The following is a 128,925-nucleotide window of genomic DNA, read 5'->3' on the forward strand; positions in this document are numbered from 1 at the left end:
ATCGGTAAGAGTACCCACCTTTTTTCCTTGAATGGTCATTGTTGATGTGACTTCAGACAACTAGTTCAAGCCTCCATTATTTGCATTGCTTTTTCCAGACCCCCTTCCGTGTTTGGCATCATCCTACAGGAACATTAATTTGCACATTTGGGTTAATTTGGACTATTTCCAATATAGGATACATTGGAGTCAACTCCTTTTGTGTGAACTACATTCACTGAGTTTTTTTCTTTCGCACTTCTATGTAAATTTTACTATATCGTGCATTGTTTCCTTCTGTGTTTCATCACACTTGTTTGCACATTTGTGTATATAATATTTAGCGCTACACTATTTATCACTTCGTTTAGCTTTGTTTGCTTGACTGTTAGCTGCTTATCACCTTTGTTATATTGTAGTGCAGTGCTTTCCTTTCTTTATTTTCTTGTTGTTGTTGTAGAACATACAAGAATAAGTCGTTGCTGTAGAACATGTAGGAAACTAAGCTTGTAGAACACTCGTGTGATACCTGGATCTTTCAGCCAGCTTGGCGATATCCACGAGACCGGATTCACTTTGGTACTTCAGCCCTTCCAGGCTCTTTCTAAGAAACCAACACGTACGTGGTCTTCTTCTGAAGAATCCTCCCCTGGAATGCTATGAAGCCACTGGGTCTCTCCCAAACCGGAGGCAGCACCCAAACACCTCAGAATCCTACTTTAGTTTCCTAACCCCGGGCTAGCCAGCCCCGAGACAACAAGTTGGGTGGATCCGCACCCCAGGCCATAGCCTTCCTGGGGGCTGGTCAGGATTACCAGGACCATGAATTTAGCACATCCTTCTGGACTGGAACCCCGGATCACGTGACATCCGCATCTTGAGAACCCTCTCCCAGAAAGCACAGCAAGAGCACCACTCCCACTGGGCGGACTCCGAGAGAGAGTAAACTTAAAGCACCCAACTAGACTGTAGTTCCATGCATGCCAGAAGGGACAGTGCCCCCTGTGGCCAGGATGAACATTCCACAGTCCAGTCAGACTGATGCTGAGGTCCAAATTTAAACAATTTTACCCAAACCAAACTGCAGTTCAGGTGTAACCTTAACTTGAGAAAAACACACTCCCCCTGCCAATTTAGACCTCATCGTCTGGGAAGGACAGGAAAAAACCCATAGACAACAAAAACTAGCTCTAGCAAAAAGAAACAGAGTACCTGAACTTTTGGGCAGGAATGGGGAAAGGGAAGGGAACAATAAACTTTAAATATTATGAAAAACATTGTTTAGTGACACAGAGTTATCTTACATAGAGATTACGGCCCAAAACATATCTACCTAAACCACCCACTCTCCAGCAGTTTGATAGATGCTCTTTGGTGAATCCTAAAAGAGAAAAAAAAACATACAAACAATAAGTTGCACACAGACTCATTAGAAGGCAGGGTTCCATCCCAATCTCAATGGAACCCTCTCCCCTAAACCTTAAAACTTTTAAAACCTCTTTTTTTATTTTTTTAAGTAAAACAATGTTATTTACACCGACTCATGCCACCTAGTGGTATGAGCCGCTAAGGTGCAGTCTTTCCCTAGACAGGCTCTGTGTCCAGTAAGGTAATCTTGACACAGCGTTCTTCTGTTTTAGGTGGCCCTATCTAGCTACCCCACAGTCCTGTGGTTCCAACTGAAAATGCAAAAAGATAAAGACCAAGAGAAACTCTCCTTGCAAATTCAAAAACTTGACTCAGGAACAGTTCACCGGTAGAAACGGGGATCAAGCAAAGTTAAGATTTTCCCTTGTGCATCCACGGTGGTGATGAAATAAACGGCACTGTCTTTGTCTGGTCTGCAAATCACAACTTTGTCCCCATAAATGTGCCGACCATAACTCCAGTGCTGCAGACATCCGACAAACCGTTCATACAGCTCCGGTGAAAAGGCCTTTTTGGCAAAGCGGCTTTGGCACTTTTAAGTAGTTTCAGACATCGTCCTCGTACCATGCCTCGCGGTTCTCCTCAATGACATCCATAATGTCCCTCGGGACATAGGGAAACTCCAGTCCATACTCATTGGCTACTCTCTTATTAAGGAGCTGCTGCGTCCTTGCAAGCCTTGGTAGTGCGCGGGCACTTCCCGTCCTGGAAGGTATGCAGGAGTTTGGAGACCTTTGCATCAGCACGGCAGAGTCCTTTTGAAGTGTGGGCAAATTCACAGGTTTAGGGAGAGTCACATTTACTGTGATGGGATTTTCCGCACTGCGTTTTACCCCCTGAAGTAAGGGATAACCAGCCTGAAACATCTGTACAAGTGGCGGCTACATCATCCCCTTGGGCCCATAACAACTCCTGGGACAGCTTTTCAAAAATGTAATCGTCCCCAGTACCTGACAAAGACTCTAACTCGGAGTCTCGGTACTCCTCTGCTGGTAAATATTTACACAAAGTTGTACTCACAGTCTGACTTTTCCCTGAAGCAACCTTCTTCCACCGTTTGGGTCAACCCGGACTCTGTAGCGGTCTTCCATGGCGATTCCGGGAAGACTTTGTACGCCCCACTTTCTCCAAAGGAGGCATAGTGATTTCAGTAACAGTAGTAGAAGCAGTGTCCATCTGCTCCAAAGTGGTCTCCCCGGCAGTCGCAATGGTGGAAGTAGCAGCATCTCTCTCAGGGGTGTCAGCAACGACAGGCATCACCGCTGTGGAAGGCCTCACTGAAGGGGCAAAGATGGCCGACTCCGGCCCAGTCCATGCGGTAGGCCCTTGGTAGCGCGATTGACTGCTCCAGTTTGAAGAAATACTCCTCACTGGCAGGACAGCGGGGATTCACAAACAGTCCTTCACACTTTCCACACAACATACCGAGGGACCCAACATCTCCCGATGCGTACAGGACGAACCAACCTTGAGGGGCCAGGTGAATTCCTGTATCAGTCAAAGTAGCTCCCGGGAGTCTCACACCCATTAGACCTTCTCTTGACGGCATATGGGGTCCCATGCTGGGTGGCATTCCCAGAGCTTAAAATATCCTTGCGTTGAAAGTCTTTTCTCAAACACTGTAAAAAACGGATACAGCTTCTTCTCCTTCCGCAACACACTCTCATGCGGTGCCTCGTGCAGGAAAAAGAACAGCGCAGACTCCTCCCACTGGTTGCTTGGGCTGCGTAACTTTGCGGGTTTTTCGGCAAGAGCTCCTCCGAAGCTTACGCTCCTCAGTGAAAGTCTCTGCCTAAGTAAATATGGAGCTGATGGCGCAGTTCAAAAACACAACCCTCTGTCCTATACTTTACCACGTGTACAGTTCTTACGAGGGGTAACGGTAAATCCTGGACTACGAGCCCCCACATGTAGCACTAACCCCCGAAGGAGCTGCTGGTTTGAATTGGGCTTACCGTTACCTTCTCCTCCATGATCTGTGTCTAGAGGTTCCCGTGGTAGATGGCCCAGTAACTTGCAAGACTCACGACAGAATCCGCATAAAGAGAATTTTATTTGCAAAACTTAGACAATGAACAGTCTCTTAAATTGGGATCACAGGGTTAGGAATAAAGCTCAGGTACTCTTATGCCACGTACACATGATCGGACTATCCAGTGGACTTAGTCCGGCAGACAAACCTCCGGACTTTGAGGCGGAGGTCCGCCAGACTTTCCGAACGAGTGGACCTGCCGACCGGACTTTTCCGGCAGACTAGGTGTGGCAGACAAACCGCTGGACTATGGCCGGACTTTTGAAATGAACGGACTAGCCCACACACTGAGGAAAGTCCGTTCATTTTGAACGCGGCTCCAGGTAGACGGGACTAGCGAAGGAGGTCAATGTCGCCGCCTCCATCGGCGAGATTGATACCTCACTGGCCCCGTCACCTAGTATGGACTTAAAGGGGAAGCCCTACGCCAAAAAAATAGTGTGGGGGTCCCCCAAAGTCCATATTAGACCCTTACCCGAGCATGCAGCCCGGCCATTCAGGAAAGGGGGTGGGAACGAGCGAGCGCCCCCCCTCCTGAGCCATACCAGGCCGCGTGCCCTCAACATGGGGGGGTGCTTTGGGGAAGGGGGGCCCTGCGGCCCACCCGAAGCACCTAGTCCCCATATTGATGAGGACAAGGGCCTCTTCCCGACAACCCTGGCCGTTGGTTGTCGGGGTCTGCGGGCGGGTGGCTTATCGGAATCCGGGAGCCCCCTTTAATAAGGGGGCCCACAGATACCGGCCCCCCACCCTATGTGAATGAGTATTGGGGTACAATGTACCCCTACCCATTCACCTGGTGAAAAAAGTGTAAATAAAGCACAACACAAGGTTTTAAAATAACTTATTGCACAGCTCCGGTGGTCTTCCGTCTTGGGGGGAAGTCACAGAGGTTTAGGCAAGTTGGAACACTGGAGTTGGAATCCGCCTACTCGCCTGCTGAACCGGCACCCGGCTCAGGCTCCCAATGAGCCACTGAGAGCCTAAGACACCCACCCCCTCCTCCACAGCCCAGCACTCCAGTGAACGAGGATAACTCAAGATCCCCCTTTGGCTTTTTACTCCTTTATAGACATTTCATTAGAATTTCTACACTATTTTCACTCTCACCGCCTATCTCTCTAGGGTGCCCAGTGTTTTCATGTCCTCTCGGTGGGTGCCTGTGCGTGGTCGCCGCGGTTGGTTCGCCCACCTCATCTACCGGTTGCGGTAGTTCCGGCTGGTTTCCCCATCAATGCCTGCATGATCTCTGGCCTCAAAATTCCTGAAATTAGAAATATTCCATATACAAGATAGAATGTTGAATGGGGGGTATATCTGATAGCTCGACCCGTTTCGTGGTTCTGGACCACTCATCAGGAGCAGACACGCCATATTTCTAAAATTAAAATGGTATAATAGGTCAACATAATTTAAAATAGGTACAGAAGGAGCAAATGGATCCCCCCCTAGAAGGATCCAAGTACTCACTAGAATACATTTGTTGGTGGTTGAAGGCCGATGGGGGAAACCATCTGGAACTACCACAACCAGGAGCTGAGGCGGGCGAACCAACCGCGGCGACCACACACAAGCACCCACCGAGGGGACATGAAAACACGGGGCACCCTAGAGAGATAGGCGGTGAGAGTGAAAATAGTGTAGAAATTCTGATGAAATGTCTATAAAGGAGTAAAAGGCCAAAGGGGGATCTTGAGTGACAAGGGAAATGTGAAAATGGCTACAATGGAAATTGACTTGATGAAAAATAAGATGTGACGAAACATATAAAGGTGGAGATGAGGGTTATCCGTGAAAAACTAAACCATCTTATTTTAGTTTTTCACAGATACTGGTCTCATGTTTAGGGTGAGAGCCCTCATCTCCACCTTTATATTTTTCATCACATCTAATTTTTCATCAAGTAAATTTCCATTGTAGCCATTTTTACACTAGCAACTAGTGATGCTGATCTCTGCTCCATGTGATTCGAGCAGAGATCAGTGTTCACTAAATGAAAGCCCAGTAACACACCCCTAGGAACACTTAACCCCTACACTGCCACCCACTGGTTATCCCCTTCACTTCCAGTGTAATTTACACAGGAATCACTGCATTTATATAGCAGTGATTGCTGTATAAATGACAATGGTCCCAAAAATGTGTCAAAAATGTCCGATGTGTCCTCCATAATGTCGCAGTCACAATAAAAATCGCTGATCGCCGCCATTACTAGTAAAAAAAAATTATTAACAAAAATGCCATAAAACTATCCCCTATTTTGTAAACGCTATAACTTTTGCGCAAACCAATCAATAATCGCTTATTGCATTTTTTTTTACCAAAAATATGTAGAAGAATACGTATCGGCCTAAACTGAGGGAAAAAAATGTTTTTTTATATATTTTTGGAGGATATTTATTATAACAAAAAGTAAAAAATAATGCGTTTTTTTTCAAAATTGTCGCTCTATTTTTGTTTATAGCACAAAAAATAAAAACCGCAGGGGTGATCAAATACCACCAAAAGAAAGCACTATTTGTGGGAAAAAAAGTACGTCAATTTTGTTTGGGAGCCACGTCGCACGACCGCGCAATTGTCAGTTAAAGCGACGCAGTGCCGAATCGCAAAAAGTGGTCCGGTCTTTGACCAGCAAAATGGTCCGGTCTGTAAGTGGTTAAGCACAGTTTGTTAAAGCAGATGTAAACCAACCACTAATACTGTACTTTATACTATCATGTTCAAGCTATACATGATTTTATTTGAAAATAAAAATATATCACTTGGAAAGCCTATTTTTGTTTTCATCACTAGATTTCATGAAAATAACAGCTGGGGATACTGAAATAATGGTCTTGTTTGGGTACTTTGTGTTATTGGGTGACCTCTCTCTGCCCCTGTCTCCCACAATCGTCTGATTGTAAATCACCATGTTCTGATGCACATTGACATGACATGTTCCACCGTTTTCACTATTAAAAGTATGTGAAAGAAAAATGCAGGCAGCAAAAAAGAGGAAATTGGTGAAAAAACAGATGCAGGCCGTTAGAGACGACAAGCCATCAGCAGCATTAAAGCGGAACTTTACCCATAACAACTTGATAAAAAATGATGTTCTTTAGCAAGGAGCATACATTCCACATTAATAATTATGCTATGAACATAAGTGTGTGATGTATATTGCCTGCAGCTTTGCTACTGTTTCTTCTTTTTGCTGAAGTCCAGAGCCACTGAGCAGCAGTTAATCTTTAGGCTGTCAGCAGATCAGCCTCTAAATGCACAGATTTTTGGCACAATACAAAAAATGGAGAGTAATTGAGCATGTGCAGAACATGGTGAGGCAGTGTATTACTAGATTTATATAGTATAGGCACTTATTTTTAATCTTTTACATAGCTATACCTGAAAATGGGCCAAAATGAAGAGATCTAACAGGACTTAATTTTCTGACTAAAGTTTCACTTTAAAATGTAACAAAGAATAATAAAAGTAAAACCCTCCCCCACTCCCACCCCCAAATTCTGCAGGATACACAGATATTGCCACACATGGGACTTTCACTAAGGCCGGGTTCACACTATAGCGATGCGGGAACGCCGCAAATCCGCGGCGTTTACCCGCATCGCACACCTCCCGCCGGCAGTTCACACTGCCCTATGCGGACGGCTGGGAGTGTCAATGTTATGTTAATGACACCCCCAGATCCGTCGGCATATCGCAGTGCGATCTGCCGACTCGCACAGGAATCGGATCACATGGTGTGAACCCCCATGCGATCCGATTCTGTTGTGGACCCAAAAAAGGGTCCCGTGCGAGTTTGCTGCGGGAGCGCTGCGAATTCAGCCATACTATCTGTATGGCTGAACTCGCATCGCTACGGAGATCGGATGTGATTTGCGGTGCAAATCACATCCGGATCTCCCCCCGCAGCGGTGTGAACCAGGCCTAAAGGTTTACATATACTTTAAGAGACCTACAAGTGGTTACAAGCCCTACACTAATCTCTCCCTATGCACTTTAGCATTGTCAGCAACACTTCCTATGCTTTCTCTATCACGGCTAAAGGACATTGTCAATGTGGTTTCTTGGCACCCAACTTTTTAGACTGAGAGGGATGGCCCTAATTGGTCCTCACAAGCAGGATGAGCTAGGTTCAAAGACCAAGCATTGCATTATGGTTGCTATGGCAAACTCCTGCATTAGATAAAAGGAGGCAGCGAAAAATTGCATCTCCTGCTGGGCTTTCTTTCTAGAACTCTCATAGTGCTGTGGAAATCTTGTTTTTCGTGTATTTAAAATGTAAACATTAATAGTTAGAGGCTCGTTCTTGTTTTTTTTTCTTATTTAACAGTTTTACCACACAGAATGGGGCTTGGCGCTGCCCCCGGCTCCCTCCTCACTAGCTGCGATTGACAATCGGCAGAAAGCCGGGACAGCAACAGCTCTCATGCACATCTATCACGTACCTGGTAGCAGAGCCTGATATGATGAGGAAGGCCTCCCTTCCACCTATGACTTGGGGCCCATGATAATGTAGATAGGGGGTGCAGGATTACAGAGTGACACGAGGTGCCTGTAAGTCTTGCTAGCAGCAGGTCTCAATGCTAGGCAGGAGAAGTTGTCTGATGGCTCCAGTAATCAGGTGAGGAGGTGGGCAGTTGGTACTGGCAACAGCAGTAGCAGAGTCATGTAGGCCAGGTCATACACAGACTGGAAGGATTGGGTACAGGGTACAGGCAGCAGGAGCATGATCAGGAAATAATCCAGGCCTGGAACCAATCAGTAAAGCAGAAGCCAATGGAGGAAACAGAATTGGAGATCAGGGGACAAGCCAAGGTTGGTGCAGGTGGAGTTCAGAGAATATTCAGGACCTGGGTCAACAACTCGAAGCAGGATACAGATTCACAGGCTCACAGGTTATACAGGAGGATGAAGACAAAGCAGCACTGATCCTGAGCACTAGCCAAGTTTAAATAGCCTATTTGGTGCCAGCATCTGTCACAGGTGCACACAAACCCCCATGCGCACAAGGCAAGTATGCACATGCACTTCTGCATTAGCCAGGCCACTGAGCATGCTGGGAGAGAGTATATATTTGGGGAAGTCAGGAGATCGGGGTCCTTCCATCCAGACTTTGGTCTGGTATGGATGTGTGAGGAACAGCTGCATTGGGTAAGGCTTGAAGTCTAAGGCCTGGCCATGTGCTCCAGGCTCTGCCAGAGAGAGAGAGACTTTTGTTGCCTGAAGGCATGAGGAAAGAGATGGATTCTGAAATGAAGTATAAGAGGTTACTCTTCATGAGCCAGGGACTGTGGATAGGCTGGGAAAGTGTCAAGGGGAACTCATCTAAGGAAACCGTCACTATGTTGTGAGTTTTTGGTTGCTATAGGAGACAGCTGTTGCTATGTAGGGTGCAGGCCCAAAGTTCTTTGTTCTGTATTGCTGTCTACCTGGCTGTTTTGTTTTTGGAGTCTGTTCATCTGTCTGCCTACTGTCCTAGGTTATCCTGTGCCCTAACACTTTCTCCCACATTTTTCTGTTGTGAACAGTAAACTCACTTTTGTTCATCCTAAAAGTGACTGGTGCCCATCTTTTCTACAACCGTCCACATCCACCATGCATAAGAACCAATGGGGGGGGGGGGGGGGCAGGGTCCAGGGGGTGCTACACATAACATAGACGAAGGTAAAAAAAATCCTTAATGCCCCATACACACTATCAGTTTTTCTGCTGGGTTTTTCCTTCAGATTTACCAAAACCATATAATAGAAGGTCAAACCTTAGGAGTTCCAATTTGTATGCAATCAGGCAGGTCCTTGCACTACATGGTTGTGGTAAATCTGAAGGAAAAACTCAGCAGAAAAACTGATAGTGTGTATGGGGCTTTAGGCTTTACAACTACTGAACATTTTGCAAATTCTGAGTACTTTGAGTTATTTTGTAAGATGAAAGACAATAAAGATCAGCGCAGCTTTCTAGTTGCTAAACCTTGCAATGAAGGCAGAAGGACAATACTCTGCTTGCTTTATTTGCTCAGGAATATGAAATATATAAAATACAATTTATATGTTTTATAATAAACAGATTCAATAGAGGATTAGAAAATATGCATGTAAACTAATGAACTGTTTTTAAAGGGTAGGTCTACTATGGCATTAGGCCTTCATGGTGCAGGATTGACCAATGCCAGGCTGACATAGCTAAATGCATACTGCATCAATCTAGCACTACAAAAAAAATAATGTTTTTATTGGCAGTGTACCGTAGTTATGTGGTTCTGTAACCCAGAAAAGGGTAAACACTTCTAATTGTTAAATGCAGCTGAATCAAAAACCTCCCCATTTAAAACTTTGGTTCAATATAAAAAAAATGTATATCTGTATATGTGAGCCATAAAATATTTTTTCTACCATCATGTTGTCTTTCTTCTTCTTTCCTCGTACAAGCTGCTAACAGTTTTCTTTTCCAGTGTTGAGACATATGAGAAAAAAAAATTGCCGGAACATCTGGAACACCTCCCACCAGCAAACATTCTTCTGACTGCTTTCTACAATACTTTTCTTAGCAACACTCTACAGAAAAGATCTGTGATCTCTCCTTCACTAAAGTTATGGAACCCAGAGATTATGACCCAGAACTTAATTTGCCACCAAGATACAGCAAGACAGAAAATAAACAACAAGAGATGGAGTTTCTTAATATCCCCAGACAACAGATTCAGTCCACTGTGGTAATGATTGCTCCAGCAGCTCCTGAAGATCCCCCTGTAAAAGACCACCTAATCTTGTCACTGTTCAACACCATGTACATGAACTGTTTCTGCCTTGGATTTCTTGCCCTTGCGTTTTCCATCAAGGTAAGATTTATTGTGCCAGGGATTGCCATCCTGCTAGGCATTGAGGACCTCATATGTAGCTCCTAATTGCTCCACATTAGTGATGGCCGAACGGTTCGCCCGGCGGTCGTTTCGCGGCGAATTTCCGACTTTCGCCGTCCGCGGGTTCGAACGCCTTTTTCCGTCGTTCGCCCCGGCGGACTTACGTGTTTAATGTATACAAGAACTTTAACCTTTCGTGACACGTTTATCATGTGTTACAGGACAACCAATTGAGACATGACAGCTCATGGACACTTGGACATTCCCCCTAACCTATAAATACACCCGATCCGGTGGCCATTTTACATTCTTTCTTCTGTCACTGTAGGGAAAGGATCCTGTGTGGAGTAGGGACAGAGAAAACGCTAGCTATTTGGTACACAAAAGTTCTTTTCAGGACTGGTATAGGTGTTAGGTCAGCAGCCTGAGTTTCTTTTGTCAGTTTAGATAAAGGGACAGAGCGCTGTATGCTGCTATTTTAGGGACAGCTCAGCCAGATTAGTCTTTCTTCATCATCATCATCATCATCATCATTAGCTGTTACTATCAGGTCCACAAAAGAGCTGTTCCAGCTAATCGTTCCAGCCTACTCTTTTTTGCCAATTTGTATAGGGACAGGCAGGAAGCAGTGTGTCAGGCAGTGAGGATAATTTTAAAGACTTGCTGTTACTATTAGTTCCACAAAGGTTCTTTTCAGGACTGGTATCAGTGGTACGGTAATAGGCTTGTACACGTATAATATTCTTTCTTCCAAATATAGAAAGAATATTATACTTGACTGCTGCCCTTCTGCTGCAGTCTGCTAATCATTCACAACTCACTTGTTCCACAAAGCTCTTTATCAGGACTGGTAACTTGGTCTGTCTAGGGTGCTACGGTACATAGGCTTGGGTGCGGTACAGTCTGCTGTTCTGTAAGGACCGCTATCGGTCCACAATACATAGGGTTGCCGTGCACTACTGCTGACCGCTGCCCTATACTGCAGCAGTCCTTCATTGGTATAGGGACTGACGTACAGTCTGCTAATCACTAACACACAACCTGCTTGGTCCACAAAAGTTCTTATAAGGACTGGTAACTTGGTATAGGGTGCTACGGTACATAGGCCTGAGTGCGTTACAGTCTGCTGTTCTGTAAGGACCGCTATCGGTCCACAATACATAGGGTTGCCGTGCACTACTGCTGACCGCTGCCCTATACTGCAGCAGTCCTTCAGCGGTATAGGGACTGACGCACAGTCTGCTAAACACTAACACACAACCTGCTTGGTCCACAAAAGTTTTTATAAGGACTGGTAACTTGGTATAGGGTGCTACGGTACATAGGCCTGAGTGCAGTACAGTCTGCTGTTCTGTAAGGACCGCTATCGGTCCACAATACATAGGGTTGCCGTGCACTACTGCTGACCGCTGCCCTATACTGCAGCAGTCCTTCATTGGTATAGGGACTGACGTACAGTCTGCTAATCACTAACACACAACCTGCTTGGTCCACAAAAGTTCTTATAAGGACTGGTAACTTGGTATAGGGTGCTACGGTACATAGGCCTGAGTGCGTTACAGTCTGCTGTTCTGTAAGGACCGCTATCGGTCCACAATACATAGGGTTGACGTGCACCACTGCTGACCGCTGCCCTATACTGCAGCAGTCCTTCAGCGGTATAGGGACTGACGTACAGTCTGCTAAACACTAATACACAACCTGCTTGGTCCACAAAAGTTCTTATAAGGACTGGTAACTTGGTATAGGGTGCTACGGTACATAGGCTTGAGTGCGGTACAGTCTGCTGTTCTGTAAGGACCGCTATCGGTCCACAATAGATAGGGTTGACGTGCACCACTGCTGACCGCTGCCCTATACTGCAGCAGTCCTTCAGCGGTATAGGGACTGACGCACAGTCTGCTAAACACTAACACACAACCTGCTTGGTCCACAAAAGTTTTTATAAGGACTGGTAACTTGGTATAGGGTGCTACGGTACATAGGCCTGAGTGCGTTACAGTCTGCTGTTCTGTAAGGACCGCTATCGGTCCACAATACATAGGGTTGCCGTGCACTACTGCTGACCGCTGCCCTATACTGCAGCAGTCCTTCATTGGTATAGGGACTGACGTACAGTCTGCTAATCACTAACACACAACCTGCTTGGTCCACAAAAGTTCTTATAAGGACTGGTAACTTGGTATAGGGTGCTACGGTACATAGGCCTGAGTGCGTTACAGTCTGCTGTTCTGTAAGGACCGCTATCGGTCCACAATACATAGGGTTGACGTGCACCACTGCTGACCGCTGCCCTATACTGCAGCAGTCCTTCAGCGGTATAGGGACTGACGTACAGTCTGCTAAACACTAATACACAACCTGCTTGGTCCACAAAAGTTCTTATAAGGACTGGTAACTTGGTATAGGGTGCTACGGTACATAGGCTTGAGTGCGGTACAGTCTGCTGTTCTGTAAGGACCGCTATCGGTCCACAATACATAGGGTTGCCGTGCACTACTGCTGACCGCTGCCCTATACTGCAGCAGTCCTTCATTGGTATAGGGACTGACGTACAGTCTGCTAATCACTAACACACAACCTGCTTGTTCCACAAAAGTTCTTATAAGGACTGGTAACTTGGTATAGGGTGCTACGGTACATAGGCTTGAGTGCGGTACAGTCTGCTGTTCTGTAAGGACCGCTATCGGTCCACAATAGATAGGGTTGACGTGCACCACTGCTGACCGCTGCCCTATACTGCAGCAGTCCTTCAGCGGTATAGGGACTGACGTACAGTCTGCTAAACACTAATACACAACCTGCTTGGTCCACAAAAGTTCTTATAAGGACTGGTAACTTGGTATAGGGTGCTACGGTACATAGGCTTGAGTGCGGTACAGTCTGCTGTTCTGTAAGGACCGCTATCGGTCCACAATAGATAGGGTTGACGTGCACCACTGCTGACCGCTGCCCTATACTGCAGCAGTCCTTCAGCGGTATAGGGACTGACGTACAGTCTGCTAAACACTAATACACAACCTGCTTGGTCCACAAAAGTTCTTATAAGGACTGGTAACTTGGTATAGGGTGCTACGGTACATAGGCTTGAGTGCGGTACAGTCTGCTGTTCTGTAAGGACCGCTATCGGTCCACAATACATAGGGTTGCCGTGCACTACTGCTGACCGCTGCCCTATACTGCAGCAGTCCTTCATTGGTATAGGGACTGACGTACAGTCTGCTAATCACTAACACACAACCTGCTTGTTCCACAAAAGTTCTTATAAGGACTGGTAACTTGGTATAGGGTGCTACGGTACATAGGCTTGAGTGCGGTACAGTCTGCTGTTCTGTAAGGACCGCTATCGGTCCACAATAGATAGGGTTGACGTGCACCACTGCTGACCGCTGCCCTATACTGCAGCAGTCCTTCAGCGGTATAGGGACTGACGTACAGTCTGCTAAACACTAATACACAACCTGCTTGGTCCACAAAAGTTCTTATAAGGACTGGTAACTTGGTATAGGGTGCTACGGTACATAGGCTTGAGTGCGGTACAGTCTGCTGTTCTGTAAGGACCGCTATCGGTCCACAATAGATAGGGTTGACGTGCACCACTGCTGACCGCTGCCCTATACTGCAGCAGTCCTTCAGCGGTATAGGGACTGACGTACAGTCTGCTAAACACTAATACACAACCTGCTTGGTCCACAAAAGTTCTTATAAGGACTGGTAACTTGGTATAGGGTGCTACGGTACATAGGCTTGAGTGCGGTACAGTCTGCTGTTCTGTAAGGACCGCTATCGGTCCACAATAGATAGGGTTGACGTGCACCACTGCTGACCGCTCACCTATACTGCAGCAGTCCTTCAGCGGTATAGGGACTAAGAGTTTTGTCACAGGGTCATTTAAAAAATGACATGCAGAGGAAGAGGCAGGCCCTTCCGCAGGGGTGGTAGGGGTAGGGCAGGAGCAACAGGCTTGAGCCAAAGTGGGAAGTTGCAGAAGGTGCGTTCAATTACTTTAAAGGATGCACCAGACTTGGTTGAGTGGCTCGCTCAGCCTTACTCTTCTGCACCCTCCTCATCCTCTCGATCTGCACCCTCTTCTTCACTCTCTGCTATGTGCACCCCCAAAGACACTACCACCAACAACACGACCACCACCACCACCACCACATACCTTCCGCTTGAGTCACTGGAATTATTTTCCGATCCATATCAAGAGGACATTTCTGATGCGCAGCCACTCTTGGTATTGGATCAGGAAGAGGAGGTAGCAACAAGCGCTACTCAGCAGTCTGACGCCAGTACCCAGATCAGCCCAAGGAGGAGGTTGGTCCCCGGTGTTGCTGCCTACTCTACTTATAGCGGTGGGGAAGGTGACGTTGATGATGACGTGTCTAGTGATGTCACGTGGGTGCCCACAAGAGAGGAAGAGGAGGGGAGTTCAGAGGGAGATATGGACCAGCAGATAGGGAGGAGAAGCAGCAATGACTTACATTGCACAGCAGGGACAAAGCAGACTGCAAATGTATCAGGAGCGAGTCATCGACCATGTACGGTCACATCTGGCGCTCCCAGGACACCGGCACATGGCTCCGCAGTGTGGGCTTTTTTTAACGTGTCCGCTGCTGACAATAGCGTTGCCATCTGCAATCTTTGCAGTCAACGCGTTAGTCGCGGTAAGCCCAATACTCACCTAGGGACGACCGCCTTAAGAAGGCACATGAGCAGCCATCACCGAGCCCAGTGGGAGCAACGGAACACACAAAGCCACACTGCAGGCTCTCACCGTCCAGCCTCGTCTTCTACTTCTCCTTCTCCTCTCTCCTCACAATTGTCCTCCACTCCACCTTCCATCACGCCAAGCTCACATTTTTCTGCAAAAAGGCAGGCTTCCGTGGGCCTAATGTTTGAGCGTAAAAAAATGATGACGCCGGATAACCCTCTTGCCCAACGGTTGGCGGCTGGCTTGTCAGAACTCATAGCCCGCCAACTACTGCCATATAAACTGGTGGACTCGGAGGCCTTTCGCAAATTTGTGGCCATTGGAACACCACAATGGAAGGTCCCAGGAAGGAAGTATTTCTCAGAGAAGGGCATCCCAGAGCTATATGGCCATGTTCAGCGGCAAGTGAATGTATCTCTGGCACACAGTGTCGGTGCCAAGATACATCTGACCACAGACACGTGGTCTAGCAAACACGGGCAGGGAAGGTATATCAGTTTTACTGCCCACTGGGTGAACCTTCTGACGGCCGTCAAGCATGTAACCCGTGGCACCCGTGTAGATTTGGTTTTACCGCCACGGATTGCATGCAGGCCTGACTCTTCTTCTCCTCCTCCTACTCCATCCTCCTCCCTCTCCTCCTCAGCTGCCTCCTCCTTTTCCGCTGCTAGCGTCTCTTCCACTGCACCGCCCAAGCTCCCCAGAACCTATTCCACATGCCAGGTGAGACGTTGCCATGCCGTGCTGCGTCTGTTGTGCCTGGAAGCAAAGAGCCACACTGGCCCGGCACTCCTTTCAGCTTTGCGTTCACAGGCAGATGAGTGGCTAACACCGCTCAATTTGACAGTTGGTAAAGTGGTGTGTGACAACGGTGCCAATCTGCTTAGCGCATTGAAACAGGGCAAAATCACGCACGTGCCGTGCATGGCACACGTCTTAAACTTGGTCGTGCAGCGATTCCTTGTCAAATACCCTGGGGTCCAGGACATCTTGCGGCAGGCAAGGAAAATCTCGGCCCATTTCAGAAGATCTTACACGGCCATGGCTCGCCTTGCTGACATTCAGCGGCGACACCATCTGCCGGTCAGACGTCTTATTTGCGATTGCCCGACGCGATGGAACTCAACCTTCTATATGCTTGATAGGCTGCTCCAGCAGAAACGTGCAGTTAACGTCTACCTGTATGAACTCTGCGAAAGAAACGGTTCTGGGGAGCTGGGTTTTTTTTCACCGCGCCAGTGGCTGCTCATGCGCGACACATGCAGACTTCTGCGGCCATTTGAGGAGATCACCAAACTGGTCAGTCGCAGCCATGGCGCCATCAGTGACATGGTACCTTATGCCTTCTTTCTGGAGCGTGCATTGCGTCGTGTCATTGATCAGGCTGTGGAGGAGCAGGAGCGGGAAGATGAGGAAGTCGCAATGCTGGATGAATTCCCAGGGGGGGCTACTCTATCTGAGACAAGTCAACAACAGGAGTCTGATGAGGAGTCAGAGGAGGATGGTGCCGGGGCGGATGAGCAGGAGCAAGAAGAGCATGCTTTAAACCTTTCTGGGATCCCTGTTGTGCGAGGATGGGGAGAGGAGAATGAAGAGGACGACATTATCCTGGATGATGAGCAGGAGCCAGGCCACCACACCGCTTCCACTTTAGTGCAAATGGGGGCCTTCATGCTCCAGTGTTTTAATAGGGACCCCCGTATAAAAAGCATGAGGGTCAAGGACCAGTACTGGGTGGCAACGTACTTAGACCCCCGGTACAAACACAAAATGGCGGAAATGTTACCGCCGTCGCAGAGGGCTGTCAGAATGCAGCACTTCCAGGCCTTGCTTCGAGAAATGCTGCATTCTGCTTTTGCGTGCGCTGGCAGAGGAGCAATTCCCACTCCCAGAGAAGGATTTGCGGGTACCAATCCAACAGCGCCTGCAAGAAGAGGCCGGTTTGAAGATGTGTTGGTGACTTCGGATATGAGGTCATTCTTTCAGCCGACCCATCGACAGGTGTCATCCGGATCCAGCATCAGGGAACGCCTAGACCGTCAGGTGTCCGACTACATTGGGTTAACGGCCGATGTGGACGCTCTGAGGAGTGATGAACCCCTAGACTACTGGGTGGGCAGGCTTGACCTCTGGCCAGAGCTTGCCCAATTTGCAATCGAACTGTTGGCTTGCCCCTCATCCAGTGTCCTGTCCGAAAGGACGTTCAGCGCAGCAGGGGGGATTGTGACCGATAAGCGTACTCGCCTAGCTCACCACAGTGTTAACTACCTCACATTTCTAAAAATGAATGAGGCATGGATCTCGGAGGAATTCAACACATGTGATCAGTAGACCATGTATATGTCTATAAACAATTTTTGGAATCAAGCACACAGACCTTCTTAATTCATTTGGCTCACTTCCCTGACCCAAAAAAGCACACCGTACTATATGCCCCTACCCTCCTCTTTGAAGAGGTTGAGCGGTGTCATATTTCTACTGGGGCTGCTTATTATGAGGGGTTCCCACCATCCCTGTGCTGTGCTGACTTCCTCCTGGGTGTTCTTATTATGAGGGGCTCCCACCATCCCTGTGCTGTGCTGACTTCCTCCTGGGGGTTCTTATTATGAGGGGATCACACCATCCCTGTGCTGTGCTGACTTCCTCCTGGGGCTGCTTACGGTGCTGCTGTCAGCGCTGTATGTCACGGAGCTGCTGTCAGCGCTGTATGTCACGGAGCTGCTGTCAGCGCTGTATGTCACGGAGCTGCTGTCAGCGCTGTATGTCACGGAGCTGCTGTCAGCGCTGTATGTCACGGAGCTGCTGTCAGCGCTGTATGTCACGGAGCTGCTGTCAGCGCTGTATGTCACGGAGCTGCTGTCAGCGCTGTATGTCACGGAGCTGCTGTCAGCGCTGTATGTCACGGAGCTGCTGTCAGCGCTGTATGTCACGGAGCTGCTGTCAGCGCTGTATGTCACGGAGCTGCTGTCAGCGCTGTATGTCACGGTGCTGCTGTCAGCGCTGTATGTCACGGAGCTGCTGTCAGCGCTGTATGTCACGGAGCTGCTGTCAGTGCTGTATGTCACGGAGCTGCTGTCAGCGCTGTATGTCACGGAGCTGCTGTCAGCGCTGTATGTCACGGAGCTGCTGTCAGCGCTGTATGTCACGGTGCTGCTGTCAGCGCTGTATGTCACGGAGCTGCTGTCAGCGCTGTATGTCACGGAGCTGCTGTCAGCGCTGTATGTCACGGAGCTGCTGTCAGCGCTGTATGTCACGGAGCTGCTGTCAGCGCTGTATGTCACGGAGCTGCTGTCAGCGCTGTATGTCACGGTGCTGCTGTCAGCGCTGTATGTCACGGAGCTGCTGTCAGCGCTGTATGTCACGGAGCTGCTGTCAGTGCTGTATGTCACGGAGCTGCTGTCAGCGCTGTATGTCACGGAGCTGCTGTCAGCGCTGTATGTCACGGAGCTGCTGTCAGCGCTGTATGTCACGGTGCTGCTGTCAGCGCTGTATGTCACGGAGCTGCTGTCAGCGCTGTATGTCACGGAGCTGCTGTCAGCGCTGTATGTCACGGAGCTGCTGTCAGCGCTGTATGTCACGGAGCTGCTGTCAGCGCTGTATGTCACGGAGCTGCTGTCAGCGCTGTATGTCACGGTGCTGATGTCAGTGCTCTGTATTACGGTGCTGCTGTCAGTGCTCTGTATCTCCTGCACCCTCTTGTTTGCCTACCCTGGTCCCTGACCTTCCCTCTCCTCCATTGCCTTCATTAGCTCCATAGTCCTGAATTGTCAGAACAATTTCCCAAATAAAAAAAAAATGCTTGTAGTTATCGATCCCAAATTCACCTCATACATGTATTATGCTATTGTCCAGGTGGTGGGACTACGTGCTACCCCCTAATAATTACCCCGTGGCCGCAAATTCGACCTAAAGGTTTGCGAAATTCGCCTCCCATTGAAGTCAATGGAGCCCGCGGCGAACGGTCGTTTTCGCGAACGTTTGTGTCCGTTCGCGTTTCGCGTTCGCGAAACGTCCCGTCGGAAGTTCGTCCATCACTACTCCACATGGCCCCTTTTTACAGAGGTGCCACGAGAGATGGGGAGGGGGCATTGTTGGTTCAATAGCAGCACTTTTACATTCATAACAAAAAAACTATGGGAAATGGTGCTTATGGAATATGTTGGAAAAGGAATATATACTATATTGTCAAAAGTATTGGGGTGCCTGCCTTTACACTTCCATGAACTTTAATGGCATCCCAGTTTTGTTTGTGATGAATTTGAGCGTAGACCACAAACTAGGCCTTCTCGTCCAACATCAATGCCAGACCTCACAAATGTGCTTCTGGAAGAAAGGTTAAACATTCCCATAGACATACTCCTAAATATTGTAGACAGCCTTTCCAGAAGAGTTGAAGCTGTTATAGCTACAAAGGGTGGGTCAGCCCAATATTGAACCCTATGGACTAAGACTAGAATGCCATTAAAAATCATGTGCATGTAAAGGCAGGCATTCCAATACTTTTGACAATATAGTGTATTTCAGTGAGGAGGCCTTTGATCTCAATGCAACCCAGTGAGTGATGCATGGGTGTATATTATAAATTAAATACATTATTCGGAAAAACTAAAAACACATTACAAAAATTAGAACAGGGCAGACATTAGTAGCTGTGACACTCAGATACAGACAAAGCAGTAGTAAAAATGATTTATTAATTTGGTTTTACTTGCCCATAATAGGACACAGGGAAAAGCTGTAGAGATTTGTGAATCTAAGAGGGCAGCGCGTCGCCCCAATTCTACAAAAAGAATATCAACGCTTTATACTCACACTGTCATGAAACATAATGTATTCTGATAACTGCGATACATGGGGCAATGGTATGCACTATATGAATAACTTTTCCTATATCACACACTTTTTTGTCTGTTTGTCTACACATTTACATGCAGACCAGGCTGTCCAGCATAAGTGATAAGACAGAGGCTGAGACAAACTACAGAACCGTCAGCTGTGATAATGAGGGTTACCTGTAATTTACATGTAACATGTTTACATGCAAAAGTCACTTAAACAAAATGTCTTATTTTACTACACTTTATTCTCCATTTCACACTTGTGCGAATTGTAATGCGACTTTGGACATGACAAGTCTCACGGCAAGCCGCATTCCATTATTTTTAATGGCACCCATTCAGAACCTTGCAGTGATTTTGAAAAGGTGCCTGCACTTCTTTGATGCGACTTTTGATTATTATCATCATTATTATACAGGATTTATATAGCGCCAACAGTTTTCACAGAGCTTTACAACATGAGGGCAGACAGTACAGTTACAATACAATTCAATACAGGAGGAAACAGAGAGCCATGCTCGCTAGAGCTTACAATCTAGTTGATGCCACTTAGGTCCAGAGAGTGTAAAGTCAGATCAAAGTCGTGCTGGAAATTGTGAGACTTTGGAGTCGCACACGTGTGAATAGAGCCTTAGAGGGGGTTAAACCCAAAAGCACAAATGCATTATACTGCAGCCTACTAATTCTTAGATGTGGTGGCTGAATTAGTTCTATTTTTTTATTTTCACCTGGTGATCCTGCCAGTAAGTATTTCATTTTTCAATTTCCTTTAACCACCTTAATACTGGGCACTTTCGCCCCCTTACTTCTCAGACCAATTTTCAGCTTTCCGTGCTCTTGCACTCTGAATGACAATTACTCAGTCATGCTACACTGTACCCAAATGATGTTTTAAAAGAAATCCAATAAAATCAAATTTCATCATAAATTTAGGCCATAATGTATTATGCTACATGTCTTTGGTAAAAAAAAATCCCAATAAGTATGATAATAGGTTTGTGTGAAATGTATAGAGTCTACAAGCTATACTACGTATCACTGAAAATTGATCAATCCTGATGTACTGACTGCCTATCTAATTTCTTGAGACCCTAAAATGTCAGGACAGTACAAATAACCCCCAAATGACCCCTTTTTGTAAAGATGACAGTCCAATGTATTTAGTAAGAGGCACAGTGAGTTTTTTTAAGTTGCAATTCTTTGCCCACAATTGTTTGGAAAACGGAAAAAAAAATGTTTTTCTCTACAAAATTGGACTTTTCCACAGCCTGGCCACATACAAAGGCCCAACATACAGGGAGCACTGTCAGGTGTTCTAGGACCATAAATTACACATTTATTTTCCTGACTACCTATCACACTTTTGAAGGCCCTGGAGCACCAGGACAATTGAATTACCCACAAAATGACCCAATTGTGGAAAGCAAACACCCCATTCTACGAGGCATAACGAGTGTTTTGAACATGTCATTTTTTTCCACACATTTTTGGAAAAGTTTAAAAGAAAATGAAAATGTATTTTTTTTACACAAAGTTGTCAATTACATACAGCATGTACATGGCAAAAAGTAAGGCCCCAAAATACATTCTGCTACTCCTCCTGAGTATGGCGATACCACATGTGTGAGACTTTTACACAGCCTAGCCACATACAGAGGTCCAAAATGCAGAGAGTACCATCAGGCATTCTAAAGGCATAAATTACACATTTAACCACCTCAGCCCTGGAAGGTTTTTCCCCTTTAATGGCCAGGCCATTTTTTTGCGATACAAAACTGTGTCGCTTTAACTGACAAGTGCGCAGGCGTTTGATGCCTGTCCTTTTTTCCCCACAAAATTCGTTTTTTTGGTGGTATTTGATCACATCTGCAGTTTTTCTTTTTTGCATTATAGGCAAAAAAAGACATCAATTTTGAAAAAAAACAAAAACATTATTTTTAGCTTTTTGCTATAATACATATAGTTACATAGTTAGTAGGTTGAATAAAGACACCAGTCCAACCAGTTCAAGCTGAGTGAGTGTCCACAATTGTCCCTATCCCTGTACATTGCACACTCACATCGGTCCCTACCCTCCAGGAGCCCACAATCCAAGGTCCCCATTCATATACTAGGGCCAATTTTGGACAGAAGTCAATTAACCTACCTGCATGTCTTTGGAGTGTGGGAGGAAACCAGAGTTCCCGGAGGAAACCCAGACAGGCACAGGGAGAACATGCAAACTCCAGGCAGGTAGTGGCGTGGTTAAGATTCAAACCAGCAACCCTTTTTACTGCTAGGTGAGAGTGCTAACCACTACACCACTGTGCTGCCCAAAAAAAATATGAAAAAACAAATGTATTCATCAGTTTAGGCCAATATGTATTCTGCTACATATTTTTGGTAAAAAAAAATATCTCAACAAGCATATATTGAGTGATTTGAGCAAATGTTATGGCGTCTACAAAATAGGGGATAGTTGTATGGACTTTTATTTATTTATGGAGGTGATCTGTGATTTTTTAGCGGGGTTGCGACATTGCGGGGGACAAATCGGGCCCCAAGTGACACTTTTTGGGGACCACTGACATTATTACATTGATCAGTGCTATGAAAATGCACTGACCAATGTATAAATTACATTGTGTTCTAACTGTGTGGGGGCTGGGCTGCCTGGGACAACAAAGAGATCGTTGTTGCTGATCACTAGGAACAGCAGATTTCAGTGCTGTCCCCTGTCAGAACCGGGATCTGGGGTTTACATAGGCAGATCCCCATTCTGCCTCTCCTCACCACGATCGTGGGTGGCTGGCGGACATCGAGTCCGCGGGTGCACTCCTGCAGCGTACAGTTTAACATGCACGGACCGACGTATGGGTATGTTGGTTTGCACAGGAGAGCCAACCTGCCGCAGTATATATACTATGGCTGGTCGGCAAGTGGTTAACTTGCTGATGACCTATAACATTTATGAAGACCCTGGAGCACCAGGAAAATGGAATTACCCCCCACAAAACAACTCGATTTTGGTTAGCTTCACTCAAAAGGAGGAAATACTACGCTTAGCACGCAACCATGCTTATTTGGATCACGAAGGAGCTTGCATCCAGTTCTTCCAAGACCTATCTTCTATTACCCTGCAGCACAGGAGGTATCTACGCCCACTACTGCAAGTCCTGTGGGAAAGACATCTCCCTTATAGATGGAAATTCCCGTTCTACAAGCGACTAATGGAAATCGCACAGTGTAACTGCTGACACCGGCAGACTTCCAACCTTTCTGTGACACCCTGGGCATTCCGGTAGTTTCTGTTCCAGACTGGTATGGCGCGTTCCTGCAATCTGAGCCATGGATCTCCACCCAGCATGGTGACACCCCGAGGTCACAAAGAAGCAGACAACTCCACCGCAGGCACTTGGCTAACTCTCCACCAAGACGTTGTGGAGATATGGAAACAGAAGTCCACGAGTCTCTCCATCATCTGCTCACCATAAGACTGATCATTGAGTACGCAGACTTTGATATGGTGAGCTGACCCTTACACCCAAACAGTCCCTATCCCTACCTATTGAGTTACACTGACTTGAGATATGATTTGGAATGCTACTCCTGATTCCTAGCATGTGGCGAGCAACTGGTAAGGAACTGTGGGATTTGACATTTGCACATAATTTTTCCCTTACGCTGATAGGTGCCTCACATTGTGCTGTTACTGGAACTTTGGATGTCCTCCCCATGCTTTGGGGAATGCACTAGATCAGGCATTACTGCAGCCTGGGTGTATGACATGTGATCTTGTGCGGAGCTTTGAACCAGTGGAGAACAGAGGTAGGCTCTTATCTCCAAAGACCCTGCAGTCTCTACGTGAAGCCCCGGGCTTTTGTCAAAGGAGGAAGAGAACTCCTTCATACAAGGCTGGAGGTGAGCCTTGGGAAGATGCATGTTCTCCCCACAACACTACACTGATGAAACACGTGGCAACCCTTGGACAGATATTGCACGAACTGGCAAAATGTCCTGCTCTCTTTTATATTCACGCTTGCCTTTTAATACGGTTGAGTCACTGGTCATCTCTGCAGGGAAACGGGTATGTTAAACACTCAATAATTGCCATAGTGGCAGTAACACTGGACAATAAGCTGTGACCCCCTACCTCCACCCCCCCCCCCCCCCCCATTTTTTCTATCTCCCCATTACTGATGCAGGAAATACACTAGCAGTACAGAGACTCATAAATGTACTCAATAGGCTTTGGAGGGAAAGATGTTCAGCACAGCTTGCTGAGAATGTGTACTATTACCTGTCTTATGTTGCTTTTCAATACACTGATCCTCTCCCTACTGGGACATCTCAGGGTTCAGTATGGGGCTATGGAGCACCAGCTCATGGCTTTCTTGTTTCCTTGTGGGTACTAGAGAATAGAGGATTGGGATAACCTGAAGTCGGACATGGTTCTTACCCTGTTCACACTGGACTGTGGAAGTTCCCCCATGGTTTTGTGGTTTATTGTTATATAATCTTATGTTTATTGTTATATAAACTTCCTTTTATAAGTTATCTCAGGGAATACACCCGGGAGGTGAACTGGGCGCTGGTCTCTCGCTCCTGGATATACCTTCACTTTAGATGATGTGGGGTGCAGAGGTCCTAATCGACTAGTGTGGTACACACAGTAACGGATACGCTTGTTAATTATTAGTGGTTAATTATTATTAATTAATAGCCATTCTATATATATCGCTAAGTATTACTATATGATGTTATGGTGGTTATTTTTGACCTGTCAGGGAGATTTGGCTTCGCCGGATGGTGGTTCGCCGAAGGGGGCCCTACTCGCCTAATCTGGGTGGGCCTGCTCGGCGTCCCATCATCTATCATGGCCGGGGTTTTTCCTTAATGTCTATGCCTACATTCTGAGGTTTCTGGATGGTAGGGTGTATATTATTGTTTTGACATTAGGTTTCTTCCCCACCTCAAGGAGGCAGGTTCCCCCTTTGAAACTAGCCGGAATAGTCTTTCTTCACTCTTGTACTCCATACTATCCCCTTTTAGGTAGTTCAGCTGGACTGGCAGTACCTCCGGTACATTTCTCACGAACCCCATTTCAGGGATAGATATCCCACAAAGGTGCTAGACCCCTCTTAGTTTGTTGTGGCACCTTGAGTGTCTTCCCAGGTCAGGTTTACCCTCTACCTCCTTCTCTTCTTATTTCATTCTTCCTTCCCTCTCTTTCTTCCATCCTCGTTCTTCTCCCCCTTCCCCTTCAGATCTTATCCACCCAATGCCTGAGGGCAGTGCTCACACACACTCACATCTATTGAACATTATTAATTAAATGCTAAAGGTCTCAATATTTCAGAAAAATGCAGCAGGGTTCTTGCTGAGGCACATCGACATAGAGCTTAACTGACATTTCTGCAAGAAACCCACTTTAAACTAGGCTCCATTCCACGCTTATCCAATAGTCGGTGTTCGGAGTTGTATCATGCAACTTGTGCGGATTCCAAAAAGAAAGGGGTCTCCATAGCGATAGATAAGTCGTTTGCGTTTTACCTTACTGATCAGATTCTTGACCCAGAGGGCAGATTCCTTTTTCTGAAAGGGACCTGGAAAGATAGACCGGTGATTCTGGCAAACATACAGTATATTGCCCCAATTCTAGACAGGTGACCTTTTTGAAAGACGTACTCCTGAAGCTCACAACATTCCAAGCAGGCCTTCTTATTCTGGGGGGAGACTTCAACATGGCCCTGGACCCACTTACTGATACTTCCACAGATACCTCCTCATTTCCATTTTCTGCTTTATGTCAAGTGAAGCTTCACTTGGCCTCTCTTACGCTCCATGACACCTGGCGCACATTACATCCGCGAGAGAAAGATTACACATTTTTCTCGTCGTTGCTACTCAAGGCTTGAATACCTATTCGTTCATCAAGCAGACTTGTCCTAACTCTATGACGCGACTATAGAGAACATGGTACTTTCTGACCATCATCTGATCCAGGGGTGATCCTAGGGTCACAGGCACCTGGGTGCAGAAATATTTCTGGCGCCCCTCACATGGGCGTGGTCATCATACTAACTTCTCCCCTTTAGAAATGTTTCTATGGCAATGACTCAAACAGTGATGCTCCCCTTTACAGGCATACTATAGCATTATTAAAATCACTGCTCCTGCCCATTTTTAAAACATTTTTTGCATTGATACATGTCCCCTGGGGCAGGACCCGGGTCCCCAAACACTTTTTAGGACAATAACTTGCATATTAGCCTTTAAAATTCACACTTTTGATTGTTCACATTCGAGTCCCATAGACTTTAATTTCATTCGAATGTTCGCGCAAACTTTCGGTCCATTCGCATGTTCTGAAATGAACCGAACCAAGGGGTGTTCAGCTCATCCCAACCTATGAGTGCCCCGTCAGTGCTACTGTCACATGACATTAAAAATAAGTATCAGTATCTGTGAGTACTTGAAAAAACTATCGGTACTTTTACTCGAGCTTAAAAAGTGGTATCGGTGCAACAGTTCTGGAATGAAGCTTGTTTTCTTGTAAGCACATTCTTTTCTAGTAAACACAGCCCTCTGTATCCTGTTACACACCAAATGTAACCTTCAGGGCAGTCACACAGATTAAAACTGGCGAAGCCTTTAAGCAGTTAACTTTATGTCTTTTTTTTAATCAAAATTTCCATTGTTTATATTAAACTTCGACTTTTAGTGATGCAATTCAGCCTGTAGTGTGGGAACCTGAAAGCCTGATTTAGAAGGCAAAGGCGGCCACAGCAAGCAAAACTAAACGACCATCTAGAAATAATGCAAACCACCATTAGCATTTTCCATTTTGAATTAAAGATTTATGGTTTCTCTGTGTCTCAGGTACCTAGGCAAAAATCTGAATTATGGTTTCTGCTGTCAGCTCACATCATAGGTCTTTAAATCTGGACCAAATAATGTTCTAATTTTATAGTAATGTTCTCAGTTCTGATCATGCAATAGATGCATTATTCTGCTCTCCTCCTGCGTGAGCTGTGTTCCAGAGTAGTACAAAGGAAGGACACACATACAATATATAGTTTGGCAGAAACTGGGTTTGTGGACTGATATTTAGTAAAACCAGAGCAGGACCAACTGATATGTTACAGTTAATATGGATCTGGAAGCAATTATGAAAAACAATTGTTACATACTGTATGCATTCAAATGTAAAGGAACTCTGTAATCTAGAGGAAAGAGGAAATGGGATATATCCGTGTTTGGACTGCCAACATCCTAAACATACAAAAGGTTTGTACACCTACACCATAGTGCAGGATTGGAGCAGCCCCCTTGGACTTTTTAGGCAGAAATGGTCATACAGATAATTTTATAGTAGAAGGCAATATAATGCCACTTTTATTAATACAAAACATAAAAACTTGTTTATATATAGACAGCCAACAAGGCAAATATTGTAAAACACACAGTACAAAATTAGAAAAAATGGTGGTACATCAAAACATATTTGTCAAACCCAACAAAAAGAAAGTATGCCCTGTGCCGTCAGAGATGAGCTGTGGTCAGTCAATAGGGATTTCTTGTGTATAGCCCAACATGTTCCAGAATGAACAATGTGTATTCCTGACCATTTCTGCCTAAAAAGTCCAAGGGGGTTGCTCCAATAATGCACTGCGGTGTAGGTGTACAAACCTTTTGAACTCTGTAACCTATTTTTTTTTTTTAAGTGAAAACAAATACAAACTTCCAAATTCTAATTATTTCTTTTTCTATCTCACAGTCTCGGGACAGGAAGCAGCAAGGAGATAGGCATGGAGCCCAAAGCTACGGAACCACTGCCCGCTCCCTAAATATCGCCGCCCTTGTCCTGAGCTTCTTGTTTTTTGCCATTGTAATATTTTTTTACTTTCTTCGGTCAGCTAAAATATTTGCAATGTTACATGCTGATCATGTAAACCAAAGATATGGCTAGTGAATGTATTAAGAAAGAAAGAAATTACTATGCATTTTTAACCTTTTTTTGCCTCTTATTCTGTCTTCTTAAATAGGGACAGTCTTTGAATAAATATTACACAACACATAGGGGTATATTTCAAATGAGGACATGATCGGTCTCTGTTTCTTGGTGGGCACCAGGGCCTTATCAGATCTTTAACTGTATCGTTATAAAGCCAACAGATTCTGTTCATCAGATATAATCACAATAAGTACACATCTGAATTTCCCATTTTACAATTTATGCCGTGTACACACGAGCGGACTTTTCAACATCAAAGGTCCGACGGAACAATTCCGGCAGACTATTCGATCGTGTGTGGGCTGCAGCGGACTTTTGATTTGCAAAAGTCTGACAGACTTTAGAAATGGAACATGTTTCAAATTTTTCCGACAGAACTCTGCCGGACCCAGTTCCTACTGAGAAATCCGCTCGTGTGTGTGCTAGTCCGACAGACAAAAACCGATGCGAGGGCAGCTATTGGCTACTGGCTATGAACTTCCTTATTCTAGTCTGGTCGTACGTCATCACATTCGAATCCGTCGGACTTTGGTGTGATTGTGTGTGGCCAAGTCCGTTCATCCGTCAGAACTCTGTCAGAACTCCGTCAGAACTCCGTCGAAAGTCTGTCGGACCATAGTCTGGTAGTGTGTACGCGGCATTAGATCTGCCCTTAAGGTATAAACCAGAACTTGTTTTAGTAGACTAGGGAATGGTTAAAGCCAAACTCCCATTCCAGTAAAATATTTGTCATTTCCTTGCCAATTGTCATGCAAATAACTGAATCAGCCAACACTTACTTCCTCTTCTGATGTAAAAATTGAAATTATCTGCTCTGTTGGTTTTCCTCTATCCATGGATGCCAAGGAAATGCCTCCTATATTCTTCTAGACTAAATAAAGCCCTTCGTCATGCTTGATTCCATCTATGAGGGCTTTTCTTGGAGCAGAGCCCAGTTTGTGATCATAAATGATTAAAAAGATATTCCTTGCCATGCCTACATGATTGAGTGAATGCTCCCCTAGAACTTTGCTGAAGCCGAGCATTAATGGAAATATAGTTGAAGAGCAGTGCACATGCTTCATTACTGTGTCATGTGTATGTACCACTCTGCTCCTCTATCAATCCAGACAGATTATGAGGAGGAAGGTCATGTGACTGCTATTTCAAGTATAGTAAATATCAAAATATGTACTCTTTTCATCTCCCTCCCCTATCACTCCACCACTCTGTCTTTCCACTATAAACACATACTCTAGAGCACTGCCACACCAAATGTGCTTACTACTTACTCAGATAAAAATATATGAATAAATAAACACCTCAAGACCATCAAGCATAATGCATAATCAAATATATTATGACCATATAGTATACACACACTATACAGGCACACTGTATAAACACAATATACAGCAGCACTTTTCATCTGAAAATCAGCCCGATCATATTGCTGCCGCCTCCCCTCTCTTGGCATGCTTAGATTTGTAGCGCTCCAGACACATGAGGTGGTAATTACTGGAAAGGAGGCTGTGCCTGTGTACTGGACTCGTGAGCACTGCAGATAATAAGTAGAGACTTGGGGATTTGAGACTTGGGGATTTGGGGAGAAAATGTCCTCCCTTTAGAAGCAGAGCAGAACTCACACACAAAAAAAAAGATCTACTATACAGAAGCCTGCTACAGAGCCCATACTCTGAACCCCCATGCCCCGCCCCCCGTCCTGCCCACAAAGACAAGCCACTGACATGGCTGCATTTTTCTTAGCTTAGCTAGTTTAACCTCTGCTAGGCTGAAGTCCATCCGGCTCCACTGCAGGCTGTCTCCATGCTGCCCCCTCCCAGCATCTCCTGTGCTGAAGTCAAATAAGGCGCGCTGGGGAAGGAGGGAGGGTATAAATAGCAGCAGTGTCAAAAAGATCATTAAATGATCGGAGACTCTCAGCATGCTTCAGGACTGCACACAGCCTGACTATATTTTTTACTGGCAAGCTTTTTACCTTACGGCCTTTTACGGACATGAAACAATAGCTCGGTTTTTATGGGCTGCCCGTATAAACGCGGGCGGTTGGCAACACTGGTCCCACTGGGAAGATTTTCTTCACTTCCTATCCTAGATTCGCAACCAGAAGTGAGAGGAAATCTCTCAAAAACTGAAAGGAACTCCTTTTTGAAAGTCATCACTGGAGCATGAGGCCTTTTTTGGAAGATTTTTCCCAAAATTTGAATTTGTCATTACTTTTTGTTCTGTAAATTGTCCAGCATGGTCATAGACAGCAATACAAATCTGACCAAGGCTTTTAGCACATCCATCCTCTATTTAAAAACATTTGACTTTTGATAGACTTTAATGTTTGCTGTTTGCAGATAGTAAATCATTGATTTTACCAAGGATTCACATGCTGTGCTCCCTGCTGCTCTTTCCACCAGATATAATGCTAGGCAGGTAAACGTGACGCTTTTTATAAACATTTAACAATGATGTGAAAGTAATGACAGCTTCCATAAGACCCCTTTCACACTGGGGTGGTTTTCAGGTGCTTTAACGCTGGAAATAGCCTCTGCTAAGTGCCTGAAAACTGCCTCCCATTCATTCAAGTGTGACTTTTCACACTGGGGTGGTGCGCTTGTGGGAGGTTCTGAAAAGTTGTGCAAGCGGTATCTTCGGGACAGTTTGGGAGCACTGTATTTAGAGCTCCCAAAACGCCCTACCCATTGGAATGAATGAGCAGCACTTCTGAAGGACCACGACAGGGGAGTTTTTAACCATTTCTTTTTGGTTTAAAATGCCCCGCTAGAGGCTGAAAAGAGTAGCTTAAATAGCACTAAAGTGTGGCTAAAACAAGCGGCGCTTTAGCGCTTACATGGCCCAGGCCCCAGTGTGAAAGTGGTCTTACTGCCTCATCATGCTAGAGTCACTTTAGTTGAAGTCATCTTTGCACAGATTGGTGGAGCTGGTTGAGGTAAATAAAGCCCATGCAACTGGAACCGCCATCTTCTTGGGTGTCAGGGAATTTCCACAATTCACTATGGGTCCACTACCCATCCCTGGGTCTAAATGGTGCTTCAAGTTGCCGAGAGTCTCCCTAAAACTTATGATATCCTTCCAGCATTTGTAACAATGGGTTACAACAATTCTGTACTGATAGAATATAGAAGCTGCAATTTCTGACCTCCTTATGAAAATACTTTTTGCCTGACTCTGTGCTCAATACTTTATAAATCATGAATTGATCATTGATCATGAATTGATCATTGATCATTGATTTTTGGATCAATAATAGCCAGGCAACTTGGACTTTCAAATTAAGGGCATCCTCCATATTTTCTTTCTAACAGTGCAGGCTGGACATAGTATCACTTTACTGTGCAACTACGAACCAAGTGTTTGGCTCGCAGTTAAGGTGCAGTCCCATTCATGAAGAGTTTGACAGGTGGAGCTGGCTGTCAAATTTCCCATGTCGCACTGTGATGCAAAGCATCATCCCGGTGGCAATGTGTACTCATTTGAGTTACACCATGCCTGCTTGTAGGTGGCCAGTAATGGGGTGGTACAAAGGTGGATCAACCACCTGTTTTTACCAGCCCCTGGCCACCCGTGTAGACCCAGTAGTACATTACAGACATCTGCCTACCTATAGCTAACCTAATCCACATGAGTAAGGCTTAGTTTACACTTGCGTTTAAGGGGGCAGTAAAATCATGAGGTTGAGCGACATTTTTACAGCCTCTCAAACATTCCCCTAACCTACAAAGACAGCTGTATAGGGATATACACATGCTGTGGCCATTATGCTTTTGCAAATCAAAAATAATACCTGCTGTTGCATTCGGCAGGCAGTAGCATCCACTGACCGCGACCCATTCGATTGAATGGGTCTGCACCGTGTGCAATACAGCACAATGCTGCTGGTCTTTAGAAGTTAAAACAGGTGGTGAGGAGGTGATAAAATGTCTTGTCATCACCTTGTAAAAGCCCTATGAAAAGTGATCCACCACAGATACACACACAGCAAATGTTGAACCGATTGTGTGCTATGGATCAATGAATACATCTGTTGGCATTGCTTACTTTACTCAAAATGTTATTACTCACATTTCTAGTGCATTCCTTCCATAAAACAGATTTTCACATGTTTTGCGAATGTATTTATTTTACTACACCAAACATTTTAAGAATGCGGCCACCACTTATGTAAAATATAAACAGCCTGGTGTGCCAAACATACAGTATTGCATAATGATTGTATTAATACAATTTGTAAACATTTTTGTATCTTTGTAACTTTTGAATACGTTATTGTTTACTTTTATGTTTGATTTTTTTTATGTCATTTGACTGAGTGCAAAATTACTTTCTTCTCAGAACAATAATATTCTGAAAAGCGTTAAATGGATGTGGTGTGGTATAGAAGACAACTGTAGGTGTGTCAGGACAACTAAATAAAAAGTTTGGGTAATCGGCATCCTGTGTGCAATTTATTCTCATTGTTGATTTCCTTAATTGAGCAGAAACATTCAAAAGATGTTTTAAAGGATTATGCCCCGTACACACGAGAGGACTTAATTCCGACAGACCTCCAAAGGAGTTCCGCCGGAGTTCCGACGGAGTTCTGGCGGACTTTTCGACCGAACGGACTTGGACACACACCATCACACCAAACTCCGACGGAGTCGAACGTGATGACGTACGACTGGATTCGAATAAGGAAGTTCATAGCCAGTAGCCAATAGCTGCCCTAGCGTCGGTTTTAGTCCGTCGGAGTAGCATACACACGAGCGGATTTTTCGAAGGGGACCGGGTCCGGCGGAGTTCCGTCGGGAAAATTTGAAGCATGCTTCATTTCTAAAGTCCGTCAGACTTTAGCGAAGCTAAAGTCCGTTGCAGCCCACACACGATCGGATAGTCTGACGGACTCAGTCCGTCGGACTTTGGATGTCGAAAAGTCCGCTCGTGTGTACGCGGCCTAAGTTCACCTTTTCTAACATGTTACATATTACACCCATATTCCAGGTGTAACATGTACAGGGCTGGACTGGGACAGAAATTTGGTTTTGGACTTCATCCAGACCGGCCCACTTACATTTTGAGTGTCCCATCAGCACTCCCTTACATCAGAGTGTCCCATCACCAGCCCCCTTACAACAGAGTGTCCCATCAACACCCCTTTCATCAGAGTGTCCCATTACCAGCCCCCTTACATCAGAGTGTCCCATCAGCACCCCCTTACATCAGAGTGTCCCATGAGCAGCCCCCATACATCAGAGTGTCCCATCAGCACCCCCTTACATCAGAGTGTCCCATCAGCAGCCCCCTTACATCAGAGTGTCCCATCACCAGCCCCCTTACAATAGAGTGTCCCATCAGCACCCCTTTCATCAGAGTGTCCCATTACCAGCCCCCTTACATCAGAGTGTCCCATCAGCACCCCCTTACATCAGAGTGTGCCATTACCAGCCCCCTTACATCAGAGTGTTCCATCAGCACCCCCTTACATCAGAGTGTCCCATGAGCAGCCCCCATACATCAGAGTGTCCCATCAGCACCACCTTACATCAGAGTGTCCCATTACCAGCCCCTTTACATCAGAGTGGCCCACTGAGCCATCGGCCCACTGGGAAACTCCCGGTAGTCCCGATGGCCAGTACATGCCTGAACATGTAACATCTTCCATTTTGACAGCAGGAGGGGGATCTTCGCTCCCCGCTCACTGTCAGAATTTTCTAAAAATGCAGCCATACAGGGCTCCGCCTGCCCGGCCGCGTCTTTCAGTCACAGTGTTCTGTGAATGTGAAAACTACAAGTACTGACACCCTTTGCAGCTGCCAGCTTGTAGTCCTCAATGAACTATCAAAATGTTGTTGAGTGCTCTAGGTAGTTCATTGAGTCTTCCTGTTAAGCCCCATACACACTACCAGTTTTTCTGCTGAGTTTTCCCTTCAGATTTACCAATAGTGTGTATGGGGCTTCAGAGTGTAACTGCAAGAACCCTGCATTGTACCCGCGATCTGCTGATCGCGAGCGCAGTGCTTTGCAGACTCATAGTAAAAAGAATAATAAATCCACGTTTTTTTTACCTGTAAAAAATAATTCTACTCAAAGGACTTAGTAGTAGTTAGAAGCCATGAAAAGAGTAAGTAAGTAACCTTACCTAAGAAATGTGCCTTTAAAAAGTTTCCAAAAAAAAGACTTCTAATCTTATCCATATTGATTCCCAAAAGTAGGTTCTGTATTACTTTTGGTGACTTTGGGTGAGATTTTAATAGACAGGAACCTGCACAGATGTCTCTGAAATCTCCCCCGAAGTCAGACTGACATGCGTGTATGAAATCGTGCGATTTCAATCCCGCTGTCATTGTGAAGCTAGGCTAAAAGCAGTTTATACTCACCTTTCCTCCAACGGTCCTGTCCTTCGCCAGTTCAAACATCTTCTTCAATGTACCAGTTTTCAGGCTATCGTCACTGGCTGGCAGGGGAACGATGTCATTACTGCACAGGGATTTGGCCTGTGCAGCTCAATTTACATACCAAGGGACAATACAAAAAGGCAGGTAAGTGTTATTTAATGCAGAAGAGACATTACATGTGCAATAAAAACTTGCCAGCTTGCAACAAACTACAGTGGAACTTTAGTTCTGCTTTAACTTTATTTTACAAGTGGTCATTCTACAGTGGCTGACAGAGTGGAGGATATGCTGCTACCTGCAGTGCCTCATATTCTGTGTTACTACTGGCTGCTGCACTTTGTTTTAGTTCATTTTATTATTGATCTCTGCCCTCTGCATTACTTACTACTGACATCTGCATCACTTAGTACTGACCTCTGAACGCTTTATCACTTAATATTGACCTCTGTCCTCTACATCACTTGATACTAACCTTTGCCCTTTGCGTCACTTACTACTTACCTCTCCATCACTTATTTCTGAACTCTGTGCACTTATTACTGATCTCTGAAATCTGCATCACTTTCTACTGAACTCTGAACTTCTTTGAATCGGTTGGGAGCACAATCAACAATTATTCACTATTGTGTGATATCTCCACAAATAGCATGCTATTTTTGAATGAAATCTAATTTAATATCACTGGACACGATTTGCACTCTTTTATCCAATCATTTATTTTCAAGGTCACTGTCAGATTTTAATTTGTTGCATTGATACATTTAAATTACATTGTTTCATTTCAGGTGCAATTGTTTTCACTATATTATACATATCCATTATATAACTATAGTTTGAATATGTTTTGGTAAATACCTGAAAGAAACTAAAATTGTGCCTGTGTCTATATATATATATATATATATATATATATATATATATATATATATATATATATATATGGACCTAACTATATATATATATATATATATATATATATATATATATATATATATATACACACATACACACACAGCACATGCACACACAAAACAGATGCCAGTTTTAATGCAAAGAAATGCAGCAAAACATACAGTAAAAATGCATGAAGCTCAAGGAGGTACATGAGTTACATAGCGAATTTGTCACATGTAGGGCAGCCAATTAAAATGAATAGACTGCTCTATGCATGTGCCCTGACCAGGGCTGGACCAACCATGGGTCCTGGTAGGACCATGGGTCCCAAGTGGCACTTTCAATGGGATAGCAAACTACTGCCCCCCAGCCAGCCTGTTCCCCTGCTTATTTCACGGGGAACGATTGGGCCAGTAGATGCAGAGCACTGGTGTGTACTCCTACTTCCTCATGGAGGTGGAACGCACAATGGGGCATACGTGATGTCATTAGCCGGAAAAGATGGCGCCTCTCACATCTTGTATAATTTCCGGCTTATGACATCATGTCTGGCCCATCGTGCGTTCCACCTCCACCAAGATTTAGGAGTACTAACCGATGCTCTGCATCTACTGGCCCGATCGGTTCCCGTGAAATAAGCAGTGGAGCGGGTGCTGTGTATCTCTCTCTCCTCCCTTGTCCACAGAGTCCCTTCTTGCTCCGGACACAACAGCCACAACAGTGGGCATCAGGGCTGCAGTTTGAAATCATGGAGCACCGTACAGCCTACCTGACAGGGTCCCCTTTGACCTGGTAGCAGGCGATGTGGCAAGTGACAAGCTGCATCTGCTGACACGTGATGTAGCAAGCAACAAGCTGCAGCTGCTGACAATTGATGTGGCGAGTGACATGCTGCATCTGGTGACAAGTGACATGGCAAGTGACATGCTGTTTCTGTTGACAAGTGACGTGGCAAGTGACATGCTGCATCTGCTGACAAGTGACATAGTAAGTGACATGCTGCATCTGTTGACAAGTGACATGGCAAGTGACAAGTTGCAGCTGCTGACAAGTGACATGGCAAGTGACATGCTGCATCTGCTGGCAAGTGACATGGCAAGTGACAAGCTGCAGCTACTGACAAGTGACGTGGCAAGGGACATGTTGCATCTGCTGACAAGTGATGTGGCAAGTGACAAGCTGCAGCTGCTCACAAGTGACGTGGCAAGTGACATGCTGCATCTGCTGACAAGTGACGTGGCAAGTGACATGCTGCATCTGCTGACAAGTGAAGTGGCAAGTGACAAGCTGCAGCTGCTGACAAGTGACGTGGCAAGTGACATGCTGCATCTTCTGACAAGTGACATGGCAAGTGACAAGCTGTAGCTGCTGACAAGTGACTTGGCAAGTTTCACGCATCTGCTGACAAGTGACATGGCGAGTGACATGCTGCATCTGCTGACAAGTGATGTGGCAAGTGACAAGCTGCATCTGCTGACAAGTGACTTGGCAAGTTTCACGCATCTGCTGACACGTGACGTGGCAAGTGACATGCTGCATCTGCTGACGAGTGATGTGGCAAGTGACAAGCTGCAGCTGCTGACAAGTGAAATGGCAAGTGGTAAGCTGCATCTGCTGACAAGTGACTTGACAAGTGACACGCATTTACTGACGAGTGATGTGGCGAGTGACAAGCTGTATCTGCTGACAAGTGACATGGTAAGTGGTAAGCTGTATCTGCTGACAAGTGACTTGGCAAGTGACAAGCTGCATCTGGTGGCAGGAGTCTGTGGCAAGTGACACGCTCAGGGCTCCCACTGATTCTGTATTATGGTGGTTTGAACAATTTCATTTTATATTACAATGTAATAATAGGAATAATGTGGTTCAATCATCCTGACACCATAACAACCATGGTACCAGGATGATTGATGACGCCTTGTAGGAGAGTGAAACGCGTTGATACAATTTCTGGTTTCGATTTCAAACAATGTCACTTCTGGTTGTCGGTGGAACGCACACCAGACACGGCACTTCATATTGCATTTCCTTGTTAATCCATGAGTGTTTTTATTTCATATTCTGTAAGTACCCATTTAAGTTTGCGCAATAAAGTTCTTGCAAGCTGAACTTCACTATCTTTCATTTCATTTTTGGTAATACTATCTACATATGACTGATATGATTGTGGGAGATCTTCACTGGATCCTGGTGTGAATTTGCCATCCCTGGCTCACAATTTTAGTCTGAACGACCCCTAGACTGATAAGCTAGGGGTCCATTCCATCTGGTTAGTAGGGAGACAGGAGGGGTGTGGCGTACCTCGAATTTTGGAGCACAATTGCACTTTATTGATTGGAGCACATTATTCACTATTATATGAACCTTTTATTCATTTTCGTTCATCAATTTGTTTAATTTCACATATTTATTTGATTATGTTGCACCATTGTGAGCGCTGTAATTTATCTACTTTTTATTTGTCAAGTGAAGAGCACCTTGTGTACAGCAACTGCAATTATCATTATCACTAATTCACTTCTAGCGTGAGTATATATTTATATTATAAATTTTTTGTCTGAACCACCACTGAAGTGGTCCCACAGGATTTCTTCCCTATTTTCAAACTTCTATACTTTCTTCTATATAAATCACCACAAGGGCAAATTACTCTTGTTTGCTGCTTTTACTAACACTGGCAAAACCTGCCCCCCTGTTCCAGTAGTAAATCACAAGTAAATACAATATATTGACAAAAGTATTGGGACACCTGCCTTCACACACACACATGAACTTTAATGGCATCCCAGTTTTAGTCCATAGCGTTCAGTATTGAGTTTGCCCAACCTCTGCAGCTATAACAGCTTCAACATTCTTCCAGGAAGCGCATTTGTGAGGTCAGGCACTCATGTTAGATGAGAAGGCCTGGCTCACAGTCTCCGCTATAATTCAACACAAATCGGGTGAAAAAAAACACCTTTGGTATGAATTAGAGCGGAGACTGTGAGCCAGGCCTTCTCGTCTAACATCAGTGCCTGACCTCACAAATGCGCTTCTGGAAGAATGGTCATGTCTTCCCATAGACACACTCCAAAACCATGTGGACAACCTTCCCAGAAGAGTTGAAGCTGTTATAGCTGCCAAGGGTGGGCCAATTCAATATTGAACTCTACGGACATCAAAGTTCCTGTGTGTATAGGCAGGTGTCCCAATACTTTAAAAAAAGTATAGTATATGTCACCTTGTGTTGTTCTTTAGAGACCCTTTATCTACTGATACATATTAACCTCTGCATTTCCACTATGAGCTTTTTTGCTACCAATATACCGTATGTCTTTCAGTACACACCCATTTTATATCTGCTTACCTAAGTCCATTTAAAGGCTTAGTTCACCTTTCAAAAAACATGAAAAGATGAACTAACTTACTAACTTACTACACCCTCCTTACACCCTGGTCGCCACTGAACTTACCACTTTGGATGATTTGGATGATTATCTTTCACTGCCCACGCTAGCTGATGTAGCAGTCTGATGTAAGGAGGGTGTAATGAGGTTAGTTCACCATTGCAATTTTTTGAAAAGGTAGACTAACCCTTTAAACACTGTCAGAATTCCTAAGATATGCTTTTTCTCCTTATTTAAAATGTTGTAAGAGATACAATTTTTTCTCTTTAGGTAAAGAGTTTGGTACACTAATATAATGATTATACCATAGGCGTGTGCATGGGGTGTGCTGGGTGTGCCTGGGTACATCCTAATCACTCAGTGACCAGGGCCGCTAATAAGGCATTGCAGCCTTCCTTCCTGTTCCAGTCCCCATCGGTTCAGGAGCAGGAGGACTGTCTGTACAGCCTTTTTGCAGGCACCAATCCTGTTGTTCCTTCCCCTGCAGCGCTGCTGCCTTCTCTTCCTCTTCTGGCTGTGCTGTAAGGGGATCAATACTAGCATATGCGCCTCCATTCCCCTGATTTCTGAATCTCCTATGTGCTCCGTTCCCCTGCAGCGCTTCCAGCTTCCCTCCTCTCCTCTCCCTTCGGCAGCTGTTGTGTACAAACACAGGGATGTGTCAAGGTGGAGAGTGGGGAAAGGGACTGGCAAATATGTCAGTTACTGCCCCTTTTTTCTTCTGAATGAACATAGTGAGCGATCGGTACCACTTACACCTGTGTCCATTCATCACTAAACTGTAGTAAACTGTGTTTACTATGCTTCAGTTTGTGCATAAATAGGGAGCCTGTATGCCAGGGATCTGCAATTAGCGGACCTCCAGCTATTACAAAACTACAAGTCCCATCATGCCTCTGCCTCTGGGTGTCATGCTTGTGGCTGTCAGAGTCTTGCTATGCCTCATGGGATTTGAAGTTCTGCAACAGCTGGAGGTCCGCTAATTGCATATCCCTGCTGTAAGCGCTTCCTATTCATTTATCTTTGCAGTTGAGGCTGCAGGCAAAGGGACTGATACATCTATGTCCTCAGTCCCTTTCTTAGTATTAAATGTGAGACATCAGGGGTCTGTTTAGACCCCGGATATTTCACCAAAGCCCCCCAACAGGGCAAGTAAAAAAAATAAATAATAATAAATAAATATTTAAAATTTAAAAAAAATATTTACATTCTAAAAAGTATTGTTAGAAAATTAAGGACTCGTTCACATGTGCTTTGCACTCTGTAATTGCTGCCATGGCAGCGAAGTATAGCATTACGACCATAACATGTGTACACCTCTATCCATTGCCCCGGGTGCTCTGTGTTTGAGCTTTGGGGTGCACACCATAATGCAATCGGCTGTGCAAACCTATGTATTATACTTACCATAACATACAGTATCTCACAAAAGTGAGTACACCCCTCACATTTTTGTAAATATTTTATTATATCTTTTCATGTGACAACACTGAAGAAATTACACTTTGCTACAATGTAAAGTAGTGAGTGTACAGCTTGTATAACAATGTAAATTTACTGTCCCCTCAAAATAACTCAACGCACAGACATTAAAGTCTAAACTGCTGCCAACAAAAGTGAGTTGACTGTAGACACAGAGGCTGCTTGCCCTCTTTTAGTGGCCTGTGAGCGTCTGCCTCTCCTTGGTGGCCTTCTGGACATCATGTACAGTAGTTTTGCAACACCACACTACACTGTATTATATACTGTGTACACCAACCAAAGTGTATTAGAAACTATACACCACTGAATATATATATAGGCTACACTGAATGCAGAGTATATATATATATATATATATATATATATATATATATATATATATATATATATATATATATATATATATATATATATACTAGACTGTATATACAGTGTCTTGCAGAAGTGAGTACACCCCTCACATTTTTTAAAATATTTTATTCTTTCTTTTCATGTGACAACACTATAGAAATTATACTTTGCTACAATATAAATTAGTGAGTGTACAGCTTGTATAACGGTGTACATTTTCTGTCCCCTCAATATAACTTAACACAGCCATTAATGTCTAAACTGCTGGCAACAAAAGTGAGTGCACCCCTGAAAAGTGAAAATGTCCAAATTGGGACGAAAGTGTCAATATTTTGTGTGGCCACCATTATTTTCCAGCACTGCCTGGAGCACAACCTGTGAAGCTCTGGTGAACTCCATGCCCAAGAGTAACCCTCTTGGGCATGGAGTTCACCAGAGCTTCACAGGTTGCCACTGGAGTCCTCTTCCACTCTTCCATGACGACATCATAGAGCTAGTGGATGTTAGAGACCATGCACTCCTCCACCTTCCATTTGAGGATGCCCCACAGATGCTCAATAGGGTTTAGGTCTGGAGACACACTTGGCCAGTCCATCACCATTCACCCTCAAGTTCTTTAGCAAGGCAGTGGTTGTCTTGGAGGTGTGTTTGACATTTATTTAAATAATTTACATTAGAAGCGCCCTCCTTTTTGTGTATTTATTTCTAGAATTTTGAAACATTTGCACAGTACAATTGCTGCTAAGAGCAAAGCTGGAATTTGCAAGTATTTAGAGAAGAAATATTCTTATGAAAATGCTACAAGGATGACAAAACACATCCTGGCTTGCAAGAGGTGCCCTAAAGACATTAAAATTACTTTATGGAATGAAATTATGAGGAGTATAATGAATGTGCAAGTAGATTTTCCCTCCAGAGTTCTCATACCAGAAACACTTTTTCTATTACTTCTAGCTACTACTTCTACTTCTAGCTACTACTTCTAGTGTTTCTTCACCAGAAGCATCTTCAGGTAAGGAAGTGTTACAAACCACAACCTCCATAAAATACACAGTCCCTTCATTTACAGAAAAAAAATGACAACTGAAAATCAGAACATTCATCAAGCTCTTCATAGGGCAATATATACTTCTAGATCAGTATTGTCAATAACTGAAAATGGATATTGGCAGAAAGCGTTTAAAGTATTATGAGGGAAAGGAGGTGGTTACCTGTTCTCATGTATTGGTGAAATGTTCTTAACACACACAGTCCTTGTTATTCTATTTGTAATAAAAAATGCAATTTTAAAAAGCAAGTTTAGTTTATTTAGTGAACTTTTACTTCAAGCATACTACTTTTATATACACTGCATTTTACCTTCCCAGTGCAAGAAAAATAGGATTTTTAAAACAGCTTACCTGTAAAATCCTTTTCTTTGATGTACATCAGGGAACACAGTGCCATAGTAATAACTATATGGGTTATATCAGCGTATCGGGTGCTGGACACTGGCACGCCCCTTAAGGCATGAACTTCCCCATATAACCCCTCCCATTACTGGGAGTCCTCAGTTTTGTAGCCAAGCAATCAAAGTGTATAAGAAGAAGAAGGGAGGGACCTCTGTGTCCCCTGATGTACATCAAAGAAATGGATTTTACAGGTAAGCTGTTTTAAAAATCCTATTTTCATTTTCTTACATCAGGGGACACAGGACCATAGTAATAACTATGTGGGATGTCCTATAGCAATGCCAACTGAAGGGGGGGGCAGAATCAAGGAAACAGGAGGCCAGATGACTCATACTGCAACCTGCAGTGTATGCTGTGCCCAAAGGCAATATTCTCATGACCTTTAATATCGATTTGATAAAATCGGATAAATGGCTGAACCGAAGACCAAGGTGCGGTCTTACAGATCTGAGCCATAGAGGCCTGATGATGCACCACCCAAGAGGCACTAATCGTCCTGGATGAGTGTGCTCTTAATATGAGAAGGAATCATTTCCTTCTTTAAGCTGAAGCTTGATCAATCACTTGACAAATCCATTTGGAAAATAGTGGATCTTGACACTGCCTGTTCATTTCTTGGACCCTCTGGCAGTACAAGCAAAACCTATGTTTTGCGAACCTGAGCGGTCGCCTTTGACTAGATCCCGATCGCTCTTACTACATCAAAAGACTGTAGTGCTTTCTCGTCCCCAGATTAAGGCTTCTGGGGAGAAAGAAGGAAGAAGAATATCTTGGTTTAAATGAAAACCTGTTACCACTTTTGGTAAAAATTCAGGATGAGGACATATAACCACCTCATTCTTATTCAGCAGAAGAAATGGCAAGCAAAAAAGATTATCTTTCTTGTCAAAGAACCAAGAGAATTTCTCGTAAGGTTCAAACGGCTGATTTAACAAAGCCGACAAGACCAATTTTAAATACTAAGGATTTAGAGGTGCCTTGATAGGGGGAATAAATTGTGTTACCCCCTGAATAAGCTATGCACCAAGAGTGGGAAGCAAGAGGCCATAGGAAAAGACATCGACAAGACCTGGATCTGGCTCTTGATAAAAGTCAAGGCCAGCTTCATTTCAGATCCCATATGCAGTACTCCTGCCTAATGACATACTTCCTGGGGTGTCAACCCCTGGATCCATACCAAGAAACCTATGCCTTCCAGACTCTAAAGTAACTGATTCTGGATGCCAGCTTCCTGGGCTTAGTCAAAGTAGACACTACTGAAGGAGATCACCCACAATTTTTTTTAGAGTGGGATTCAACAGTCAAACCTGTTAAACTCTTTGTCCGTAAAGCAGGATGAAATACCGGACCTTGTGCAAGAAGGTCTGGCTATAATTGCAGAGTCCAAAGGACTTCTACTGTCCTCTTTATGATCTCAATAAATGAAGATCTTCTGGGACCCAGCTGGGGCCACCAGAATCACCTCCCTTTTGTTCCTGCTTAATCCTGCAGAGAAGGCGTGGAAGTAGCAGAACTGGAGGAAATGCATAGATCAGTGAAAAACTGATCCCCTGGGAAGACTAATGCGTCTGTTCCGCCTGCTAGTGGACCCCTTGTTCAACATAAAGTTGTGGACCTTTGTAATGAATCTGGATGCAAATAGGTCCATGTCCGGAGTACCCCATCTGACATATTGCTAGAAGATGTCGGAGTGAAGAGATCTTTCTCCTGGAAATAATTGTTGGCGTAGTACGCCAGAAATATTAAAATTGCCGATAGGCAAGGAGTGTTGTGTTTTGCCAAAGCTAAAACATTATTCACCTCCTTTTTTTTTTTTTATGTAAGCCACTGCCGTGGCTCTGTCAGACTGAATCCTGTCAGGACAGTCCCGTAATCTGACCGCCAAGATTCTATGGCCAGATGTACTGCCTGAAACTTCCAACAAAGTTAATAGGCAAGGTGCTCTAACCTGGACCATCTCCGCTGGACAGAATCTTCTTCCAGGGCTGCTCCCCAGCCTAAAAGGCTGGCATCGCCTTGCAGAATAAAGATTTTCCCTCCTGCTGGATAACAACCACCAATCTAGGCTCTGATCTATGTTGGGAGCCAAGTGTATTGGAAACAAACAAGACCTGAATCCTCTTTATCCCAGACTGACAGGATGGTGTCTTGAAGCAGTCTCTGAATAAAACTGAGCGTAAGGGACGGCCCTGAAGGAGGTCACCATTTCCCGTAAAAATCTCCTGCAACCGAATGAAGGAATTTTCCTTTATCCCGATAAGTTAAATTAGTCCTACAATGCAACGGATTCACATCTGGGGTAAGAATACCTTCTTCTGTATGGTGTCTATAACCAGCCCCCAAGTAACCTCCTTGATGGTTTTAAGGAGAATATTTCTAGGTTGAGAATCCAACCTAGAGATTTCAGATATCTACAGCTGAGATCAGACTCTGTTTTTAGATCTGAGACTGAATGATCTATTAAAAGTAGATCCTTTTAATAGGCTAGGACCGTTATGCCTTGAGCCCTTAACCTGGCTAAAGGAGGTGGCAGAATCTTTTCAGAACACTCGTAGCGCTGTGGCTAAGCCGAATGGCAGTGCCACGATTGAAAAAAAAAAATTATATTTCAAACCGCAGAAATTTCTGGTAAGCAGGAAACTTTGGCACATGGAGATCTGCAACTCCCCTCCTTGCAGGATGGACACAGCTGATCGAATTATGAAAGGATCGGATGTTTGAGTGCCGATTCAGATCTTCGAGATCTGGAATGGGTCTCACCTCTCTGTTTGGCTCTGAGATCCTAAAAGGTTTGTGCCAAAAAAAAACCCTGTTCCACTAAGGGAATCTCCGATATCACCGACTGGGATAACAGCTGATCCAGAGGCCAGAAAGAGACACTTCTCTTTTTTTTCTGGAACTTTAGGAGCATTCTTGCATAAAGAATGCCGTGTCAGCAGCCCCAAGGACCCCACAGGCAGCACCCAAACAGGAACCGAACCCCAGACCCTCAGATCAAAAGAATTATTGTTTCCAGTACAAATCCCTCAATGACACGTTCGTTACCCTGCCAGATGATGATGAGTAGTGATGTGCTGAACACCCCGCAGTTCTGTTCGCACCAGAATGCATGCATTGTGGGCAGCCAGCTCTGAAGCTGCATATATGTAGTTCCTATATTTTGGAATATTTTTGGGATTGTAGATTTATTGCTCTCATATGGTCATTCCGGCCAGCACTGAAATTAATCCTGTATGCCTAATGCAATCTTCCTCAGACTAAAAATTTTGAAGTATCTTCTTACCTAAAAACTACAAAACAACAAAGAGTTTTAAAAAAATTTGCTTCAGGCTGGGTTCACATTGGATTTCCCTGCATCCAATTCGAATGACAGAAGAGTGAACAGCTCTCAATAGAGCCGATTTACACACCTCCGGGGCAACCACGGTCCGCATTTGGAAAGGGTCCTGTGTGTCTTTGGCTTCGAATCGGGTGCGAATTCAGGTAGAAATTCAGACCTGATTCGCACCTAAATCGATGAACAGGGACTCCCTGCTGTGAGCCACAGGAACTGTGAACCCAGCCTTAGGGTTACAGAGTAACTGGAGCAGGAAGTAGTAACAAATATTTCATAATACAAAATATTGGGGTTATTATTATGGCTCCTACAACTCAATTTTTTTACTGAACACTACAGCACCTTTTTTAGCACTTGCTTACTATGGCAGTCATATATAAATATATATATATATATATATATATATATATATATATATATATATATATATATATACACACACATTTCCAGTAAACCGGTCTGTCCTCCATAACCCCCAGTCTTTTGCAACAACTAAGATGCAAGTTAATTCCCTGCCACTGCCCCCCCCCCCCCATCTACAACACTGTTTCCTAATAGTGTACTGACTATGCTGGCAGCTCTTCTTCTACTTTCCCTTGGTTTAACAAGGGGCCCCATGCTCTGTAGTTACACTGCTGGTTTGTTTCATCATAATACATACAGTATTCTTTTCCAAAGTGAAAGGCTATTGAATTTTTTTTATTCCGTCTTCCTGCCAGATGCAAAGAGGAATGTAACTTCCCTCCCATAACATTCCCTTTGTTGTCTTTCCTGCTCTGCAGATGTGCTTCTTGGAAAAAACGTGCAAAAAATCATTTTCTAGCATTTACTCCGCTGAGCTGAAATGATGGCGACCAGAGATTATGTGTGTGAACTTTATCCTCCACCAAGCTACAGTGAGAGTTGCAATGGGCAGCCAAAAGAAATGCAAGAGTTGCAGAACATCCCCAGCCAGCCAAGCCAAATCACCGTGGTGACAATATTGCCAGAGAGCCCCCCAGTACGTGACCATCTCATCTGGTCATTGTTTAATACCATGTACATGAACATCCTCTGTCTTGGGTTGATTGCTCTTGTATTTTCCATCAAGGTAAGATTGTTTTTTTTAACCAAGGCATATTAAAATATAGTAAATCCCAATGAATCTTTCTACCCTTAGCAGATCTGAATTACTATATCAATATTTTACAAAGCAACCTCTTAAAAAATGAACTCTTGTGGTATCTGACTTTCCATTATGTGTATATAACTTTTTTACTGCTGTTTACTGCAAGTACTGAATGTATTCTATTGGAAACAAAATTTCATTTCAAAATAAGTACTAAACATAAGACTGACATTTGTGTTAATTTTCTCCAGCTGTGGGGTCATTTCCCAGAAGGGGATGGTCTGTGCTGCTTGTAGTAGAGGAGGGGGTAGCTGTTTGGCATCAGCCGATTTACGCAAGTGAACAGAGAGGGTGGAACAAGTTGACATCGGAGGCCCTGAAATGAAACTCTAGTCAAAATATACTGTTAAAAAAAAGTTTCTTGTGCAAGGGAAGGAATGTGATAATTCCCACCATGAAATAGCCTCCTGATGAACTTAAAGTGTATATCTGGACAAAATAAAAAATAAAAAACCATATGCATTACATCTCTGAAATACATTTCCCTAATACTGGTTGATCTGCTAGGAATCCAGTGACCCCTAACTTTCTGTTGTGTTCTGACAACACAGTGTCAAAAATGCATGTATAATGATTTTGTAGACATTTCCCTTCTCTATTTATTAATAAGCAAAAGTAAAGTATATATATTTTTTTTGCAAAAGTTCCCCAGCCTTAGCTTGGATTGGCTTTAGTTCATTAGTTAGTCTTAAACTACATATTCATTTAAACTACCCTCTACCACACAGTGTAACAGCATTGCTGTATAAGTTTACTGCAGAACATATAGTGTTGTCCCCTTACTACAGGCAGTGGTTAGCAGGTAAAAGCAGCCTCAGCTCCATTCATCCAGGCCATGCCCCTAACATGTTACGCCCTGTTCCCAGAGTTAAATCATGGATTCATGATTAAGCCCTGGGGGCAGGGGAAACATGTTGAGGACATGGTCTGGATAAATCAAGGCTGCTTTTATCTGCTAATCACTCAAGGCGGGTGAGGTGGGCGGTGGCTCTCTCTTCCTATGCCTACAACATGCTTTGGGTCTGGACATCCCTTTCCCCAGCCTGCACCCTCGCTAGTCAGTAGCATTCAACTTATTGGACCTTGATAGCTTGAGCGGGGACCTGTAAAATGGTTGCAAAGCCTTAAGGTTCACTGAAGCTCACCTTATTGGACAGATTGATAGCAACGGGAGCCATTGGCTCCTGCTGCTGTCAATCAAAAGCTGTGGCACAGGAGTGGGGGGAGGGGTCGAGTCCCGTTGTCTGTGTCATTAGACGCAACAACAGGACTCAGGGTGCCCCCATGAAAAGGGTCTTTCCATGGGAAAGCCCAATAAAGAAGAGGGGCCTGGAGTACTACCGGAAGAGCATATAGCATAGTGATTTAGTGGAAAACTGACAAGAAAAAGCAGCAAGTGGAAATCTTAATCTGACCTGTGAAAAAAGAGGTAAAGGGAGACTGCAGCAGTGGTGATAAACTTGAAAATTATAGAGGGCCTCAAGTGCCCATAGGGCCCCACAACAGCAGCACATTTTCATGCATTAAAGTGCTCTGCATCAAGTTAGTTAACCCGTTTAAAATTGTTAGAAGAACAACAGCACGTAGCTTTCTATACTGTGAACTATATATTGTATGCATTATACCTATCTATCCAGCAGGTGGCACTGGAGTGTTATAGTGTGTATTCTATGGTAATGTAATCAGAGGGGGGTATCTTCCTTATTGTATTATATGCACTTGTTTGTCATTCAGTTCCTGTTGTCATGCTGTAAACCCATGCATTGCAATCCTCCATAAAAGCAAAGCTATTGCTGCAAACAACAAGCTTCCAGCACATTATTTCAATACTCTGACAACAGGTTATGGGCCCAGGCACCCAGCAAGCATGGGCACAAAGAAATTTGCAAATCAGTGAGTACTGTATACAATCTGCTGAAAGATGGCAAGTGGTTCAGATGTGAAGTTTGCAACTGCACAGCTGAACAATTCCATTTACCAGCTGTGGAAGTTTAAACTAGAAATGCTTCTGAACAAGGATGACTTGTGGCAAGTGCTGAATACAGACAGACTCACAAATGGATGGACATAAGAACAGAGAAAACGGCCAAAGGTATGTAGACTTCATTGCAAAAACTGCATGAGTATACAAGCCTTAACAATAAACTCTTTCTACTAAGAAAGCTTTATAAGATGAGTCTAGAAGGCCAGCATATGTGTGACCACGTGAAAGCTATGCTAGAAATCATAGAGCAGGTGCGTGCCATAGGAGAGGACATCAAAGATAACCATATTGTTGCCCTGCTCCTCTGCAGCCTTCCAGAAACATATACTGCTCTTATTAATATTTTAAAAACCAGACCTGAGCAGGAGCCGAACACTGGAATATGATAAAGGCAAATTAATTGATGAATATGAAAGAAGGAAAGAAAATACGCACCACGATGACAAAGCTCTTAAGATGTACAAAGGCACAAAACACAGAAAAGAAAGCAGGGCCTGTTTTCGCTGTAAAAGGACTGGTTACTTAAAAAAGGACTGTTCTATCTGGAAAGCCAAGCAGCGAAAGCTAGAGCTATCCACAAAAGAAATAGTCAAAGCAACCACAAAGGATGCTGCAGACACATTGTGGAGTGGCACCTTTAAAGTGACACAGAGCAGCAAGCCATGCAGCTGGTGCATAAACTCAGCGACAAGCCACATGACTAGTGATGAGACCTTCTTCATAAAAATTGGTTACAGTGCAAAAGACAAAGTTTTCCTAGCAAACGGGAAAAGCATCACTTCACAAGGTAAAGGCCAGGGCTTCTGAAATGCATTACACCACAAGGAGGTCACCACAGTATCCTGGTAGAGATAGTGCTGTATGTTCCTCTCACCGTTAAGTTCCAGAGTGATAAATGCACAATTCACAATAATAAGTGACTCCTTGCAAAAGGAAAAGTAGATGATCACCTATACAAGCTCATCACCACAGACCACCAAGCCAATATAGTCTCTAATGACATACAATACACAACAAATGTATTCGCTTATGGCACAGGCGACTGGGGCACTGAAGTCCAGAACCTATACAGGACATTATAAAGAGAGGCTTATCAGAAGGTTTGACAATAGCTCCTTGCAAAGTGCTCATGAAATGCAAGTGCTTTATTGAAGCAAAAGCCACACGTGCTCCCCTTCCACAGGCTTCTCAAAGAAAAACTACCCACCCCCTGTAGCTCATACATAGTGACGTATGCTGTCCAATGAAAACTCCCAACGTCAGGCGGGAACAGATATCTACTGACTTTCATTGATGATTATTCCAGGTACATAACTACTTATCTGATGAAACACAAGAATGAAATAGAGAAACTTTAAGCCCTTGTACACACGGTCGGACATTCCGACAACCAAATCCATCGGATTTTGTCAGACGGATTTTGTCTGAAACTGGTGTTGCATATACATGGTCGGACAAAGTTGTCGGAAAATCCGATCGTTCAGAACATGATGACATTATTTCGTTACGACGGGACTATGTTCAGGCTAGTAGCCAATAGCTTTGGTCTAGGAATTTGATCTGAGCATGCATGGCACTTTGTCCGATCGGAATTCTCTACAAAGGATCGGACTTTGTCGGATCATGTTGTTGGAAAATTTTACAGCCCAGCTCTAAAACTTTGTCGGTCGGATATTCAGACGGAAACAGTCTGATGGAGCCCACACACGGTCGGATTATCCGACAACATGGTGCAATTGGACATTTTACTTCGGAATGTCCGACCGTGTGTACAAGGGCTAAAAGTTTGTTGCCATGTCTAGCAACAAATTCCAACAGAAACCAGAAATAATATGCACCGACAATGGTGGCGAATACATAAGCAAAGAAGTGGCCTCATACCTGAAGAGACAATGAATAGTACACCAATCACACCATACACTCCTGAACAAAACGGTGTAGCTGAAAGGGAAAAAAAAATCGTGCTCTAATGCCGCGTACACACAAACGGTTTTCCCATCGGAATAAACTCCGAAAGGTTTTTACGATGAAGTTCTGACAGAGTTCAGCTGAAACTATTGTGCATACACACGATCACACCAAAGTCTGATCGTTAAGAACGCGGTGACGTACAGCACATACGACCGGACTAGAAAAAGGAAGTTCAATAGCCAGTAGCCAATAGCCTCCATCTCGTACTTGTTTCAGAACATGTGTTGTTTTTGGTCCGTTGGAACAGCATACAGACAAACGGTTTTCCCGATAGGAATTGGTTCCATCGGAAAAATTTAAAACATGTTCTATTTCTAGGTCTGTCAGATTTTCATTAAAAAAAAAAGTCAGATGAGACCCACACATGATCGGAATATCTGATGAAAAGATTCCGTCAGACTTTTTCTGCCAGAAAGTCCGTGTGTAAATGGCATTATAGAAATGGCCAGATGCATATTGTTGGAAGCCAACCTACCTCACCCACCTACAGAACAGACTACCCTCAAGAGCCATTAAAAGTACTCCATTCGAAATGTGGCATTGATCGAAGCCTAGCATAGGGCACATCAGATTGTTGGGATGTAAAGCATATGCCTATATTCCTAGTAAAAAGCGATCCAAACTGGAGAACAGAGCCATAGGGGCCATTCTAGTAGGTTACAGCAAGAAAACGTATGCAGTGTACACACGAACGGAAATTCGGCCAGCAAAAGACCGATGAGAGCTTTTGGTCGGAAAATGTGATCGTGTGTATGCTCCATCGGACATTTGTTGGCTGAATTTTGGCCAGCAAAAGACTGAGAACATGTTCTCAATTTTTCAGTCGGAAAAAGTTCCTATCCAAAAATGCGTTTGTGTGTATGCAATTCCGACGTGCAAAAACTCACGCATGCTCAGATTCAACTACAAGATGGAAGCTATTGGCTACTGGCTATTGAACTTCCTTTTTCTAGTCCCGTCATACGTTTTGTATGTCACCACGTTCTTGAGGGTCGGAATTTGGTGTGATCGTGTGTATGCAAGACAGCTTGAGCAAAATCCCATCAGAATTCTGTCGGGAAAACCATCAGAGCTTTTTCCGACCAAAATTCTGATCGCGTGTATGCGGCAAAAGGGTTAGAGAGTCTTACACCCAAAGACTGACAATAAGAAATAGTGTTTATTTTGAGGAGAGCCCATCACCAGAACCACTGATCCCTGAAATCTGTGAAGTGAATAGGCCAAGCAACCCAGAAAAAAAGGTTGATCAAAGTGAAACTGTGCAGGAGTCAGAACAAGAGGTGGAACTCACAATGCCTAAACCAAGTTCCCCAGCAGATCCTGTCGAACTGCCTGAGTTCAGAAGATCCACTTGGACCACAAAGGGGATACCACCCCACAAGCTGTCATAGCCCACGTACACACGGTCGGAGATTTTGCCAACCAAATACGTTGGATTTTGCCCGTCGGATTTAGTCCGACGGATTGTGTCCGAAACTGTTGCATACACACGGTTGGGCCAAGTTGGCAAAAAATCCGATCTTTCAGAACGTGATGACGTAATTTAGTCACGATGGGACTACATTCAATAGCTTTGATGTAGGAATTTGATCTGTGCATGCGTGGCACTTGGTCCGATCAAAATGCTCTACACATGATCGGATTAGGTCCGTCCGGCCCAGTTGATCGGGAAATATTTCCAACATGTTGGAAAATTGGGTCGGACGGAGATTCGGACGGAATCAGTCCGATGCATACCACACACAGTCGGATTATCTGACGACACGGTCCGATAAGACTCATTCCGATAGATTCTCCGACCGTGTGTACAAGGGCGTACACTGTCAGAACACACAGAATACTTGAACCAACATCCTGAGAAGACATAGAAAATCTGCCAAAACATGAAGCCAATAAATAGAGAAAGGCAGCAGAAGAAGAATTAAAGTTACTTCAATAAAACCTGGACACTCACAGAGCTCCCTCTTAACCGCAAAACTATAGGAAGTAAGTGGACTTTCAAAGTAAAGTCAGACGCAGAAGGGAATATCCAGAAATACAAAGCCAGACTAGTTGCCAAGGGTTACTCCCAGAAATTCGGTGAAGATAATTATGAAACAATGGTGAAATAATAAATTATAAAACAATCACTCCCGTCATAAAACACTCCACCATCAGAGCATTTCTAATGTCCCATACACATGATCGGACTTTTCGACAACAAAATCGTGGATTTTTGTTCAAAGGATGTTGGCTCCAACTTGTCTTGCATACACACGGTCACACAAATGTTGGCCAACAATTAAGAACGTAGTGACGTACAAGATGTATGTGATGTCTCCATTGCGAACGCTAGTTATATCTCCGGCTCGTACTTGATTCCAAGCATGCGTGGACTTTTGTCCGACGGACTTGTGTACACACGATCGAAAAATTCAACAACAAACATTTGTTGGTGGAAAATTTGAGAATCTGCTGTTTTGCAGAAAGTCTGACAACAAATGTTCGATGGAGCATACACGGACTTTCCGCCAACAAGCTCACATCCAACATTTGTTGTCGGAAAATCTGATTGTGTATACGAGGCATTAGTGTCGCAGCTGGGAAGGGCAAGCAAGTCAATTACCTGGACGTTAAAACTGCTTTCCTATATGGAGATATTAAGGAAGATCTCTACTTGGAGCAACCACCAGGGTTTGAGCTAGGAGACAACCTTGTGTATAAACTTCAGAAGAGCATCTTCGTAAGCAATCTGCAAGGATGTGGAATGAGAAAGTGAATGAAGTTCTTACCAGAGAGGGATTCTCAAGAAGTAAAGCAGACCTCTGTCTCTACTCCAGGAATAAAGAAGACAGATGGGTATACATCTTTATCTACAGTGCCTTGCAAAATTATTCACCCCCCCCCCTTGGCTTTTTACCTATTTTGTTACATTACAGCCTTTAGTTCAATGTTTTTTTTTTATCTGAATTATATGTGATGGATCAGAACACAATACAATAAGTAAAATGAGAAAAATACATACATAAAACTCTTCAGAAATAAAAAAACTGATAATTTGCATGTGCGTATGTATTCACCCCCTTTGTTATGAAGCCCATAAAAAGTTCTAGTGCAATCAATTACATTCAGAAGTCACATAATTAGTGAAATGATGTCCACCTGTGTGCAATCTAATGCTGTGTACACACGATCGGACTATCCGGTGGACTTAGTCCGGCGGAAAAACCGCCGGACTTTGCAGCTGAGGTCCGCCGGACTTTCCGAACGAGCAGACCTGCCCACACACGACCGGACTTTTGAAATGAACGGACTTGCCCACACACAAAGAAAAGTCAGTTCATTTTGAACGTGGCTCCAGGTAGACGGGACTAGCGCAGGAGGTCAATGTCGCCGCCTCCATCGGTGAGATTGACACCTCGCTGGCCCCGTCACCTGGTATGGACTTTAAGAGGAAGAAAAAACGGCAGAAAGCGGAGGCCCGGCAAGAAGAACCGATGAGGGGGGCAAGGTCCCCGAAGAGGGGAACAAGACCCCCAAAGTTGGAAGAAGACCCCCAGACGACGCCCGGCTCCTCCGCTAGTAAAAGAGCTAGCAGAAGATAGCGGAGGAGTCCGGCGAGAAGACCCCCCAAGACGGAAGACCACCGGAGCCGTGCAAAAAATATTTTAAAAACATGCGTTGTGTTTTTTTCTTTACTTTTTTTACCAGGTGAATGGGTACGGGTACACGGTACCCCAATACTCATTCACATAGGGTGGGGGGCCGGGATCTGGGGGCCCCCTTAATAAACTGCATTGGGATCCCGGATCCCGATAAGCCCCCCGCCCACAGACCCAGACAACCAATGGCCAGGGTTGTCAGGAAGAGGTCCTTGTCCTCATCAGCATGGGGACAAGGTGCTTTGCCCATGTTGAGGGCACGCGGCCTAGTATGGCTCAGGAGGGGGGGGGGCGCTCGCTCGTCCCCAACCCCTTTCCTGACCGGCCAGGCTGCATGCTCGGATAAGGCTCTGATATGGACTTTGGGGGGACTCTCCACGCTGTTTTTTCGGCGTAGGGCTTCCCCTTTAAGTCCATACCAGGTGACGGGGCCAGCGACATGTCAATCTTGCTGATGAAGCGGCAACATTGACTTCCTTCGCTAGTCCCATCTACCTAGAGCCGTGTTCAAAATGAACAGACTTTTCTCCGTGTGTGGGCAAGTCCGTTCATTTCAAAAGTCCGGCAGACTAGCACACAGATGGGCAGATTGTCCACTGGACTACAGAGTCCGGCAAACAATTTTGAGTCAAAACTTCTAAGTCCGCCAGAACTTTTGAGAAAAAAAAGTCCACCGGAGCCCACACACGGGCGGATAGTCCGATTGTGTATACACGGCATAAGTGTCACATGAGCTGTCATTACATATACACACCTTTTTGAAAGGCTCCAGAGGCTGCAACACCTAAGCAAGAGGCACCACTAACCAAACACTGCCATGAAGACCAAGGAACTCTCCAAAGAAGTAAGGGACAATGTTGTTGAGAAGTACAAGTCAGGGTTAGGTTAAAAAAATATCCCTAGGCGCACCATCAAATCTGTCATAACTAAATGGAAAGAACATGGCACAACAACAAACCTGCCAAGAGACAGCTGTACACCAAAACTCATGGGCCGGGCAAGGAGGGCATTAATCTGAGAGGCAGCAGAGACCTAAGGTAACCCTGGAGGAGCTGCAGAGTTCCACAGCAGGCACTGGAGTATATCTGTACATAGAACAATAAGCCATATGCTCCCCAGAGTTGGGCTTTATGGCAAAGTGGGCAGAAGAAAGCCATTACTTTCAGCAAAAAGCAAAATGTCACATTTTGAGTTTACGAAAAAAGGCATGTGGGAGAAAATACGTGAAAAATTGCTGCGCTAAACCACTAAAAAAACAAAGATAATGAAATATATACAGCTTCTGACACTAGAAAAAACAAAGTCCAAAGTAAATAAAGATAAAAAAAAAGTGTAGTGCTTATGGGTGTGAAACACCAAAGAAGTGAAATGTATATCAAGGTAATTGATATAAACAAGTGTTATAGAAAGAATGAAACATAATAGAACAATGGTGTATGGTGACTATAGCATAATAGAGACCAAATACCGATAAAAAAAGTAACAATAAGTTTATGAAGGAAAGTGCACTGAAATGACTGAGATGGAATCCTCTGTGGCAAATGGTGAGAGTGATGTAGACACAATGGTGGCTATATGACATAAAAGGCAACCGATGAACATTCGTCTAGTGGAAAATGATGGATGGGTACTTCTTAGCAGACACGATGGGCCCACCTGTCTTACGACAGTGGGCCAATCAGGCATGTGTTTTGACCGAAAGTCAGAAGCTCATCAGTGCTGCCGACTGAAAGATGGACAGAGTCAGTGCAGGGATCACTCCAGACACGGGCATTGTGTCAAACGGCCAATCAGGATCCAGGAATGGCTACCGAATACCCAGGACTTAGGCGGATCCTCCACACAAAATATGAATCGGATCGAAGCGGAGATCAATGTGGCAAATGGGTGACAAAATGGAACGGTGTCACATTCAGACCATAAAAAAGAGGGGAAAAGAAAAAAAGGGGCTCCATATGGTGCAGGTCATAAAAAAAATAGGATTTTTTTGGACTCACCATAAAATCCTTTTCTCTGTTATTCACCGACCGACACAGCTCCTCTCTGTAACAAATGGGTTGTTAGCCCTATCACTAGGAGAATACTAGGCATAGTTGTAATACAACACTCAGAACTCTTAAGCCGCGTACACACGGGCGGATTGTATGGCCTACTTAGTCCGTCATACAATCCGACGGACAGTCCATCCTACTTTCGAATGAACGGACTTGACCACACACGGATGCACAAACAGTCCGTCGAAAGCTTGCGCGATGACGTGTACAGCACGTACGACGGGACTAGAAATAGGAAGTCCAATACACAGCAATGCAACCTTCCGCCGTGTAAATCCTTTCTGAGCATGCGCCATTCTTAGTCCGTCGAACTAGCCTACTCACGAGCGGATTGTCCGCTGAAACCAAAGTATGACGGACAGTATTACGGAAATTCCGAAATACTTAGTACGCCAGACTGCACGCTGAAAAAGTCCGCTGAAGCCCACACACGAGCGGACTTCCACTGAAATGTGTTTCGACGGACTAAGTAGGCCATACAGTCCGCCCGTGTGTACGCGGCTTTAGTTCCGCCCAGGGGGATGGTCCCTCAGGCTACAAACCCCCAGCCTGCAAAGCAGCATCAGTACGTCAACAAGCAGTATAATGTAAAGATAAAAGGAGGGGTGGGTGCTGTGTCGGTCGGTGATTTACAGAGAAAAGGATTTTACGGTGAGTACAAAAAATCCTATTTTCTCTTATATTCACCGACTGACACAGTTCCTCTCTGTAACAATTGGGACGTACCCAAGCAGTGCCAAAATGAGGGGTGGGAAAAACAGCATAAAAACTTCATCCACCATGGCAAGTGGGAACTAAACCCACAAAAAAACAGCAGTGCATGGAAAACCACCAGTGATCCCCAAGACCGCAGCAAACTGCGGAAGTCATGCAACAGTGCATTAACGCAACAGTACTGCGTTTTTATTTATCGAAAAACCAGGAAAAAATATCTATTGCATATTCAATTGCAACTACACAGCCGCCTGCAAAACTTTGAGGCCAAAACAGGCATCAGCACTGATGTCTACCTTATAGAACTTGGTAAACGTGTGGACAATCGACCAGGTCATTGCCTTACACGCCTGAGCGACCGACGCTTGGTGTCGGAAGGCCCAAGACGTTCCGATTGCCCTTGTGGAGTGGGCCGAGACCGGAAAGGGGGGCACCTGCCTCTTCAAGGCGTAGGCTTGTACTACAATCTGTCTGATCCACCTGGAAATGGTGGCCGACGAGACCACCATGCCTTTCTTTGGACCAGCCACCGAAACAAACAGTGAGGCTGACTTCCGAAAGGGAGCCGTGGCAGACAAATACACCTTCAGAGACCTAACCACGTCAAGAGCGTGAAGGGCCACCTCCTTAGGGTGCTTCGGCTTAGGACACAGAGACGGTAATACAATGTCCTCATTGATATTAAAAGCCGAGACCACTTTCGGTAGAAAGGACGGTTGCGGACGCAACACCACCTTATCCCTGTGGATAATCAGATAGGGCAACTTGCAGGACAAGGCCGCCAGTTCTGAAACCCTCCTGGCCGATGTGATGGCCACTAGAAAGACCACTTTCTGGGAAAGAGTCAACAGGGCAATCTCCCTGATATTTTCAAACGGCGTTTTTTGAAGCGCCGACAACACCAGGTTGAAATCCCATGGGGGTAATGGTGTACGCACCGGAGGGACAATGTGTCGTACCCCCTGAACAAAGGTACTCACTAAGGAGTGCGATGCCAGGGGTCATTGAAAAAAGACAGCTAAGGCTGAGATTTGCCCTTTGATGGTGCTTAATGCCAATCTCTGGTGAACTCCTTGCTGGAGAAACAGCAGGATCCTGGATATGGAAAAGGAGCGCGGATGCCATCCTTTCTCCTCACACATGGAGATGTAGGCCTTCCAGGTACGATGGTATATCTTTTGAGAGGAAGATTTCCGTGCTCTCAACATAGTTGGAATCACTGAGTCCGACAGACCCCGATTCCTCAACACCTGGCTCTCAATAGCCATGCCGTTAAAGCCAGCGATGGTAAAGCAGGATGGAGAATTGGACCTTGAGACAGGAGGTCCTCTCGCAACGGCAGTCGCCAGGGGGTGTCTGTCACCAGACGCACCAGGTCTGCGTACCAAGGATGCTGAGGCCAATCTGGGGCAACCAGTATTACTGGGATCCTCTCGGCTTCCATGAATCTGCGAATCAGACGTGGCAACAGTTTCAGTGGAGCAAAGGCGTAGATCAGCTGGTACTGATCCCACAGAGCCACCAGCGCGTCTGATGCGTCTGCCCACTGATCTCTTGTCCTGGACACGAATCTTGGCACTTTCCGATTGAGATGGGAGGCCAATAGATTCACATCTGGTGTGCCCCACTTCAGGCACAGCAACTTGAATATCTCCGGATGCAATGCCCATTCTCCTGGATCCAGCATCTGTCGACCCATTCTCCTGGATCCAGCCTACCAGTTCTCCACTCCCAGGATGTAAATGGCTGACAGGGCCGGTACGTATCGCTCTGCCCACCGAAGTATGTGAGGGACCTCCCGTGCAGCGGCTGAGCTTCTTGTTCCCCCTTGGTGATTGACGTACGCCACAGCCGTGGCGTTGTCTGACTGTATCCTGATCGGATGCCCTTGAAGTCTCTTCGACCATGTGTAGAGGCACAGCCTGATCACTCTCAATTCGAGCAGATTGATCAGCAACTCAGATTCTTTCATCGACCAGAGGCCCTGAGCCGACTGAACCCCCATCACTCCACCCCAGCTGGATAGACTGGCGTCCATTGTGATCACCGTCCATTTCAGAGGAAGGAACGATTTTCCGGACTTAATCACCGGGGACCTCAACCACCAGATCAGAAAGTCTCTGACTGACTGGCTCACCTGGATCTGTCGATCCAGGGACAACTGAGATTTGTCCCATTTTGTCAAAATCTCCTTCTGCAGGACTCTGGTGTGGAACTGGGCATAAGGTATTGCCTCGAAGGAGGCTACCATGAGTCCCAGTACTCGCATGCAAAAACGGAGCGACGCAGTTCGACCACGGATCTGAGAGTCTGCAATTTTCTGAAGGGAGAAAAACTCTTGCTTCCCTGGAGTCCAACAGCAAACCTAGGTACTCCAGACGCTGGGTCGGAACAATCACCGACTTTTTGAGGTTCAACAGTCACCCAAATTCTTGCAGGGTCTGCATAGTGATCGCCACATCCTCCTCTAATTCTGAGGCGGAAGATGCTCTCAGGAGGAGAGCTAGGTATCCCACGATCCAGTACCTTGGTAAAGACTCGGGGAGCTGATGCCAGACCAAAATGAAGAGCCACAAACTGGTAATGGGCTTCCCCGACTGCAAACCGCAGAAACTTTTGATGCCGAAAGCATATGGGTATGTGCAGGTACGCATCCTGGATGTCTAAGGATGCCAGGGAGTCCCCTTGATGGAGCGCAGCGACTACTGAGCAAACTGATTCCATTCTGAACTTCTGCACTTTCACAAAGTGATTGAGGGCTTTTAGGTCCAAGATAGGACGTACCCCTTCCTTCTTGGGAACCACAAACAGATTTGAGTAGAATCCCTGGAAGCGCTCCGAGTCCAGCACTGGTACAATCTCTCTTGCGCAAACCCAACACATCATATCACCCAAAGAACATCATCCCCACAGTGAAACATAGCGTGGCAGCATTATGCTTTTGGGATGTTTTTTAGCAGTCAGGACTGGGAAACTGGTCAGAGATGAGGGAAAGGTGGATGGTGCTAAATACAGGGATATTATTGAGAAAAACCTGTACCACTCTGTGTGTGATTTGAGGCTAGGACGGAGGTTCACCTTTCAGCAGGACAATGACCCCAAACATACTGCTAAAGCAACACTTGAGTGGTTTAAGGGGAAACATGTAAATGTGTTGAAATGGCCTAGTCAAAGCCCAGACTTCAATCCAATAGAAAATCTGTGGTCAGGCTTAAAGATTGCTGTTCACAAGCGCAAACCATCCAACTTGAAAGAGCTGGAGCAGTTTTGCAAGGAGAAATGGGCAAAAATCCCACTGGTAGGATGTGGCAAGCTCATAGAGACTTATCCAAAGTGACTTGGAGATGTGATGGCCGCAAAAGGTGGCCCTACAAAGTATTGACTTTAGGGGGGTGAATAGTTATGCACATTTACTTTTTCTGTTATTTTGTCCTATTTCTTGTTTGCTTCACAATAAAATAAAAAAAAATCTTCAAAGTTGTGGGCATGTTCTGTAAATTAAATGATGCAAATCCTCAAACAATCCATGTTAATTCCAGGTTGTGAAGCAACAAAACACGAGAAATGCCAAGGGGGGTGAATACTTTTGCAAGGCACTGTATGTTGATGACATTATAAGCTGTTTTGAACAAGAAGGGGATTACAATCAGATAGTTTACAAGCTGAAACAAATTTTTTAAATCAAAGAGCTAGGGAACATTACTATCTGCGAATCCAAATAGAGAGAAAAGAAGATAGAAGTTATCTTTTCAACCAATCTCAGAAAATCTCTGAAATCTTGGAACAATTGAAACGGCAAAAAATTTTGGTCCTGCTTCATTTTTTTACAGCAAATAGCAATGCACATTGAAAACGGCAGAGTAAAAGAACGGCAATCATTGGTGTCAGTAATACTAACCTCCAGCATTAGTGTCAGCGAGGGCAATAATAACCCCCAGCATTGGTGATAGTGGATGAAATAATAATCTGCTATCAATGATGTCACAGGGCACAATAATACCTCCAGCATTGATGTCATGGTTATAGAAAGTTAACCCCCCCCCCACCTGATCACATGATCCCACGCTGCTCTCTTTCTCTCCAGGACAATACATTATTTGTACTGTATACAGAGACAATACCCACAGTACAGTCTTTTACTGGCAGGTTCTGTGACACAGAGAGCGTTCCAGCATCCAGTATCGCGCTATCATTCTACTGCCCAAATGGGGCCCAGCAGCTCATGGGCTGCTGTGTTGGGTACCAGGGCACAATAAAGACAGGCAGGGCAGGACTTAGGGTGGTGGGGGTCCCTGGTCTTTAGTCACTTTCGGGGCCCTACCTTCCCTTCTATACATTACCGTATTTATCGGCATATAACACGCACCCCAAGTTTAGGAGTGAATTTTAAGGAAAAAAACTTTTAGGAGGAAAGTTTAAGGAAAAGACTTACATTTAAATGCCCATCAATGCAGCCTTATCAGTGTCCATCTGCAGCCTTGTCCAGTGTCATCTCCAGCCTTGTCAGTGTAGCCTTTTCATTTGCAGCCTTGTGATTGCAGTCTTGAAGTCTAAAAATGGCGCCGCCGAGATACACAGGACTCTGTATCTCGGCCATTTTTAAACCGTTCTCTGGTCCTCTCGGTGGCTCTCGGGTCCTCTCGGATGTCTCTTGGGTCCTCTCAGGCGGCTCTTGGGTCCTCTAAGCCGCTCTTGGGTCCTCTCAGGCGGCTCTTGGGTCCTCTCGCAGTCCCGAGCTGAGCCGAGAGTAGCCAAGTGTAGTCGGCTCGGCTCACAGTCACGCCCAGTCCCTGTGTTATGTCCATCATAAGGCGGGACTGGGCATGACTGTGAGTGGAGCCATGCCGAGTAGACTCGGCTATGTATCTTGGCTGGGCCCGTAGGGCCCCCCATTGGGCAGGGCCCATGGGCTTGAGCCCAGTCAAGCCCAATGGTAGGTCCAGCCCTGAAGACAGGTAAACTGCTTCAGGAAAAAGTTAAATGATACTGATCTTGAACGGAAAGGCATATTGGAAAGGCATATTGGCCTTTCCAATACAAGCAATCTGGGATAAAGTGCATCAAACTTCCTCAAAATACAAATCCATCTAGATGTACAGTAAGGCCTCGTTTACACATGTGGCCAATCACAGCTCAACTGCCTATTTTTACCACCCAACTGTCAACCAGAAACTTAACATGACCACCGACTATGTTAGTATACACTGTTGTGCTCGTTGTGTGGCACAGCTCAAATGTATACCATGGATCATGTTTGGTGGACATTAATGCCTCCATGCACAATTCATTTAAGGCAGTGGTCATCAACCCTGTCCTCGGGGCCCACTAACAGACCAGGTTTGCAAGATAACTGAAATACATCACAGGCGATATAATTTGCTGCTCAGTGATTGCAGTATTCTAGTCTGCATCTCCCTAAGGTAATACATAAAACCTGGCCTGTTAGTGGGCCCTGAGGACGTGCTGGCTTGACCACTGATTTAAGTGAATGAGGCCACACCACAACCACCCTACAACAAAGCGTAATGCATGTGGCTTTCAACTGTTAAAATAGGTGTCCAGGGGGTGGCATATTGCTTCCAAGCTACCCTTCAAATGCCTCTGAACAGCAATTAATTGCACATCGCTTTTAAGAGGGGCAACAATGGCAACCACATGTGTAAACAGGCCCTAAAGTTAGCTATGCATGGATCAAAATTCAGCTGGTTCAGCAGAAACCTGAAAAATTTCAATCTATGTATGGACGGCTAGTTGTACAGAAGGCACCCTGCTGTCAGAACTCAATAGCACAGTGATTCACCCATTCACTTCGAGTGCGTGGATGGGTGAATCGGGTCTTTTTTTTTTTGTTCAGCCTGATGGTTGAAAGAAAAAAAAATGAATGTATGGCCAATGTAACACAATCCAAACAGGAGCTAGATTATAGGCTGCATACGTATTTTCAATGTATCTAGTAACTATTTCTATAACTATAAATTCTAATTTCTGTTTTTTGCGTAATATTTCTGAGAATTTTCCATGGTTTATTGGCGCTAGAAAACCCTCATTTCCTGTTTACATTATAAGACAAGAATGTCCACACTACAGTCGATTTCTCAAAGTCCCCTCCCTTCTCTGCTCACTTGCCGTATCTGGCAAATTCCTCATAGCTGAGAAATCCGACATGATGGAGATGGGGGGGGGGGGGGGGGATTCATGGCTGTGAGAGACAGCAAGGGGAACGCAGGGTGATTTCAGAGGGATAGTGATACTGTGCTATCACAAAACAATAGATAGATATAGATAGTCATAGTTAGGTTGAAAAAAGACACAAGACCATCTAGTTCAACCACAAAAAAATAAAAAAATAATAATAATACAAGACAATATTATAAGTCATTGTTTATTTTAAAACCCAATTGCTTCTTGAGTTTAAGGCATTCCGTTGATCGAAAATTTGTCATTCCCTCATTATTTTTCTGTCTTGCAGTCTCGGGATATGAAGCAGCTGGGAGACAGAAGCGGAGCCCTTAGCTATGGATCTACAGCCCGCTCTATGAATATTGCTGCAACCACGCTCTCTGTCCTGTTTTGTATTATCACAATTATAATTGTCATGCTCGTTATTTAGAAACTCATGGCAGTTGAAATAATCTAGGAAATAATAAAGTGAGGATTTAGAATATAAACTTTTTGGAGCAGTAGACAACAACTCTCAAACATGTTTGCTCTCCTTTCTCCATGGTACTTTAAAGAAATAATAAACTGCCAAGGGTACAAAATGTAGACATCCAAAGGTTCTCGTCCATCCCTTGATCAGCTTTCACTGTCCTCTTTTCAGGTAGTTCTAATTGCACCACGCTCATTCCCTCTTGCTCCATGTTTTCCTATTGGCCCATAGCTATAGGCTTCAATGGACAATAGGAGTGTGTAAGGAGAGGCAGGCAAAATCTGGTACTACTGGGAAGTGATAAAGCTGAGCTTTTTTAGGCCTTGTTAACACCTATGAGTTTTTCAGCGCATTTTAATTTTTTCAGAAATGCACTAAAGTCAATTTAACATGATTTCCTATGGTTCACGTTCACATCTTTGCATTTTCTACTGGTGCATTTTTTTGAAAGGACCAGGGACCTTTTTTTCCAACAGCAGGTTGCATTTTTGGTTCCATAGACTTTAATGGAAATGCAGCAAAAACGCAGCTTGTATTTTTTATGTGTTTTTGCTGTTTTTCCTGCAAGACAACAGACACCTGGCAAAAATGCAAAACGCATCAAAACTTGTCAAAAACACATCAATCGTAACCTGCATATGTATGAGCCAGGCCTTAGAACTATCTTGCATTTGGGCCCTCTTTCTCACACCTCTCTCTCTCTCAGCCCCCTTATCTCTCTCAACCCCTCTCAGCCCTTTTCTCTCTCTCTCTCTCAGCCTCCCTCTATCTCATCTCCCCTCTTTCGCCTACCCTCTCTCACCCCCTCTCTCTCTCACCCCTCACCCCTTTTCCTTCTCTCTCTCAGCCCCCCTATCTCTCTCAACCCCTCTCAGCCCTTTTCTCTCTCTCTCTCTCTCTCTCTCAGCCTCCCTCTATCTCATCTCCCCTCTTTCGCCTACCCTCTCTCACCCCCCTCTCTCTCTCACCCCCCTCACCCCTTTTCCTTCTCTCTCTCAGCCCCCCATCTCTCTCACCTCCCCTTTCTCTCTCACCCCCATCACCCATTTTCCTCCTCTCTCTCACCCCCATCACCCCTTTTCATTCTCTCTCTCTCACCCCCTTTCCTTCTCTCTCACACCTCCCCTTTCTCTCTCAGCCCCCAATCTTTCTCACCACCCTTTTCTCACCCCCTCTCAGTCCTCCCCTCTCTCTCTCATCCTGTCACCCTTTTTCCCTCTCTCTCAGTCCCCTCTCTCACTCCCCTCAACCCACCCCCTCTCTCTCTCATCCCCTTTCCCTCTCTCTCCCTCACTCCACCTGTCTCTCAGCCTCCCCCTTTCTCTCACACACTCAATTTTTTCTCTCACCCCCTCCCGCTGTGTCTTTTTCTTGTGAACTGGTTAACTCCTGGAGGGGGTGAAGGTGTTAATTCATTAACAATGTCATTAGTCAGTAAAGAGTAGCAAGAAGGGTTTAATGTTCTGTCACTGGTACATTAGTGACAGTTATTTAACCCCTTTGTGCCGCACTAGTGGCACCAGTGTCAATGTTACATAAACACTGCAGGTAGCCACTAATGCAGCACAAAAGTTTAATTACCTTCATCATTGCTCCCCAACAGGGAGGGATTAAAGCAAAATTTCCAGTTAAAACTGAACTAGCCTTAAAAATGTTCCTATCCCCCCCCCCCCCCCCCATCTAATGTCTATGCTGGTTAACCTGTGTAGAAAAGATGTATTCACCTATTTTAAGGCTGCTCCAGTCTGGTAACATCCCCTGTGTCAGCCAGTGTTGTATGTAGGGGAGAGGAGGGACATGGGAACATATGGGTGATATCACTGATCTAGGCTTTACCGAACATTTTCAAGTGCTCTCTCCCCTGCAGCCACCGCTGATGACATGGGATCATGTGACCAGACCAGAGCGAGCTGAGAATAGGTAAGTCAATGGGCTAGGGGGTGCAAATTACATGCCTGGCCCCAGGCACTGGCAACCCCCACTGCTGTGCTCAAGCAACTTTAAGAGCCCTGTCTCAGCAGGCCTTGCAGAATTATTTTTCCCATTATAGGCATAAGTGGGGCCTTATGTCTACGTTTTGCCAAAGGGCTCACAAAGCATAGAGACACCTCTGGCCTTATGTTGGTGGCAGAAAAGGGGTTAATGCCCTTCTTTAAAATAGTGTAAATCTCATAATTGTGTTATATAGGCAAGTTTTTTTTCATAATGCTCCTAACTAAGGAATTCTAGACTGTACCTAGACAACACAGCACCACCCTCTAATGTGTTACTTTTATCTTTATCCTTCAATAGTTTATATTGATTTAATAATAATCCTTCAAATATCTACTTTTTGACTTGATGACATTATATACTGTGTCCAGCACAGACCTAGAGTAGCCTCTAGAAAAATGTCTTACATGATGTTATTTTTAAATCTGTCATCATTTGTACAAATACATCATCATCTCACTGTCTGACCGTAATCCTTCTAATGGCAAGTCTAGGATATTCTGACCTGGCATTTAGCACGCTTTTATCTGCAATAGGTTTTCCATTAAGCTAATACTTAACAGCAAACACCATTGATTTTTCCTAATTTTACATGAAAAAACAGATAATTTTTTAAACTGGCTGCCTGGAACCACTTACATTTTAATCATGGTCATCCAAATAGAAGCAAATAGTAGCAAAATCAATCATTGGGGTAATTAACAAAGAGTGGCGCAAGCTACACGTTTACCGTTTCTTACAGGACAGGCTAAGAAAGCTGTCAGGAAGGCTTCCTTTCCCGTTGATTGTAAAAGCAATCCAGTTACTAGTTAGCCATCAAGATTTCTCTGACAAGAGCGCCGACCGTCAGCTCTAAAAAACGCTACCAGGATGATGCCTGTGGTTGCAAGCATCATCCCACTATAACCACTTGAAGTCCAGCAATGTACCGTATGTGGTCCGCAAGTGGGTAACAACATTACTAGTAATATGCATCATGAAGGGGTTAATGTGCTGCCACTGATCCATTAGTGACCAGTGGCAGTTAATCCCTTTGTGCTGCATTAGTGGCACCAGTGGCAGTGTTTATTATTAACTCTTTCATGCTGCAGCAAAAAGGGGTTAATAACCACTGACACTGGTGCCACTGCTGCAGCACAAAAGGGGTTACTTAACTGCCACTGGTCACTAATGCATCAATGACCAGTGGCAGCACATTAACTCCTTCATGCTGCACATTTCCACCTGGTTTACAGGAAAAGCCACATATTACACTTTCAATTTACAGGGGCCCTAATAAGGCAGCACAGCCAGCCCTCCTGTACTGAACCTGGGCCCTATCAGTTAAAAAGTGGGGCCCAGGCACCTGTCCAGCAGAAGGGCTGGCAGTACTTCCTTATTGCTGACACTTGTGACTCTTGCACAGTCCTGGTGGCTTCTACTTTTCTTTTCTCCCTCCAGCTGCACTGCGGGGGGATTGGTTCTAGTAACTGCGGTCCCTGCTGTCTGGGACCACAGGGGATAACTATGGACTATACTGCGCTCGCCCACAGGGGGTGTCTCTTGGTTATAATTAAAGCGGAGGTCCACCCTAAAGTGGACCTTCCGCTCATTGGAATCCTCCCCCCCTCCGGCGCCACAATTGGCACCTTTCAGGGTGGAGGGGGGTGCAGGTACCTGTACAGAACAGGTATCTGCACCCACTTCCGGTGTAGATTCTGCAGAAGGTACGCCCCTTTCCGCAGAATCTACGCCCCTTTCCGAAAGTCCCCCGCTGCCTGCTGGGAAACACATGGATCCCAGAGACAGCGGGGACCATCCTTATTGCGCAGCGCGACTCGCGCATGCGCAGAAGGGAGCCGGGAAATGAAGCCGAAAGGCTCCACTTCCTGATTCGCATACCCAAGATGGCGGCGGCAGCACCCGAGAGACGATCGAGAGATCGGCTTCGGGTGCCGACATCGCGGGCGCGCTGGGCGGGTAAGTGTCATTATTTTAAAAGTCAGCAGCTGCAGTATTTGTAGCTGCTGGCTTTTAAAAAAAAAACGTCGGAACTCCCGGCGGACTCCCGCTTTAATTAATCATGTGCCTTTACTAGGAAGCAAATTAGTTTAGGAAACACAGTGTAAATGAATTGTCATGCACAGAAACACAAATGACATGTAAATAAGGAAAACTGTATGAAACCCAAAGTGAAAAAAGTCGAATGCCACGTACACGCAATCGCACATTCCGACAACAAAATCCATGGGATTGTTTCCGACGGATGTTGGCTCAAACTTGTCTTGCATACACACCGTCACGCAAAGTTGTCGGAAATTCTGAACGTCAGGAACGCAGTGACGTACAACACATACGACGAGCCAAGAAAATTTAAGTTCCATAGCCAGTGCGGCTCTTCTGCTTGATTCCGAGCATGCGTGGAACTTTGTGTGTCGGAATTGTGTACACAGGATCGGAGTTTCCGAGAATGGATTTTGTTGTCGGAAAAGATCTCAAATTTTGTGTGTCGGAAAATGTCCGATGGAGCCATACAAGCTCCCATCGAACATTTCCCTTCGGAAACTCCGACCGTGTATATGCGGCATTTAGGGATGAGCTCAGGCGTGTTCGCATGGAACACGTGCAGAGCCTGCCAGGAAGTGAGTGCAGCGCTGTGCTAATCACAGGCAGTGAGACATTGCCCCGATGCACGGCTACAGAGATCGGGCAATGTCTCACTGCCTGTGATTAGCGCAGCGCTGTGCTCACTTCCTGGCGGGCTCTGCACGTGTTCCATGCTAACATGCCTGAGCTCATCCCTAGCGGCATTAGAGGAGTGGGCAATCCAAAAAATCAAAGCAGCGCGTAGTTAGAAATGTAAAACTAAAAAACTAAAAAATTAAAATGGAATGGAAAGTGCAGAGTGAAAAATCAAAAATCAGTCCTCAGGATACTGAGCAATGGGAGTGCTGCTGCTAGTGTGGCTGCGTGGGGGAGCACTGCAATCTGTATGATACAAGGCAAAAGAAAATAAAGAGCACACCTCTCATAGTGCAGTAATGATGGGAAAGATTTAATGATAAAAATATATAAAATGTTACACTCACAAACACAATTGGAGGGGTGGTGCGGTAGGAGGCAGGATGCTGTAGCTGTTGAGAGCCGACGTCTGGCTCTCCCCTTTGGCCACAAGCTGGGGAGAAGCAATGGCTGCTGCTGGAGGATCCAATGCTGCAAGAAAAGATGGAAGGAGCGGCTAGGGTCCAGGAACCAAACCAGAAAACCACCGCAATGCTCCCCTAGATAACAAGAAGGTTGACAAACTACAACTCCACCATCCTGCCTTCTACTGCAGCACTCCCTCTTATTGTGTTTGTGAGTGCAACATTTTATATTTTTTATCAATAAATCTTTCCTATGATTACTGCACTATGAGAGGTGCACTCTTTTTTCTTTTGTCTTGTAACAGCTGCTTGCATAAGGCCTAAGGCTGGGTTCACACTGCTGCGGTGTAAGAGATCGGATGTGATTCGCACCGCACTGCAGTGCAAATCACATCCGATCTCTGTGCGATGCGAGTTCAGCCATACAGATAGTATGGCTGAATTCGCATCGCATCCGGCCCAAACTCGCACAGGACCCTTTTTTTGGTCCGCAGCAGAATTGGATTGCGTGGGTGTTCACACCATGCGATCCGATTCCTGTCCGAGTTTGCAGATCGCACTGCGATATGCGAACTGATCTGGGGGTGTCATTAACTTTTCACTGACACTCCCAGCAGTTCGCATATGGCAGTGTGAACTGCCGCCGGGAGGCATGCGATGCGGGAACCCGCAGTAGATTCGCAGCGTTCCCGCATTGCAGCAGTGTGAACCCAGCCTTAGAATCTAAACAAGATGTGACTGCTCCTAATATATTTGTGAACCTAGTATTTTTAAATGCAGGAATAATACAGGTCACCCAAATCCCTTAAGCTGGATACACATTATGCAATTTTTGTTGTTCAATTTCCTTTAGATTTACCTTCAACTGTATGGTGCCTGATTGCATACAATTTAAAATGTTTAGGTTTGACTTCATATTATATGGTTTTTGTAAATCTAAAGGAAAGTTGTACAATAAAAGTATATACAAATTGTATAGTGAGCTTGCTTTCACTGTAAATTTAATTTCCTTCTTTGATCCTGCAGTCACATGACCGCACAGCCTCCGTGGTGTCCTCCCTCCTCATAGCACGGGACAAGCCTACAGCAGGTGGGCGGGCATTGTGTGATGTCATAGAAAATGGAGAAGTATGTTCCCCATCTGTATACATGCATTCTAGAAGGCAGGTTCACGTTCATACCTCCTGCAGCCGCAACACAGCAGAGCAGTGGGGCTGGAAACTAACTACAGGAGATACAGGCACCCTGTGCGGAGGCATGGCCATCATTGTATCGACTAGCACTTATCATAGGTGCACAAACTGATCATGTAGCATAGACCTGCTTCTGTGCTTGGGGTGGTCAGTTTAATAATGGAACCATGGGGAATTGACAAAATCACCAGGTATATAACAGAAAATAATAGATAAAATCTGATCGTAATTTGGTAAATGTTCCCTGAACTCTTCATCAACATTATTTTGCAATGCAACACCCTCAAATGCCAAATATTGTAAATCTTTTACTCTACATAAACTTTGAAAATTAGACACCAATCCCTCATGACTGATGTATTGATGATTTTTTCCGGCTGCCATGACATTTCCAAACTTTCCCTCCTTACCCACTACATATAAATAAGACATGACCACCTTAGTATGGATTTAAACGCCCATAGCAGCCTTTTATTAACAAAACACAAATGAATAAATGCGGCTTTGAATTACATTCCATGAAAAATAAACTTTACAACGATAATGTAGATAACTGACCTTCTCTTAAGTTTTAGGTTTTTGAAGGCAAGCATGGTCTACCGAATCAGCAGTATCAAGCAACAAGTTGCATACCACGGCCCTCAGCCACAATTATACTGGCTCAGGGACAATTAGTTACCACATTACTACCCGATACAGCACGAATACCAATCGCTTACTAACGTCACTTCGTCTGGAAGGTACCCATGCCAGAGATGGGCCCAAACCATCATTCCCCACAGACTATTTTGACCATGCGCACCTTCAAAACCCTGAGACCCCTTCCCACTTCTATGACCCCACCGGACCCCCTCGATTAGCGCTCGCAAACAAAACATACACACCAACACTCACCAAATACCCCCACGGAAAAAGAAACAAAGAGAAGGGTTAACCAACCAAACTGTAACAATTTGGGGAAGGCGGGAAGGTAAAGTTTCTCCACAGCTGACCCTTCAATCAACGCCCCCTACTATCAGACCACTGGTGCCCAACCCTGCCACATCCTACCACAACCTGCTACACCCTGCTCTTGTCCAATCATGTAAGCCTCCTTCCGCTTTTAAACCACAACACTTAACATGTTAAACTATCAGGGCCGGATTTCCCACAAGACAAATAGGGAAAGGAAATAGATTTGGCGCTATACCTTTTTAAACCAACTAAAAAATAAAAATATATAAATTTTCCAGCGTGCTGGCTGATAATTTAAAGTAGAGATATAAAATCAGTAGAAGATCCAAAATAAAAATAAATAAGAATTAAATGAATAAATAATGATGTGATACACTAAAATGACATTAATCAATCAATCTTGAATGGTGAATACAAAAATATATCTATAAGGAAGTATGCTATTTCTTTACATGCAATTGCTAAAGTGCTAGTGACTATGACAAAAACTGTGACAAAACCAAGTGTCTTGGTTTACAAAATCAGGGCAAATATCATAAAGTAAGTGTTCAGCCCAAAAAATAGATAAATACAAATGATGAAAAAAATGAAAAAATTGTGAAACCAGTGGAAAAAAATAGTGAAACCAGTGGAAAAAATATATAACAGCTGTAAAAGTTGCGAAGATATCAAAAAATTAATTAATAGAAATTTGAGTCCGAAGTAAAAAGCAGTGATATGAGATAAATATAAATAAAAATAAAATAAAAATAAAAATTAAAATTAAAATGAAAATAAAAATGAAATCAGATGGTGAAAAAATCTTCTATGTGTAGGAGAGGAGTGGAGGGAGTGACTTCGATTTCTGTTCCCAGTGCCCGGTGAACATTTATGAATTTTGCTCTCACCAGAGGTATGATCCCATCCGGGGTGGATCAGCCTTCACAGTATAAGCCACTGTGTCGCTTCCTGGGCTGTCTCTGCTGTGGTGCTGGGGGGGTCCCTCGTTCCTCCGTGGGTGTGTTATACCTCGTTTACATGTGATGGAAAAGAGGACTATCCATGGTGTAGTATGTTAAAAATCAATTTATTTTAATCAACATAAAGATTACTCACATTTGGTAAGTTTAAAACTCGTATTGTATTGCTGTGTGTGTTTAAAATTCCCGCTCGGCTTCCTCGCCGCCTACACTGAAGGTGTACGTTGTCTGGCCAGAGGGGTTGCATTGAAGGACCTGGCCTTGGGGCGGCAAAGGGAGTAAATCCAGGCCTGCTAACTATAGCCTAGACTGCAATCTCAGTCATGTAGGCCCTCCTCTTATCCTAGGCATCCAGTTACAGGCCTATTACTGTATCTCCAATCCCTCTATATCGCTATTATTAATCTCTCCATGACCTTCATCCAAATTGTAATTATGTATGTTTCCTGAAATTTAGATTTCTTGCTACTTTATTAAAGCGGGAGTCCGCCGGGACTCCGCGTTTTTTTTTTTTTTTTTAAAAGCCAGCAGCTACAAATACTGCAGCTGCTGACTTTTAAAATAGTGACACTTACCTGTCCAGCGCGCCCGCGATGTCGGCACCCGAAGCCGATCTCTCGATCGTCTCTCGGGTGCTGCCGCCGCCATCTTGGGTATGGGAATCAGGAAGTGGAGCCTTTCGGCTTCATTTCCCGGGTCCCTATTGCGCATGCGCGAGTCGCGCTGCGCAATAAGGATGGACCCGCTGCCTCTGGGATCTGTGTGTTTCCCAGCAGGCAGCGGGGGACTTTCGGAAAGGGGTGTAATCTACGCCCCTTTCCGCAGAGAGCTATCCCGGAAGTGGGTGCAGATACCTGTACTGTACAGGTACCTGCACCCCCCTCCCCCCTGAAAGGTGCCAATTGTGGCGCCGGAGGGGGGGAGGGTTCCGATGAGCGGAAGGTCCACTTTAGGGTGGACCTCCGCTTTAATGTCTAGGAAAGTATCACGCATTTAAAATGTTTTAATGGGCAAAAAAAAGGCCCTTTGGACAGTAAAGGATTTTCATCAACTGGCAGATCTGTTGAAGACAGATTCAAAACTCCAAGATCTATTTATAGATCCATCCCTGAAGAGAATAACCCCCTTGTACTGCTTTTATATTTGTTTCCTTGTTGTGTTCCTTTGCTGGCTTTCTTCTTCTCTTTTAGTTTACCTGGCACTTGAAACTGGTTCTTTTCTCCTTCTATAGCAGTGGTATTGTCCGTACAGCCAGGTGATAAATCAGTACCAGACACAGCCAAGCAACATTTGTTAAGTTGAAATCAGTTTCAGAGCAACTACCGTATTTATCGGCATATAACACGCACTTTTCCCCTTAAAATCAGGGCAAAATCGCAGGTGCGTGTTATACGCTGATCCACTGCCGTTGTGAGCGTCTGGGCGGCTTTCAGCTACCTTCGGCCCTTCTTTGCGGCTTTCAGCCACCTTCGGCCGTTCTCGGCAGCTTTCGGCTGCCTTCAGCCGTTCTCAGCAGCTTTCGGCCATTCTCGGCAGCCGAGTGCGGCTGAAAGCACCCGTAAGCTGGCGAGAATGGCCGAAAGCTGCCGAGAATGGCCGAAAGCCGCAGAGAACTACCGAGCGCCGCTGAAATACACAGGGCATCCAGCTCTGTATCCCGGCTGCGCCATTTTTAAAATAAAACTGACAAGGCTGCAAATGATGGACAAGGTTGCAAATGACACTGACAAAGGTGCAACGATGGACAAGGCTGCATGACAAAGCTGCATATGACACTGACAAGGGTGCAATGATGGACAAGGCTGCAGATGGACACTGATAAGGCTGTATTGATGGGCATTTAAATGTAAGTTTTTTCTCCTTAAACTTCCCTGCTAAAAGTTTTTTTCCTTAAAATTCCCTCCTAAACTTGGTGTGCGTGTTATACGCTGATAAATATGGTATATATATATATATATAAAAATCTTCTATCTTTCTTCCATATATTTATATACATTGTCAGTTTCAAAATCAAATTTGTGATGTAACATCCCAACCCTTTTTTTCAGTAATGCCGCGTACACACGATCAAACAATCCGGAGGAAAAGTCCGGCAAACTCAAGCCCGTCGGACAATCCGCCCGTGTGTAGCCTCCGGCGGACTTTTTTTACCCAAAAGTATGGCGGACTAAGAAAGCATTTTTGCACTCCAATCTGTCCTTCTCCAGGTAGCCGGGGCCAGCGAAGGAGGCGTCGCTGGCCCCGTCACCTGGTATGGACTTAAAGGGGAACCCCTACGCCGAAAAATCGGCGTGGGGTCCCCCCCTAGGTCCACACCAGCCCTTGTCCGAGCACGCTACCCAGCCGGCCAGGAAAGGGGGTGGGGACGAGCGAGCGCCCCCCCTCCTGAGCCGTGCCAGGCCGCATGCCCTCAACATGGGGGGTGCCTTGGGGAAGGGGGGGCCGCGCGCCCATCCACCCCAAAGCACCTTGTCCCCATGTTGTTGAGGGCATGCGGCCTCTTCCCGACAACCCTGGCCGTTGGTTGTCGGGGTCTGCGGTCAAGGGGCTTATTGGAATCCGGGAGCCCCCTTTAATATCCTGGCCCCCTACCCTATGTGAATGAGTATGGGGTACAAATACTGCAGCTGCTGACTTTTAAAATAGTGACACTTACCTGTCCAGCGCGCCCGCGATGTCGGCACCCGAAGCCGATCTCTCGATCGTCTCTCGGGTGCTGCCGCCGCCATCTTGGGTATGGGAATCAGGAAGTGGAGCCTTTCGGCTTCATTTCCCGGGTCCCTATTGCGCATGCGCGAGTCGCGCTGCGCAATAAGGATGGACCCGCTACCTCTGGGATCTGTGTGTTTCCCAGCAGGCAGCGGGGGACTTTCGGAAAGGGGTGTAATCTACGCCCCTTTCCGCAGAGAGCTATCCCGGAAGTGGGTGCAGATACCTGTACTGTACAGGTACCTGCACCCCCCTCCCCCCTGAAAGGTGCCAATTGTGGCGCCGGAGGGGGGGAGGGTTCCGATGAGCGGAAGGTCCACTTTAGGGTGGACCTCCGCTTTAATGTCTAGGAAAGTATCACGCATTTAAAATGTTTTAATGGGCAAAAAAAAGGCCCTTTGGACAGTAAAGGATTTTCATCAACTGGCAGATCTGTTGAAGACAGATTCAAAACTCCAAGATCTATTTATAGATCCATCCCTGAAGAGAATAACCCCCTTGTACTGCTTTTATATTTGTTTCCTTGTTGTGTTCCTTTGCTGGCTTTCTTCTTCTCTTTTAGTTTACCTGGCACTTGAAACTGGTTCTTTTCTCCTTCTATAGCAGTGGTATTGTCCGTACAGCCAGGTGATAAATCAGTACCAGACACAGCCAAGCAACATTTGTTAAGTTGAAATCAGTTTCAGAGCAACTACCGTATTTATCGGCGTATAACACGCACTTTTCCCCTTAAAATCAGGGCAAAATCGCAGGTGCGTGTTATACGCTGATCCACTGCCGTTGTGAGCGTCTGGGCGGCTTTCAGCTACCTTCGGCCCTTCTTTGCGGCTTTCAGCCACCTTCGGCCGTTCTCGGCAGCTTTCGGCTGCCTTCAGCCGTTCTCAGCAGCTTTCGGCCATTCTCGGCAGCCGAGTGCGGCTGAAAGCACCCGTAAGCTGGCGAGAATGGCCGAAAGCTGCCGAGAATGGCCGAAAGCCGCAGAGAACTACCGAGCGCCGCTGAAATACACAGGGCATCCAGCTCTGTATCCCGGCTGCGCCATTTTTAAAATAAAACTGACAAGGCTGCAAATGATGGACAAGGTTGCAAATGACACTGACAAAGGTGCAACGATGGACAAGGCTGCATGACAAAGCTGCATATGACACTGACAAGGGTGCAATGATGGACAAGGCTGCAGATGGACACTGATAAGGCTGTATTTATGGGCATTTAAATGTAAGTTTTTTCTCCTTAAACTTCCCTGCTAAAAGTTTTTTTCCTTAAAATTCCCTCCTAAACTTGGTGTGCGTGTTATACGCTGATAAATATGGTATATATATATATATATATAAAAATCTTCTATCTTTCTTCCATATATTTATATACATTGTCAGTTTCAAAATCAAATTTGTGATGTAACATCCCAACCCTTTTTTTCAGTAATGCCGCGTACACACGATCAAACAATCCGGAGGAAAAGTCCGGCAAACTCAAGTCCGTCGGACAATCCGCCCGTGTGTAGCCTCCGGCGGACTTTTTTTACCCAAAAGTATGGCGGACTAAGAAAGCATTTTTGCACTCCAATCTGTCCGTCTCCAGGTAGCCGGGGCCAGCGAAGGAGGCGTCGCTGGCCCCGTCACCTGGTATGGACTTAAAGGGGAACCCCTACGCCGAAAAATCGGCGTGGGGTCCCCCCCTAGGTCCACACCAGCCCTTGTCCGAGCACGCTACCCAGCCGGCCAGGAAAGGGGGTGGGGACGAGCGAGCGCCCCCCCTCCTGAGCCGTGCCAGGCCGCATGCCCTCAACATGGGGGGTGCCTTGGGGAAGGGGGGCCGCGCGCCCATCCACCCCAAAGCACCTTGTCCCCATGTTGTTGAGGGCATGCGGCCTCTTCCCGACAACCCTGGCCGTTGGTTGTCGGGGTCTGCGGTCAAGGGGCTTATTGGAATCCGGGAGCCCCCTTTAATATCCTGGCCCCCTACCCTATGTGAATGAGTATGGGGTACAATGTACCCCTACCCATTCACCTGTAAAAAAAAGTTTAAAAAAAGCAACACACAAGGGTTAAAATAGTTTATTGCACAGCTCCGGGGGTCTTCCGTCTTCGGGGGTCTTCTCGCCGGACTCCTCCGCTATCTTCTGCTAGCTCTTTAACTAGCGGAGGAGCCCAGCTTTCTTCTTCGCCGCCGCCCTCTTCTTCCGACTTCGGGGGTCTTGTCCCCCTCTTCGGGGGTCCTGTCCCCCTCTTCGGTTCTTCTTGCCAGGCCACCGCGCCTTCTTCTAGCTCTTTTACAGGCGGTGGCCTGGTCTTCTGTCGCCGCTGTCGGCTCAGGTGCCCCCATAGCAAGCTTCTTGCTATGAGGGCACTCGAAAGGAGGGAGGGCCCAGGGGCACCGGTGAGGGATCCGAGAAGAGGAGGATCTGGGCTGCTCTGTGCAAAACCATTACACAGAGCAGGTAAATATAACTTCAAAAAGGAAGTCTTGTGAGCAACTAGAGTGTAAATATATTATCTTAAGCCAGCAACAAATAACACACTCCCAATATATATGTGCAAAAGAATTACTAAACCAAATAATGCTGCATTAATACCATATCTAATCTCGTGCTGTATCAAACTATTACCATATGCCAATATAAGGACCAATATTAAATAAATACAATGTTAAATGCAGTGATTTTAAAAACAATGCATCTTCTTATGGTAGTCCAAATATATCAAAGAAAGTAATAATAATAAAAAGTGCAAAAGTCCAACTCAGGTGCCTATAATTATTATAGCATTGCTACTGTCATTTGGTTTATGATCAGCTTTCATGTGTAAATAATACACAAGGAATAAGCAGTTGACAGATGGTGTGCAAAGTCCCAGAAACCTCAGATGGTGCACCTGCTATGTTACAAAATGAAACACCCCATACCGAAGTCCGTGCATCACACTCCCCCTTCGGGGTTCACACTCACCAGAAGAATGGATATATCGGGCATAAGTATGTAAACCACAGCTATCCTCAGCGTCAAGGAAGGTAATTTCAGGATATGCTGTGACACCTTCCTTTACGCTGAGGATAGCTGTGGTTTACATACTTATGCCTGATATATCCATCCCTCTGGTGAGTGTGAACCCCAAAGGGGACTGTGATGCACGGACTTCGGTGTGGGGTGTTTCATTTTGTAACATAGCAGGACCACCATTTGAGGTTTCTTGGACTTTCCACAACATTATTATTATTTTCTTTGATATTTTTGTGTATTTGCATTTTTAAGCGGCAGCTGTTTTTTTAGTTGTATACAGTGCTTACTTTCAATTGTTGCAACTGTAGAAGCTCTATATATTTTATGAAACCTGATATATCTATAGCGCTGAGATAGTGGAAGGAGGCCTAGAATTCACTGTATATTTCTTTTGATAGTCCAAATATATATCCAGTGTTTCAGTGCAGTTAAATCATGTGTCAAATCAATGTCCAAAGAAAGGATGAAAACTTCTTAAATCTTCACAGATCCTAAAAAAACTTGCCTAATATGAATTCACCACATTGCTCCCCCAATAGAAATGCGCTCACCTTAAAGAATGTGACCTCACAATTAGGTTTAGTCAAAATGAACTTTTTAGTCACTCTGGACTAAAAGGTCATGTTTTTCTCCTTAATGCTCTGTCAATCTTCCTCCATAATGACTCGATATATGTAGAAAGAGAGCTCCATATAGTGCTTATATAGTTTTAAAACATTATAACATTTATTAAAATTTGTACATAAAACTCACATTTATTGGCTGTGCCAGTGTACCAACTGTATATAGCATATATCAAATTAATCCACGATACTGCAGCAAATTCGTGCCTTTCCTTGGCTGATACTAAGCGTCCTGTCAAACAAATTTGCCCCTCCCCTACGCGTTATATCACAGGGTCACGTGACTCATCAGGGGGAATCCTATAGTTAGACAAGACACTATATCCTTTTTATATACTGCTTCCGCTCCACCCCATTGATTTTAGTTTATACAGGTGTGTTGTGTTAATGCTGGCATCTGCCGCTCACATAGAGCGTATCTGTGCCATGTCTGTGTCTGATGGAAACAATCAATTCACCTACAAGCTATATGTGTATAAATCAAATCATCGCTTCAATATTGTTGTGGCTGTTGCCGTGCCATGGATTAACATGTTGTAATTATCTTTAGAATTCCTATGCAGCATATAATGTGCAGTAACAATAGTATGAATTTAAATAAATATGAATAACATAAATACATATAAAATTAATATGCTCAAAATGCAGCCTAAAAACCGGTTCCCTTTATATCTATACATACTTAAGCAAAGACATTAAAATGAGATGTGTGGAACTCCCTATTTATTCCCTAAATCTATTTACCTCTTAAGTATTACTCAAAAAACAGCCAGGTCAAATTCTTTGTTTAACCCCTTTGGCACCATTACAGACAGCTCATGGATCCACCACGATTCTCTTTTGCTTATCTCCCTAATTCCATTTTGTCCCCTCCAATGTTTTTTGGGCTTATATGCCCCAAAATTGCAACCCCCTATAATCTCTGTTATGGACTTTTTTTAAATGTAGGGAAAGATGGTGTTTTTCATATCCTATACCTATATTGTAAATTAGTTATTTTATTCGATCTTTTAGATGTCTTTTTGTTCTACCAATATAAATGAGTTTGCATGGGCATTTTAGGGTATATACTACCCCCTTAGTGTTGCAGGATATAAAATCTTTTATAGCATAAGTTCTTTGGTTAAGAGTTAATTCGGAAGCAGTATATAAAAAGGAGATATCGCCCTGTCTAAAGGAATCCCCCTGATAAGGACTTATGGGGGCAGATTTGTTGGACAAGACGCTTTGTATCATCCAAGGAAAGGCACAAATTTGCTACAGTATCATGGATTCATTTGATATATGCTGTATACAGTTGGTGCACTGGAGCACCCATTGAATGTGAGTTTTATGTACACATTTTTATAAATGATATCATGTTTTAAAATGATATAAGCACTGTATTGAACTCTCTTTCCACATATCAAGCCATTATGGAGGAAGATTGACAGAGCATTAAGGAGTAAAACATGACCTGTTAGTCCAGAGTGACTAAAAAGTTCATTTTGACCAAACTTGTGATGTCACATTCTTTAATCACTTGCTTACTGGGCACTTAAACCCCCCTCCTGCCCAGATCAATTTTCAGCTTTCGGCACTCCGAAGTCCGATGAAAACTGAAAAAGTTTGTCCGATTGAGTGTACACACGATCGGATGTTGACTTAAAACAGCTAATTTGCATGTTTGTTGTCAGATCGTGTGTACGGGCCTTATGGGACACAAACATGAAAAATCAAAAGTGCTAATTTTAAAGGCTTATATGCAAGTTATTGTCATAAAAAGTGTTTGGGGACCTGGGTCCTGCTCCAGGGGACAGGTATCAATGCAAAAAAAGTGTTAAAAAACTGCAGTTTTTTCAGGAGCAGTGATTTTAATAATGCTTAAAGTGAAACAGTAAAAGTGAAATATTCCTTTAAATTTCGTACAGCGGGGGGGGGGTGTCTATAGTATGTCTGTAAAGTGGCGCATATTTCCCATGTTTACAACAGTCCCTGCACAAAGTGACATTTCTAAAGGAAAAAAAGTCGTTTAAAAGTACTCGCGGCTATAATGAATTGTCGGTCCTGGCAATACACATAAAAGTCATTGAAAAAAACAGTCCACTACCAGGCCCTTTGGGTCTGGTATGAATATTAAGTGGAACCCGGAACTAAAATTTAAAAAAAAAGTGCGTGGGGGTCCCCCCAAAATCCATACCAGGCCCTTCAGGTCTGGCATTGATATTAAGGGGAACCCCGGGCCAATTTTTTTTTTTAAAATGGCGTGGGGTCCCCCCCCAAAAATCCATGCCAGACCCTTATCTGAGCACGCAACCTGACAGGTCGCAGGAAAAGAGGGGGGACGAGAGAGCGCCCCCCCCTGAACCGTGCCAGGCCACATGCCCTCAACATGGGAAGGCTACCCCAAAGCACCGTGTCCCCATGTTGATGGGAACAAGGGCCTCATCCCCACAACCCCCCCGTGGTTGTGAGGGTCTGCAGGCGGGGGGCTTATTGGAATCTGTAAGCCCCCTTTAACAAGGGGACCCACAGACCCCAGCCTCCCCCCTGTGTGAAATGGTAACGGAGTATAAATGTACCCCTACCATTTCACAAAAAAAGTGTGAAAATGGAAAAATGACATGACATGGCTTGGGGACAAGTCCTTTATTAAAAAATTAAAAATAAAAAACTGTCCCACAAAGTCTTCTTCTCCTTCTCTTGCTCTGCCGATGGACCGAAAAAGAAAAAAAAAACGCGACTGACCTGACTCCATGGGAGGCTCCCCGCCGTATGACACGTCTTCGCTTTGACAGTTCTTTTATAATGGAGGGCGGAGCCAAACGGTGACGTCTTTGGGTGACCTTGCCCCCCTCTGACGCACGGGGACATCCCTATGGCTTCCCCGTAGCCATCCGGCTCATCCCTAATGGCAATAGTTTGACACAGCACAAGATTAGATATGGTATTAGTGTAGCATTATTTGGTTTAGGTAAATATAATTTGTTTGTTATTTTTAAAGCAAAAAAAAAAAACAAGACTTTAGTATCACTTTAATTTATTTCTGTAAAGTATCAAGCTACATAGTTTTGGAACTAGCAGTAATACTCACTAAAGGAGAAGTATAGCACAGGAGTGCAATTCATTCTGCACTCCTGTGATCCGTTTTTAGCTGACAGCGGGCTGAAGCCCGATTTTGGCTGACATCACAGAGTCGGTCCAGGCCCTGAAAAGATCCCAACCATATGGTCAGTATCTGCCCAGAAGCCTGGACCAACAGCTGGCTCAGCCTCTCAGCGATCTGCTGAGAGGCTGGGCCAGCCCCTCCTTCCCCCTCCACAGCTGCAGTGAGTGCTGAAGGGGCAGATCAGAAGACCAGGGACTGTCAAAGAATGCTGAGAACTGAGCGATCAGCAGTCTTTAATCACTCAGTTCTCAGTGCAGAGCTGGCTGCATTTACCTAGGGGAGTATAAATGTTTTTTATACTCACTACAGAACTATACTATAAAAATCATAACTATAAATCTGAGCATAGGCTGACTACAACCCAGCAGCATTAAATTTGGAATAGAGACACTGGTGCATAAGAAAGGGTCTCTACACATACACACACATATGGACATTACATAGTCTCACTTATTTTGTTATCCACACTGTATATCATTTTCTATTTTTATTCTTTGTATGTAAATGTGACACAATACTGCTTTGTCTTCTATATTCTGGGTGTAATTACCAGTATCTGATTCTATTCTGTATGTGTTAAGGCTGGTCACTGTCATTTATTCAGTTCTGTGTGCTGGGTGTAATTCTCAGCATTTGTTCATATTACTTTTTTTTTAAATACATTTTCTTTTATTTTTCAATATTTTTTCTTGATAATTAAACATCAAAGAAACAGGCAGTGTATCACATATTACTTTTTATACAGTGCCGTATATATGGATGTTGCTACTTTTAGGCATATGCTCTTATTTGCTAAATGCGCAACCCAATTTCCTATTACCACGTACACACGATCAGAATTCCGGCCAGAAAAAGACCGATTGTAGCTTTTCATCGGAAAATGCGACCGTGTGTATGCTCCATCGGAATTTAGCTGTCTGAATTTCCGCCAGCCAAAAATTGATAGCATGTTCTCAATTTTCCCGATGGACAAAACTTTCTATCGGAAATTCCGATCGTCTGTATGCAATTCCGACACGCCAAAAATCACGCATGCTCAGATTCAACTACGAGACGGAAGCTATTGGCTACTGGCTATTGAACTTCCTTGTTCTAGTCCCGTCATACGTGTTGTACATTACCACGTTCTAAACGAAAGGAATTTGGTGTGACCGTGTGAAGCGGAATTCCATTGTAAAAATCATCAGAGCTTTTTCCGGGGGGAAATTCCGTGTGTACGCGGCATTTTGTCTGCTCAATGTCTTTTACTGTTTGCATTCATACGGTAGGTACCCTTTTTATGGTGTGTCGAAGCCATGCTCCTTTTATAATTATGCCATGCTTTGTTTTTTCCAAACCTCTTGACACTTCCTTCTTAAGCCAGCCATAGACGGATTGAAATTTGGCAGGTTTAGCCGAAATTTGGATCCATATATGGGCAGACATGTTGTACTAAGGTCAATCTATAGATTGACTTCAGTACAACCAACCTGTATGTTTTTTTTTCATTTGATCACTGCCAGCAGCTCTAGCAGTCAGCAGTGATCATTATATTTTGATGGCTGGGAAACCTCTCCCTGTCAGAATACAATAGCTTTGCTGGAGGGATTCTCCTATCAACACTGAATCTGTTGATGGGCGAATCAAGTAATTTTCTTTCTTTATCATATGGCAGCCTACCAATTCTTAGATGTGATGGATACATTTGTTTTCTTTTTTAGGCTTTCTTTCTTTTACTTTTTCCCAGTGATCTAGCCAGCAAGTCTGCTGCTATAACTGCTTGTGTAACTGCAGTGTGAGCTGGAGTTTGGCTTCAATTTGTTAGTGTATCTAAATCTGCTGAGGACACAGGCTGCATTGGGGACACAGGCTGCACTGGGGACACAGGCTGCATTGGCGGACACAGGCGGCATTGGCGGACACAGGCGGCATTGGTGGACACAGGCTGCATTGGTGGACACAGGCTGCATTGGGGACACAGACTGCACTGGTGGACACCGGCTGCATTGGCGGACACAGGCTGCATTGGGGACACAGACTGCATTGGGGACATGGGCTGCATTGGGGACACGGGCTGCATTGGTGACACGGGCTGCATTGGTGGACACGGGCTGCATTGGGGATACTGGCTACATTGGTGGACACAGGTTGCATTGGTGGACACAGGCTGCATTGGTGGACACAGGCTGCATTGGGGACATGGGCTGCATTGGGGACATGGGCTGCATTGGGGACACAGGCTGCATTGGGGACATGGGCTGCATTGGGGACACAGGCTGCATTGGTGGACACAGGGTGCACTGGGGACACAGGCTGCATTGGGGACACAGGTTTCATTGGAGACACTGGCTGCACTGGTGGACACAGGCTGCATTGGGGACACAGGCTGCATTGGGATACTGGCTGCATTGGTGGACACAGGCTGCATTGGTGGACACAGGCTGCATTGGGGACACAGGCTGCATTGGTGGACACAGGCTGCATTGGTGGACACAGGCTGCATTGGGGACACAGGCTGCATTGGGGACATGGGCTGCATTGGCAGACACAGGCTGCATTAGCGAACACAGGCTGCATTGGTGGACATAGGCTGCATTGGGGACACAGGCTGCATTGGTGGACACAGGCTGCACTGGGGACACAGGCTGCATTGGGGACACAGGTTTCATTGGAGACGCTGGCTGCACTGGTGGACACAGGCTTCATTGGTGGACACAGGCTGCATTGGGGACACAGGCTGCATTGGGGACATGGGCTGCATTGGCGGACACAGGCTGCATTAGCGGATACAGGCTGCATTGGTGGACACAGGCTGCATTGGGGACACAGGCTGCATTGGTGGACACAGGCTGCACTGGGGACACAGGCTGCATTGGGGACACTGGTTGCATTGGGGACGCAGGCTGCACTGGGGACACGGGCTGCATTGGGGACACAGGCTGCATTGGCAGACACAGGCTGCATTGGTGGACACTGGCTGCATTGGCAGACACTGGCTACATTGGCGGACACAGGCTGCATTGGTGGACACATGCAGGCTGCATTGGGGACACAGACTGCATTGGGGACATGGGCTGCATTGGTGGACACTGGCTGCATTGGCAGACACAGGCTGCATTGGTGGACACTGGCTACATTGGCGGACACAGGCTGCATTGGTGGACACATGCAGGCTGCATTGGGGACACAGACTGCATTGGGGACATGGGCTGCATTGGCGGACACTGGCTGCATTGGTGGACACGGGCTGCACTGGGGTGACAGGCTACATTAGTGACACAGGTTGCATTGGTGACACAGGCTGCACTGGGGACACGGCTGCATTGGTGACATGGGCTGCACTGGTAGACATAGGCTGCACTGGCAGGCATTGGTTAATTAATTGCTTAATTCTGCATAAAACATTTAAGTGTCATTTCATGAGATAATTTATGTGGGCATGTTTAGAGGCGGCATTTGGGGTGGGGCAGGGTAGGGATTGGGCCGGGCAACTGGTGGTGAGTAACCCTTGAGGGCTGGCTAGTAGCTCAGGACTTGAAATTTTGAGCCCTGTGCGAGTCCATCTAGCACTCCCCTCCCCCCAGGCTAACAGTGCTGCTGTCCAAAGGTTGGGCCTCTCTATGTGGCCAGGCTGTGAAAAAGTCCCACACATGTGGTATTGTAATACTCAGGAGGAGTAGCAGAATTTTTTGGGGGGAGTCATTTGTGGTATACACATGCCATGTGAGAGAAATAACCTACTACAATGACAATTTTGTGGGGAAAAAAAAAGAAAAATCTTAATTTTGCAAAGAATTGTGGGAAAAAAATGACATCAAAAACCTCACCATGCCTCTTACTAAATACCTTGGAATGTCTACTTTACAAAAAGGTGTAATTTGGGGGGTATTTGTACTTTCCTGACTTGTTCGGGTCACAAGAAGCGAGATAGGCCACCAGTACAGATGTGATCAATTTTGTGCGATTCGCACCACAGCTTGTAGACTCTCTAACTTTCACAAAGACCAAATAATATCCACTAATTTGGGTTATTTTTGCCAAAGACATGTAGCAGTATAAATTGTGGCCAAAATTTATGAAGAAAAATTAATAATTTGCATAATTCTGTCACAGAAACAAAGAAATATGCGTTTTTTTTTCAAAATTTTCGGTATTTTTTCATTTATAGTGCAAAAAATAAAAACCCCAGAGGTGATCAAATACCACCAAATGAAAGCTCTATTTGTGGGAAAAAAAGTAAAAAAAATTAATTTGGGTACAGTGTTGCATGACTGAGTAATTGTCATTCAAAGTGTGAGAGCACCGAAAGCTGAAAATTGGTCTGGGCAGGAAGGGTGTTTAAGTGCCCAGTAAGCAAGTGGTTAAAGAGGGGTATTAGAAATAAACTTAATATTCAAGCAGTATAGCATAAATTATGGCAGCTCAACGTGTTTTGTGGCTGGACAGCCACTCATCAGGAGCAAACACAAGATGGATCTAAGGGTAAAAAATAATAAACTTTAAATAATGAAATTATACAAAATATGTATAATGGAGGGGTAGAAACCCCCAAACCAAATATAAATTAACCCGCCATAGTTCACATGATGGTGGTGTGATGGCGAGTCACCCAACCACCCGAACAGAACCCCCCACCGGGAGCTGCGGCGAGCATCCCGTCAGAGGCATCCAAACAGGCATCAACCAACACGGGCATGGAAACCAGGGGTTTCACTAATAGTTGTTTTGTATAATTCTCCTTTAACCACTTCCAGCCCAAGGACGTCATATGACACCTACAGCTATCAGCTAAATATCATCTTTTACAGCCAGCGATTCTGTGCACTGTAAGAACAATCATTGCGGCAGTTCAGCCGCTTGATTGTTCTTACAGGCGGCTGGAGGGGACATCGCCCCCCTCCCGCCACCCTGCGGTGCTTCTCCCAATCACCCGTACAATCGGTGAGCTGAAGAAGGAATCTGCTGCCAGTGACCAGATGGTTCCCAGTGATCTCTATGATCTTCAAAGGCTCGGGCACGATGTTATGACGTCACGTCTGGCCGGCGAAAGTAAATAAAGTGAGAACTCGTCTGGAAAGAACGAAATCTTTCATTTTTTTTTTTAAATCTCGGTCTTTCCAGCCTGGAGGAGAGGTCTGGGGTCTAATAGACCCCATATCTCTCCATGAAGAGGGCCTGTCACGCACCATTCCTATTACAAGGGATGTTTACATTCCTTGTAATAGGAATAAAAGATCATTTTTGTTTTTAAGTCCCGCCCACATATGTAAACTGTCAGGGCTCGAGTGCTGCGGGAACGCATGGGAACGGCGTTCCCGTACTATTTCCACAGCGGGAACGTCGTTCCCATTAGCTGTCTGAGCAGGGCCGGCTGAGGCTATGCAGCGCGTAGTCCGCGCCGCTCCTCAGCCGCCGAGTGACTGGTTGCTAGGCAGAGGCCGCTCCGCATCTAGCAACCGGTCACATGACTTCGGCGTGGGCACGCACTGGCACGAGCCCGTCAGTGTGACACACGCTGCGCGCCGGACTGTCCTCCCGCTCCCCTCTACCCAGTGCCTCCTGGGGAAACAGCCGCTGCAGTGCACTTTGAGTTTACTTCTTCTCCCCCCAGAACAGAAGGGAAGAAGAGAATACCAGGAGGTCAGTCACTAGTAGTGTCATGTGTAAGTAAGTTGCATTCTGCAATACCCTGCCAAATTGCCAATATTCATCCATACTCTGCAATACCCTGTCAATACTCATCAATACTCTGCAATACCCTGCCAATACTCATCAATACTCTGCAATACCCCGCCAATACTCTGCAATACCCCGCCAATACTCTGCAATACATACCCTGCCAATACTCTGCAGTACCCTATCAATACTCTGCACTACCCTATCAATACTCTGCAATACCCCGCCAATACTCTGCAATACCCCGCCAATACTCTGCAATACCCGCCAATACTCTGCAATACCTGTCAATACTCTGCAATACATACCCTGCCAATACTCTGCAGTACCCTATCAATACTCTGCAATACCCTGCCAATACTCTGCAATACCCTATCAATACTCTGCAATACCCTATCAATACTCTGCAATTCCCCGCCAATACTCTGCAATACCCCGCCAATACTCTGCAATACTCTGCCAATACTCTGCCAATACATACCCTGCCAATACTCTGCAATACCCTGCCAATACTCTTCAATACTCTGCCAATACTCTGCCAATACTCTTCAATACTCTGCCAATACTCTTCAATACTCTGCCAATACTCTGCCAATACTCTGCCAATACTCTTCAATACCCTGCCAATACTCTGCAATACCCTGCCAATACTCTGCAATACCCTGCCAATACTCTGCAATACCCCATCAATACTCTGCAATACTGTGCCAATACTCTGCAATACCCTGCCAATACTCTGCCAATACTCTTCAATACCCTGCCAATACTCTTCAATACTCTGCCAATACTCTTCAATACCCTGCCAATACTCTTCAATACCCTGCCAATACTCTTCAATACCCTGCCAATACTCTGCAATACCCTGCCAATACTCTGCAATACCCCATCAATACTCTGCAATACTGTGCCAATACTCTGCAATACCCTGCCAATACTCTGCCAATACACACCCTGCAATACCCTATCAATACTCTTCAATATCCTGCCAATACTCTTCAATATCCTGCCAATACTCTGCAATACATACCCTGCCAATACTCTGCAACACCCTGCCAATACTCTGCAATACCCTATCAATACTCTGCAATACTGTGCCAATACTCTGCAATACTCTGCCAATACTCTGCAATACCCTGCCAATACTCTGCCAATAAATACCCTGCCAATAATCTGCAATACCCTGTCAATACTCTGCAATACTCTGCCAATACTCTGCAATACATACCCTGCCAATACTATGCAATACCCTGCCAATACTCTGCCAATACACACCCTGCAATACCCTATCAATGCTCTTCAATATTCTTCCAATACTCTTCAATATCCTGCCAATACTCTGCAATACTCTGCAATACATACCCCGCCAATACTCTGCAATACCCTGCCAATACTCAGCAATACATACCCTATCAATACTCTGCAATACCCTGCCAATACTCTGCAATACATACCCTATCAATACTCTGCAATACCCTGCCAATACTCTGCAATAAATACCCTATCAATACTCTGCAATACCCTGCCAATACTCTGCAATACATACCCTGCCAATACTCTGCAATACCCTGCCAATACTCTGCAGTACCCTATCAATACTCTGCAATACTCTGCAATACCCTGCCAATACTCTGCAATACCCTGCCAATACATACCCTGCCAATACTCTGCAATACCCTGCCAATACTCTTCAATACTCTGCCAATACTCTTCAATATCCTGCCAATACTCTGCAATACATACCCTGCCAATACTCTGCAACACTCTGCCAATACTCTGCAATACCCTATCAATACTCTGCAATACTGTGCCAATGCTCTGCAATACTCTGCAATACCCTGCCAATACTCTGCCAATAAATACCCTGCCAATACTCTGCAATACCCTGTCAATACTCTTCAATACTCTGCCAATACTCTGCCAATACTCTTCAATACCCTGCCAATACTCTGCAATACCCTGCCAATACTCTGCAATACCCCATCAATACTCTGCAATACTGTGCCAATACTCTGCAATATCCTGCCAATACTCTGCCAATACACACCCTGCAATACCCTATCAATACTCTGCAATACCCTGCCAATACTCTGCCAATAAATACCCTGCCAATACTCTGCAATACCCTGTCAATACTCTGCCAATACTCTGCCAATACTCTGCAATACATACCCTGCCAATACTCTCCAATACCCTGCCAATACTCTGCCAATACACACCCTGCAATACCCTATCAATACTCTGCAATACCCTGCCAATACTCTGCCAATAAATACCCTGCCAATACTCTGCGATACCCTGTCAATACTCTGCCAATACTCTGCAATACATACCCTGCCAATACTCTGCAACACCCTGCCAATACTCTGCAATACCCTGCCAATACTCTGCCAATAAATACCCTGCCAATACTCTGCAATACCCTGTCAATACTCCGCAATACTCTGCCAATACTCTGCCAATACATACCCTGCCAATACTCTGCAATACCCTGCCAATACTCTTCAATACTCTGCCAATACTCTGCCAATACTCTTCAATACTCTGCCAATACTCTTCAATACTCTGCCAATACTCTGCCAATACTCTTCAATACTCTGCCAATACTCTTCAATACCCTGCCAATACTCTGCAATACCCTGCCAATACTCTGCAATACCCCATCAATACTCTGCAATACTGTGCCAATACTCTGCAATACCCTGCCAATACTCTGCCAATACTCTTCAATACCCTGCCAATACTCTTCAATACTCTGCCAATACTCTTCAATACCCTGCCAATACTCTTCAATACCCTGCCAATACTCTTCAATACCCTGCCAATACTCTGCAATACCCCATCAATACTCTGCAATACTGTGCCAATACTCTGCAATACCCTGCCAATACTCTGCCAATACACACCCTGCAATACCCTATCAATACTCTTCAATATCCTGCCAATACTCTTCAATATCCTGCCAATACTCTGCAATACATACCCTGCCAATACTCTGCAACACCCTGCCAATACTCTGCAATACCCTATCAATACTCTGCAATACTGTGCCAATACTCTGCAATACTCTGCCAATACTCTGCAATACATACCCTGCCAATACTATGCAATACCCTGCCAATACTCTGCCAATACACACCCTGCAATACCCTATCAATGCTCTTCAATATTCTTCCAATACTCTTCAATATCCTGCCAATACTCTGCAATACTCTGCAATACATACCCCGCCAATACTCTGCAATACCCTGACAATACTCAGCAATACATACCCTATCAATACTCTGCAATACCCTGCCAATACTCTGCAATACATACCCTATCAATACTCTGCAATACCCTGCCAATACTCTGCAATACATACCCTATCAATACTCTGCAATACCCTGCCAATACTCTGCAATAAATACCCTATCAATACTCTGCAATACCCTGCCAATACTCTGCAATACATACCCTGCCAATACTCTGCAATACCCTGCCAATACTCTGCAATACCCTGCCAATAGTCTGCAATACCCTGCCAATACTATGCAATACCCTATCAATACTCTACAATACACACCCTATCAATACTCTGCAATACATACCCTGCCAATACTCTGCAATACCCTGCCAATACATACCCTGCCAATACTCTACAATACTCTGCCAATACTCTACAATACATACCCTGCCAATACTCTGCAATAACCTGCCAATACTCTGCAATAACCTATCAATACTCTGCAATACTGTGCCAATACTCTGCAATACCCTGCCAATACTCTGCAATACCCTATCAATACTCTACAATACCCTGCCAATACATACCCTGCCAATACTCTGCAATACCCTGCCAATAGTCTGCAATACCCTGCCAATACTCTGCAATACCCTATCAATACTCTACAATACATACTCTATCAATACTCTGCAATACCCTGCCAATACTCTGCAATACCCTATCAATACTCTGCAATACCCTGCCAATACATACCCTGCCGATGCTCTGCAATACTCTGCCAATACTCTTCAATACATACCCTGCCAATACTCTGCAATACCCTATCAATACTCTGCAATACCCTGCCAATACTCTTCAATACTCTGCCAATACTTATTCCTGTTTGTGTAACAGAATTTGGAACAGGGTGTATTTGTGGTAGAAATTCCCTGCGAGGGAAAGATCATCACCCATTGTGTTGATTGTTTTGTTTGACACGTTATTTTGTTTTTGTAAACTGGCACTTTACAATAAATGTTGTACTGTATTTTCTGTGCAGTATATATGCATATGAGCGTACCTTTTTTTTTTTTTGGTGGGGGAATGGATCTTGGGTGGGAGTTCCCACACTTTTTTTCCCAGGACTTGACCCCTGTAAACTGTGCTCAAATCACACATGTGAGGTATCGCTGTGTGCATTAGAGCAAGAGCAAAAATTCCAGCCCTAGATCTGCTCTGTAACTCTAAACTGGTAACTTGTAAAAAAAATTAAAGCGTAGTCTATGGAGATTTTTAAGTACTAAAGTTTGGTGCCAATCCACGAGCATGTGCAATTTTAAAGCATGACATGCTAGGTATCTATTTACTCAGCGTAACATCATCTTTCACATTATATAAAAACATTGGGCTAACATTAACTTTTTTTTGTTTTGTTTTTATTCAAAAAAACACGTTTGAAAAATTCCTGCGCAAATACAGTTGCAACAATTGCTATTTGTTTCACTAGAGCATGGGTCTTCAAACTATGGCCCTCCAGTTGTTCAGGAACTACAATTCCCATCATGCCTAGTCATGTCTGTGAATGTCAGAGTTTTACAATGCCTCATGGGATGCGTAGTTCCGCAACAGCTGGAGGGCCGTAGTTTGAGGATCCCAGCCCTAGAGTCTCTGATAAAAAAACATATACAATGTTTGGGGGTTCTGAGTAATTTTCTTGCAAAAAAAAATGATGATTTTTCCATGTAGGAGAGGAGTGCCAGAATGTGTGTGTCCCATGCCTACATACTTTTGTCAATAGGTATCCCTCATACCCATCTCAAAAAGTTGGGAGGTATGTAGTCCTTTAATGGCTGTGCAATACATTTAGCTGTTTTATGATTGGCTGTGCTCTGACCCCTCTTGTCTTGTGGTAAAGTGTCTCACTCCAAAGGTCAGTCCAGAAGGTGGTTCCTCAACAGAACAGTTCACATCTTGGTACAGACAAAATGTCCTTTCACAACCACTTCTATGCCTTGACAGACCACACGGCAGAACTTTCCTTCTATATATGCCCCCACTAAAGGAAGAAATGACTAAGCAGGAAATCCTAACCCCAGAACACAAAATACATCTCAGCAATGAAAATATATCATAAAGTAGTCACCTGTCTACAAAACAGCAATGTCAGAAGATCCAGAGAAGCACGGATTAAGAATGAAATGATATAAGGAGTGCTGGACATGACAGTGTGGATGAGGGACACAGAGGGTTAAGCTTTATGGGTGGAGTTCAGGAAAAGGTTTGCAGGAAACAAGTTCAGTGTAGGGGAGGGGTCATATAAAAGGGAGGGGTGTGGCTTTAAGGGATCATTCGGAGCCCAGTGTGACACAGAGGAGGCAGTTTTTCGCTGCTCCTCTGCTATGGCGGATCTCGAGGGACTCTTCGCGCGGCTGCGACGGGCGGCGGAGGTGCACGGAGCGGACTGGCTGCGGGAACGCGTGGGTGACCTGGCGGACGGCGATGTGGACGGTGGCGGGACAGGTGAGGTTCCACTGCGCGCGCGGAGGTCTCGGCCTCCGGCGCGTTTTTCTCCTGGGCCTACTCCTCGGCCGCCTCGTGACTCCCGGAGCCCGGGGGAGGACCGATCGGTCCCCCCGGCGAAACGGAAGGTTCTCGGTTCCCCCCGGTCCGGGCGGTCGTTGCGCCGCCGACCGGAAGGGGGCGGGGCTTCGCGGCCGCATGGCAATGGCGCCGGGACTGCACGGGGCCCGGTGGAGGTAGGGGGGGGTGCGGATGGATCTGGGTTTGAGGACCAGGGGGGGGTGCACATGGCGGGGGATCCGCGGCATGCTGGGTCAGGGGCCAGCATCCGCGCGGTGGGGGGGAGGGGGGCGCACCGGGGGGGTCGCATGCTGGAGGGGGGGGAGGGAGGGTCGCAGAGGGCCGCCAAGGTGCCTGGTAGGGCTGGTTTTACACGCCGGCATGCCGGGGGCGGAGGGGGGAGGAGGACATTGCCTGCAGTCCCGGATCGCAGGGACCGGACGGACCGCTCGGAGCACAGGGGGATGGCTGCGTCCCCGGTGCGTGCTGGTGAGGTCGGTTCGGAGAGCGAGCTGTCCCAGGAGGAGGAGGTGTCCTTTTCTGCACCCGGACCGGTACCGGTCGCCGAGGCCCCAGGGGGGCCGGGTAAGTTGCGGGAGTCTACATTGCTGGCGGATGCTTTGCGGGATCTGATGGGGGTGGCGCAGGGGGGTGCGGTGCCCACGGGATCCCGGGATGTCTTGGGGGGGGTTTCGGCTGGTTCGTCGCAGGGGGCGGGGCCAGTGGCCCCGGGGGGGCCGTCAGGTCCGTTGCAGGAGCTGTTGGAGGGGCTGCAGGCCCTGGTGGGTAAGTTTGCGGGGGGCTCGGGGTCGCCGCAGGTGGCCCCCTGGTTGGGTACTTGGGGGGGGGGCCGGGGGGGCGGAGGCTATGCCTGCGCGGGATGCACCGCCTGCTGCGGTGTCAGGGGGCCTGGAGGCGGGGGCTGTGGGCTCGGGGGTCCCCCCGGTGCCCGCGGACCCGGGGGCGCGGTCTGACCTGGTTAGGATCGCGGATGCTGCCCGGTGCGAGGTCTATGTTTGTTTTGAAGGCCCGTTGGGGGCGCATTTGAAGCAGGAGGTGCGGGACAAGATAGTCAAGGGTGAGTATGTGGAGATTTTCTCTTTGCTCCCCCTCGAGAAATTTAATTTGGACAGGGTCAAGCCGGACAGTTCCAAGAAGGACGACGAGGAGAAGCGTAGGTATCGGCTGATCCCACGCACATTTGCGAATTGGCTTCAGGCGTTCGCTACCTTGGCTAGCGTGATAGGGGAAAAGAACCCCGAGCATTGCTCGGCGTTATTTTGTTACCTGGACGCGATTGGTGAGGCTCATCGGGTGTACGGGGGGCTGGCGTGGCTGCGCTATGATGAGCAGTTCCGTCAGCGTAAGGCAGTGCGGGCTGACCTGCGCTGGGATCACAAGGACATAAGCCTCTGGATGAGGCTTATGTCTGCCCCGCGGACGCCCACTCCGTTTCTTCAGGGGGGGGCCGGGAGTGCGTCTTCCTCGGGGCTGCCGGCCGGAAAGAAGTGGGGGGTGTGCTGGCCCTTTAATGAAGGGGCTTGTAAATTCGGGGGCGCGTGCCGTTTCAAGCATGAGTGCTCCGGGTGCGGCGGCACCCACCCCCTGTCCCGCTGTTTCAAAAAAGGTCAGCGCGCCGGTGCCGCCGGTCACAAAAGGGATGACGCCGGTGAACCTGGGAAGGATGCTTCCTTTCCTAAATAGGTATCCGGATGGTGAGGCGGCGCGGGGGTTGATTTCGGGTTTTCGGGACGGTTTTAGGATTCCCTGTTCTTTGGGAGGGGTGCCGCCGTTGGCCAAGAATTTGCGATCGGCGTTAGATCACCCGGGGGTTGTGGATGAAAAATTGGGTAAGGAGGTGGCGCTGGGCCGGATGGGCGGGCCTTTCGAAGTGCAGCCGTGGGGGGACCTGGTGGTCTCCCCGTTGGGTGTGGTTCCTAAGAAGGAACCGGGGAAGTTTCGCTTGATTCATCACCTATCTTTTCCGAAAGGGGGGTCGGTCAATGATTTCATTGACCCGGAGGCGTGTACGGTTTCCTACACGTCTTTTGACGCGGCGGTACGGTGGGTCAGGCGGTATGGTCGTGGGGCTCTCATGGCCAAGGCGGACGTGGAATCGGCGTTTCGTCTTCTGCCGGTCCACCCGGACAGCTTTCGGCTGTTGGGATGCCATTGGCGGGGCAAGTTTTATGTAGACTTGTGCCTGCCCATGGGTTGTTCCATTTCCTGCGCCTATTTTGAAGCTTTTAGCTCATTTTTGGAATGGGTGGTGAGAGATGTTTCGGGCCTGGAGTCGGTCATCCACTATTTGGATGATTTTCTGTGCGTGGGCCCGCCTGCCTCCAATGTGTGTGCGATTCTTCTGTCCACGTTGCAGCACATTGCGGGCAGGTTCGGGGTGCCGTTGGCGGGGGATAAGACGGAGGGCCCGGTGACGGAATTGAGTTTTTTGGGGATCGTGATTGATTCTCTGGCAATGGAGTGTCGCTTGCCAGAGAATAAATTACGGGATCTGCAGGCGGAGTTGGCAGGTATGCAGGGCCGGCCGAAGGTTCAGCTGCGGGCCCTGCAGTCCCTGTTGGGCAAGCTGAATTTCGCTTGCCGGATCATCCCTATGGGCCGTGTGTTCTGCCGACGGCTGTCAGGGGCCACCGCCGGGGTAACCGCCCCTACCCATTTTGTGCGGTTGCGAAGGGAACACCGGGAGGACCTGCGGGCTTGGCATGAATTTTTGGAGTCGTATAATGGGCGGGCTATGTGGATGTCGGGGCCAGTGAGCAACTTCGATGTGGAGTTGGTTACTGACGCGGCTGGCTCTACGGGCTATGGGGCATTTTTCCGGGGCCGGTGGAGTGCGGAACCTTGGCCACGCTCCTGGGAGGTTGCGGGGTTGTTGGGTAATTTGGTTCTGCTAGAGTTGTTCCCGATAGTGTTGGCATTGGAGCTGTGTGGGGGGGAGTTTCGTAATTTGAAGCTGCGCATCAATTGCGATAACATGGGGGTGGTTCAGGTCATCAATCGTATGACTGCTTCCTCTCCCCCGGTCATCCGGCTGCTGCGACAGCTGGTCTTTCGCTGTTTGCGGCTCAATGTTTACGTTTATGCTGTGCATATACCTGGGGTGGAGAATTCTTTGGCTGACTCGCTCTCTCGTTTTCAGTGGGACAAGTTCCGGCAGCTGGCGCCGGGAGCGGAAGAGTCGGGGGCGCCCTGCCCCGGGTGGATGTGGAAGCTTCCCTTGGAATCGCCGCAGGTTGGTTAAAAAGGTCGTTGAGTGAGGCTACATGGTCCGCTTATTCTAGAGTGTGGGCGGAATGGTGGGCGTTCCTGCGGGAGGTTGGAGTGGCTGGTCGGGGATCCGACCGGCGCTGGGTGGTATTGTACTGGGTGGCCCGGAACATTGAGACGGGCCTGTCTCCCGCGTCTATCGAGCGGAAGCTGGCGGGGTTGGCCTTTTTGTTCAAACTGTGGGGAGAGCCGGACGGGACTAAGGATTTTTGGGTGCGGCAAACGTTGAAGGGGTACAGGAGGGATTGGAAGGGTCGGGATGCGCGCCGGCCGGTGTCTTTTGACAATTTGGTGGCAATTTGTTCTCGGCTGGTGGACGTTTGCTCGTCTGCTTACGAGACCGTTCTGTTTACGGCAGTGTTTTCATTGGCGTTTTATGGGGCGTTTAGGATAGGGGAGTTGGTGTGTCGCTCAAAACGGGTGGCTGGGGGTCTGTTGGATCAGGATGTGCAGGTGGTTGCGGATCGGGTGAGTATACGGTTGCGTAGGTCCAAGACTGATCAACGGGGCAAGGGAGTAGCAATTACGCTGCTCGCCCTTCCGGGCTCGGTAGTGTGCCCGGTGGCGGCGGTACGGGCTTTCCGGGCGGTACGGCCCGCGGGGGCGGGCCCCTTCTTGGTGCACGCGGAGGGCTCTTTTTTATCCCGGTTTCAGTTTGTGTCGGTCTTTCGGCAATGCCTGAGGGCGGTGGGTTTGGATGAGCGGGACTACGCGTCCCACTCTTTTCGGATTGGGGCGGCTACGGAAGCGGCTCGATGTGGGCTGGAGGAGGCGGTGGTTCGCCGGATTGGTAGATGGGAGTCCCGGAGGTTCCGGTCCTATATCCGGCCGCAGTTGCTACTGGGGTAAGGTGGGGGCGGCTGGGGGGGTTGTTTGCTGTTGGTTTATGGGGGGGGAGGACTGTGCTTGTAACATTCCTTTGGTTGTTGTGTTATTTCTCCTGTTTTCATTCCAGATGGAGGTTCTCAACGCCTCGTTTGGATCCTGGGGCATTCGTACGTCTGCTGGGGGGCCAGGAGAGGTGATTCTCTACCAGCAGGCAGGCAATTGGGTATCCCCAGGCGGGTAGCTAGGGTGATGTGGTTGGGTTTCCCGGGCATGAGGTGGGAGCGTGTCATGAGGGAGGTGGAGCGCTTCGCTTTGAGGGATAGGCCCCCGGATGTGCTGGTTGTTCACGCGGGGGGCAATGACCTGGGAGTTCGGAAGGTTAAGGACATTTTGGCGGATATTAAGGCGGATGTGTTGCGCATGCGAGTCCTTTTCCCGGGCACCATTTTGGTGTGGTCGGACATTGTGGCCAGAACGGTGTGGCGGGGGGCTAGGTCTTTAGCCAGCCTTGAAAAAACTAGGATTAGGGTTAATAAGGTAGTTGGGCGGTTTGTAGTGCAGAACGGGGGCATTGTGGTTAGACATCGGGAATTGGAGGTGAATGTGGGGCTTTATCTTCGGCGGGATGGCGTTCACCTATCGGATGTGGGGATTGACCTCTGGTCCTTTGGCTTACAGGAGGGGATACAGAAAGCTCTTCGGGTGTGGGGTGGCCCTCAAGGTTGAGGGGGTCACCCTTTCGGGCTGTGGCGGTGTGTTTTCTGGTGGTTTCTGACGGTAGACAGGTACTCAGAAGGGATCTGAGGGTGTGGGGGGCTCATCTAACGATCGGCCCCTCTGGGTATTCCTGAACGTTGGAGGGAATACGGTTATGTTCACTGGCGGAAGTTGTCTCCGACCGGTCACAGGTGGAGGCCTTTGGGAAGTTGGTCAGGTGTACCGCAGTGATTTGGTATTGGCTTAAGTGGGGTCACCGTCAGAGATCACCAGAATGGGCAGTTAATGTTATTTAATGTGGTTTAATGTTAATAAAGTTATTTATATTTATATATTTATATATATTTATATATTTTCATATTTACAAGTTATTGGAGTGAATTTTGAGTTGTGTTTAATAAAGGCTGTTGTGGCCAGTTTACTCCAACCTATGGTGTGGTCTCGTTTCTAATAGGTAAGGAATAGTATAAGGGGAACATTCAGACTACACTAGTCAAGTCAAAATGCAGTTCAACCCCCAAAGAAATGGCACTAATGTGCATGAAAAAAAAAATTTGGAAATTTTTTATTTTTTTTTACTTACCTTATAATGCCTGTTGCCATGTGGTCCCTCGAAATCTGCCTCCTTCAGCGCCTGGGCTCCGGACATCATTTCCCTCAGCGCAGGAAGGGAGATCACCTCTCCCCCCTCCCTCTAGGCAATCATCTGGGACACGTGACAGGTCCCAGATGACTGCGTGGCCAGTCACGGCGCGCAGCACAGCTTGTGAAGCCACAGCCGGGTGCCCACAGTTAAAATGCTGGCGCCGCCGAGCGGAGGAGGAGACGAGTGGGGCTTCGAACCCCCGCATCGCTGGACCCTGGGACAGGTAAGTGTCCGATTATTAAAAGTCAGCAGCTGCAGTATTTGTAGCTGCTGACTTAAATTATTTTTTTTTTTAAGCGGAACTCCACTTTAATGTATATTCTCAGTTCATTGAATTGATTTGCCATTTGCTGTTTAAAGTGGTTGTAAACCCTTTCATACACCCAGTAAAGTGACTGGTCTCAGGTGACACACAGAGATGAAACAAATCCTCCTACATAAGTTGTACCTATTTGTCTGCGGTCCTCTCTTCTCTACAGTCATTCAAAGTGCAGAATTTATATAGCTTGTCTGAGCTTTCAGAAAGCAGGGGATGGGGAGCCTGAAGTTACACTCTGCAGAGCTCAGTGAGAGCTGGTTGGAGGGAAGGGGCACACCCCCTTTAAAAAGCACACAGGAACAGAACGGCGCCTGCCAATCACAGGCTGTGTGCTGGAGCTAACTCCTCTGTCACCTTTTTTTCTCTTGGTGTCAGAAAAATTTGTCAGAAGTGGCTCATGTCGATAGAAGAGGAAGTTGTCAGAGGACAAAAATGACACTTAGTGCTCTGGATTGAGATAAGTGCACAGTACGGAACAATATGCTTGCTCATAATTCATGAGAGAGGTTTATAATCACTTTAAGCATAATAGAGAGAGACAGAGTGAAAAGACAGTGGTAGGGAAGGCCAAATCGTTTAGTAGAAAAGATCCTCTGACTCTGAAGACTTCCTGTAAATGCACACCCCACTAATCACTGCTTGTAAAAAAAAAAAATGCATTATACATAGTATACATTTTACAGATGTATAGATATTTTAAGTTTGATGCTATAACATATTCAATAAATATAATCCCTGTACAGTATGTATTTAATATTTTTGTGTGATTGGAGCCTTTGTAGGCTGCATTTGCTTACAGATTAAGACTCATGTACATGCTATATTATTTTATTATTATCATTTGATTTTCACAGAACATATTTTCCTGATAAAATGACTTCTATATACCAAGATATACACAAGAGATTGCCCACAGCAATCACACTGATGCAAGTCAAACAAACAATCTGTCACCCCAGGAAATGTATCCTGGTCACATGTGTGTACCTGTCTATGAAAACAAGAATTCAAAGCTGTTGCAATAACCCCCTGGCACTCCAGGTGAAGATGCCAAAGTACACTTACTCCTTCCCACACACACAGACACAAACACACCATTGCCAAGCTTAGCCAGGATCACATGTACAGTGCCCAGGTCAGTGTAAGATAGGGTTGCCACTTTCTCTTCAAGTCAAACCCGAACACTTTAGCGGCGTATGGCAATTTGTTTTTATACATCTATTTTGCTAATAAACACCATTTCTAATCATATGAAGTTAATAACAAGAGTCCTTGTTCTCCTTTTACATCTGAGTTCTCCTTTTACATCTGAACTCACAGTTTTCCCTTTCACTTTAAGGGGGGACTCTGCAGACTCTGATGTAAGGAAAAACTCTGGGGACTCTGACATAAGGGATGCTCTGGGAACCCTGATTTAGGGGGGGAATGCTGAGAACTCTGATGTACGGAGAGAAATCTTATGTAAGGGGGAACTCTGATGTAAGGGGTGCTCTGAGAAACCTGATTTACCTGTGTGTACTCACTCAGATGCAGGAGAGAGAAGGGGGAGACTTCAGTCACAGACAGGGGTGGATGGTGAGCTCACTCACCCCTTGGCAGTCAGCACCTCTCATCCAGATGTATCTGAGGCTGCTGGACTTCAATTTTCCAGCCCCCACTTTCCTTTTCTGAGGTACAGCGCTGGGGATTGGAGTGTGGGCAGACACAGAGGGTGGGGCGGGAGGAAGAGGTGCAGATCGAGCCATCTCTCCTCTCCCGTCTGTATGTGTATTTGGGGGGGATTCTTAGTGCTGGCTTTGGGCAGCATGAAAGAGAGTGTAACAGACACTCGCAGCTTAGACAACTGCAGCCAGCAGCCCTGCTGGGAAGCCATAGTCCAGTCTGAATAATTTGGATTTCAGGCTGTCTGAAAACCCGACGTATGATTCCAAACCCAAACTGTCCAGATGAATCCGGGACAGGTGGCAACCCTAGTGTAAGATGTAGAGATAAAAGCTACTTTCCTCTGTGCCCATGTGGTTACCACCTTTTTGGTACATGGATAATCCGACACGATAGAGAATGTGTTTCCAGTTACTGGTACGATTTTGGTGTCCGTTTATGAAACCGAGATGAGCTGCGATCCTGATGATTGCAGCTCATCTTAGATCATTGTCAGTTTATGAAACTGAGATGATCAGCAGAGAACATGTGATCATCTCAGCACACAGAGAATCCTTCATTGACAGAAATGGCCAGTGTATGAAGGTGCGTTCTCGGCACCTCACTGGCGATCTCTCAAAGACAGTAAACATGTCCCCCTGCCATGTTTATGTATATAAATACAGTATCTCACAAAAGTGAGTACACCCCTCGAAATGTTGTAGATATTTTAATATACCCTTTCATGTGACAACACTGAAGAAATTACACTTTGCTACAGTGTAGTGCCTGTACAGCATGTATAACAGTGTAAATTTGCTGTCCCCCCAAAATAACTCAACACACAGCCATTAATGTCTAAACCGCTGGCAACAAAAGTGAGTACACCCCTAAGTGAAAATGTCCAAATTGGGCCCAATTAGCCATTTTCCCTCCCCGGTGTCATGTGACTCATTAGTATTACAAGGTCTCAGGTGTGAATGGGGAGCAGGTATGTTAAATTTGGTGCTATCACTCTCACTCTCTTATACTGTTCACTGGAAGTTCAACATGGCACCTCATGGTAAAGAACTCTTTGAGAATCTGAAAAAAATGAATTGTTGCTCTACATAAAGATGGCCTAAGAAGATTGTCAAGACCCTACAACTGACCTGCAGCCCAGTGGCCAAGACCACACAGCGGTTTAACAAGACAGGTTCCACTCAGAACAGGCTTCATCATGGTTGACCAAAGAAGTTGAGTGCACGTGCTCAGCATCATATCCAGAGGTTGTCTTTGGGAAATAGACGTATGAGTGATGACAGCATTGCCTCTTCTAAGGATGATGCACAAGAAGGCCCGCAAACAGTTTGCTGAAGACAAGCAGATTAAGGACATGGACTGCTGGAACCAGAGGTGTAGCTTGAAGCTTGTGGGCCCTGATGCAAAAGTTGACCTTGCCCCCCCCACTACTTCCAACGTGCATGCAGATACATCCACCGCACGCCAAAATACTCAAAGTGGCTTAAGAGTTTTGAGTTCCCAGAGTTCCTCTTTACAAGCCGCTCTCTTTGGTCATCCCAAGACCTCCTGCTCTCTAGCTCCCTTGTCACCTCCTCCCATGCTCGCCTCCAGGATTTCTCCAGAGCCTCTCCCATCCTTTGGAACTTCCTACCCCAATCTGTCCGACTGTCCCCTAATCTATCCATCTTTAGACGATCCCTGAAAACCCTTCTCTTCAAAGAAGCCTATCCTGCTTCTAACTAACATTGTTTTACTTCCTCCATCAGCTCACCCCCCCCCCCCCCCACTCAATTGCCCCTTCCTTTTTAGATTGTAAGCTCTAACGAGCAGGGCCCTCTGATTCCTCTTGTACCAAATTGTAATGTAACTGTAATGTCTGCCGTCATGTTGTAAAGCGCTGAGCAAACTGTTGGCGCTATATAAAACCTGTATTATAATAATAATAATACATTAGAGGACAGGGATCACCGCTGAAGAATCAGAGGACAGAGACCCCTGGCAGGTCATTTGGTAGAGCTCCTTTCCCATCCCAGCACTGTATACAGTCCCCCCCCCCCCTTAGATCTGTGAGGGCAAAGCCATGTGACACAAAATCTGGAGCCTGCAGCCCTTCAGGCTCCCCCCCCCCCCCGGAGGTGTTAAAGCGGGATTCCACTGCCGTTTTTTTTTTTTACCTGTATCACTGGTGGGCGATTCCTACGGTGTCTTTGCAGCCACGATCTGCGTCTTTTTAACCCCCGGTGTGACGATTTCATTGCTAAGGAAAACTTTTAAAAAAACAGTCCGGCAGTTTCCATTTTCACTGTGGGCGTTTGAAGCCCACAGGCATTTACTTCCTGGATGCGATGACGATGAGCTCCCAGAATCCACTGCTCCATCTCGCACATGCTCATTGAGTGTCCTCTTTGTTTTCCTTCCTTTTGTCTCGTGTGCTATAGTGGTAATGGCTGATAGAGCTGCCTGCCCACTTTCAAAATGGCAATTTCGGCTTGACTGTGTCCCCCACGGATTCCTGGGAAATAGCTAAAAAAGTTCCCAGGGACCATTGCGAAGCCGATAAACACGCCTACTCCCACGGGAGGAGAGCCCGGAAGTCGGCATAAACGTTAAAAATAAAAGGTAAATACTGCATATTATTTTATTTCAATGGTCATAACTGCATCTATGTTCCAAAGCCATTTGAATAAGATGAACTTGCAATTTTCTGTACAAAACCGCTTTAAGGGATTTGTTTTAGCAAATCTGAAGGTTTCTCTGTAAGTGTTGGTAGATGTGAGGGAAAGGTCACCACCTGGAGATGTGTGTCTTTTCCCTAGTTGTCAGGGAAGCGGGGTAAGTAGACATCCCCGGGTACATGGGGGGGGGGGGGGTACAGAGAATCCCAGCTGGTGACTAGGAAACACTGAGCAGTGCCATACCTCACCAGTGACATCGGTACCATCGTGACTACATTACGGCACTCTCCTCCACTTGCCTCATTGAGCTTGGTTATCATTCCATGTAGCCAGCACACAGCGCAGACACTTCCCCATCCTAGGGTGTTCTCACCTGGTGCTCCTCTCCATTCAGGAAATGGGTCACAGCTTCTCCCCAGCCAATGTGGAAGGCAAAGTAGAAGCCCAGTACTGGAGCATGGCTGTGGGGCCCTAGGGCAGATCGGAGCTGGATTTTGTGGAGGATATGATAATATGACAGGGAGGCTGCAGGGCCCCTAGAGCCAGGGGTGGGGTTGCGATTGTGACTCCTGCAATGCTACACCCATGACTGGAACCATATCCTGTGGTCTGATGAGACCAAGATAAACTTATTTGGTTCAGATGGTGTCAAGCGTGTGTGGCGGCAACCAGATGAGTACAAAGACAAGTGTGTCTTGCCTACAGTCAAGCATGGTGGTTGGAGTGTCATGGTATGGGGCTGCATGAGTGCTGCTGGCATAGGGGAGCTACAGTTCATTGAGGGAACCTTGAATGCCAACAAGTACTGTAACATACTGAAGCAGAGCACGATCCCCTCCCTTCAGAGACTGGGCCATGGGGCAGTATTCCAACATGATAACGACCCAAAACACACCTCCAAGATGACCACTTCCTTGCTAATGAAGCTGAGGGTAAAGGTGATGGACTGGCCAAGCATGTCTCCAGTCCTAAACCCTATTGAGCATCTGTGGGTCATCCTCAAATGGAAGGTGGAAGAGAGCAAGGTCTCTAACATCCACCAGCTCCGTGATGCCGTCATGGAGGAGTGAAACAGGACTCTAGTGGCAACCTGTGAAGCTCTGGTGAACTCCATGCCCAAGAGGGTTAAGGCAGTGCTGGAAAATAATGGTGGCCACACAAAATATTGACATTTTGGGCTCAATTTGAATGTTTTCACTTAGGGGTGTACTCACTTTTGTTGCCAGTGGTTTAGACATTAACTGCGGCAGGTTGGCATGTTCCCACAAATTTCCGTAGCTTTACATAGACCCTTTAAACAGCTCTAGCAGGACACAATGCATGTGGCCGGCGGCTACGATGTCCCCATGTGCGATAGTGGGAACGAGAGCCAGAACAGGAATGTGTGTGTTTAAACACACACATCCCCATTCTGTCTGGAGAGGAAAGACAGATCGTGTGTTCCTGCTAAGTAGGAACAGCGATCTGGCTCCTCCTCTAGTAAGTCGCATCCCCCCACAGTTAGAATCACCTAGCAGGGAACACATTTAACCCCTCGATCTCCCCTTAGTGTTAACCCCTTCCCTACCAGTGACATTTACACAGTAAGTGCATTTTTATAGGACTGATCGATGTATAAATATCAATGGTCCCAAAAATGTGTCAAAAGTGTCCGATCTGTCCGCCGCAATGTCGCAGTCCCAATAAAAATCACAGCTCGCCGGCATTACTAGTAAAAAAAATGCCCTAAATCTATTCCCTATTTTGTAGACGCTACAACTTTTGTGCAAGCCAATCAATATAAGCTTATTGCAATCTTTTTTGTAGAAGAATATATATTGGCCTAAACTGAGCAAGAATTTTTTTTATATATTTTTGGGGGGGATATTTATTATAGCAAAACGTAAAAAATATTACTTTTTTTTTTTAAATTGTCGCTCTTTTTTTGTGTATAGCACAAAAAAATAAAAACCGCAGACGTGATCAAATACCACCTAAAGAATTAGCCAATTTTATTTGGGTACAGAGCAATTGTCAGTTAAAGTGACACAGTGCCGTATCACAAAAAATGGCCTAGTCCTTAAGTGGTTAAAAGCTGTGTGTTGAATTATTTTGAGGGGACAGCAAATTTACACTGTTATACAAGTTGTACATTTACATTGTAGCAAAGTGTAATGTCTTCAGTGTTGTCAAATAAAAAGATATAATACAATATTTACAAAAATGTGAGGTGTATACTCACTTTTGTGACATACTGTATATATACAGTATAGAAAAGAAGAAGCGATCTACTACACCGCTTCATAAACAGGCACTCAGTGGTGAGAGATCTCCTCTGAGAATGCCAGACAACTCAGCAATGGCTATTTACACCTTAATTATATTGAGCATGGTAAAATGAGACAAGATTTCATAAATGGCATAACGTATAAATAAAATATGTTCTTCCCTTGTATTCTGTGATTGCCTTTTATAAAAGCATTTTTACACCACTTGACCTCCGGAAGGTTTTTTTGCTATTCAGCACTGTGCTAATTTAACTGATAATTGTGCGGTCATGCAATGCTGTACCCAATTTAAATTTGTAAAAACTATTTTCACACAAATAGAGCTTTCTTTTGGAGGTATTTGATCACCACTGGATTTTATTATTTTTTATTATATAATCCTTTCATGACTCAGCCTATTTCTGACATTTGGTGTTTACAAGTTAAAATCCCTATTTTTTGCTAGAAAAAAAAAAAACATACTGAGTAAATAGATACCAAACATGGTAGCTTTATAATTGCACACACTTGACAAACTTTGGTACTTAAAAATCTCCATAGGCTTTTAATTTTTTTTTATTTTTTTTTACGGTTACCAGGTTAGAATTACAGAGGAGGTCTAGTATTATTCCATATGTGTTTTCTTTGCTGTGCGAGCTCGCGGTGACGGGGGTGGTTTTGAAAAGAAAAATATTTTTCCTTATTTATTTTATTTATTTTTATATTATTAAATTGTGTTTATTTTTTTTTTTTTTTTTATTTATCACTTTTATTGCTGTCACAAGGAATGTAAACATCCCTTGTGACAGTAATAGGTGGTGACAGGTACTCTTTATGGAGGGATCGGGGGTCTAAAAGACCCCAAATCCTTCCTTTGCACTTCAAATTATTCAGATCACTGAAAACAGTGTATCTGAATACTGTAAATTTTTTAAAATCTGGCGCCATTGACAACCGAGTAAACCGAAAGTGATGTTGTGACATGGCTTCTGTGTTTACATCAAGCAGACTGAAACAAAGCCGTTTCCGGCTTTGTTCCACTCTGTCCCTAGCACCCGGAAGACCCGGATCATCAGTCGGCTCTCCGGTGCCACTGGGAGGCCCGGGAAGAGCGGCGAGAGGGGGGACATCCCCTCCCGCTCCTCCGGGATAACAACCGAGCGGCTTTTAGCTGCATAGGTTGTTATCCTCAGAAAGCCGATCACCCCCTCCAAACAACAACAGTACTGTGCTACTTCAATCGAAGTAGCACAATTTCAATATTGTGACCGGTGTGACCAGAGTGTAAATCATTTTACTATGATTTTCTGTCTCCTTTATTTGTGATTGTGTGCCCTGCGTAATGCACATTACAAATCCCATAATCCATCTCAGAAGCGAGCCAGAGAGGGTGGCTACGTTCCAACATACAGTGAGGACTGGTTCACACCATAAAAACGCACTCCAGATCCATTCCCGATGCGTTTCTGCATTTTTGGCATGTTCCGGTGCAGGTTTTATGCATTTTTGATGTGTTTCCAGATGCATTCCAGGCGTTTTTTTGTTTTTTGTTTTTTTCACTGTACTGGAGACCAGTTTGCTTTTGATTAGTTTTTGATGCGTTCCAGTGCATTCTGGTGTGTTTTTGATGCATTTTACTGAGTTCCAGTATAGTCCAGTGAAGGAAAAATGCAGCATGTTCCATTTTATTTTTCTGGAACTGGAAAGCCCTGGAACTGAATACACTGGTGTAAACTATGCCATTGGAAACAATATAACCTACTTTCCATGCATTTTTGATGCAGAAAAAAAATGCATGTGGTGTAAACTGGCCCTGAGACCATATAGAATGAACATAGCCACCATCTAACAGGAATTCAGATCGCAGAAGCAAAAAGGACTTTGGAGGAGGCAAAAAAAAGCAATAGAAGGTACTTTTATTGAGTAAAGAATACATACTTGAATTTCATTTTTTTTAAAGCTGAACTCTGGGCACAAAAACATCCATTTACATGTAATTCCACACTAGTTACAAGGATAGTTTATACATCCACATTTTGTGTACACCAAATGCCTTTGTAAGCCCAGATATTACCTTGTAAAAGAACCAGTGACTTCATTAATGTGCTGTAAATAGCCTGTGCAGAGACAAGAGCTGCGGGAGGGGCACAGCAGCTTTTTCCACTACAGTTGGTATGCAGAAAACCACAGGAGGGGGTGGAGACAAGACCAGTCACCCTGCACAAGGAGAGAGAGCAGCAATGAGCGGTCTTTTTTAAGGGAAGCTGCTGCACAAAGGCAAACTTTTACAGTGGATTACTGCACGGATCTGGAAGGATTACACCAAGAATGAAAAGATCCACGTGACTCTTCTATTTAGACAATATTTTCTTATTCTGGAGTTTAGCAATTAAACCATAGTGTAATGTCACTTTAATAAATAAAAAAATAAAAAAACTGCTCGATGTTTTTTGTGCTCACAATAAAAGAAAAAAAAATATATATATATATATATATATATATATTTTTTTTTTAAATGTTTTCTCTTCTAATTGTCTCCAATAAAACTGTGTGAGTACTGTATATACAGTAACTGTAAAAAATTCTATAAAATTGCTACTCTGGCAATAGTAGATTTGAGTCTAAACACACGAGGGAATAATTTACTGCACTCTTGCAAAATGTCTGAGCTACTAATGGAAATGAACAAAAACAGGGATTATTCGTCCATAATATGCTTGCATCCCAGCCTTAAAGTGGTTGTAAACCCTTACAACACACTTTGACCTACAGGTAAGCCTAGATTAAGGCTTACCTGTAGGTTCAAGAAATATCTCCTAAACCTACACGGTTTAGGAGATATTTACCGAAAGACAGGCACTGAGCACGCCTCCGTCAACGGCGATATGCTGCGTGTGGCGGCTCCCGTGCGCATGCGCGGGAGTGACGTCATCGTGGCTTCGCCAAATGACAGCGGCGGAGCAGCGAGACCCACCGAGAAGATGGATGCGCCGGACTACAGGGGACAGCTGGCTCCTGTGTCAGGTAAGTGACACATAATGGACTACTATGCGATGCATAGTAGTCCATTATGCTTTACCTTTGCAGGGAATGAAAGGAAGTAAACTCATCAGGGTTTACTTCCTCTTTAAATGAGTGTATGGGTGCACTGTAGATGTGGACAGCGAATAAAATCTGTAATTGTACACTGGTTGATCAAACACTGATGTTCAATGCATTAATTTTCAGTGTGCATTGTACATCCAAATAAAGCTGGCCATACACGGTTCAAATCTCAGGTGGTACAGCAGGAACTGGCTGAGATTTGAACCATTAATGGTCAGGCTGAATGTATCTGTGGTTGCAGGAAAGAAATTTGCACTGCGTATGCCCTGCCTAATACTGCTTATTTGTCTTATGTTACAACAAAGCGCACCATGTGTGTATTAAAGCGGAACTAAAAGTCAAAAATACTTACCTTTGTTCTAATGATCCAGTGCCTGTGAAGTTCCAGTCTGGTGTTGGCATCTTCTCCTAGGCTTCTTCCAGGTACCAGTCTTTGGCCGCCTTGATTGGCGGGTAACGGATGACATCGCTCCCAGACATGCGTAGAAGTGCAGTCATCCCAACACATAGGTACTGTACTGCAATGTATATACATGCCCAGCTCGGTTTACATTTCACTGAGGATTTTTAGCAGGCAGGTAAGTGCATTTTATTCTCTGCAATAAAGAGTCCCCCTTTTGCAATTTTTTTTTCAACTTTAGTTCCACGTTAACAAATTATCTGAAATAAAAAAAATGATTATCTCACATATAAATAGAATAAGCATAAACCTGCAAAGCAAAAGTGTTAAAAACTCACACACCATCCTTTCAGAATAGAAAATGTACTTATATATGGGTATTTACCACCGCAAACTTGTTTAAAGGCACCAGCACATGAAATCATGTTCATGTTCTGGCCATAGCCATAGCAGACAAATATGTGGATGGGGCATACCACACCCAAGTCGGGCTCCAACTTAAAAGCGCCGCTTCTCCATAAGAACAAGATTAACTTCTTGTAATCCATGGCCCAACTACTGTACATTACATAGTTCGCTACAAATTTCAGTTCCTCATTACATTCTACACACTACGGACAACAATTCTACAATATAAGTGTAGGCAGGTGTCTACAAGGGGAATATTCTGCTACAGCTAGTGAGCTTAGGCAGCCCAATGCTAGGGAAGAGTAAGGTTCTGTCCAGTTTCCCACTCTTTTTTGGTCCTGCCTTCCTTCCCTGTTGTTATGTATTCAAGTTGAAGGCTGGGCTCTGACTTCTTCTGTTGAGTAAAAATATTTGTGAGCCGGAAGGGTCCCAAGATATTTGCCAGTTAGGGACACTACCAGTTTTGGACTCACATCTTTACAGGTATGCCTGGGCAGCCACAAAATAGGAAATTCATGGAGATACACTTTAATACTCTAATGTTCCTGAAGTGTTTTCTGTAAGGCTCTGAACTATTCTTGAGCCTGGCTAGAAGGTATCCAAAGGTGCATAGTAGTACATGGCGTATCAGAAGAACAGGACCTGTAAAGCACACATAGGGTATGAGGCAATGCACTACGAAAGGTTAACTCGGCAGGAGAGATGGAGCTGGAGAGTATATGTCACTAGCAACCAAGAACTATTGGAAAGTCTATTGCAGCCAGTCATGAAGCATGGTACCTGGCAAAGGTGACAGGTCCTCCAGTAGTGAGGAGGTTGGTGTTCTGCCTCTCTCCTTAGCAGTTGGTTTCCTCAAAGTAACCGGGACTGAACCCATGTTACAGAAACCCCTGGTATCCAGACGCATGGTATGGGAGAGCTGAAGAAGTTCCTTTTGAACATACTAGTGCTTGGCGAGACCCCATTCTGTCACTGGGAGTTAGATGGCAGAAGTACATTGGACTGGTGGAGAAGGCAAGAGCTCAGCGGTGTAACATACATCAGGGAATGTGTGTAGAAATAAGGGACAGCACTTTTACAGGGAGGCTCTGTATAGTTAACTTTTGCACACGGCTCATCTCTAAGCCAGGGTACCATTATAATGTTGGCTTTCTCATGAACGGGGCCCTGCCTGGTCCTGGGCATTGGTGGGCACACACACGAGAAAGGTACCCACCAATGCAGGGCACACACCCACACATTTCACTTTAGTTGTGCAGCATTTCAGAGCCAGTATGGCTGAACTTATACTGAACTCCACCAGCCCAGTAACTTGCCACCTCACTTCCAGTGACATTAATTCATATGTTTCACTTGAATACTAGGAAGCTGTACTCCCAGGCTGGGTGCCTAGGGGACTCTGTACCATGAGGTTAGACCCAATATTGAGGTTTTCAGTCTCTAGGGAAGCGGCCTATGCACAAAAGCTCCTTCAATACCAGGGCCTCCACCCCCTTTGCCAAGTCACCGCTTCCTGACTGACTTCTGCTTATGCACACGACACTAGTACGGTAATCATTAGCAAGGGCAATATAGACATCTCCGAATAGCTTCACTGCGCGTTAAACATTGGTACTGTATTTTTTTCTATTTCCTCTTGTCCACTTTTTAAGCCTTATTTGTGATATTTTATACATGCATTGCACCCCTTTAAGTGTGTCCTTGATTATCTTCAGATCAGGCCAATTTGAATAACAAAAAACATTCTTACTGCCGTTTAAAAAAATAAAAATAATAAACGGTTCATCCAGCATCTTCACTAAACATTCCTGTACGTGTACTGTAAAGGGCCCATAGCTGTTATCCTGGTGCCCCTGAATGCCCATGAGATAGTCATACCTTATAAAGGTATGAGAAAGTTTTTAAGTCCCAAAGTCCATTTAGCAGTGGCATACCCCTGACTGGGTTCCCACAAGAAGTTCTTGGAACAGTGGAACATCTCCCCCCAGTATTACAATGTGTAACACCCTGACGTTTAGGCAGGGTTGCTCTTAACTTTATCTGCCAAGTGATAGTTGCCTTGGCCAATTTCTAGGAGCTCAATTCACCCTAATTCTGGAATTGCTGCACTTCTCTCTTCTGTTGCTGTCTGGTGACAATAGTACTTAATGTGATTGTAGCTGTATTATTGCAATTGTGACAGAGAAAATAATACAATAGGTGACAATAGGTAAGACAAGGACATTGCAAGGACAGATTAGGAATAGATGGGGTGTCTCAGCCAATGGGCAGTAATTTTCTTAGATCCCTTGGCCTGCTGGGAGAGTCTATTTATTTGGGTGAGGTCAGACGATCGGGGTTCTGTGCCACCTGGATGGCTGTCTGGGTGGACATGTGTTGTATTTCCCCGGGCTGCTAGGCCAGAGACCACAAAGGAAAAGGCTGCTAGGCGAGAGACCTGAGGCCTATCCCGGGGGCATCTGGCTTTTAGGCTGACTGAGGGCCTATCCAGAATGAGGGACAGAGGGACATTGCTCCAAATCAGGGACAGTCCCTCGAAATCAGGGAAAGTTGGGAGCTATGGGGAAGCTGTTACCACTAAGGGACCATCCACCTTGTTACCAGGGACCACTGTGAGTAGCTGAAGCAAGTACCTGACCAGTATTCTCACCAACCGAGGACAGTGAAGAATTGGGAAACTTCAGCAGATGTCAAGCCAGGGACCGAACAATATTGTGTGCCAAGCCAGGGACCGAACAGGCCAGTGGGGTGAAGCTTGAGGAGTGTCTGTGAGTGCCAAGCTAGGAACCCAACAGGGACGTGGGGGTGACACTTGAGGAAGATACTCGGAGAGAAGATTGGAAGAGCTTAGGAGATCCAGTGGCAGTGGATCAGCAGGTCTAAGTGATAGACTGGGAGCTCAGTTGAGTGAAGATCTAAAAGGGAGTTTGTAAAGCAAGTGAAAGAGTTCACTACAACCTTTGTTAGAAACTGTTCAAGATTGTTGCCATAGGAAACAGTGTTTCTACACATGCAGATGTGGTATCCGGGTGGGTGCCTTTCTCTGCATGGCTGTCTACCTATAGAAGTCTAGGATTCTGCTAATTAACATTGCAACTACTCAAGGCCCTAACCCTCTCTCCCACAGTTCTGTTTAAGAGAAAATAAATCTCTTTGCATTCAAGAAGTGCCTGGCACCCATTGCACCCACCATGCCTCGTAACCCACTCTACACAGAAGGATGTCAGCTGTCCATAACTCTGGAGGTCACCATTAGGCCTGGAAAGGCTCGGGACTTGGCTACAAATGTGCAACATGATTGAGGACAAAACGGATCCTAAACTGGTCTCAAAGAACAATAGCACTATGGAGTACTTTACAGAACCTCCTCAGGGTGCAGTGAAGAGACACAGAATGATGCACTTTCAAATTAGTAACGAAAATGGATGAGGGATGTGTAGTTCTTTTGCTAGAGACAAAAGTGGTTGCCTGTCCGTCCCTATGGAATTACTCCCTCTGTAGCCGGGCCCAGCAGGATGTTGCTCTGTCACTGGCTGGAACCCTGCTGAATCTCTATTGCTAGCAATGGAATGGACATCTTATGCCATGTACACACGATCGGACTACCCGGCGGACTTAGTCTGAAGGACTATCCAGCGGACTATCCAGTGGACTTAGTCTTTGCAGCAGTGGTCCACCGGACATTCCAAACGAGTGGACTTGCACATACACGACCACACACAAACGGACTTTCCGGCGGCCTAGGTCTGGCAGAAAATCCGTTGGACTTTTGGACGAGGTCCGCTGGACTTTCCAAATGAACGGATTGCCCACAAACAGACTAAAGTCTGTTCATTTTGAATGTGTCTTCAGGTACGATGGGACTAGAGAAAATAAATCCCTTGGCCTCATCAACATGGGGACAAGGTGCTTTGGGGTGGGGGGGCCGCAGGGCACCCCCCTTCCCCAAAGCACCCAGCCCCCCATGTTGAGGACATGCGGCCTGGTATGGTTCAGGAGGGGGGGCGCTCGCTTGTCCCCACCCCCTTTCCTGACTAGCCAGGCTACGTGCTCGGATAAGGGTCTGGTATGGACTTTGGCGGGACCCCCGCGCCGTTTTTCGGCATAGGGGTTACCCTTAAAACCCATACCAGGCGATGGGGCTCGCAGGGTGTCAATCTCGCCAATGGAGGCAGCGAAATTGACTTCCTTCTCTAGTCCCGTCGTAGCTGAAGTCACGTTCAAAATGAAGACTTTAGTCCGTGTGTGGGCATGTCTGTTCATTTGGAAAGACTGGCGGACCAGCATACAGACGAGCGGATTGTCTGCGCTCGAAAAGCCAAGTCCGGCGGACAATTTTTAGTCAAGTCTTCTTTCTAAGTCCGCCGGACTTTTGGGAAGAAAAAGTCCGCTGGAGCTCACACATGATCGAATTGTCCGGCGGACTCTGGTCTGCCGGACTAAGTCCGCCGGATAGTCTGATGGTGTGTGGCATTATTGTCTCAGCTACAGAGGAAGGGATTCAACAGAGACAAACTGTCAACTTCTTAGAAATCCTGCATCTAGAGATTTCAACAAATGGCCAGCAGCAGAATAGCTAGTGGCAGAGTCCCCTGTCTAACATCAGCTATCGCTTTACATTTACATGCATATGTTACAATATTGCAGTTTTATAAATATAAATAATTTTCAGTTGCTCTGTTGTCACTATTTGTATCCAGGTTTGCTGCAATTTAGTGAAAGTATGGAAAGTATATGGGCTACCTGATTTTCCTCCATGTGCAAAAGTACAGGTTGACTATAAAGTAGAAAATAAGCAAGATTGTTTTTAATTTTGCATAGAGTAGGAAGATTTTTAACCAATTTCAGGTTTTAGGTTTTTTTTGTTATTGTTTTTTTTTTTTGCCCTCTGGTCCCATTGGGGAGATTTCCCCCTCAATTTCTGTCCTATAGGTAAAGGGAGGAAGTGAGAGGAAATCACTTCAAAGTGAGGGAATATTTTGTTGTCACCAGAACTAGATTTCCTAATTATAGCTGTTCTGGTGACAACCCAAAATTTGGCCTTTTCTTTTAGGCCCCTTTCACATGTGCGGACCGTATGTCCGTATTTCATCCATCCGTTTTTGGATGAAATACGGACATACATGCATCCCTATGGGATAGCGGGTGTCAGCAGATGAACATCTGCTGACACTCGATATCATCCGTCTCCGCTATGGTCCGATTCTGCAGATGAAGGAAAATCCTATTTTTCTATCCTTCTGCAGAGTGGATCGGATGAACACGGACAGATGGTTCGTGATCATCCGATCTCCCATAGAGGAAATTGTAGATCTGACATGGCGGTCCCTGAACGCCCTGTTATCTGCCGGCAAGCGGATGTTCACGGGGCAAATCATCACGGATCCGTCCTGTGTGAAAGCGGCCTTACTGATAATGGTTAACAGGAAAATAGAGAGGGTGAATCTCTGTAATGGGCACATACAGAAAAAAATAAAAATAATCAATCTTCACACTGTCCAAACCTAAAAAATAAAAATTTTGTCTTTAGTAACATTTCGAAACTTACATTAAAAGTTGAAAACGTATTTTTCAGGAAAGTAATTTCAAACTTCACACTGCTGCCACCTACTGGCTTCCCAAAGACCAATCATTTTTAATGTACTCCTTAGGATGATACTTGTGGCACATCTGATTTCCTACATATTGTAAATGCACATGTCTCACATAGTTTGTAAAGAAATCCTGTATAATAATAATCCAAAATCCATAAATAATCAGGTGCTAAAAGTCTAAATGGGCATACCATCCTTTCACTGAAAAAAAACAGAACATGTCAGGCTAGCACACAGTATACAGAAAAAAAATACATTTAATCATTTTCACAGAAGATCAAACATTGAATTTAAACAAATGAGTAGTGAAGCAAAATTATTTAACCCCTTCAATGTTACCAATGTATGGCAAGTGTTGCGGGGGGGGGGGGGGGTTACAAGGCATGCATATAAATTAAGAGGACTACATTTTCAAAATAAAACCCACAGACACCCTACTGATTACACCCACCTCTATTGGGGTGGGGCAGGTACAGGGCTAGTAGCACACCATGCCAAATGCTGGGTATAGCTGAATTGTGACAAATTCTGTGACTTTATACAGATGAGAAATTTAATTGAATAAAGCTGATCAAATAATAAGAGATTGATAGTCCATTCCAATTGATAGTCAATCTCCTCTGTGCAAATAACACACACAACACCCAAGAATAGCGATAAGAGAAAAGGGGTCTGCCTTTCACTTCCACACAAAGTGGCACTTACCGGCTCCTATGGATCTCTTAGGCCACGTACACACGGGCTGTTCGCCCAACTTAGTTTGTCAAACAATCCGACAAACAGTCCGCTCAAAATTTGCATGAGCGGACTTGACCACACACGATGAACGAACAGTCCGCTGAAACCGTGCGCGATGACGTGAACGGCACGTACGACGGGTCAAAAAATACGACGTCCAATACACTGCAATGCAACCTTCGCCGTGTAAATCCTTTCTGAGCATGCGCGAAACTTAGTTTGTCGAACAAGCCTACACACGAGCGGACTGTCCGCTCAAACCAAGTTTCAGCGGACTGTCTTACGGGAATTCCGAAAAACTTTGTTCGTCAGACTGTCCGCTGAAACTGTCCGCTGAAGCCCACACACGAGCGGACTGTCCGCTGAAACACTGTTCAGCGGACAAAGTTGGGCGAACAGTCCGCCCGTGTGTACGCGGCCTAAGTTATAGACGATCATATGTGCCTGTGGCTCGATACCCAGCCAGGGCCTTTGACTACACACGGTCGAGATCCCAGCGCCTTTGCAGGAGTATGTTACTCAATCAGGAGGTTATAACAGATGTTTACCAGAAAAGAATGCTAAAAGAGCTTCCATATTGTAAAACCATAAAATATTTATTTTATAACGAAAGATAAGAGTTATTGCACTTACAACCCATATGCAGAGTAAAAAAGCCGGCCGGAGATCAAGATCGACTATTAATAGGAATGGACTATCAATCTCTTATTATTTGATCAGCTTTTTTCAATTCACTTTCTCATCTGTATAAAGTCACAGAATTATACTTGTCACTTTTCTAGTTTACAACGCGGCTTGATATTTTAAAATTGTTCATTGAAGTGTGTATCTTGCAGCAACTTGGCAGCCATTTACATTTATTAATTTTGTTTTCAATCACTTATTTGATGTCACTATTTTTTGAGAATAGCGCAGTAATTATAAACCATATCTATAGCTGAGTTGTGATACATGTGTCAGGAGCTTAAAGGGGTATGGCTAACAAAACCTGAGCCTACTCTGCTCAAGGTCAAAGGTGCATAATGCACAGTGCAAAGGTCATTAATGGGTAACAAAGTCTAGAGCATGTAACGCAGAGTGCAGAGGTCAGGAGAAGATACACACAGTGCAGAAGTTGAAATTAAATACAGCACAGAATGCCTACCAAAGCAATATTTCTCCCTCTTCCCAGTATAACCACCCCAAAAAAATAACAGCTGCAGAAAAAACTCCCCCTTTCTTCCTTGAATTTTACTCACTGGGCCATTACATTGCAACTGCTGATATGTCCAGCAACTACAGCAGGGGGTATAATTCTTGCTGTGACTACAAAGCAAAGCATGTGTACACCCCCGACCACTGTTTTCGCAGTTAAAGAGGGAGCAGTTGAGGGGCGGTAATACCGTTACTGCAAACAAGGCCTGAAGATGACGTGGATGTTAGTAGAATTTTTTTTTAAGTGGAACTTATAAATTAATTGCAATTACAATTCTGGTTATAGGTACTGCCCACTTAGGAGTCAGATGTTCTGTTTAACATTAAAATAGTACCATTACAGGTAGGAGCCCACTTCTTATTATATTAAAAAAGCACTTTGGTAGGATTTTAAGTATTAATGCCTTATATGGTGAATTTTATAATTGTTCTAGAAGGGTAGTGCCCAACACAGATGGGTTGGGAACCAGTATTATAATAGTTCCTATGGTTTGGCATAGAAATCCATGTGGTAACATGCTGTCACTGTTGTTAAAAGGTAGGTGTTAACAAATTACACTGTTTAACCACCTTCAGACCGGACCATTTTGCTGGTAAATGACCAGAGGTCTTTTTACAATTTGGCACTGCGCTGCTTTAACTGGTAATTGCGCGGTCATGCAATGTTGTACCCAAACAAAATTTGCGTCCTTTTCTTCCCACAAATAGAGCTTTCTTTTGATGGTATTTGATTGCCTCTGCGATTTTTATTTTTTGCGATATAAACGTAAAAAGACCGCAAATTTTGAAAAAAAATGATATTTTCTACTTTTTGTTATTAGAAAAATCCAATAAACTCAATTTTAGTCATACATTTAGGCCAAAATGTATTCAGCCACATGTCTTTGGTAAAAAAAAAAGTCAATAATTGTATATTTATTGGTTTGCGCAAAAGTTGTCACATCTACAAACTAAGGTACGTTTTCTGGAATTTACGCAGCTTTTAGTTTACGACTGCCTATCTCATTTCTTGAGGTGCTAAAATGGCAGGGCAGTACAAAACCCCCCCAAATGACCCCATTTTGGAAAGTAGACACCCTGAGGAAATTGATAAGTGGCATGTTGAGCCCATTGAATATTTTATTTTTTTGCCTCAAGCGATTGAATAATGACTAAATGATATATTGCTCACACATGCTATGGGCATATGTGAAATGACACCCCAAAATAAATTCTGCTGCTTCTCCTGAGTATGGGGATACCACATATGTGGGACTTTTTGGGAGCCTAGCCGCGTACGGGGCCCCGAAAACCAAGCACCGCCTTCAGGCTTTCTAAGGGCGTAAATTTTTGATTTCACGCCTCACTACCTATTACAGTTTTGAAGGCCATAAAATGCCAAGATGGCACAAAACCCCCACAAATGACCCCATTTTAGAAAGTAGACACCCCAAGCTATTTGCTGAGAGGCATGTTGAGTCCATGGAATATTTTATATTTTGCCACAAGTTGCGGGAAAATTACAAACTTTTTTTTTTTTTTTTTTTTTTTTTCACAAAGTTGTCACTAAATGATATATTGCTCACGCATGCCATGGGCATATGTGAAATGACACCCCAAAATAAATTCTGCTGCTTCTCCTGAGTACGGGGATACCACATATGTGGGACTTTTTGGGAGCCTAGCCGCGTACGGGGCCCCGAAAGCCAAGAACCGCCTTCAGGTTTTCTAAGGGCGTAAATATTTGACTTCACTCCTCACTACCTATTACAGTTTTGAAGGCCATAAAATGCCAAGATGGCACAAAACCCCCACAAATGACCCCATTTTAGAAAGTAGACACCCCAAGCTATTTGCTGAGAGGCATGTTGAGTCCATGGAATATTTTATATTTTGCCACAAGTTGCGGGAAAATTACAAACTTTTTTTTTTTTTTTTTTTTTCACAAAGTTGTCACTAAATGATATATTGCTCACGCATGCCATGGGCATATGTGAAATGACACCCCAAAATAAATTCTGCTGCTTCTCCTGAGTACGGGGATACCACATATGTGGGACTTTTTGGGAGCCTAGCCGCGTACGGTGCCCTGAAACCCAAGCACCGCCTTCAGGCTTTCTAAGGGCGTTACAGTTTTGAAGGCCATAAAATGCCAAGATGGCACAAACCCCCCCCAAATGACCCCATTTTGGAAAGTAGACACCCCTAAATTTAGGGGTACACTAGTGAGACTAGGTAATAAATGGCGGGTGCCCTGAAACTATAAAAAAAATAACTAACCAATCAGCGTCACCTGTAATAGTTATATGGTGATCACTGGTGAAAGGGTTAACTAGGGGGCAATCAGGGGGCTTTATGCGGTAGTATATGGGGGTCCCTGGCGCTATAAAAAGCTGCGGCGAACCTAAATACCTACCTGCCTAACTAGCGTCACCTGTGACACTAATACAGCGATCAGAAAAACGATCGCTTATTAGGCTGGGTTCACACTGGAGCGATGCGGGAACGCCACGAATCCGCGGCGGGTTCCCGCATCGCATGCCTCCCGGCGGCAGTTCACACTGCCCTATGCGAACTGCTGGGAGTGTCAGTGAAATGTTAATGACACCCCCAGATCAGTTTGCATATCGCAGTGCGATCTGCAAACTCGGATCGCATGGTGTGAACACCCATGCGATCCGATTCTGCTGCGGACCAAAAAAAGGGTCCCGTGCGAGTTTGCGGCAGGTGCGGCGGGTGCGACACGAATTCAGCCATACTATCTGTATGGCTGAACTCGAATCGCACAGAGATCGGATGTGATTTGCACTGCAGTGCGGTGCGAATCACATCCGTTCTCATAAACCGCTGCAATGTGAACCCAGCCTTAGTGACACTGGCGACGGGGGGTGATCACGGGGTTAAACCTTTATTGGGGGGGTTAGGGGGGTACCTTAGAACTAAAGGGGGCTAACCCTAAGTGCCCTAACAGTTATTACAGTCACAAATGACACCCGCCGGGTGATCAGGGGGTTAAACCTTTATTAGGTAATAAATGGCGGGTGCCCTGAAACTATAGAAAAATAACTAACCAACCAGCGTCACCTGTAACAGTTATATGGTGATCACTGGTGAAAGGGTTAACTAGGGGGCAATCAGGGGGCTTTATGCGGTAGTATATGGGGGTCCCTGGCGCTATAAAAAGCTGCGGCGAACCTAAATACCTACCTGCCTAACTAGCGTCACCTGTGACACTAATACGGCGATCAGAAAAATGATCGCTTATTAGGCTGGGTTCACACTGGAGCGATGCGGAAACGCCACAAATCCGCGGCGGGTTCCCGCATCGCATGCCTCCCGGCGGCAGTTCACACTGCCCTATGCGAACTGCTGGGAGTGTCAGTGAAATGTTACTGACACCCCCAGATCAGTTCGCATATCGCAGTGCGATCTGCAAACTCGGATCGCATGGTGTGAACACCCATGCGATCCGATTCTGCTGCGGGCCAAAAAAAGGGTCCCGTGCGAATTTGCGGCGGGTGCGGCGGGTGTGGCGGGTGCGGCGAATGGCTGAACTCGAATCGCACAGAGATTGGATGTGATTTGCACTGCAGTGCGGTGCGAATCACATTTGTTCTCATAAACCGCTGCAATGTGAACCTGCCTTAGTGACACTGGCGACGGGGGGTGATCACGGGGTTAAACCTTTATTGGGGGGGTTAGGGGGGCACATTAGAACTAAAGGGGGCTAACCCTAACTGCCCTAACAGTTATTACAGTCACAAATGACACCAATGCAAAAAAAAAAAAGCAATTGGTGTCACTGTGACTGGGGGGGCAGGGGTAATTGGGGGGTGATCAGGGGGTAAAGGGGGGGTGTGAGTGTGCCTGGCATGTTCTACTGTGTAGTGTAGTGCTTGTGCAACTCACCGATGCTCTCTCCTCGGTGCCGGAACGAAAACTACCGACACGGAGGAGAGAATACATCACTTCCTCTCCTGTGTTTACATTACAGGAGAGGAAGTGATGTCACCGGACAATTTCATTCGCCGGGAGCGATCGCGAGGGGGTGGCCATGAATGAATGGCCGTCCCCTCGTCCGGGATCGCTCCCGAACGAATACCGACCGCCGCAGGCACCGGGCGGGGGCCCGATCGGGCCCCCGACCCGCGGGAGGCAAGGGACGTACATGTAAGCCCTTATGCCTGCCCGTGCCATTCTGCCGACGTACATCGGCGTGCGGCGGTCGGCAAGTGGTTAAGGGGTTGACATGGTTTTGGGTTGGCCTCACAATGTATAGCCTTCCAAGCTTCTTACTGTGATAGCCAGCTATAGGTGTGAGCGGGTGGCGTCTTTTTGTGTCACAGGTTGTGTTTTTTGGTCAGGCATCTCACTGACACCTGTGTTGCCATTGTGCTGGGTGTTCAGTGTGCTCCTGTACCTTTAAAAAGGGGTGGCTCCCCTTCAGTCCACCTGCTTTCACCTATCCATTAGAATGCATGTGCCTCCACTGTGGGGACACTTATAAGTTAGTGTTAAGTACCACAGATATTGGGGTGCCTTGGCGCGGCTCTGTGGCTTACGCATGCATTTGCAAATGTGTGCAGACTAAACCCCTGTTTTTAACGCATACTGTTAGACAGGTTATTTGGTTGTCTGTGGGCTGGTGGTAAGTAAAGCTTGTTTTTTTCCTCGGTTTATCCTTGGGTTTGTTTGTATATGGTTTTGGGTTGGCCTCACAATGTATTGAGATGGTTCCATATGTGAATAATATGTACAATTTCACAAATACAATTAGGGGAGTAGTGGTATCTTCTTTTTCCTTTGTGGCTTAACTGTTCAACCCTGGATAGTTTGGTCCACACATGTATGGAAGGCACAGTCAATTATTTAAATTTACAAACAAAAAAAATAGATATGGTTATAATCATATACAATACTCGTATAATTCAGATATTACTATCTTCGTCGTGAAGAAGTGCACTTTTATGCCCAAGAAAGTCAAGGGTTTATTTTGATGCCATCATTATGTAACGCTAAGGAAACTGGATCCACATTTAATTCAATATCTCTATTATGTTGTCTGATGGGGTTGTAGAGGGAATGATCTAGTATTTTATACATCAAATTTTAATGTTTTGGTAATAAACTATATAGATTTTATGAAAACTTTGTTAGATGGTTTTGACAGTGCACGTAAAGTGCTATGTTGTTGTTTTTTTTGTATATATGATATGTCATCACCTGTTATTCCCAGAAAAACCTCTGCTTCTCAGTGGAAAGCTTACTAAGTAAGCCAAGTAATGCAGTTCTACCACTTCATAAATGTTATACAAATAATACTGAAGTGGGAGCTATTAACCACTTAGCAATCACAATTCACTTGAAATGTCTTGTAAAACACAACTTTGAGTGTAGTATAAAATGTCTTGAGTGTTTGTAGTACAGTATTTAAATAGAACTAGTCAAGCTTGATGTTCACAATATCACTTCCTAACTCAAGACAAAAGATAAATTAGAGATAAGGCTTAAAGTGGTTGTAAACCCTCCCCCACAACTTTGTCCTATGTAAATCAGCATAAAAAACCCTAATGAACACTGCTTATAGATATCTCCTTACTTGCTTAGTATTGTTGTAATCCTTGTTGTTCTGTAGAATGAAGTCACTGAGCATGCCCAGATCTCCCCTGATTTAAAGTGGAGGTCCACCCTAAAGTGGACCTTCCACTCATTGGAATCCTCCCCCCCTCCGGCGCCACAATTGGCACCTTTCAGGGGGGAGAGGGTGCAGGTACCTGTACAGTACAGGTATCTGCACCCACTTCCGGGATAGCTCTCTGCGGAAAGGGGCGTAGATTACGCCCCTTTTCGAAAGTCCCCCGCTGCCTGCTGGGAAACACACAGATCCCAGAGGCAGCGGGTCCATCCTTATTGCGCAGCGCGACTCGCGCATGCGCAGTAGGGAACCGGGAAATGAAGCCGAAAGGCTCCACTTCCTGATTCCCATACCCAAGATGGCGGCGGCAGCACCCGAGAGACGATCGAGAGATCGGCTTCGGGTGCCGACATCGCGGGCGCGCTGGACGGGTAAGTGTCACTATTTTAAAAGTCAGCAGCTGCAGTATTTGTAGCTGCTGGCTTTTAGGCACACTCTCTATGTCTTATCTATCTGTTATAAGGACTTCCTATGGCACAACACAGAACTCTGCTAATCACTCAGAGCTTTCTCCTACACACCATGTGACCAAGTAACCTCTCATAGTCTAAATATTGGCCATTACTGCAGTCTCATCAGCTGAAGCTGATAAGTCTGACAAAGGGAAACATTAGACAATCGGCACAAGTAAATACTATGAAATAAACAAGTAAGCTATGAACAGGGAAACAGGGTTGCCATAGAAACTTTGGATTGAGAAGGAGGCTTGGTCAACAGTACAAGAAGTGCTCAATGTAAGGGCGGAAATACACTCCACTGTGGACTCAGAAAACAATACTTAAGATGGTGCTGCCTTACCCCTGGAAACAAGTTTTTTAAAGTTTCTTTAACCCCTTCGCGCCCGGGCCAATTCTGACATTTCTCTCCTAAATGTAAAATTCCAAATTTTTTTGCTAGAAAATTACATAGAACCCCAAAACATTATATATGTTTTTTTAGCAAAGACCATAGAGAATACAATGGCGGCTGTTGCACGGTATTTGCGCAGCAATTTTTCTAACACGTTTTTTTCAGAAAAAAAACAATTTCATGCTTAAAAAAAAAACAAAAAAACAGTAAAGTTAGCCCAATTTTTTTCCATAATGTGAAAGAGGAGGTATACGTAAATAGATACCCAACATGTCATGCTTCAAAATTGTACGCGCTCGTGGAATGGCGCCAAACTTTGGTATTTAAAAATCCCCATAGGCGACGCTTTACATTTTTTTACTGGTTACATGTTTTGGGTTACAGAGGAGTTCTAGAGCTCTTGCTCTAACGTTCGCGGCTATACCTCACATGTGTGGTTTGAACACCGTTTTCATATGTGGGCGAGACTTACGTATGCGTTCGCTTCTGTGTGCGAGCTCACAGGGACAGGGGCGCTTTACATATTTTTTTTTTTATTGTTAATTTTATTTTTATTTTTTAGTTTGACACTTAAAAAAATAAATAAAAAAATTGATGACTTTTATTCCTATTACAAGGAATGTAAACCTCCCTTGTAATAGGAATATGGCACGATCGGACATATTTAAAGTGAGATATGGGGTCAATAAGACCCCATGTCTCACCTCTAGGCTGGGAAGAATAAAATAAAAAATAAAAAAAAACAATCCTGGCTTCCCTGCCAAATCGGCGCCGTTAATTTGAATACAGAGGCCGGGCGTGACGTCATAACATCGCGCCCGGCCTCCGAATGATCATAGAGACTCCGGGGACGATCTGGTCCGCCGGAAATCTCTATGGTAACTGGCGGGGGCCGGCGGATCCTGTCACCGACTCACCGATGGAAGCGGTGAGTCGGTACAAGCACCGGAGGGCGGCGGGAGGGGGGTCCCCTCCCGCCACCCATAAGAACGATCAAGCGGCGAAACAGCCGCTATGATCGTTCTTATGGTGCAGGGAATTTCCGGCTGAAAACGCCAATATCTGAATGATGTCTGTGGCCTCAGGCATCATTCAGATATAACCACCGAAAGCCCATGACGTCAATAGACATAGTATGGGCGCCAAGTGGTTAACCACTTGCTTACTGGGCACTTAAACCCCCCTCAGTCCCAGACCAATTTTCAGCTTTCAGCGCTGATGCACTTTGAATGACAATTGCGCGGCCATACAACACTGTACCCAAATGAAATTTTTATCATTTTTTTCCTACAAATAGAGCTTTCTTTTGGTGGTATTTAATTACAGTTGGGAGTTTTATTTTTTGCTAAACAAACAAAAAAAGATGCAAAAAAAAAAAAAATCATGTTTAATAGTTTGTTATAAAATTTTGCAAACAGGTCATTTTTCTCCTTCATTGAAATGCGCTGATGAGGCAGCACTAGTGGGCACTGATGGGCGGCACTGGTGGGCACTGATAGGCGGCACTGGTGGGCACTGATAGGCGGCACTGTTGGGCACTGATGGGCACAGATAAGGCGACACTGATGGGCACAGATAAGGCAGCACTGATGGGCACAGATAAGGCGGCACTGATGGGCACTGATAGGTGGCACTGATAGGTGGCACGGATGGGTGGCACGGATGGGTGGCACTAAGGGGCACTGATAGGTACCACTGATAGATGGGACTGATGGGCTCTGATAGGTGGCTCTGATAGGTGGCACTGATGGGCGGCACTGATGGGCGGCACTGATGGGCATGGATATGTGGCACTAAGGTGCAGCAATGTTGTTGAGGCAGATTGTGGGCACTGATAGGTGGCACTGTGGGCACTGATAGGTGGCACTGTGGGCACTGATAGGTGGCACTGTGGGCACTGATAGGTGGCACTGTGGGCACTGATGTATGGCACTGTGGGCACTGATGTATGGCACTGTGGGCACTGATGTATGGCACTGCTGGGTGGCATTATGGGCACTGCTGGGTGGCACTTTTTTAATTCTCTGGGGGTTACTGGCAGGGGGCAGGTGGGCACTGATACACTGGCCGTGATCGGGACTGATGTCCCGATCACGGCCGCCGGTGATCGGCTTTTTTTTTTCTCTCCTCGCGCTGTCAGTGCCGATTGCCGGCTCTGTTTTGTCATATGATCAGCTGTCATTGGCTGACAGCTGATCATGTGGTAAGGGGTCTGGATCGACCCCTTGCTCGGATCGGTGATCAGGCGAGTCTCATTTGCCTCAAGGGGCGCGCAGGCCGCTCGTGCGCGGGACGACGTCAATAGACGTAGTCCCAGCAAAGGAGGTCCGCGCTGTAGCCGTCATTCGGCTATAGCGCGGATCTCAAGAGGTTAAACAGAAAGTAATATGTGATTTGGGCTGGATTACAGTGGCTATAGTCTGATAATAACTTATTATAATGGTTTAAATGAAAAAAAGCATCAGAGTGGGAGAGTTTCCTCTTTAACCACTTTTGCTCTGGAAGATTTTACCTCATTTTACCCCATTCATGACCTGGACATTTCTTGCTATTTACCACTGCACTACTTTAACTGGTAATTGCGTGGTCATGCAACGCTGTACCCAAACAATTTCCCCCCCCACAAATAGAGCTTTCTTTTGGTGGTATTTAACCACTTCCCGACCAGCGCACGACGATGTACGTCGACAGAATGGCACGGGCAGGCATATTGGCGTACAGGTACGTCCAATATTCGATGCCGCCCTGCCATCGGGAGCGCGCCGGCGGCGGCACGCTCCCGCGCTGGTCGGGACCCCCGTGAGTCCGGTCGCGGGACCCGATCGCCGCGGGCATCCCCGCGATCGTCTCACGGAGCGGCCGAATGGAGGAAATGCTGTGTAAACAACATTTTTCCATTCTGCCTAGCAACTAGTGACGCTGATCTCTGCTCCATGTGATTTGAGCAGAGATCAGTGTACACTAAATGAAAGCCCAACCCCCCCACAGTTAGTAACACACCCCTAGGAACACTTAACCCCTACACTGCCACCCACTGGTTAACTCTTTCACTGCCAGTGTCATTTACACAGGAATCACTGCATTTATATAACAGTGATTAGTGTATAAATGACAATGGTCCCAAAAATGTGTCAAAAATGTCCGATGGGTCCCCCACAATGTCGCAGTCACAATAAAAATCGCAGATCGCCGTCATTACTAGTAAAAAAAAAAAAAAAAAATTATTAATAAAAATGCTATAAAACTATCCCTATTTTGTAAACGCTATAACTTTTGCGCAAACCAATCAATAATCGCTTATTGCGATTTTTTTACCAAAAATATGTAGAAGAATACGTATCGGCCTAAACTGAGGGAAAAAAATTTTTTTTATATATTTTTGGGGGATATTTATTATAACAAAAAGTAAAAAATAATGCGTTTTTTTTCAAAATTGTCGCTCTATTTTTGTTTATAGCGCAAAAAATAAAAACCGCAGGGGTGATCAAATACCACCAAAAGAAAGCTCTATTTGTGGGAAAAAAAGGACGTCAATTTTGTTTGGTAAACAACAAAGGATTCGCCCTGGGACTTTAACCACTTAACAACCGCCCATTGCCGATTAACGGCTTCAGGGCGGTTGTTTAACTCTGAGAGGCCGTTAATTAACGGCCTCCCAGAATTCTGCTCTCGCGCGCCCCCTGGGGCGCGCACACAAGAGCATCCGTGACCGCTGGGTCCAGTGGACCCGGCGCATCACGAATCACGGTAAACGGCCGCTCATCGCGGCCGTTTACCACGTGATCGCTCCGTCAAATGACAGAGTGATCACTTGTAAACAAGCCGGCGTCATGTTATGACGCCGGTTCCTCCCTCCCCCTCTCTGTACCGATCGGTACAGCGGAGGGGGAAGAGATCGGTGTCAGCAGCGATGTGGGCTGCATCTGCAGTGCCCACATCGCTGCTCACCGAAAATTAACCCCTCGATTCCCTGCATTACTCTGCAATACCCTGCCATTACTCTGCATTACTCTGCAATGCCCTGCAACACTCTGCAATGCCCTGCAACACCCTGCAACACCCTGCAACGCCCTGCAACGCCCTGCAACACCCGCCAATACCCTGCAACACTCTGCAATGCTCTGCAACACCCGCCAATACCCTGCAATGCTCTGCAACGCAGTACTCTGCAACGCCATACTCTGAGATACCCAGCCATAGTCGGTGATACCCTGCAATACCCAGCCATAGACATCCCCCCCCCCCTCCCGCCGCCCTCCGGTGCTTCTACCGAATCGCTAATACGATCAAAGCCAGAATCTTTTTTTTTCAGGCTTCCCAGCTTAGAGGTGAGATGCGGGGTCTTATTGACCCCACATCTCACTGTAAAGAGGACCTGTCATGCCATATTCCTATTACAAGGGATGTTTACATTCCTTGTAATAGGAATAAAAGTGATCAAAAAAATTATTTTTGGGGAAAAAAATGTCAAACTAAAATAAATAAAGTAAAATGAACAATAAAAAAAATGTTTTTTTTTAAAGCGCCCCTGTCCCCATGTGCTCGCATGCAGAAGCGAACGCATACGTAATCCCGCCCACATATGAAAACGGTGTTCAAACCACACATGTGAGGTATCGCTGCGAACGTTAGAGCGAGAGCAATAATTCTAGCCCTAGACCTCCTCTGTAACTCAAAACATATAACCAGTAAAAAAAATGTCAACCGTCGCCTATGGGGATTTTTAAGTAGTGACGTTTGGCGCCATTCCACGAGCGTGTGCAATTTTGAAGAGTGACATATTAGGTATCTATTTACTCAGCGTAACTTCATATTTCACATTATGCAAAAATTGGGCTAACTTTACTGTGTTTTTTTTTTTTTAAGCACAAAACTGTTTTTTTTCCAAAAAAAAGCATTCGAAAAATTACTGCGCAAATACCGTGCGAGATAAAAAGTTGCAACGACCACCATTGTATTCTCCAGGGTGTTTGCTAAAAAAACATATATAATGTTTTGGAGTTCTATGTAATTTTCTAGCAAATAAATGATGATTTTTACATGTAGGAGAGAAATGTCAGAATTGTCCTGGGTGCTCCAGAACACCTGATGGCGCTCCATGCATGTTGGGCCTCTGTATGTGGCCACACTGTGTAAAAGTCTCACACATGTGGTATCGCCATACTCGGGAGTAATAGCAGAATGTGTTTTGGGGTGTAATTTGTGGTATGCATATGCTGTGTGTGAGAAATAACCTGATAATATGACAATTTTGTGAAAAAAAAAAAAGTAAAAAGAATCTTGATTTTGCAAAGAATTGTGGGAAAAAATGACAACTTCAAAAAACTCATCATGCCTCTTACTAAATACCTTGGAATGTCTTCTTTCCAAAAAGGGGTCATTTGGGGGGTATTTGTACTTTTCTGGCATGTTAGGGTCTCAAGAATTGAACTAGGCCGTCAGTACTTCAGGTGTGATCAATTTTCAGATATTGGCACCATAGCTTGTGGACTCTATAACTTTCACAAAGACCAAATAAAATCCACCAATTTGTACTTATTTTTACCAAAGATATGTAGTGGTATAAATTTTGGCCAAAATTTATGAAAAAAAAATTACTAATCTGCTAAATTTTCTAACAGAAACAAAGAAAAATTCATTTTTTTACAGAATTTTCCTGTATTTTTTCTTTTATAGCACAAAAAATAAAAAACCCAGCGGTGATTAAATACCACCAAAAGAAAGCTCTATTTGTGTGAAAAAAAGGACAAAAAATTCATATAGGTCCAGTGTTGCATGACTGAGTAATTGTCATTCAAAATGCGAGAGCACAGAAAGCTGAAAATTGGTCTGGTTATTAAGGGTGTTTAAGTGCCCAGTGGGCAAGTGGTTAAATTAAGTGGGTACTGTTTCCGCCAGTAAACATAACAGTAATAAATATAATATATGGTTTATTCAAGTACAATTGATTACATGGATAAATAACATCAACGGTTGCCAATATAAAATATATAAACAAGGAGTATTGGTACATAAATGTAGAAGTAGTACATGGTACACGGGCATCATACTACCCGACTAGTTTCATGAGATCCAGCTCGCTCTTCAGGGGTGGATGTGTGTAGCAATGTACCTAGGATGAACAAAAATATATATGTTTGGCAATATAGCA

General features: G+C 45.3%; 2 protein-coding genes across 2 annotated transcripts; both read left to right on the top strand.

Annotated features, from left to right (window-relative positions):
* Window positions 1–9,910: 9,910 nt before the first annotated feature.
* LOC143936619 (dispanin subfamily A member 2b-like) lies at window positions 9,911–27,843 on the top strand. The gene is made up of 2 exons (XM_077460743.1): window positions 9,911–10,274; window positions 27,607–27,843. Exons 1-2 carry the CDS (start codon window positions 10,029–10,031, stop codon window positions 27,796–27,798), a joined length of 438 nt encoding a protein of 145 aa, XP_077316869.1. The 5' UTR covers window positions 9,911–10,028; the 3' UTR covers window positions 27,799–27,843.
* An 18,000-nt stretch (window positions 27,844–45,843) lies between these two features.
* Window positions 45,844–65,767, top strand: LOC143936635 (dispanin subfamily A member 2b-like). Its single transcript, XM_077460744.1, has 2 exons — window positions 45,844–46,220; window positions 63,132–65,767. The coding sequence occupies exons 1-2, from the start codon at window positions 45,975–45,977 to the stop codon at window positions 63,270–63,272; spliced, it is 387 nt and encodes a 128-aa protein (XP_077316870.1). The 5' UTR covers window positions 45,844–45,974; the 3' UTR covers window positions 63,273–65,767.
* The last annotated feature ends 63,158 nt before the right edge of the window (window positions 65,768–128,925 follow it).

Source organism: Lithobates pipiens, unplaced genomic scaffold (genome assembly GCF_037356315.1).
Source record: "Lithobates pipiens isolate NorthernLeopardFrog02 unplaced genomic scaffold, aLitPip1_a1.2 Scaffold_10, whole genome shotgun sequence".
Lineage (NCBI taxonomy): Eukaryota > Metazoa > Chordata > Amphibia > Anura > Ranidae > Lithobates > Lithobates pipiens.

Coding starts and splice junctions, on each gene's coding strand:
- LOC143936619 (XM_077460743.1), top strand. CDS start 10,029: ATGGAACCCAGAGATTATGACCCAGAACTTAATTTGCCACCAAGATAC. Junction 10,275..27,606: donor CCCTTGCGTTTTCCATCAAG/GTAAGATTTATT, acceptor TCTATCTCACAG/TCTCGGGACAGGAAGCAGCA.
- LOC143936635 (XM_077460744.1), top strand. CDS start 45,975: ATGATGGCGACCAGAGATTATGTGTGTGAACTTTATCCTCCACCAAGC. Junction 46,221..63,131: donor CTCTTGTATTTTCCATCAAG/GTAAGATTGTTT, acceptor TCTGTCTTGCAG/TCTCGGGATATGAAGCAGCT.